The sequence below is a fragment of the Colletes latitarsis genome, chromosome 3, assembly GCF_051014445.1.
Source record: "Colletes latitarsis isolate SP2378_abdomen chromosome 3, iyColLati1, whole genome shotgun sequence".
NCBI lineage: Eukaryota > Metazoa > Arthropoda > Insecta > Hymenoptera > Colletidae > Colletes > Colletes latitarsis.
In genome coordinates, this window is record NC_135136.1 from 34211039 (window position 1) to 34324738 (window position 113700).

Sequence of the window (113700 nt, forward strand, 5' to 3'; positions counted from 1 at the left end):
TGATAAATGTCACTGATCAATGAAACTCTCGAAGAAGAATGGGTATGTGGCATTTATCATTTAAAAAAATAAATCACTTTGTATTAAAAAATAATCTACAGCAAGCTTGAAGAAGTTAAGACGTCACCCCACAAAATAAAATACACCTCGTATAATCCCTTCCAATAATAACAATAAACAACACAATATAAAAATAAATTGTTTGAAAGTAGAAGACGATTCTACGAATGCTTCTCTACTATTCTAGTCGTAAAGATTGTAGACTTATTTATCTCATAATTCGGTTTGCGGGCACAGGGTCCCAGAAGTCTGTTGTTTGGCCAAGACAAAGAAAATATTCGTTAAGAGAAGGCCATTAGTGGTGAACTCCTGCCTACTCTTCGTCCTCGCTCGCCTTTTGTCGATTAACGCATCTACGCGAAGTGGAATGAAGTGAAAACGAAAGTGGCCAGATATTTAGTAAATAAAGTTTCGAGCGAAGTTTGCAGTAGCCATGACAAAAAGACCGTGTATTTTCTTTCTTTTAAAGGATCGAAACGTTCGTCACTGGTTTACCTAGAAGAAACACGTTGAAGTAGCAAAGTTCTCTAAAACGAAGCTGAAGTTTCTTCTGCGATAAGAATATTTACATAATATTTAGTATCATTGTAAACGCAAAATTCGCTGGTTGACATGTCTTGAGTATTCAGACAAATTTCTCTTGGTTCAGATAGATTCAGATTAATAAATCATGTTAACATACATATAAAATTTTCATCAATTTTCTCAGAATATTATAAGTTTATTCGCTCACTGCTCTCGGGTTACATCCCTCAGGGATCTTATTAAACTTGTTGAGCTTACACCCACGCGGTAAAACGTTTGTAGCTTCGTTATTTTCATAAAATCATTTAGCAGCATATTTGGTGGACCCCAAGCTGTAAGAAAATGCTCGAGTAAAATACTTAGTATGTACTGTAAACGAGAAACAAAAAGGCAGTCGAGATGTGTAACAAAATTCAAACTCTGTCAGTCACTATAATTAAATACAATATTTTTAATTTACGCGATACTATACGATACTCATTCTCTTCTATTTTACGTCTATTTTACGTAAATTGTTCCTAATGAACTTTCTCTACATTTGTACTAAAATTATTAGACTGCAGATCTTTATGCAAATTCATATTTTTATTAATAGAATTAACCAGTCAGCTGTGACGACCTCTTTTCAGAGCATGTACTTGTTTCTTTTATTTTGCTCTCCAAAGATTCTGAACATATTGAAATTTGGGAATATATATTTAATTTTCGCTAAAATTACCATTTAAATAGCAAAAGACTCGTCAAACACAGCTGACTGGTTAAATATAATAGTTCGTATCTTACATATTTCTAATATTTTTGCATATTAAGTGCATTCTGTAATTTATCAAGAATTAAAATTTCCTATAAACGTGTAAACATCCGCAGTCTAAATATTATTTACATCGTATAAGAGTAAGGCGGGTTCCTGTGCGTTGAGGCGCGAATAAGAAACAAAGACGGAGAAGTTTGTCCATCCCGTTCGATTCCCCGCGAATCCTGAATTTCATTATAAATTTACGTCTCCCGCGAGAGCCGACGGAAAAGTATCGGACACTCGTTACCGAGTTTACAGCGTCGATTATCGACAGCTTTAATGGCCCCCGTTGACTCGCCGTGGAAACATTCTGTTTCAGGACTCACCCGCAACGAGTAAAAAAGGAGGACGGATAAAGAGATATCAACGCGGATTTACTCGGTATCCCGCTAGCAGCGGGAAGTGCTCGTAGCTCGATCCCGGGCCGTCTCAAGGATGGAAGGATCCTCCGCAGATATTCACCTTCGAATCCTGAAGAAAACGAGCCCGCGCCGAACTCGATCGCCATAATTTACGACGACGACGTACCGAGAGAACGTTATCGTACGATTCTGATCAGCGGCGAGAGACTTCGACCCCGCGATACAAAAAACCATTCGAGATCTCGTCGAGGTCGTTACTCGAACTCGCCGAGTAATGAGGGACTATCGAAAGCGAAGGCAAAGACGCGAGATCCGAGCGTTGCACGTGTTTTCTGGCTTGATCACTCATTAGTTAACAGGGAGATCGAACGGCCAGAGTGGAGGAACAGGCCGGAAAAGAGGAACGATGGTAAGAAATTGATTCGATTGTTTAGCCTATTCGCGGTAGATATCTATTTTCTATTTTCGTAGTAGAATGGCAAAACGATCTTTAGCTACCACACACTTGCAGGCTATTTTAATTTCTAATACTCGTACGTTCCTTTTTTTAGACTTATAGTAGCCATTTTCTAAACGAGGGCGTCGAATATTTGTGTAGAAAAATATTTCTTTAGTCGGTGGAGTGCAAATTATTTTTCTTTTAATATTCTTTAATTACCAAACAGTTGCAGGCTATTTTAATTTCTAATACTCGTACGTTCCTTTTTTTAGACTTATAGTAGCCATTTTCTAAACGAGGGTGTCGAATATTTGTGTAGAAAAATATTTCTTTAGTCGGTGGAGTGCAAATTATTTTTTTTTTTACATTCTTTAACTACCACACACTTGCAGGATATTTTAATTTTTAATACTCGTACGTTTCTTTTTTTAGACAGGGTAGTTATTTTCTAAGCGAGGGTGTCGAACATTTATGTATATAGAAAAATGTTGAATCAATTTCTATAGTCAGTGGAGTGCAAATTATTTTTTTTCATCGTCCTATTATTATATTCTATACTAAAATCTTTGTAAAATTTTCAGTCAACTTGCAGACAGATTAAATATTAACTTCGTCGATTCCTTGCATCATTTCACGCATAAAAGCTACGAAGTAGAGTCATTGTCAAACTCAATACTTTAGAAGATAATTTAATTTCCAACATTACCAAAGGATTTCGCCATTTATCCAGGGAAATAATTTACGTAAAAAAATCAAATATCTGCATTTCTAAAAATGCAGTTGTACACTTTCAAATCACAGAATAATAGAAAAAATTAAATTATTTTCTATCCCCACTCAGAACACAGCCCCAGATACTAAGATCTCTCTACACACAGAGTCCAGTTTAAAATTTTATGGCAATTTCTAGATTCTTAAAAAAAAGTAAACAAATTTCTTTTTACCTGGAAACTGAACCCCTCACGGAACATCGACCCTGAAATATCGTGGCGCGTGTCTATCGAAAAATATATTAAAGGAAAATTGGAACCGTCTGACTTTGGTAGAATTTGGTTGGAGCGCGTCCATTGTTCGGAGCAGAAATTTAGAGATCATTCGTTAACGTTCAGCGTTCTTTCTCGTTTTCGGTGATCGATCATCCGTTCGTCTGTAAGGGAAGGAAAAATCGAGGACAGGTGAGACGTTCCTCCACTTTCGTTCTATCTTCGTTTCGCCCGTCTACCTGTTCCTCCCCTTCGCGAAGCAAGTGCAGCGCGTTTTTCGAGAAACTATTTGGCAAAACCTGGCGTGGCAATGTTCCCAGCAGGAGACTCAGGTCTCAGGGCGAGTAACGCAAGAAGCAGGCACGCCTCTTTCCCTCTTTAACAGATCTCGCTCGCAGATATCCCCGACCTGGTTAAATTCATTTTCAGGGACCTCGTGTAATTAACGTCTTCTTCCATTTGTCTTCCGTCGTGGTCGTTAGGAACGCGGGAAAAACAGCTTTCTCCTTTATTACGATTTCTCTTCTTTAATAGTACTTTTCAACGAAAAACGGCCGGGGGTGCGTTACATACCAAAGAAATATCCGTGAACGTAAGTTTTCCACCTTCGAAGATTGAATGAAAAAAGAAAACATAGTTGATCGATATTTGCGTCGTTGTTATAAATATAGAATCACGGTTCTGCTTTTATTGCGTTTAACATTAACCATAACTGTCGTCCGCTATATTTTATTACTTATTAACGACGAGTCACTGAATTTATTTACAAGAACGTCGTGTTATCGAAGTCCACGGTTCGGAAAAATCGAATGAAATTTAAACGATACGTTACATTTTATTCGACCAAATGAACTAGAAGATTAGGTTGCACAAAAAATGACTCGAATTTCAATCTCGCCTTTCGGCTCGTTTGCTTTTAGATATTAAATATTTTTTGTACGCTTTAATCCATCTTCAAGGATGGCCGAGAAATCCTTGCTGGAATTAATCTGTTGGAGATAAAAAAAAAATAAATAGGGAACAATTTTATATTCAATCCGCGCCCGTTCGAGACTAAATAATAACTGCAGGTTGCTCGCCTAATTGTAGTCTCGATAAAAACGAACGAAAGCTAGGCTTTGTTTCTCTCGTTATTTATCGACGGCCAACATGTCATCCGACAGCACGGTGTAATTAACGTTCCAGACTAATTCGGCTCCATTGTCGGGACGGAGTTCTGCGTCGGCCAAAAATAGACAATTTCCGTGTTTTGTTGTACCTTTTTTTTTCCAAGCCGTCCGTGGCCCATGGGGGTGGAGCAACGCGGACTGACATTGACTGACGTTCAACAGACGTTTCCCATTATTTTGAATAGTAGAAAATCGACGAATCTTTGGAGCAACACGTCGCCGGTGAATACGTCGGTTCCACGAAAACGCTCCGGCCCCATGAAACGTAAGACTTTCGTCATTGTGCACTAATATTTTCTCGGAAATTCGTGAGAGGATTTAAATGGCGTGCGGAGGCGACTTCTTCTCCGGCGGCGTCGCGTTTTAACGCACGTCACGTCCGGAACTCGAGGAATGCTAATTCTTGACCAATTTATCTTCACTTCGGGTGGAATTTTATACCAGCGCGGAGAAAATTAATATCTAATCGAAAATTCAAGAAAATAACGCGCAGCACATCTGTAATTTCCACGGTCTAATTAATCGTCAAAATGATGGCAATATTGAATGTTCGGAACAATTGTATTAAACACCATTCAATTCTCGTGATTTATAAAAATAGGCAAACTCGACAATTTTTTAGTATAATATGGAGATTTTACCAGCACTTAAAATTATAGAATAACGGAGTTATGTAACATTGTGTACATTGTGTCGTGTTTAAATTTCTAAAATTTATCAAAAAAACAATATATGAGTGTTTAATTAAAATGTGTCGAGGATTCAATTTTCCTCGATAGTATCTTAACATTTGTCGCTCGAGACGATACGCTTAAACGAAGACGGGAAATTTCTACACGTTAATTTTCTCCCGCGGTTAAGGGGGTTAACTACGGTGGAATTTCTTTCGACCGTACGAGAGTCGGGGAAAAATCCAGTTCCTTATTTTCCAGTATTTGACTAAGAGTCCGCCAATCTCCTCGGCGAATCTGTAGAAACGTTGGTCCGGTTTCGAGAGAGAAACGAGCAGAATTGGTTCGCTTCTTTTTCACCCCTTCGGTCCCTGGCGGTCGCCCTCTTTTTTCCTCAAAATAAACTCGAAGCCGCGCTTCCGTCTATGGGGAGCGGGACTCTAGGCGGTACATATATTTCTTCTATTGTCTAGCCCCGGAGTTTCCTATTGTTTCTCGAAATTTATCGCTTCACGGGAAGTTTGGCCACGCAGGAGCGGGTGCTTTCATCTTGAGCGAACGACGGAGCAAGAGGGTGAAGAGGGAGAAGGACGGGCAACGTGGACCGACGCAGAGGGAAGAGATATAGATTCAAAGCGGGGCAATAATTAGTACTTCTACAAAATTATTTATGCTCGAAATAAATCAGGTGGGGGAAAGCTTAATTGCTTTCCTCTTTGCGCCCCGTTAGACGCTGCGCGCGCGATCGCGTTTCCTTTACTTTATTCGCCGCGAGATTCGAATCGAAATTCAATCAAGATCTGGAAATATAGTTTCTGCCCTTTTCGATTTTTTGGCGTCGAGTTAACCTTCCTCAAAAATATTCTGAACATAAAAATTAATACATTGTAGTAGTAATGTAGTAATATGCATTCGTCATCGAAGTTTGAGCACAGAAATTTTATTTTATTTTTACCATAAAAGAGGTACATTTTAAAAAGACTGGACACTATTATTCTATTATGTAGTACATATTTATTAAGAAAATTTTACAGAATTCACAGGTGATGTTTTCCTATGTGGACCCAGATAAAATTTTGTGGGTTTCTTAATATTTAATAAAAATAGTTTCAACAGTTTGAAATGGTTCCTTCTAGAAGGACGTCGATCGTAATTGAGTTAAGAAACACAACACCTGTGGAAGTTTAAATTTAATTTCGGGTCATCTTCAGAATCATATGACACATAAACGTATATAGCAAAGAAAAGTATATAGTGTAAAATTGTATAAAATTTTTTTAGAGGGACCAGTAAATTAAAGGTGAATGTATTTATACTTACATAAGACGACGTGTTACGAAAGTCTCAGGTTAGAAAGTGAAACGAGACGTTATGAAAATTAAAATATTAAATTGCATATGCTCACGTGCAACAATGAAAACCGATAAGTATTAAATGGAATTGTGGCAATCGCCAGCTCGATTTCAACTATGCAAGTTTAAATCTTTTATGTTAATTCTTAATTATTTGAGATACGTTCTCTCGAAAGGGGTCGTGCATCTTTATTGCTGAAACGTTGATTAAGCGACCCGTATCAAAACTATACATAGTTGTTGCTCGTTATTTCGAAAGAATCTGACATCGCATTAATTATACACAATATCTTGAATGCTCGCGCGAGCAAAATGACTATAGATAAAAATTTTTAATTAATTTCCTTCCTCCTGGTACGTCTGACCATCTCGATACTGGTTTTTACGCAACACGTGAAATATGTTTGACGCGTAAATATTTTAATAATCATTAACAAACCGATTCAATATTTATTTCACGTTATAAATCTTTACTCGGTAGTAAGAGAAAAAATAAAGTTCAGTGACAGTGAACTTAAAATTTATTTTTAATATAATTACGGGGTTGTACAAAAAATGAATGAAATCTTTTTCTCGCAATAAATTATATTTACACAAAGCACGACAAAAATGGGGGGCATTTGCACGCTTAATGGGGACAGTTGTAGTTAAAAAATAGTATCATTTTAAAAATTAAAAATTTCAACTAAGACACCTGAAAAAAAAGAAACTAAATTTCTTTAATAAAATATTTGTGCTGGCTAAAAATTTGAGAAACATGGATGAGGGGTGGAACGGTGAATTTACATTCCACGGGAACGATTTTATTTCGAAAACCGTACGGAGGATCGGGATTTCGTTGCAGTCCATTCGAGCAGTGACGGCGAAGAATTTCAAAAGCGTTCGTCGTCGAGGGTAGGAACGGGGCAGAGGGGAGAGGTTATAAGGAGCCTTGGAAGCTTAGGACGCGCTCGGGGCGGAGAGAGGGGGGGAACGAGGGCTTTGGCAACAGGTTTCACCCCCGTGGAAAGCCGCCATCTTTCGTTCGTACGTGCTTTTCGAAAAACGTTCGCTTTTCCAGCGACGGGAATCGGCTCGTTTCTCTCCGTTGTTCTTCGACCATCGGTCGTTTCTTTCTTTTTCTTCCACGCGGTGGATGAACGAGTGAGACTCGTTTCTATGTTTTGCGGGAAACCGGTTTCTTTCCTACGTGAAATTACAAGACGGCTCCTCAGCTTTTCTTCCACGGCTCGTTATTTCTCCTTCCTCCGAAGTTTATCGGTGGCGAACCGTTTTATTTACATTGTAGCTCGGTTAGTCCGAAATCGAAGAGTCGTCGGTGGAAACAGGATCGTAAACGCCCGGCCGGCTAATATCGTCCCGACTTGCTTGAGATGCAATTGTCTTATTTCGCCCCTCCGGGCGGAATTTTTTCCCCGCGATTCCGGTTTCGGCCGGATAATTCGCCGCGAAGATTTCACGGGGACACCCAAAGCGCGGAATGGTCGCGTTAAAGAGGGGACGAGGGAACGAGAAAGTCGAATCGCGTGGAAACAATTCGCCGGATCTTCGTCCCGACCCTCGATACGATCGCGTCAGTCGAAAATCGTCGATGTTGGCGTTACTGTTCCCTGAGAAATATAGAACGAGCTGAGAATTTCGTCGCGGCAGACCGATCCCGAAGTTCGACAACCGCGCGTACTCATTTTCTCGACAGATATGCATCGCGTTGGAACAAAAGTTCTGCCGGCTCTCGAAATAATTCTCAGCGACCTTTCAGAAAACGTGTCCCTTCTCGATTTAAAACGAGTCGTGAGAAGAGGCGGAGGGCTGAACGCTTCCCGTGAATAATACTGCCATTAAAATGTAATAAATTCGCGGTTAGTCGTTAATTCTTCGTCGTAAATACGTCAATGGGAATTTTTACGATGATAAATTCGTGCGATTTTCTATTTAATGTTATTACTTTTTGGCCCAGTCTTTCTCTGGAATGTTTATAAATCGAATTTATATTTTATATCGATATGAAGTTAGCTGCGTTTGACGACAATATCCATTTACTATTTAAATAAAATATATTCGTAAATTTCAATACGTTTAATATTTTTGAAGATCAAAACTTAATAATGTAAATAAGTGCTGACTGGTTAAAGATGAAGTGCATTTTTATTTAGCATCTTTATTATAGAAAATTTAAATCGTACGTAAATATTTATTTCGAGAGATGAAATGGAAGAAAATGAAGTATATCAGGTTGTTACTCTTGTTCTGTAAATTCTGTATTAACACAAGAAGCAAACAGCGTTGTCCCACTTCATAAAACGGGTCCCAAAACTCTTGGGAAGCGTGAACGCGTGAATAAATTATCGAAGGCGATGATTCTCCTTGTTAGATAAAAAGCGATAATAGCAAAGGAGGGGGGTAACGATTTTTTGTCGTTCGAGGTGCTCGTGGAGTGCGAAGACCACCCGCGTTTTTTTTTCTTTTTTTGCAGTCGGCGGGACACAGCGTCGTAGGATGCACCCCTTTGGACGAATTTTCGGAAAACCTGGGAAAAAGGACGAGAGTGCGAAAGAAAACGAGAGGAAAAAAGAGGGAACAGTGAATCGACGCCGACGTTATGGAAGCCTCCGTTACAAGGTCGTAACTCAGCCACTTTAGAGTTTCTCGGTTCGTGGCACGCCATTAGGCGTCCTCTTCAGAAAAATAAATCTTCCCTTCCAGGAATTCCACGTAGTCTTCGAGAACCTAAGTCCTGGGACCGAGTACGCATAACGAGTCGACACCCCCGCGTCGAGGAAAATGGACTCGTCCAGCAGGGGTGGCTACTACGAGCCAACTACCCCTCCTCCCTTCGTTCTCCCATAGCCTTTGCTCCGATTCCAGGGCGGCTAGAATCCGTTTGAAACCTTGACACGTCGATCCTCTTACGCGGTATCGGTTTTTGAACGCGTTACTTTTTTGCGAGCGTCGACACACTCCGAAAATTTTGAAAATCCCTTTGAAATCTATTTGAAACATTTTCTATCGTGACTAGGATATTTGGAATTCTAGGAGGATATTTAAGAGATTTCCTTTCATATTTAATTGTCGTGGAATTAAATAAAGGTGATTCGATTTTTTTCTTGACAAACAAATGCATTACTTGGGAATTTACACTAAATAATAAACTGATGAGGAGATATTTTTCAGGACTAGATTTATCTTCGAGCTATGACAAGCTGTATGTTAGTATAATTATTTCGAAAGATATTAATGCTTCATTATTTGCTTCAACTTTGTATTCTGTAAACATTTTCTCACAGTCTCGCGTATGAATTATTGGAGAGCAGTGTTACTTGCAAATACTAGGTTACTGAAAATGGAAAGTTTCGCATATAATGAAATGATTGAGATGCATTTATGTTATGTATTATTATCTTTGAGCTATTTGAAATACATTGTATTCGAAGTGCCTATTAATAATGTCGGAATGCTACTCGAAAGAATTATGCAAGGCTTCCATGAAATTCGAACAATTCCTGAATAAAAGGGAAGGGTAAGACAGTCAATGATAAAACGTCTCCAGGCATCTGTGAAGGCGAGCAAATACGGTGTATTAAAGAAGGAACTTATGTATCTTTATATGAGCTCTTTTTTATTATTTTCATGTGTAGAATCTAGTCCTGAGGTGGGTCTCACATGCTACGAAACACTCTGTTTAAACATTCCTAGGGTATTAAATCAATTTTGCAAGAACCCTTCCATCTCGAATTTGTCTCCTCTTCTAAACGATTTTTTAAACGAGTCAAATAAATGATACAATCTGAAAGAATTTTTGGACACTCGATACAGTCTCTCTCGAGTCTCTATTCAGTCTTCACCAAAATATTCTTTCGCTAACTGCACTGTACACATTCACCAACCGAAACCAAGAAAATTCGACAAAATCGACGCGAAACGTCGTGAAAAAGAAAACAATTCGAATCCATCTGCTGTCATCGAAGACGTCCCGTCACGATAGCGAGTCACGAACCGGAGAAATCCACGTTAAAAGAACCGGGGAGATGAGCGCGCGATACGGAAACGAAGAAAGCATCCCGGTAATCGTCGTCCTCCAGTGAACCGTTTCGCGAGAATCCGAGTGGACGTCTCGACAAAAGGTTACGAATCCCTATCCGTACCGGGAAATTTGAAAAATAGCCGCCCCTCCCCCGCTCCTCTGTCGCCTTGAGCGGCCCAGGTCGTCGTTTCGCCTTCGACGGGATCACGAGGCGAATTTTTGTGCTGCTACGCGAACCGTTCTCTGAATGGACGCGTACAATCGACGCATTGTAGCGTTCCTGGGAGAACGTCGGAGCTCTCGATGCACCTACGGGAATAATATTTACTTCCGGCCGTTCGACATCCGGCCTGCTCGCAACGCTCGTCCTCGTCCCGGCGGTAACACGAAACCGTGACGGCTACGTGGCACGGTTTTTCCTGGTTCGACGGACTGTTTCGCGACGGGGTGTTCGCTCGAGATGGATGGACGGAGGAAAAAATTGCGGCTCTCCATTGACGGGCGAGACCGCAACGAGGAATCGAGGGGGGAAGAAATTATACGTTCCGCGTTTAATCGAATTCGAGAACGCGCGCCGCAAATTACGCGACGATCAGTTCCCCCTTTTTTTTTTTTTCTTTTCCCCCGGGGGTGTCGACTCGCGAACCCTTTTCCTCGGGTTTCTGGGTGTCGACGGGGTGCAACTGTTGCGTTTCCTTTGGCGGAGCTTTGTCCGCTGGTAATTCGGGCCTGGTTCGAAATTCAATCGCGCCGCGGAGACTCGAACGCTTGCACAAGCGATGAAAGAGCGACAACTAGATTTCTAGATGTTTCGTTTATTTTGTATGGTTTTGTATCGTTCGAAGACTTTGCAAGAGATTTTATTAGAATATCAGATACACAGGTTCATGAAAGTATTGCAACGATGATGTATTTCTAATTGAAATTGACACAAATCGCAGGGTAAATATTTCTCGTATGGGGAATACGTGAGAATAGCATGTAAAAATTTCACTGAAATTGAATAATCCGAGTGAGAAAGACTTTACTAAATTTAATAGCATACGACAAATGTCATATTAATAATATTTCGAGCCAGCGACAAATGTAAACAAACTCTGCTCAGTTCATACACAATTGGTCTAAGAGAAACAGTTCTAAACTCACGTTACAATTTATTTAAAATTGATGAAACCGTATAGTTTGTGTCAATTTCAATTAGAAGTATTTATCGTTTCTGAAAGCAAGTCGAAAATAGAGAACAAAATTTTTCTACGTGAATTTGTCGGTGCATTTGCCTATTTCTTTTATATGTTGCTAAAAGTGACAACCGCTCGTTACAATATATGTCTTGAAGCGAGAAATCGCTCGTTTGATGAAATTCTTAAATAATCGCATCAAACGTACATCAAGAAGGGCAATTTGTTTCAAATTATACCTGTAAGTTTGTTGTGCTTTGTTTGCTCGTCCACTGTGCGAGACGATATCTAAAACGTGGTATATTTTTTGGAAATAATAACTCGTCGATGGCTAGGGAATTAATATAACAACTAAATTGACTAAAAAATGCGTGGCTCTCTTCAGGGTTATAAAACTTTAAATTTAAACAAAAGTTTATACAAATACAATTACTTTCTGAAAGAAAAATGGAAACTTACATTAAAGAAATAATTAAGATTGATCCAGGATATTCTTTTACTGAAACTTTAAACTTTAATATTGTCACTTTACTATTAAATACCAGTGTTAGCATTCTCCTTGTGTAATTTTCTATTTTTCAACGTGTGAACAACCGAAACAAGCTACCATATAAAAAAAAGGAAGTCACCATCTACTCAATAATTTGATACACCCAATAGGATGCAAAGGTAATATAGCAGATTTTCCCAGGAGAAAAGGCCTTGAAAGTATAAACTGTAGGTGCTTTTATCTCACGTTTGCAATGCGTGACTTCGAGGTAGTCGTTGCGTGCGACTCGACGTTGAAGCTCGAAAATGAGTTCGGAAAAGTAGAGATTTTCGTCCCGCTGGCCTCGATGTTGCAAACGCTATGATAATTAGGCGACCTTGATCGAACGGGGTAGGCACGATTCCGAACGAAACATCGAAAAGGCGGCGGATGGAAATACGAGAAACGACGAGAGAAACGGTCGAGTAAGGTCCATTTACTGTTGGCTGTTGCAAAAAGCATTGATGATCCCTCCAGGCACAAAGAGCAATGATAGAGAGCAACAGATAAGTGCAATTCGAGTTGCAAAACGTTGCGGCGCATGAGGAGGGCATTACGGGGCCGCTCGCAAATTACTACGCCGGTAATCATAATGCGATCGTAATGCAACGCGAATGGCTTGATTTCGAGCGCGAGCCTCGCCATTGCGAGATAAGCCGCGGTCATTATGCGAAATTAGTGATTATCGGAGGTAATTCGTAATTATTACTCGTCGTAATATAGATTCGCGGGGACCGTGCTGAGTAACGTTTTAAAATCACCGAACTGGGAAGAAACAACGTGACCCTGTGCGCCTCCGCGCCGGTGATTTCAACGAGGAAACAAGCGGGATGCGATCGTCAAACGTCCCTCTCGCGATAAATGGCGGACCCTTGCTGCAATTCGGCTGCTACACACTAATAATTACGAAGTAAATTAGCCTTTATTGCCACTAACACCCGTAGACAAAAAATAAACACAGCAGAAATATTTTGTATAGCTTGAAAAATTTTTTAAAGTCGCGAATGCTTTTTCGTTCATCCGTAACGATTATATATTTTTAGTAACTTGCTAATATGTAGTAGAATCTTCGATAGCAGAGGGGAATCGAGGCATGAATTGTAGTCACCACGTGTTGTTTGCTTTTTCGTTCGCTGGTAACAATTTTATATTTTGAATAACTTGCTAATATTTAGTATACAATTTCTTTGGGTTTTGGCGCTTCGAGAGTATATTTTTCTGCGAGTCTTCGATAGTTTGAGGGCCACGGAATAGCCAGCAGGGAAAAGATGAAAAGCAGAGGGAAGTCGAGGCATAAATTGTAGTCACCACGTGTTGTTTGCTGGCGAACGTTTTTGGGCCGGTTAGTATCGCGGTCGGGCCAAGGAAAAGGAGACGAAAGAGCCTCTGGAAGGAAACGAGAGGGCGAAAGAATTGAAAGAAAGAACCGGAGACCTTGGAAGGCCCGCGTGCACCTATACAAACAGGTCCCGCTGAAAAGCAAATATTTTGTTGTGATGCAAGAATTCACAACATTAATGGGGGACCCCTCAAAGTGCAGCGCACCGGAGCGATTAGAGTGCACAGAAAATGAACTTCGATTCCTTCCTCGCGTTCGTTCCTTTTATCGTGCCAACAATAACAACGACCGGGAGAGAAAAGAAAATGGGGGCGGCTGGAAAACGAAGACGCCCGGTTACCGGAACGAATCTCTAAAAATCACATCGTTCGATCCTCGATTTCGGGAAATCGTGATCTTAGAACTGGATCCAACTGGAGTTCCTCAAATAGCTTTTCAAAATTATAGAAATGAGTAGAAGAATCTTTGGCGAATTAGAAATAATTGGAAACAATTTCTTTCGCGAAACAAAATCGTTTGCAATTGGATACTTTAAATAATTTTGAAAAGATAATACATTCTCTTTGATCATTCGATATATTTTGTATAGTAGCTCGACAAATATTACGTATGTTTTCTATGATTACCCTAGAATTTTGAGTCGTCTTTAATCTTTGTCACTTTTGTTTTCGTAAATTCAGACTATCGTTTTATGGAAAATAACAAGGTGCATTTAAAAATTGACAGTTGTGCTTGCAAGTTGTATTAATTTATACTTGCGTCCAAGTATTTATAGCACGCTTCTTTCGATTTTCGAACGCGTTCGATCATTCTGGTCGACGTGACGCGAGCATACCGGCCGAGTTTTTCTGTTGCTACGTGTCGAGCGACAACAATGAAGAACTGTTGCATTGCTTGCAATATCCGACAATGGGTTTTAACGTTGTAAAACCACCCCCGGCTGTCGTTCCTCGCCACCCGCGTCGCGGCGCCGGAATTCAGCTCGAAAACGTTGAACGAAGTTCCTTAGAAAATTGCACCTTTCAGGTGGCAACGAGGGGCGATAAATTTCTTTCGCGTCGCCAACCAGCTTTCTTCGACTTTCCCTTGCGCCGTGAAAACAAACTCTCGAAAATTAACCACGAGGGTGTCGTCGAAACTCACGCCTGTTGATCTCGCGACAGCGTGAGTACTCGTTTTGTATTGTTTTCGTGGAAAATTTTTTTGTAAAAAAATCGGAAACGACCTTTTTGATGTTTGGATTGATTAATAATTTTTCTACGGACAAAGTTTTTGGTTAGAACGACAGAGATCGTCACGAATACATTGCTATACGTTTGGTGTTATTGGTTTATTATTTGAATAAAATTTTGGCGATCTTCGCGTCTGGGGAATCGTGAAAGATGACAAAGCTCGATATAGTCTAATCGGGCAAGGAATGCTTCTATATAGTACGAACAGGTTCAGAATATTCATTAGACGGTCCAACTGATTTGAAGGCGATTTAATTACGGACCTCCGTAGGCTTAATTAATTTGGCCGATGGTTCGACAACGATTAAAGCTGCATCGTTTTGTAACACGCAGTTCCAAGCGCTCGGTGAAACGTTTCTGCAATGTTCGAATGCGTTCGTAAATTCTTTTGATAGATATCGATGGTAATGCTCGTTTTCGCTGTAGATTGCTTTAATTTGAATACTAATAGTATGCTTTGGCAGTCCGTAATAAAAAAGAAACGTTCTCATCGGTACCTAGATTAATTAAAAACGCAATAAACTGCGAATTTAATGTACAAAACCGGAAACATAAATTAATTCGAACGTCGATTCTCGAAAATATCGTGATCAGTATTCATGGAAAAATAAATAATTCTTAATTCTGGTGTCTGATACCGAATAATATTTACACATATAGTCGTTATTAAATTCTCTATAAGAACGTGTCATTTTCTTATTTTTTAACGTGGTACGGAAACGTTTGCAGATTAATTCTACTCGGTACTCGTGGCCAGTCGGTGTTGGCAACGAAATCTGAGTCAATATTTATTATGCACTCTCCGCTGTTGCAGTTGCAAGCGGAAACCAATTTAACGTCGAATCGCACGGCGATTTCGATGAAAGTCACTGATATTCACAGTTTCATTGTACGTTTTATTACTTGTTCTATTAAAATTATCAAGTATCTACATCTGACCTTTGTAATATAGCAACAGGTACACGAACTCTATTCTAAAAAGAAATACATTAATAATCGAGGGGAGACAGGTTGAATCCTCGACTTTTGAGATGGCCAATCGTATTTTTAGCTTTCCATTCGGTAAATTGTTTCTTTCTATTGTCTTTAATGCAACCAATGTTTAGTAGAAGTCTTCGATTTCATAACTATTTAAATAAATTACCGAAACCACGCATATTAGAACAGCATTTGCATACTTTCACTGGGTGCTCGATAGTTCGAGCAAAGAATTACTATACGTGGACCTTCGTTTAACAGGAAGCAAAATAAGGAAAACTCATCTCTTGAAGTCTATATTGCAAATATCCACCTACTGTTCTCCAAGCAATGATTTCTCTTTGATACAATCAGGATATACCAGTCAGATCTTAATACACCAAAACTTTAGTTTACATCGTGTCTAATATCTTGGTTTATCCACGTTTGTTCACTTGACAACTTAGGCGTCAACCGTGCAATCCGCATCGTGTAACAGTCGATGGCATACATCTTCTGCGCAACTATTCTTGCGCAGGTATAATAGTTGCGTTTCGACGTTCCTCCGATGGCGGCGGTAGTAGTTGGGAGGACAACTATTTTTTCACCCAGTGTATTAAGCTAGGCGATTCCATGTTCTTGCAATCAGTCTTTCATCGTATTAGTATTTCCGGGGTCTATGAGTTGCTAAATGAAAACATAAACTCAGACTTTTCTTAGGAAATATGGGACTAAATGGGTGGTGCTTAAAAGAAAATTTTCAATTGCTAACTCAGAATATTTTAATATAACTTAAACATTTCTTTCCACTGATTATTGGGATTTAACAATACCAAGGGTAGATTTTTCTACTCAAACTTATCACTCGTCGTAGGCCTTTCATAAAATTTTGAAAGCATCGACGTAAGGGGTAGATCCTCGAGAGAAACGCGTATTATTTAGTGAACAGTGTATATTCAGATTATCACCGTTTCCCTCGTCCCGCGTATCGTATACTGCCAACATGGCGGGCACGCTGTTTGTGTGACAGACTGTAATTTCCAGGCATCTCTTAATTTAATGAGACGGCGGAGAACAGCCGCGTAACAAAGCAGAGACTAACTTGCCGAAATGATTCTGTTCCCATGGGGAGCCGCCTCGTTTAACAAAGCAGGACTTATTCGGTTTACTGCATGCGTAATAAATGCACCAGGGGTGGGGAGGGGTGAGGCTGCAACCTGTTGCCGGTACCGGTGTAAAGATGTCGTAAATGTGCGGCAATAACGCGAAACGCGCGTCGCGGAGTGTCGTTAACAGTTTAAGCGCAACGTCTAGCCACAACCGCGGAGCATTACCATTTTTATTGCACGTTCGCCGGGGCGATGTTTGTTCAAACGGGCGTCGATTACATTCGAATTGCCGCGAATGTTGCGCTCGATGGAGTTATTAACGCCTGGCGGGGATAAAGGGACACCACTCGTTTCGCATGCCTCTTTGCGATTCGCTCTCTGCGACCGGAAAGAGTTGAAACGAGTTTACGAGTCGAGGTTGACGGCGATAAAAAGTATCGAAAATACGTTTTATTAGCTGGAAGTAATGGAAAGTACTTTATCAGCAGACCGACAGAGTCCTGGGAAAATTATTTGTATCCTGGGAAGGGAGTTTTCGATTCAGAACGATGGGAAAGATGTAAAGTGAATGTGAATGAGTATAGGAAAAAGGCATTGAAAAAAGTTTTAAAAGAAATTTTAGAAAGAAATGGATAATTATAGCTCGTTGTCCAAAGTTTTTCAAGTTTTACAAAATCGAAATTTTTAGTTGAATTTTCTTGAACCTTTACTTTTTAATAACATTGTCTGCAAGACTACGTTTATTAATTCGCTGGTCACGTTTTATGCTTCGCAGAATTCGACTATTTTCTACCGGCTTTTGAAATTTCATTTCGACGAAAGTTTTTCGACGTCCGTGTCCGAACGAATTCTGTAGAATTTCGTGTAGTCATACCGAGATTTTAATCGCCGTTGGCTACGACTGACTCAGTGAGATGGAACTCGTCCCGAAGAACGTGAGATCTCGTGGAACACGGTGCACGCTTGCGTTCCAAAAATCCGACGTGAGATACTCCCACGACGTTCCCTGATTCGACTAACAATTACGAACAGTATGTTAATACAGCCACGTTTGTCGCTCTTGTCGAAATAAATTCGAATGCAATAGAAAAAGTTTTTAAACTTGCTTTAAATATACTTTAGTTCCGGTCAATATTATAAAATCTGGAAGTATTCGGATTCAAGAGAAATATTTTTAATCTCGGTATTCGCTGTCCGTAAACGCCTCGGACGTGTGATATTAATACACTCAAAGTAAGTTATAAATAATTCAGAAACCGTGCACCACCAGCGAAGACCAGAAGTCCTGGGTTAAATTATATTAGTCTCTATCTCTAATTCATTTCGAATAAAATTTTTAAATCATTGCCAGCATACGCCTCATAATCTTTTCACAAGCACATTTCAACATGACGTAAGGGCAGGGGAGTTAAGAATCTGATACTTAAGTGCATCTGATGCCGATGAATCCATTGAACACGCTGACGGTCAATTGATAAAGGGACGAGGGTTGTACAGTGATCAAATAATAGTCAGTGTCTCAAGTTGATGTCGTTGAAACGGTCAACCCGCTTTTGTTTCACGCTAAAATATTTTTGGATACAATTTTTATCGCGTAATAGTGACTCGAGCGTAGTTTATTCCAAAGAAAGTTTCTCTTGGACAAAAATGTTTCGAAAATTCAATTTTTGGTAAGCTCTTAAATCCACTCCCACCCTCTTGCTTAGCGCCAAGATATTTCCCGACTCTGTGTTCGCCGTAGTCGCGAGATCCTCAAATGTATAATATCAACACACCTACAGGAAACATGAATTTCATACCTTTTCTTCTTTCTGGAGTCATAAAGCGAAATTTAAAGCCACGATAAAATCGCTGCCAAGAATAATCCAGCTCACGGAGCCCGGGGTATCCGAAAAAGAAAAAGCCCGCCGGTGGAAGTTCATCGAAGCGGCGATAAATGCACGAATTGTTGTCAATTCCGCGGACGTAAGTGGAACCTGAAAAAGAGGAGGAAGAAAACGAAGATCGCGGGACGGAAAGAAGAGAAGAGACGTTGGAAGCTGAAGAAGCAGAAGTGGAGAAATCTCAAAAAGGTGCCGCGTGCACGCGGGGAACGCATTATATATGCGATCAAAGAGGGCAAGAGACGCGAGTACACGAGAACATGTGGGACAATGCCTGTCACCTCATTCACGTCAAGTGAGCTCGAGAGGACTACCAACTTCAGCCCCGTCGTTCCGTAGTGGCAGAAGACGAACCTGGCCGGGGATCAAATTGCATCTCGATTCGTGCATCGACTTCTCTTTTTTAACGCTGCCCTCTCGTCTTCTTCTTGTTCCTCCGCGCTGTCCCCGATCCGCCCCGCTCGTTCTTCGTCTTCCCCCCGTCCCCTTTTTGGCCCTGCCCCCCTTCGCTCCGCTAATCTTGTGCCTCCTGCACGGACACGAACCGTCGCGAGGAGCCGGTCAGCCGTAGAAATCGACCGAGTCGACGCGAAAAAACGAGACACCCGGTAGGACGTACGCTCGATTTCGCGACGATCCGCGGACGCTGCGTCTCCGTTTCCGGCGGAAGCGCGATCTTCATCCGGAGATACCGAAATCTTATCGATTGTTCGATGTATCGATAGTATCGTTAGTCGAGCTAGAGAAAACAAAATGGCCCATTCGTATTAGTAGTACGAATTTTAGGTTACATTCATCGAGTATGGAGAAGATATTTAATATGACATAAAATAAATTTAACCCTTAAGTGGATTCAACAAAATTTATGTAATCCTCCATTAGTTCATTACTTTTTAAATGCTTTAAAGGAAAGTTGATTTCCAATTGCTAATTTGGTAAAAATCAACATCAAGTAAAATAATTCACTTGAGATTGAGAGTCCACTCAAGGGTTGATAGATAACTTTTGGCCTTAAAAATATTATTCTGAACGGTTCTATTAAGATACGTGGAGACAATTCATTTCACGCTGAATCGAAGACCAAAGAAATATTTTTGTTCTCGTGCAAATTTGAATACGACACGGTCTTTCGTGATATTCTTTCGAAGATTTAATCGCGAGAATATTTTCGAACGAGACTCGAAGCAGTCAAGGAATAATTGGAAAGTAGTATCGCGTTACAGAGCAGTTGAAGACTCTAAAGACCCACATTTTCTCAATTTCTCGTTTTAGAACGGGGCTCGTTTCCGCGGCAAGAGCCATGAAAATCTTTTCTCTAGAAAGAGGCATTGGGAAGAAAGTACAGTCGATTGCATTCAACGTCGAAGACGGGTCCCACCCCCGGGAGGCATAATTCCCTTATTCCCCTATTCCTCCATTCCGGTTTACTGGAATTCCAAAGATTTGCCAGTTTCACGTACCGAGGCTACGCCGCGAAATTCGACTTTTTTCCCCACCCCCATTCCCCTCGCTTTCGTGCTTTCATACATTTTCTGTTTCGTTCCACCGGCAGGTGCGGAACATGCCATAAATTGAAACGCTTCCCCGAAACATTGCCGTGCCTCCTTCGCTCGTATTTACGTAATATATTGTGTCAGAAATGCTCTACCTTGAATTAAAGTCTCGTACAAAATCAGGAAGCCTCAAGCAAGAAGTGGAAATGTAAGAAGATCGAAAATAAAAGATCTCGAGAACTTTGTAGATCTTGTTGACGTTGTTAGAATGGTTTTAGACGTCTTATATTTACGTAATATTTCATTGTTCAAATGCTCTACCTTGAATCAAAGTCTCGTACAAAATCAGGAAGCCTCAAGCAAGAAGTGGAAATGTAAGAAGATCGAAAATAAAAGATCTCGAGAACTTTGTAGATCTTGTTGACGTTGTTAGAATGGTTTTAGACGTCTTATATTTACGTAATATTTCATTGTTCAAATGCTCTACCTTGAATCAAAGTCTCGTACAAAATCAGGAAGCCTCAAGCAAGAAGTGGAAATGTAAGAAGATCGAAAATAAAAGATCTCGAGAACTTTGTAGATCTTGTTGACGTTGTTAGAATGGTTTTAGACGTCTTATATTTACGTAATATTTCATTGTTCAAATGCTCTACCTTGAATCAAAGTCTCGTACAAAATCAGGAAGCCTCAAGCAAGAAGAAATTTAAGAACATCAAAAATAAAAGATCTCGAGAACTTTAAAAAGTAAAATCGAGGAACATATTTCCATATACCATTTATACTCTGTCTCAATGAACAAATTTTGATGGTAGATTGTGAAACATAGTCTTTTGTAACGAATTGAGCCGATCTAACCAGTTCAAGAATCAACTGCTATTCTCATACACTGAGCAATTTGGACGTTACGCAGACCTGGAAGAATTCACTTACAATTGGCTTAACCCCTTGCCCATACAATTTAATTCCAATCCGTGTCAGGCTCCGAATACTATTGTATATCCTATACAACGGAACAAACGGCCAATCTACCTTCGCTGACCGACCCACGAATAAAAATGTTGAAAAATATCTAATAACAACCAATTAATTTTACCACGAATAAATTTACCAAAGAGTGACCATCTTTGTCGATCGCGATGTTCGCGTTTTTCGGACGATCGGTAACTCCCGTTGGGGAATTCGAGATCTCCGGTCGTGGCTGCATTAGATTTCGATTATCTCTCCTCCCGCTCAGATCCGTTCACCTTGCACTTTTTCTTCCTCCGGCGAGCGAGTATCGGGACGCGTCGCGAGTCCGGAACACGTTCCTGGAACGCCTATTCATCGTGCCGGATTTTTCGACGATCCAAAAGCAAACAAGACCGCGAGTCCCCCAATCAGCGCCGATTCAGATTTCCAGTCCGCGGCGGCCCCCAGGAGGCTGCTTTTCCAGCCGGTTCGTTAATAAAGACGTCCACGCGATTTAAACGGCCCGCACGAAAATCACCGCGACGACTGGTTCTCGATTAGTGAAAGCGAGTCTTTTTCGGTCCCGAGCGGAGAAGGAAACCAGGAGTTTTGAGACTAGTGAAAGTTCGGCGTGAAAGCAATTCGATCGAAGTAGACGAATTCAGCTTTCCCCCCGGGGAAACTGTAGCTGCTCCATAATCCGTTTCTCGCTGAAATGTTGCTCCTAGATAATGATAGAGAACAATTTTAAATACCTTTCGAACCCTCGAATAATTGCTCAAAGGTATGTTATTTAATCTATTTATTCGCGGGATTAAATACCCATTAAAAGAGACATAGAAGATAGTTACGTAACGAAGATAAGCAGAAATATAGAATCGAATGATACGAAGTATGAGATTGACTGTGAATAATTACAGGGAGATGCCAGGCAAAGAACGTTTAAATGATAGAATTGAGTGCAGTATTCGCATGAATTAACAAACGATTATAAGAGTTATAGATGCCATAAAGTGTACGATGGTGTTCTATATGAAATAATTCAGAACGACGTAGTATTCTGGAAGTAACATTAAGTACCCTGTTAAGAAAGAGTAAATCAGCTACTTTTCTGTGGTGTACAAGTGTGATCAAATTTAATTCGATTAGAACATAATAATAATAATTATGAGAATAATTGTTAAAAATTTCAAAAAACGAATGAAAGTAAATAACAGAAACGTGATACTCCCGAACGATTAATAACGAACATATTTATCGAATTCATAGCAGACTCGTGAGCGTCGGTCACCGGTGACCGGCGTAAATTATTACGTCGAATCGGTTCGCGTGCTTTAAAGGGTTGCGGTCCCGTTTGCACAAATAAATAAACAAATAAATAAGAAGGCGAGGAGCGCGCGTCCGTCGAATTCCATCGGGTCCCGGGGCTGCAATCGGGTAACTCCCTGTATAACGTCATATACCGCGTGGCGCAAAAAAGGAACCGCATAAGCGACGAAAACTGGTTTCGCTCTCTGAGTCACCGTCTATAATGACGGGCCGCCTGGAACGCGCTGGAGAGTCCGCTCGTTGGTCGAAAAATTTTCGTGGCGGATTAGAGGGACAGCGCGAAAGTGGGAGGCCGCGTACTCGAGGAAACACGCCTAATAACGCGACCACGTTTCCGGTCGTTAAAGCGTCGAGGCCTGTCGACCGTACCAGACGCAGAAAACGAGACGATATCACGGTGCAATTAGTATATCGATATCGATACGATCTCAAGGACGAGGGGTGGTTTTTCTCGAACGGGCACAATTACGACTCGTTTAACGCGCGATGTCGTGACTTTGTTTATTTAGAAATCTCGCATAAATTCTTCGATAGCTGGAAAGTAATTGTACCTTGCGTCGGGGATGTTATCTTCGCGTATTGGTACCGATAATACAGGGTGTCTTCGAGAGGAACTTCGAGTGGGTTCAGGTAGCCAAGCGGAGCGGTAAAAAGTCCTGTAAACCGTGTGTCGAAAACGCGTAATTAATGAAAGGAACGCTATCGAAGATATTGCGAGAGGTATCGACGACTAGCGTAATCTCAGCCGATAATCTGGCATTCTTGGTGATCGCGTAATTGGTACATTTCGTTCACCGGTCGCGGTTTGCTCGCGTGCTTGAACTTTTTAAATAATAACTAGCGAGTATTATTAAAAGGTATTCCATTAAAGCAACGAGGATACTGCACGTTTCGCTATTCCGGCGAGATATTCCGTTAAATTATTGCTTCTGGGCCGCGGTGATGCAATTAATCGACAGAAGTACCTCGAAAACTGGTACTTTCTTGCTTTCGTCGAAATTACATCAGTAATACAATTTTTACCATCCGTAATACAATTTTCTACAAGCATATCTTGAGATACGAACGTGGAATCGTAAAACAAACGATTCTTTTCATCGATAAACTCATTCGTTTCTGTATTTTTATTAATAGAATTAATGAAATGGAAACTTCGTAGAGGGTTGTCTCAACCCCTAAATATAAAAAATTCGTATCTTGCGTACTTCTTATATTTTTGAGAATTAAAATTTCCCATAAATGCATAAATATTCGCAGTCTACTTATAAGTTTAGAATTAAATATCTCTCGAACTAGACTAGTATGCATCAAGTTTGAGCATTCAATTTTTTTTTTTTATTTTCCTATAAAATTTACAATCTACCTACAAACAATAAGTACAATCACTCCATTTGGAGTCTATGTGATGATTTGAGCCTGTTTAAGTGAATCTACCAAAGTCCAATTGTGTTTTAGTCTTCTTTTATCGGTTCTTTCGTCTAATAGGTTTGTTGCTAGTTGATTTGGATGACAGCTGAGTCTCTTTGTATATTTACAGTCGAAATTAGCTATTTCAGGCTTCACTGTTGGAATTCTCAAGTCCTCTCTTATAATTTCGTTCGTGATGAACCATATAAAGTTCTTAAAACTTTAGATTGAAATCTTTCTAGAATTTCTATATTGGAATTTGAAGCTGAACCCCATAATTGTATCCCGTATGTCCAGATTGGTTTTAATATACATTTATAGAGTAACACTTTGCTTTCTGTCGACTCAGAAGCCAGTACATTTTTTGTAGCCTCTATCCTAGTTGTTCACCCTTGCTCCATATGTGTGACACCCATGTCATTCTTCGATCCAAATGCATTCCTAGTTATTGTACTGACTCTACTTGTATTATTATTATTATTCATTTATTAGCGGGAATAAACCCTTTAGTACAAAAGATGTAATGTGTAGGGAACTAAAAATGTGGATTGTACATCAAACATTATCGCTTATAAACTTTTAACAAAACAATTAATTTACAATACCTCGCGAGGATAATTTTAGACTTTCTAATGATCGTTATTACTATGATGAGTATTACTATTGGACATGTTTCTTAACATAACGTGAACGTTACATGGACCGATTTCTGTCCATTGGCATTTAGTCTCCATTCGTAGAGCCATTTTTGAATTTTATTTAAGTGTATTTGGAGATAGTGGGAAGCATTTAATTTTCTTTATTTTTGTAGTATCGCAACGTGGGTCGAAAAGTGTTTCGAAAACTCGTGGAAATGGCCATAGGAGCGCAATATTCTGTTGCAGGGGGGGTTTAACGGTGAATCATCCCGATGTCAGAGTCCGGTAACTGGATATCGGGCAGAAAGTTGGTCGAATCGGTCTGGGAAATGAGCGACCCGTCGAATGGAGCTCGATCTTCCAGCAGTTCGAGTTTCACGTCTATTGGCTGGCGCGTTCAGCTCCTATCCATCGACTTTTCTTTTATGCGCATTCTCTCTGTTTTCTGAATGGTGCCCGTTACGGGCTCACAACGAAAAATCTCGGTCCCGCATCGTGGGAGTGAGCCGAAACCGAGTACCCGTCCAAGGTACCGTTACCCATCTAACCCTTCCATCTCTTTCGAGACCATCAACCCTTCCACCGTTCGCGCTTGGATTTTAGAAAGTCCTTCGAAAGACTCCACGAGCGAATCCACGGAATCGTGAAATAATTACATCGCCGAACGACCTCGCGAGCGCGTGTCTCGGGAACGGATATTAACGTTTCGGAGGGAAGAATTATATTATCTATTTAAAGCTGTTCGAGGCACAGACCGAGATTCGGCAATTTAAACGTAATTGAAACCGCGCGAATCTCTTCCGGGCCTGTAAAGAAAAATCCTTTAAACGGCTCTTTCGGCTGAAATATTTCGAACGTATCTTTGATTGCACAAAAAAAATATAGTTAATTCCCTAATTCAATTATTAAACCAGATAAACGAGACAATTGCGTTCGAAGAATGTTTACTTGTGAAATACGTAATAGGTTCAGAGGTCACGGCAGAGTCTCCATTTTATAATACGCGTTTCCCAATTTCAATCTGCCGGGTAAGAAACGGTTTATATTTTCTCTCGTTCCAGTTTTTATATCTACTCGATCCTTTCACTTTTTATATCTACAATTGCTTCGGTTCTCACAGTCGTTATTACGTCTACTATAAATTGTTGACCCTTTTTCCCCCTGTCATTTTTATTCGATTATCCTGTCACACTTATTTCTAAAATTTTCTCTTAGATCGATTGCGTATTCTTCTATTGTCTGGCCAATAATAATACCTACTATTTTCCACGATGATAGTGCAACCAAGATTCTTCGTTTAAAAATAAAAGTAAAATGCCCTCGTTTGGGCATTCGAGGCACGTCAATATCATTAATTTTAAAGTGAAATAATCTATGCGAATATGAATAATATTTATCATTGCAGTGCTTTGGATGGTTTTCTTTCTCAAAATTACTCTTTCGTTGAAAAATGGTGGGTTTACCTATAAATCTTCGCGCCTCTGCCGGCCCATGAAAGAGATGTTGTTCGATTCGCCTTACATCATCATCAAAATTCTACAACTTGTATTTTATTAGTTTCCTTTACGGTACAGACATTAACACCGCAATTTCAGAGTTAAAAAAATAACGATCACCTTCGAACCGTGAAAATAGCATCGTTTAAAAAAAAGTTTCCTTCGGCGCGTCACGGCGCGTCAAGAATTTTGCAACTCTTTTACGCGGTTAATCATATTGATTTAAATCGTCGTCGTAATTTTAAGCGTATTGCTCTTTATATTAATTTTGTTCTTGAAACGAGGCCGGAAGCAAAGTACCCATAAAATTAAGTGTACGACCGTTTAAGAGGGAGTGCGCGGCTATTACGAGAAATCTTGAGTCGAAATAATGTGGTGGTCCAATTAACGGAATTGCAGCTAATTGAATGCAGAACCAGTTTTGGATTTTAGATCGCGGCCCTAATTGCTGTCGACAGCGTGTTGAAATACATACACAGGAGCCGTACTGCGTTCTTTTATCAGTACTCTACGCGTCTCGTATTGTAAAACAGTTTTGCAAAAGAAATTAATAAATAACTGTTGCGATAAGTAGTCGTAAACGAGCGTCCAATTATAAAAATATAATTTTAATACAATTATAATATAATTTTATTATGCATAATTGGACGCTCGCTGAAACTATCGCAACAATTATTTTCAAAATACGCGAATAATAGGGGGCAATGAAATCAGAAGTTAATAAAATTATTTACACACAGTATTCGAACTAATATTTCTTCGATTTGTCACGTTCTTAGATGATTCTTGTTAGGCACGAATCTCTCCTTGTATTTACAAAATTGCTCTTAATTAACGTCGATACTCGGATGACCTAAAAAAGGAGCTGAATCTACTTATTGATTCTGGCGTCACAGATAAGACAATCCGTTATATTAACGATGTTACAAAAATAGTTAATGCTAACCTTTTCTTATACTATCCGAAGTTTTAACACCAAGTATCCGTAATATTCAAAAACTTAATTTTTGACAAGTTGTATCCTTATATAAAAATTAATCAACGTTTTGAGAATGACACCAAACCAAAGGTCGAAACAAGCTAAACGCTATCGAGAATCCTCCTGCGATTTACAGGAATATTTAAAGATCCCCCAGATGGCCGTGCAATAATTTCATTTTCAAGATTCGCGAAGGGACCGTTGGTTTACGCGGATATTAGAAAATCGCCTAAGCGGGGACATTAAGGGTACGATGCACCTGAGGGAAAATTATCGATAATGGCGCGGTCGTTTTCTCGCATTCATTACATGTTATCGTGAAGATAATAACAGCACGGACCGGTAATAGCGATAGGAGGACGTCAGAATGTTTACCTTATCCTCCGAACGATGTAACTGTCTTTGCTAACTATTCATTTAACCAGCGTGCAACAATTAAACTGTACACGTATGCGGAAGCCTCCTCCACGAATATAAATAATTACTATTTTCACTTACTTCGTAACCCTATACGTCAGTTTCCGTCCATGATAACAGCAAAGTATCGGCTGACACATCATTTCAGCGTCCTACGTATCGATGTGCCTCTAAATAGTCATTAAAAAGACTTTGTTGCAAATCGTGGCGCGAACGTGCGGCTTTTCACTCGCGTATTTAACGGGTCGAGCGTTTGCAGCTTTTTCCCAGTCAGAGGCATCTTAGTTTTCGTTTAGACGTTTCGTAACGTAGAAATATGTATTACACAGACAGTTGAAACGGTACTTTATTCCTGGTGTTGTGTATTATACGTATGAAGGTTTAAGTCTCAACCCTCATTTTTTTATTACAAACAAGAGAAAGCACACTTGACATAGGTGCATTAAAAAAATGTTTTCTCAGAGTTTTATTTTAAAAATTAAGGAAAGGTGTTTCACTCGATAATCTTTTTCTGTTATTTCTTGCTATTGAAAGAAACTTTCGTTATTCAAGAAATAATAATAAAGTGAAAGTAATAATAAGGGAGCGGAATCTGATGGGTCACGTTTGACATGCCTGGCTATTTAATTTAAAAATTCTCGCGCCACGAAGAAGACGAGGAAGCTCGAAAATGCGTGTAAAGATGAGTCGATGTATCCGTGCTGTTAAATTCGACCTTATCGTCCATCGTGGAACGTTCACTGGAGAGGGAGGAAAAAAAAGGAATCTTTCCCGCAAAATCGTGCGAAAGTTTCTCGAACGACGGTATAAACACGTCGTTACGGATTACAAGGAGGAACCGATTTCATGAGTATCCTGCCTAATCGTGGGGTGTTCCTCGTGATTCATGAATAAAATATACCGGCGCCGGCCACTCGACTACGAGTACCCGAGTTAAGTGCCCTTCTAGGACAAGACTATTAACTGATACATCATAAACTGTCGTTTATGGCATCCGCGGCGTATTATTCACGAGATGGCACGTTTGGACAATGGCGGAACGTTTAGCGCGAGTAATGAATTTCTTTAATGAATTCCGACTAAGGCAACCATAACTATCCCGAATATTGTCGAAACATTGCCACGATATATTCACAATGTCTCGTTCGTATATCTACAGCGTGTACTCGTACAGTATGGATGAAGAAACGAAACATTGCTGATACTGATATCGTCTTGAAAAGAGTTTTGTTACAGTAATCCTCGATCAGATAATCAGACATTGTGAAAGGGTCCAATAATCACCAATTTTTGGAAACTCGTTAAAATTCAAGAGTTCTATCTAGATTTATTTTCTTCAACATCTAATCTTGGGAATTAATTTCTTTAGCCCCTCGGTGAAAATTCACGTCACCTTTATATCGACGAAGCCAATTATTTAGTAATTTTTGATCGTAAATTTCTACCGTGACGAGTCACACCGCGTTTGTATACCAAAGTGATCCATTTATCGTTAATTTTCTTTACACAGGACGAGAGAAAATCGATTTCGCGTGTCGAAGAATCGAGTACCCCAGGGCGATTGAAAACGTTGATCGTTGGATATTTTCGTACAAAGTGGCAACAATACCTTGCATCGCACGTTTCTTAGCGTTATCAAACGCAATTATACGCGCTTAACACATTACCAGGGTAACAACTGCATCAAAGAAAGTATCGATCCCCGCCAGCGAATATTACGACAGCAACTTTGTTGTTCGCCTTGCATAATGATGTTCGAAGAGCGTTTATACAAGACGAGATTGCCGATCACGGCGCATAAGTGTCCGGTGTGCACGGTGCTTGCGAGGAAAACGATGTTACCATAATGACTGTAATATTATGACACCGAGCTATGGCGGACTCGTGTTTATCAGCGATCTGCAGTTGCACTCGGCGAACGAGCTCACGGAGGCCGACTCGTATACGCGATTTAATCGCAGGGACAGTGTTAACCGTTTAAGGTGGCTTCTTTCTTTTAACGATTACAGTAATTAGCGGGTCCCGTCGTGACGATAGAATTTTTTTCTCGCCGCGAACGACTCGATTATCGAGATCATTTCACCAGTTTTTTTTTCTCTTTTTTTTTTTTACCTGCCGGAGAAATGTTGAATTTACTTGTCGAGCGAATCTAATCTACTGTTTGCCCGCAGCGTGTGTTTGCATTGATAAAGGTTCGGCGATAATGTTTGTCATTATCGTTATCGACAGAGAGCCCGAATACGCGGCGGAAATTTTAATGCACCTCGTCCGTTTGCCAAGTGGATTATCCTGTCGAGCTCGTAGCAATCGCGGCAAACGATAGGCGGCAAATATTGCAATTGCATTCTACTTAAGATCTTTTTGTCGAGTTCCCCGCGCCGAACGAGTCTGGATTTTTCGTGCTCGCCCAGCGGTTCTTAACCCGTAGCAGTGCGCGTGGAAATATTAAATATTTATTTCGTGTCGGTGTTACGACGGACGTTGGACCGAAATAAATCTTTCGATTCGACGGATAAAAGAAAACGGATGATATAGAAACTTCCTAAGGACATCCTCGAATTTCTTGGTTCGCCGAATAAAAAGTCTCGAGCAAGGCCATTACGTATAGATTCGAGTGTTACAAAAGAAGCGTAAACCGTAGGAATCAGTTGAGACGATGATGAATGAGATGACTTCTCTTTACAGGAACTCCTCCTACCTTTCGAGTAGTAGATTATGGAATAAATCGACCTACTTCAAATACACAGAAGTTTGAAATGTTGGGTCTCTGATTGACTCATCAATCAAAGTCGAAAAATCTCATCATGCAAAGAAGCCATTTTAATAAGAGGGTTATCGGCGAATCCATTACGCCCAAAGAATTAATGTGCCTGCATCACGTTGTTCGAATTAAACACTTCGATCAAAACTCTCTATTCTGACCTGAGTTCGTTGCAATTTCAAAATGAAAATATAGAAGTACGTCCACGAACGTACAAATTGGTGTTAACACGTTTGCTGATTCATGCATTTATGAGAAATTTTAATTCTCAAAAAACTAAGAAATACGTGAGATACGAATTATTATATTTAGGATTGGAGACAACCCTCCACAAGGCTCCGATTTCATTCATTCTATTAATAAAAATATATCTAATTTTCAGCTCTGAATTTTATTTAATATCGTCCAGGTTTCGAGGAAAATAAAATCTCGAACTTGACAGTTACGGCCTGTTAATTTTCATAAAAGTAATAATAAAATTGCGAGCCCATCTTAACGTGTAACGAAGATTCAAGGAGGTATATGGCTGGCACTAAACGAAATATGATACGGATATATATTGTATACAGCAAGAAACGTGTTAACACGTTGACAGTTCTCACCTGGAATCGTGAATGCTACTCGAATATCCAAAAAGACGAGATCTTCGTGGCAATAAATATTCTACCCGAGAAACAATATCTATACATATTCATATTTGAATTATGTACGAATATATGATTACCAAAATTGACGGTATAAGGCAATAGATAATCATATCAGGTCTCGGATAATAATACCCCTTCCATGACTGAAACAAAATATACTATGATGCAACTATAAATAGTATATATGAATTCATATGCATGAGGTGTCGTATACGATTAGATATGATCTTACACAATCGTGAGCGATAGTACGAATTAATATATGGTACGAGTATTGTACAACAATAAATGATTCCATATATCGTCATACACATATAGGAGCATGTATGATGGGACATAGTTCCAAACGATAGCGAACATACACGGTCAAATACGTATTAAATCATTGCATATACTCGAGAAAAAATGATAATATATGAATAAATACGGAACGTATATGATCATATATGAATAGATATGAATCAGATTCACATTAGATATGAGTATGTATGATTTAAGACGGACCATATTTGAGCTGCGAGGGACCATATCTGATGTCATGTATTCATCGATATAATACATATCTGAACGTGTATGGTTCGTTTCACCATCGTATGGGACCGTGTATTATCATGCTATATATGACAATATACAGAAATATTATATGATCGTATCTAGTCATGTACGGTCTCTCATGCATATACGATTATATATGAATTAATATGTGTAATTATACATTACCCAAACTTCCATTATAATACATTTTATTACGAATTCATTTTTTATCCAGTTATGTGAAATACGACATAATTATATCTGTTCTTTGGAAACAATATTTCATCTAGGACCTAATATGGGCAAGTACCATCTTATACGAACTGATATGGTACGTGCTTGATACGATCATATATTACCTGATACGATCATATATTACCTGATACGATCATATATTATCTTTATAGCCAATTTTTTGTATCTGATTCACACGTGATCCAGATATGGACGTGTACATTTTTTCTCAGGTATCTATCCATTTATGCGTCGATTCTAAAATTCGAACTCTTGAACATAAACTGAAGAATAATTCATATTCATGGATCAAGTTTCCTTTGATCTTATATACATATACACATCAGATATTTTTCTATTCGTATTATTACCCCACATCGTTGCCCACGCAACATCCTTACATTCTTCAATTTTTGATGAAGTTCCGAATCAAAATCGTCCTGATCTCCATATAGGTCAATGCACACAGACGTACACATTTACGCGAGAGGAAGATTCACGCGCGACGAGAACCGGGGTCCACAAAGCCAGGAGACGGGAGATCATCCGGAGGATTCCGGGGTTCCCGCGAAATCGCAATCCACCTGCGTATCCCGATTTTCGCCCGCAGGACCCTCCCTTCTCGGGCGGTCGAAACCGAGGAGAAGAGAATCGCCCCGGTGGCACGTGGCGGCCACGTATTTCAATAATAGCAGGAATTAAAGTCCAGAGAGGAGGGGGAGGGTTCGTTCGACGGTCACGTTCCGTTTTCCTTTCCTTTCCAACCCGTTGGCCCTTTTTCCCTTCTCCGTCACGGGTAGTTCTTGGACTCTTTTTTCCCCCCCTTTCCGGGACACAATCGGGGTCTAACGCGTGCCCGTGGACCCCGGTTGCGCCCGGGCCCATCGCGACACCTTTTGCCTCACTTTCTTGCGGATATCACGCGTTCTCGTTCTTCTCTTTTCTGCCTGTTCCGCTCTCCTGCCCCCCCTTTCAGCGCCCACCGCAATCTCGTGCCGCCAAGGATCCAACGGTCCCCAGGTAGCGCTCGTCTAGCATCCTGATTATGCCACCGGACGATCCCGGAACGTCCCGGTTAACCCGCCACCTACCCCCCGTTCGCTGTTACGGTTTATACCCAGGTAGCCATGAGACTTTTATTGCGACAGGTTGCGACCCATTGATCTGCTCCTCCTCAGCTAGCCTCCTTTTTCTCGTTTTATCTTTTTCTCGGTTCCTCTTGCGTAACGGTGCCGATTCCACCGTCGCGGGACGTCATATTGCGAAGCGCTCTCTGTCCTTCGATGACTTTATTCGACCGGGGTCCTCGTGCCACGACCCGGAGAATAGTGGAAGTTTACCGCAACAGGTTGCATCGACCGTCTATTGACCCTGGGTAATTCAAACTCCGATCGGTTCGAGAGCAATAAGGTCAGGATATATGTGCATGCTTCGATTTTGGGGCGCTGTGTTCTTTTCAAACGGGACATTCAACGCGTTCATTGACACTAGACTGTGGATGTTTATGCATTTATTGGGGAATTTGATCAAAAAACTACAGGATACACTTAATAGAGTATAAGAAATACGTAAGATAGGAATTATTATGTTTAGGGGTTGATACCCCTAATAGGCTCTACAAAGCTCCCATTTCATTAATTCTATTAATCAAAATATGAATTTGCACAAAGATCCACAATCTAACTATCACTATACTCGACAGATCACTGCCATACAAATATATTTTATTTAGAGTACATAAAATCACTCACAGAACCCTATGACACCTTTAAAACAACTTTATTTTTTACATTTCTGCAGTTTCTTTACAGTCAGGTTTACATCTCAGCACTTTTCATTTTCTCTATTCATACCACACTACAATACTCTCTTAACAAATTCAATACTTACATATAACTCACAACTTCTCAACCTTGAAACTATTACTTGCTTTAACGAAATAAAAAATATCATATAATATATATAAAATATTGACCTAAAACTGCAGGTACATACTCTTTGTACACTCAGGGCATAACGCGAAAAAATTATGATATCCTCAATAGGAACAATAATAGTTTCAGAAAATCTTCCCTTTATTACCATCGTCATATCACAGTGGAATATCATATTTCCAACACGATATAAGATGCTTCCATTTTCTACATCCCCGTGAAAATTAATCAACTGCTGAGGAACGTTCCTCGACAAAACTCCGGTAGAATCAAATTGATCGCCCAAACGGTACAAACACGAAACACGTAACGCGTTCGAAGTACCCGCGATGAAAAATGATTAATTCGAACGATCAAGGTCGATGAATTATCCCTAGATTTATTTACCGGACGTCGTATTCTTATCGCGTCCCTGTAATGACTCCGAATTCGTGCCATAAGTAGGGGGAGGAAGGCTGCACGCGTGTGCACGCATACGAAGGGACGGTGAGAGTTCCACGGCGGAAGAAAAATTGAACGGGCGCCTCGGAGCGTGTTCCTGGAATTGAATCAAACAAGTGTTACCACCCTCTCCGAGTATAATATATCTTCTAGCATTCTGCAGAGGGACCGAGACGGATAGCTCCTGGCCTGTTCCAGGATATACTTGATCCCACGTAGAGATCTACGTCCGTTTCAGGAGTTTCTTTTTTGCGTTCCGCGTTACACGCCCCCAGGACCCAAAATTGATGTTTGTACTCCTCAAAATCGCCGAGATACGCCGTTTCGTTCCCGCCCCCGTCCCTGTTTGTGTGTCACCGGTCCGTAGAACGTTAAAAATGATCTCGCGAGGATGTAGAATGTTTGGACTTCGAATAACTCTAACGATCGAGAAGGTTTATATCTTTACAATCGTTAACACGTTGTACCTAGGGTCGAGATTTCCTGAAAATTCAAAATGTCAAAGAGGCAGGGATTGTATCATTTAAAAGTTTCCATAACCGAATAGGCTACCCATTAATTTGGATAATGGAGGTTTCGTACCCGGAAAGCTGGAGAGATCGCTTCGGCGTGGAACTCGGTTTCGATGGTTTTCTCGGAGAAGATTGCTTCATTATTGGTCAAGATTTCATATCGTGTAAACCGATGATTAGTGGCATTACCACCGTGAAAATGCATCTTGTGAGCGAAAAGATGGATTTCTCGCATCGTGAACATGACTCGGAAGCAATCTTTGAGCTCCACGCAGTGCTGTACCATAACATTAGCATGGATAGACGGTACGGGGAAAACTGCAGTTGCATTAAAAACTTATTCGTCAAGAATCTCTGAAACGTTCATTAGAAAAAGGGATTATTATGGGAGGTCAGAGCCCGGGGAAAAAAGTTTAATTACTGATAAATATGCGAGATTCACTTCGAAAACTACTTTCGTTTCATTCTCTGATATGGATGATGGAGATTCTATTTTACCACTTGACTCATATTTTTGTTAGTAGAAATAATTAAATGGGAGCTTTGTAGAAGGTTGTCTCCACCCCTAAATATAATAAATCGTCTCTTCTATTTCTGCATACTATTTTCAAGAATTAAAATCTCCCATAAATGCATAAACTCTATCGAGGTTGATGAATAAAAGAGTGAATAATGGAAGCAAAGATTCCTGGATTCTTCGGGTGACATTTTCAGAAGATGCTCCGAATTCCAGGAACCCGGAACAGAGATTTTCCGTGGTGGTTCATGATCTGCGATCGAGGGACGATGAAAAAGCGACGTCACTAACCGTCCTCGTTGACAAGCATTATCCTTTCACGCGATCACCTTTGACTGACAAACCAATTATTCGGCACTCAGCACTGACGAGCCAACTATTTTATCAATCAGCGCCGGCGGGCCTCCTCGTGGGTAGAAGAAACGACGATGTCTTGTTGGCGAGAGTCGAATAGGGAAGACGAAGAGGAAAGGCAACGAAGAAGACGTGGTTCGAGGAGGACGAACGGACGAAGCGCGGGTGTTCCACGCCGTGGAGAGCTATAATAGCACGAAACATAATCCCCGGGTGAATCTAACGAGTCCCGGACCAGCGGGGCGAGCGAAGGGCCAGGCGGCACGAGAAAATGGAGGTGGAGAGACGAAAAGGACGAAGGACGAGGGCTTCCGAGCCGACAGAGACGCGACGCGTTTTCCAGGCGAGGAACGAAGAGACCCAGGCACGAGGAACGAAGGGGAGGAAAGAAAGAGGAGTGAAAGATTGAAAGTCAGGTAGGAACGGGAGGAGGGGGAAAGCGGTTCGGCGCCTCTCCGATCATTCTTCAGTCTAGCGCAACGACTCACCGGCGTTTTTGCCGCCGCGGCTCCGAGGAGACGTTAAAATTGCTCTAATGGCGGACCAAAGAGAAAAGCCGTGCCCAACAGGTACTTATCTTTTTCCAGGGCTCGTGCGTCTTTCGGTGCCACCCTTTCCTTGCCACCCTTTCTTACCCTTTGCTCGGACCGACGCCCCATCGCGGGAATCGCGAGCGTCCATCGATCCTTGGAAATTTAGATAATTCGTAGGATCTTTCCTTCGTTGATAAATACTCGTTGACTACTTAAAGTTGGGGATACTTTTTAGATTTACAGCTCGAAATGCACCTTTGTTTCGTCTAAATTCGTGCTCTTTCTGAGAAGCGTATGGAATATTTTATGTATTTTTATTTAACTCTGTCAAGAAATGAAGTACTTCTATAACGTGATGTAGTACAGTGACAATAGAAACAAGAAGAAAAAATTATGTGGCGATGCTTCCTGCACTGGCAAGCAGAGGGCTAAGCTTTTGACACTCTCGCAAGTGCTTGACATGACGCAAGGGTTGCCCAAATTTTTCGGTGAAAAAAAAAATTTCAAATCGCTCTGGAAAAATTATTTTCGGTTGCAGGGATCAATTACAATCGTTTTTGGTCAATAGACATACCCCCGAAATCCTATGCATTTTCGAGAAAAAAATTCCTCACCGAATATATAATTTCTGGCCAGAAATGTCAGCCCAAAATTTCATGCAAATCTTTAAAACGTCATAACTCCTGAACGGATTGGCCGATTTTAATGTTTAAAAAAGCAAACTACGCGTATTTTGACGGAGAATATGTATAAATCGTAAAAATATTCGAAAAGTTGATCCTTGACCCCGCAAAATAAGAAAAACCCCTTAAAAATGGTCAGATTTTCAAACTTCCATAACTCTCACAATAGTGAATATATTTGAATGAAACTTTTTTCTACACTAGAGCTCATGAGTACCTACAAAAAAGTATTAGGCAACTTTTCTATAGGGCGTCAAACAAAATTACTAAAAGTCGAAAACTAATTTTTAAGAAAAATCGACAGGGGGTAGGTGCCTAAATTTTTCGACAAAATTAAAAAATTTCAAATCGTTCTGAAAAAATTATTTTTAGTTGCAGGGGTCAATTACAATCATTTTTGGTCATTACACATACCCCCGAAATCCTACGCACTTTCGAGAAAAAAATTCCTTACAGAAAATATAATCTGAGGCTTGAAATGTCTGCCCGAATTTTCATGCGAATCTTTAAAACGTCATAACTCCTGAACGGATTGGACGATTTTAACGTTTAAAAAAGCAAACTACGCGTATTTTGGCAGAGAATATGTATAAATCATAAAAATATTCGAAAAGTTGATCCTTGACCCCACAAAATAAGAAAAACCCCATAAAAATGGTCCAATTTTCAAACAGCCACAACTCCTGCAATAGTGAATGTATTTCAATGAAACTTTTTTCTGAAGTAGAGCTCATGGGTACCTATAAAAAAGTATTAGACAACTTTTCTATAGGGCGTCAAACAAAATTACTAAAAGTCGAAAACGAATTTTTAAGAAAAATCGACAAATTTTTCGACAAAAAAAAAAATTTCAAGACGTTCTAAAAAAATTATTTTTGGTTCCGGGGATCAATTACAATCATTTTTGGTCATTACACATACCCCTGAAATCCTACGCACTTTCGAGAAAAAAATTCGAGTAGATGCCTAAATTTTTAGGCAAAATCAAAAAGTTTCAAATCACTCTGGAAAAATTATTTTCGATTCCGGGGATCAATTACACTCATTTTTAGTCAATAGATGTACCCCTGAAATCCTACGCACTTTCGAGAAAAAATTCATTACCGCAAATATAATGTGTGGCCAGAGATCTGTGATTATATTCCTCGTTTTTGTCACTTCATCAGCAATAATAAGTAGAAACCAGCAAATCTGAATATTATAAAAAGAAGAGACAAGTTTATCCTTTCCCCATATACAAAAAGCAGTGTTAAAAGTAGACCAAAAAAATCCTCAAACCACACAAAGAAGAAGAGAAGAAGAAAATTCGTGCAGCAGAAGAGTTTTAGAGAACTTCTCTTTCTAATAATTGAGCCCTATTAGCGTGTTATAAAAGTGAACATTTCAATTCCAATAAAATGGGATTTTATTCTCCCGGTTCCAGATAAGAAATTTATCGATACGGTGCTCCGATTCCCATAACACTGGACGTTTTCGAGATCCCATCAACGCTGACACCGTATCGCCGGGCGTTTAGATGAAATCGATCGGATCGTTCAATCGGAGCGGTAACTGAAAATTGAGATAACAAAAGAACAGAGTGGCCCGTTCCCAGGTGTAATTACGCCCGGGAAGCCGGCGGCCGCGAGCGCGCTTATTATATTTGCCGTAATTGCCGAGTCCCGATTCAATTTGATCGCAGTCGTAATCTCGCTAGACGGACTAATTGCTGCCGGACGCGTATCTGAATTCGTGTATCTTCGAGCAAACTTGGCGCGAAATTGCTCCGTGGAAACCTGGTCTCGGCGTTCCACGAGACTTCAATGCTTCGGGTGTCCACTACGAGAATTTTACTCCAGAGAGACCGGTATCGAAAATAAAACCTTCTCACGGGGAACCATAAACCACACATGCTTTGAATTCGTCGTGGCAATCGTTAGATCGACTTCCGCGTGTCCTTGTAAAATAATCTTTGAGTTAAATGTGTGTTGAACCTTACAATGGAAGGGCATCGATTTGGATAAAATTTTTCCAGGTTCATAGAAAATAACTTTATTGCTTCTTAGCATTTAGCTCCGTTTCTGAGTCTATAAAAATTTTTATAAAATTAATAAGAAAAATAATTTTGTACCTTGTACTTATCGAACCTATGACCCACTATAGTTCAAATCTGTGTCCAGGGGGTAAAAACCGCCCTTGAGGAGGAGTATATAAACCTAGATTATTGGGAATATTTAAATTACTAAAACTTGTTTAAAATTCACCTGTCATTGATAAAAGAAATGTCATTTTTAGAAGAAGAAAATTCTTTTAAGTAGAAAGAAGAAATGCTTAAACGTTTCTTTTGAATTGCTGAAAAAATTAATTAATATAATTTGTAATAGTTATTTAATATTGTATAATAAGTGAACGGGGTTTTGGAACATAGTCAAGACCAAAACATGTGCTATAAAAACTCCCTATGCGGCTTCATGAGTGCATGAATGAAAGAAAAGGAATTTTGCGGGTGAAGAAAAATGAAAAACGTCGCCTTTTGGCCAGTTTTTCGAGACAAACGCTGAGAACTAGCTTAAAAATCGCCTTGGAGGAGAGTTGAGAGTTACTGGCCGAACTATAATCCTATAGGTCATTATGTCTACATCGTGGGTATGCGAGCGGAGGCCATTATCTCGTTTACGTCACGAAGACATTGCTCGCGTTCGTGCCCGGTGCAATTCAGAAAATCACTAAGAAATAATAAGTCAGCGGATCCTGGCCTCTCGGGATGCTCTTCCTATCCGGCCGATAGTAATTACCCCGGGACGTGTACGCGGATACATCGGGCCGCTGGATCACGAGACTTCCACCCTGGACCGAGATTTTTGGATTTTTATTCCGGGGAAACTGGAACCCGAGCATTAGAAAAGATACCAGGCCACTGCATAACCGGAGTCTCCTCCGAAGAGTACAGATTTAGGCTATTCTCGCGCATTAAATCATCGTAAGATTTCTGCGCGCATTTATATACGCCTTCTCAAGTATCAATGATTTTTTATTCTTGAGTTATTGTATCATTGCATCGAAGAACAGAAGGTTGAAAACACTTTTGAAGACGTCCACTCAAAGAACAAGATTTGAAATATTTTGTCGAGAATTTATTTAATTTGCCAAAGCCCATCGGTGGGAACGATAGCGTGGGACATCGATCGCTGTGGTGCAAAGTGGTACGCAGCCTGTCGAAGTAAATTTCGAGAAACCGTAGACTCGGATGATTGATTTTACCGAGAAGCAGTAGATTGATCTTGCGAGTAAATATCAGCGAAGCGAGTTTAGAGAGGAAGATAATGAGGGTCGTGTGGATTTCAGAACATCGAGAAGCTCGAACTCAAATTGCGCTGCCTGGTGTTCCCTCGGTTAAGGTCCGTTTTCACGTGACACGACGTTGCAACGATAACAGAAATTTAATAAGCAGTTTGATCAACGTAATCGAATGATACGACTTTGGCAGCTTTCAACGTTTCGAACAATATTACTTATCTTTCCATATGTACAACAAGTGTATTTAATCACGATTGATATATAACATTTGAAATTGACAGACTTAGAATAAATAAAAAACGAATGAGAAGCATTCGTCGTAGGATTTTGATGACGATGTGACATTTGAAATATCGTGACATCCGATGTTACATCAAAAGTCGTGACTTCATGGCACGTGAAAATGGACCTTAAGAACAAGATTGCACGACCTGGGGGAAGACAGATCAAGAATATCGAAGACAGTGCAATCGACCATCAATTTTCTTCCAGCACGGATAGAATCGATCGACGAAGTAAATTTCGAAAATCCGGAGGCTCGAGCAATTGATTTCATCGGGAAACAGTGGACTTTGCGAGCGAATATCAGCGAAACGAGTTTAAGGGGGTAGATAATGAGGGTCATGTGCATTTCAGAGCGCCAAGAATGTTTGAATTCCTCGAGTACGAAGTTCCGCAACGCGAAATAAGTGGTCGCAGATTAAAGAGCACCGTGCAACTAAAACGAGGATAGTTTGACGAGTCATTGATTTTCTTTTAACGGGTAACAGCTGCGCGTTTAATCCATTAGTCTAATTGTAAGACCTCCGTTCGAGAGAAGATTATAGGGATAAATGTTTGCATCAGTAATAATTGCTGTGTTGGCAATCGTGGTAGTAGTGCCAATAGCGGTTGGTCTTACTGCGGTTTCGGAGAAATCGACTCCATTTGTGGCTTTCCTGGCCAAGGACTAAGCGTTTCAGGGGGTAGTCGAACTCACGATTGTTCGGTTTCAGGCTCCCATGTGAGCCCCTGCATCCGCGACACTTACCTTTGCATTTTGCCTAATCCCTGAAATTACTGTTGTCTGTCCCTTCCTGACAATTATTTAATTACGCGGATAAATGGAATTGCACAGAGTTCAGAAGCGTAGACCTTTTACTGTTATTACTATTAATTATTTCTACCGATAGTGCAGGTCAATTTCAGTTTTATTTATGGTAACACAAACTGAAATTGAACAAATTTTAATTATGAGGAACTTGCCAAAAATTTTCCAAGATGAAAAAAAAAACAAAAAGGAGAATTTAGGAATTTCTATCAATGTATGTGTATTACTTTTTCTTTTTTTTACACTTCAATTTTTCTGCTCCACTTTGACAAGATATCTTATTCGATTTTCGACTACGTTTAACCAGATTTGTTTTTGTCGCTCGTCTAATTTTTTCCACTTCCGGTACCAGTTCGCGAACTCTTGAAATTCCATGTAGCCACGTTCGTCGTTTCTGGAGTTCATCGAGTACACTCGAAGTACACATGCTCTTTGGGAAAAAATCGAAAAGTCGACAGCCCAAAGATCGTCGACGACGAATACCACGAATGATAGTCGGGGGCGAATCGCGGCGGCCTTTTTGCAGCCGGCACGGCCGCCGTCGAAGGAAGAAAAAGAATCTGTGGCATAGGTGGTATAAGTGGGTCACTGTCGCTTTCAATTAGGCGCAAAACGGCGCGAGAAGAAGAGCCTTCTTCGCACATTTGCCGGGCGACATCTCAGACGGGCAAAAAGCAAACGACCCTCCGCAAAATCGCGTCTCTTCCTTCCACTTCTGGCCTCTCCTTCTACTCTCTATTAAAAGACCCTTGCTCTCTTTCCTCGATGGGTCCCTAAGTTTGAGAAAGGTCGGTCAAACTCGTGGCTTCGACTTCCCTTTCTGCTTAACGACAGCCTGTTAGACCTTCGAACCGATTCAACGATGGAAAAGATGTTCTGCTTTAGTCTGTTTCCTTCTTCCATCGTCTTTTTATTACTTTCTTTTTTACCCTTTAGTCGACATCGTCGCATGAATCTTATATTTCGTGGAGAATTTGTCAGAAATGATTCTTCTTATAGTGTTAAATCGAACATCTATATAAATAAAGAGATATAATGTATGGGGTATCTAAACAGAATTTCGGGTCTTTAGAATTTTTGTTAATTCAAAATGTAACTGTTGCTCCGTGTATATATACTGAACGTTGTTTCGAGATAAACAAACAAAATAGTAACAAATAGAAAGGAGAAAACTCGATAAGAAATTAAATTAAGATTCTAGTTTCTTTTAAGAGTAGCATTGCTAATGAAGGAAAGTGATTGCGTTGTGGTTTATGTGATTGATAAGAGTAATTTGTTTTGATTTATTTGTGCTGATTATAAAGTACAACGACGTTTATATTTCACTGGAATCGAGTGTTACAAACGGGTTACAGTTTCATAAACTACGACAGTCGGGTCTTTGTAGATCCCTGAGAAATCAACGCAACCGGAAGTGATTCAACGGTTCGAGAATGATTTTCTCTAGAGTGACCCACTAAACGAAGACATTATTCTTTACCTTTAACGTTTCAACGTCTGTCCGTCTTTCACTTTCATTTACCAATATAATTCATTGAATCAAGACACAGTTTTTAATTACAAATTTTTAATATCTTTCGGTTATCACAAGTTTCTAAATTTTGACTTATCTTGAACCCTTGAGCATTCAATAGATTTCTGTCCAAGTAACATTTCAAATTCTAAATTGGTATTCACTTCATTTCTATATTGATTTAAACATCATGCAATCTTTGTTATTTTGTTTCTACGAAACATTGTATAATTACTAAAATATTAAATTTTAAAAACACACAAGTGAATGAATTCTATAAAAAGATAAATAATAAATATCAAGTATAAGGGAGTCATAAAAAATCACAGTACATTTTGTTAACCATTTTATTAAAATTTATCGTGTATTACAAAATGGAGTACACTTCAAAACTATTTACAATGATGTGAATAGAAAATAAAATAAAATAAGTCAACTCTTAGGGACAGTTGAAATTTCGTGTAAAATTGTCGTTTCTCTAACAGTAAGTTGTGGACTCGAATTTACGATCGATAGTATATCCAAGACAGGAGGAGATAGTGCAAATATATCGTCGTGTATTTTTCATGTTTCTTCTTTTTTAGGTAGTAGAGATTGACGAGTGAACGAGGGGCCGGGCTGGGATTTACGAAGCGCCGGGATTCTAATCCCACGACTTCACTCTCGGGTGGAAACCGACCTGGGTCAATGGGCTTCAACCGCGTCCCGACCTGCAGTCCATTCTTTATCATCGTTTCTGTTCTCGCGCGTGTCACCGACTGAGAGGACCAACACGAGCCAGGTATCGTAATTCCCATACACTCTACCAATTCTCAACACGTTGATGCTCTGCTAAAATTTTCTCCGGGACCCAAAGGGTGTGTAATAAAACGGCACGCACCTTTTAAAATCAATATACATTTTAATGAAACATTTTTTACTCGAACATAAATCAAAATCTCGTTCCCAATCACCTCTGTGTTAAACGTTGTACAATAAAATGCCTTCTTTGAAAGTATCAATTTTTTGGACAATTGGGAAAATCAAAATTGCATAATAATATAATTTCGAAAGATTTACTAAGTTTCTATATTCTAAATATTCATTCGATTCCTGGTTAGAACCCACTTAACACGTTGGCTGTCATGGTGGTCACCGGTGACCAGCACTTGGGATTCACAACGAGTAATAAAATCGTTTACAACGTATGATACTTGTATGTAACGCGATAAAACTGCAATCACTTTTTGAAATCAATATACGAAACATTTTTTATTCGAATATAAATAATTTCAACGCGATTAATAATATTCGAATGCAAAGAATTTCGACTCCAATCGCTCCTGTATTAAACGTTTTACAATAAAATGCCTTCTTTGAAATTACCAATTTTTAGACAATTGACAAAATAATTTCGAAAGGTTTGCTTAGTTTTTCGCTATATTTTAAATACTTGACACGTTGACTGTCATGGTGGTCACCGATGACCAGCATTTGGGACTCACAACGTGTAATAAAATCGTTTAAAACGTATGATACTTGTATGTTACGCGTTAAAATACCATTCTCCCAGACGTCAATGAATGAAGTTGTAATTTCTTCCTGCCCTGTAACGAGACGATTCATCGAAAAGAATCGACCAGTTTCACCGGCGTAACGATCCTCGATTAAGATCCCCGGGGTGGAGGCGTTCGCCGTTTCGTAAACAGAGAGAAATCAGCGTGTTGAGAGGATGGTAGCCCAGAGGGCCGCGATGATAGTCTACGGCACTGCTGCCGCCCGGAGAGATACACTTTTTGTGGGTTTCTAGGCCGCTAAGGAGCGAATGAATGAACACGGCTCTTCGTAATCCATTCATGCTTCAAGAGGGTATACCCTCCTCCTTCTCCTCCGACTTCTTGAAGGAGATCGCGGAGGATCGAGAAGGAGAGACCGCGAGAGAGAAGGAGAGAGTCAGAGACCCTTCATCTCCTCGGGATCCTTCCTTGTAACTCGCGCTGTTATATTTTGTTTGTCTGCTTCCGAGGAACCCTCCGGACCTCCTTCCTACTCCTCCTGCCGCCACCACCGCCTCATCCTCCTCTTTTCCTTTTCTCCCTCGTGTTAGACCTCACTTAGACCCCAGGATCTGGGTCAGATTACATGTATACAACTTGTTGAGGCATCAAGCGTGGCCGAGGGTACGGGGACGTCGCTCGTCGCCAGCCTGGCAATTCGCAAATCGAATTACCCTCCGTTGCCACCCCCGACCCAGTTCGATGATTCCTTCCGTCGCGATTAGCGCTGATTTACCCTCTTGTCGCCAACCTTCTTAAAATCAAACAGCTTCCTATCCTAGGCGTTGTTAAATAGTCCATTTTTAATCTCATATGTGTTGATATCCATTGGTATAAAATGTGAATATTAATATAGGAAACAGGATCAGTGAATGGCAAGTTAAAAGTGTTGAAAGTTCCTTTTATGTGTTAGTTGTTAAATAGATATATTCAGTAAGTGAATGTAAAACTGAATCATTCTTTAGACGTGTTCTAGATCTTCTGACACCTGAGTCTACATTTTCATTCGTCTCATGAAGAACTAAAGAGTTAAAGAGTTTTTCAAGAGTTGATGAGTGAAATATGGATGCATTAGTAAATAGGCCATTTGAAAATTCACCGTGCACGCAGGAATAAATGAAAAATTGAGGAATCAGTATTTTTCACAGCTTTACGTAACATTCGATCATTGTCTGCCAGTTCGAGGACCGAGCTCTGATCTCTGATTTCGAAGCCGTAATCGAGTTTCTACCCTCAGACCGTTACGGCGAGAGGGAATTACTTCTTGCGGATCTTCCGGTCTCGGAGATCGAGATTTTTCCCCCTGAAAAAGGTCGAAAAAAGGCCTTGACTAATAAACGATGTTGCGACTGAGTCAAATATGACGCCAATAAGAAATATATTGAACATCCTCGAAGATAGTTTACGAATCAATCTGAAATTTGTTCAACGCCTAGTCGAGCATTTTAAAATCCTTAATTTCATACTAATGCTATTGCAAAGAACTAAATAGTCTGGAATGTATTTACATCGTTCCATTCGCGAGCATAAATTTCCGCGGAATTTTTGGTTTCCCTCGAGCGTTTTAACGAATAACACTATATCAATGAACGCGACTCGTTTATCAAATCAATTAATTTTAGAATATTCCGCCGAACGGGCCCGCGGTTTCGGGCGTCGTTATCTTATAATAAAACATCTCGCGTTGCGGTGAAATATTCCCTCAGTGTCGGTGATTAATTTAGTGCGAATAAAAAGAAATGATAAAAGTTTGTTTTAGCCACCGCCGCGACGTGGTTTATCGGTGCGTTGATCGGGCCGGGTTACCAGCCGAGTTTCGGTGCAACCCGGAGAACTGCATTCCATCGATTTCCGTTGCAGCTGCCCAATCGTGAGGTGTCCTCTAACCGTGACTAGATCGATTTGTCAAAAAATTTTTACTCGATACTTGCATCCAATTTCGACGATCTTGCACTTCGGTGAAGGCAGTCCTTTAATCACCCTTAGAACGCTTCTGTATCGTTGAAAAGAAATTAAAAAGTATCTCGAATCGTAGCAGCGTTCATAAGAAATAATTTTCCTGATTTGAAATACGAGAAAAGTCCAATTTAGATATTTATCTATTGCCTATTGAATAAAATTAAAAATTGTACACGTGGAACGAAATATTTTACAATGAATAGATAGTTTTATAGAGCACATTCGTCGCAGTTTTCTTAGAAGCGATAAACTATGTACTTCTGAGGACAGAAATTGTGAAACGTCCTAATATTCTAAATGAAACTATTTATTTATCGGGCCACTTAATTGGCTGTATGTTCTACGAAGCACAATTCGAGCAGTTTTATAGACGCATGAAACAGATTTCCTGGAAACGATAAACCCCACGTACTCCCACAGAATAAGAAATTGATGGGACTTGTTGAATGGCAAGGCGGAGTCGGGTAATTTTTGACCCACGGTCAAATTCTTTATCTGTGGCTCCCAGAAGAAATTCTCTCATTAAGATTATTATCTCGATACTTTAAACTTCTAATTTCAATAATTCTTTGTTTCAAAAGTAGCATTAATAATTAATAATTTAAATAAAATTTTATTATTTCTTGTTTAATATTAATATTATTACTAAACTTTGAAAGGAATAGTTTGACATTGTATTTATCTCAAATCTGATATAAAAATAGGTCAGAATTTACTGAATTGTGGAGAACGATTAATGGTCACTGTGGAATTACTTTCATACTTTGGAGAATCGCCAGTAGAGAATGTTAAGTAGTCGGAGGGAATTGGTATGGGAACAACGAGGCGCAATTCTATTTATCAATATCCACGCACAGTTGAAGGAAGGAAACGTACGAGGCGCGGTTCCCAGACGCGGCCAATTAATTCGACAAACTCGGCAATTAGCGAAATTATTAATAAAAATCGTAATGAAGCTAAATCAGCGGTGATAGAAGCCTTCCTGTGCGGTCGTCGGTGGGCCATTGTGCGACTGTGATGTACCGTTTAATAATCGGCAACGTCTTTCGAATTGTATGTCAATTGGCGACAATAATAAAATTCGACGGTGGCGTCGATGCGTCGTTGCTTCGACGTGCGTCATTCTCAGCAAGAAAGTCGATTAGTTCGTCTTAATTAAAGATACGGCGCGAGTCGGTTCGCCATGTGGCGTGGCGTTGATTTCGACCCACAGTGTTTCGAGGAATGGATAAAAATTAAAAGTTCGAAGCGTAGAAATCATTATACTGTGTCAAACGAGCGTTATCAGCGGACCACTCGTGTATCTAATTTGATTTTTATAAATTGAGTTCTGTAGTACCTTTAAAATGTAATTTTAAAACGATAGAAACAAAATGTCCAAGTTTTTTAAGTTACTTTTTTGTATATTTTTGATATATTGAACGTTACAGTCGAATTCAACTGCCAAAATTTTTCTTTTCTTAAAAAAGAATCGATCGAACTATATGTAAATCATCGTGCATAAATACAGTCGCATGTTCCGAGTTCGAGTCTGATTTATTGCCAAGAATGAATATGCATTTTTCAATATTTCACGAGTTATATAATATATAATTAATTTGGAAAGAATAAAGAAAAAGTCTCGAACGTATGCAAAGTTATGATTTTTGTCTCGAACTCCCATATAGTCGAGACTCTGTGTGGCCCGAGAAATTCTCGACGACTCGCATCGCGAATTTAAATTGCTAATGAGACTCCTCAGTTCGATTTTTTGAACATAATTCAATAGTTTATTAATATCTTGTTCTTGTTGCAATCAACGACCAGACGAAAATTTTAACAACGAGCATGCATTCGAGATATGCTACAAGGAATTCAAGAAAATTTAATATGAATAATAAAAGACAATAAATTTTGTTAAACTCATAAACAGCTTATTATAATTTGACAAAGATCAAAATGTCTACGACAAATGCTATCATTAAAAATTGGTATTTTTTTTTTATCGCTCTAGAGACAAATGAATGTTAACTTCTCAAATTATATTAATTAATTTAAACGAATGTTGTTCGAGAATAATTTATAAACGAAGAGTTATTGACAAAATGTATGGAAGGTCGTAGCTTCTCCACCCCCGCATTAGACCCTTCGAACATGATATAAGCAACCCTAAGATTACGTGACCTTACACGGACGACTTCGAATTCGTTGAACCTGATACAGATGACACAGTATTTGCGGATGTTTATGGATCTTGGCGATGTTATGGGATGTCGATGGTCTCGAAGGTCTATTGGGGGTGTTTTGGGTGACCTGATAGGTTCCACAGGAGTTAGTATTTAGCACCCAGAGAGTAGGCGTATTGGAATAAAACTAGAACCTCCTTTATTAGATCAAGAGGGTCCAAACAGTCCAAAATCGCCTGTATCGAATCTAAAGAATCGAAAATTAGCTTCATCGGATCTTTCCTTTCAAACTTTATGAGTCCGAGCACTGATCCCACAGTTTTCTGGCCATTCATATACTGTTCCAAGTATCGTACACCGTGTCTCATTGATACTGTTTTTATCTATTGTAACTAAAATCTTTCTAAAACTCTGGGATCAGTTCTATCCTGCCCAAGGGCTGGCGCCGTCTTTGTCGGGTCGCGCGTGACAGAATGCGTATCTATATATAGGACTTAAGATCTTAGGGTCGTCCATATTGTATCTTCCAAGTTCAAGGTCGTCGAGATTGACCGAGTATTTAATTTTTATTGCACACTTCATTCACTCTCGAGTTAATCGTTCCAGCGATCGTCGAGGAAAAGTAAAACTTTCGTTGCCAGGAATTAATTGAAACGATCATTTCAATTACCTGGAAGTTGTAAGTAGAAATAGAAATATTAAAATATTAAGATTTTCTTGATTAAGATTGAATAATCTTGCGTCGACTGTGTAGATTCACCGATTTTCGTTAAATCTTCGTAACGTATGAATTCGCGGAGAGATAAAAATGTGTTCTATTCATAAATCACGTTCGTCCGAACCCATGGATGGTCGGTGCAGTTCGTTGGAACGAAAACGACTTTCTCTACGTTGCAGAACCACGAAAAATGGGGGGAAAAACGAGGGAGACGATGTCGCGAGGTAGAGGGAAAAATCTCGTCGACTTATCTCGTCATACCGACGACGATAATTCCGTGCGACGAAGTCGAGACGAGAGTAATTGGCGGAAGGAAGGACCGGATGCGGTGCAGAGAGAGAACGGGTGGAAAGGAGGAGACACGGAACGCCAAATGACTAGAGTATTGCCAGCACCGAACGAGCGGGACCACGCACAACTAAGATTATATTCTCATTAACTCGATCGCAGAGATGAGCAGGGAAATCATCGGGACGAATGGAAATTGCTCGCTGGATTGGGATATTCGATGGCCTTCTTTTTGGATTGAACTTGCTAGGAGCAAAAGGATCTCTGATTTGGCGGCAGTCGATCCTTTCAATTTCCTTGAGTAAGATAAATGAAACTGTTCTTTTGCTCGTTGAGTAGTTGCAGAAATTGGGAATCATAGGAACGGTGGAAATTTCGGGGGAACTCCAACCTTGGGAAATTAAAGTTACCTGACTCTTAAAAGCACTTGGAATATTAATATCGGGTTGAAATAAACGTCTGTAAATATAGATGAATTTATTAAAAACTACTAATTTAAAATTTTTTAGAAAGATTACATATTAGATTCCTTTTGGAGGTACGTCGAATTTAAAATTTAAAAATCAGGGAAAATACAACACAAAAAGAGTATTCACAGGCATGTAAATTATTGACTACAAGAATTACAAATTATTATAGTGTGGTCAGAAGTAATTAAGCATAGAACGAACGAATTTGGACACACATTCCTGAAATTGTGAGAATTGTATCGAGAAGTATCGCAGAAACGCAAGTAATATTTATCGTAGCGTCATGATTCGAAAAAGACAACGCTGGAGCATTTTTAAAGTGTCGAAACTAGTTTCACAAAGGACTCGGTAACTCGGAGAAACGCTTTGCTACCGGGGAAGTCATCGAATTTGTTTTCCACTCCGGCGCCACGGTTCTCGAGATTGATGGAACGGGTCTCGGTGACAGGAAAATTGAAATCCTCCGCCTTCTTCGCGACCTTAAAAGAATATATATGAAAACGGAGTCTGAGTTGCAGAAATTCTTCCGGAACGACAGCATCGAGTTGAAATAGATTATCGTGGAAAGGTATAAATTATTAAGCAAGTAGTTCCGGAGGTGCTATAAATTCCGAGATATTCGATAAATACTTCGTGAGCAATATTATAGTGTTTCTGACGTTTATTTTTTGGTACTCAAGACAGAATTCTTTGAATTCAAATTAAAACTAAGCTACTCTTCTGAAAAGTGTCTCCACAAAGTATTTTTATACTCCACAGAGTCAATTTGCAAAATATTTTATTCACAAATCGTGAGAATGTCTAATAAATAATGCATTTGCACTGAATACTGAATACTTTTTTACTCTTTGGATAAATTTAAAATTTATAAACATGAGTGTTTTAATACAAAGATAGACATTTGTCAACATTCATTCTCTATCGTCTAACTAGCTTGCAAGCATGGGTCAGAAGTGACCCATTCGTCTATCCTTCATCCGATAGTCAACCCTCGAATGGCGGAGTCTGGGTCCATTTTGACCCTTCTCTATATTTGTAAATTCACAAACTCATTATTAATATTTGTTAAAAGCAAGCTCATAGAATCGTAACAAGTATCTTGATTGATTCCACATGAAACCTGGTTAAGAATCGCTGCACGACAAGGTCGAACGGAACATAATATTCGTGATTCTGACCATTTATATTTTTTTTTTCAGGGACAAGCTATTCCTGAAGCGATCCATTCAGGCTGCTTTTCCGTCGACGGAATCCGTCCGATGTATCGGGGCGGCGCGGGCCATCGAGGTCGCCAGTAAAACTGTGCAATCGTCGAAAGAAGAAAACGAAATCGAGGGAACGACAAAGGGGCTCCCTGTGAAATTCACGATTCCGTTTCGTATATAATCGAATTATTCTTCGTACGGCGGAACATGTGCGCCGTGTGACGTCACGCTCGAGATAAACGCCGGAAAGCGGCCGCGAGATTAGAGGAGGAATTTCTGGGCGAAGGGAACGAGTCAGCGAGATTTCGTGCGAGCGAAGAAAAATGAAGCGTAGGAGAACGAGGACATGGCGAAGGAGGAGGAAGAGTCTCGTGGAGAGAGAAACCATTCACTGGGAGACAGAGAGATGGCACTCCGGAGAGGAGAGAAACGCAGTAGGGGGGTGTGGAGAGGGTGAGACAGGATGAAAGGGAGAGGGAGCGAGAAGGCGCCACGAAATTGGCAGTCTAATAAAAGAAGCCAGGGAGGAATCGACTGCAGCGGATCGATCCGAGACTGCATTTTCATCGTGATAACGATCGCTCATCAAGGATATACCTACTACTTCTTTTATCTCCTCTATTCTTCCCCCACCGCCTGGTTCTGATCCTTTAAAGCGATGATCATTTTAAGGTATCGCGGCTCTGCCGCTTCCATCTTCCTTTTTCTTTCTTTCTTTTCTTTTTTTTTTTTACCTTCCACACTTTGTATTTTTATTCTCACCCAGGACGGAGTTCGTTTTTAATGATAGACGAATACTTTTTGTTTTCCGACCTGGTGGCCGGTTTGTTACGATGCCTGCCATTGTATCGGCTCGATAATTAAACGTTGCGAAACGAAACGCGATCTCGCGTCCATTTTGTGCGCGATCGACCCCGGGACGCGAGATTTTGCGTTATCGATCTTTTACCGTCCTTCCGTCGAGTGATAAACGACAAAAGAAACGCATTATCTACTTATTGTTTTGGTCACTTTCTATTTCACGATTTTAATTTTAATCTAAACTCTGTGTTTGTTCTGTGATGTCAGATCAACACGTTGACTGCCAGTCTAAAACTGTAAAATTGTTAACGAGACCGAAACTTTGATTTTAGACAATTCTAAACTACATAACTTAAAACTTGTCGTAGTACTTGCTTTCGTAAACTCACGAAAATTTATGAAGCCTATTCAAATTTATTTTCTTTAACATTTCAACTTGAGAATTAATTGTTTTAGTTCCACTGTTAAAAGTTCCAACCATGTATGGGTGACGTGACAGTCAAAGTGTTAATCTTAATTTTATTATTTACACCTCACCTTTCGACAGCGTTATTAGGAACACAATTAAGCTTTGGCCAGCGTAATATTTTTTTTCCATATCGCGATAACGAAATTATTAGATTCTAAATATGTTCTTTCATCTCTCGCGTTCGCCATTTAATTCGAGACGCGCCTATAATAAAATTGTATCGTTATTATTATTATAACTTGGTCTTTACGTTTCTTGCCCGAATTCCAACAATGGTGGGAGCATTCGGATTCTGCTTGCTTTTATTTCGCGATATAATCTCGCGCGATGCTCGACGAAATAAAAATAGCGGAGAAGTCAACGTTTTCGGCACGTGTTTTCCTCCTGGCCTTCAAAGATTTTTTTCTCCGACTCGATCCCGTCGTTTCTGGACACTAAATTTTACCCGCGCGTTCGAACGATAATGAATTTCAGGATGAGTCAGGAATCTTTTATATTTAAAAATTAGGAAAATTTTTCATCGTTCGTAAATAATTCTCAAAGACAAAATTCAATAAAACAGAGGTCTCTTTATATCATTTTTAACGTGCTAGTAAAACGAGGACCTAAAATGAATGTATTCGATATAAAAACAAAATGCAAAATTTCCCGCGTGCTAATGAAATTTGATCGGGTGTAAAAATCGTTCTGTTGATTTATTTCTTCCTTCAAGACAATTAAAAAGAAGTATATTGAACAATAACGAAAAATCCCTAGTGTGAAGACATTTTTGTGTTTGGTACCACCGAGTTGACTTGATTCTTAACGTTTACGAATTTTTCTGGATGCTTCTTCTTCTTCTTCGTGACTTGCGCAATGGAAGCACCATAGATCATGTTAATAATAATAAATAAAGTAGATTCATGGGTCAACACAGTTTAAATACTAGGTGAATGGTTCATAGTGGCCAATGTTGATGTATTTCTTCCTATATAATAATAATAAATAAACTACGAGGCCAAAGGTGTTCTCCAGCGTCGCCGATCAAGAAGTCGTTCGATTCACGTACGGGGGTTTCAAAGAATCGGCGGAATTAATCGGTCTGTCGAGGCTAATCGGAAGCTCGTTCACGGGGCTGGATCCTCGAGCGAGAACGCCACTTAAGGGACGAATATGCCCGATATCTTAATTTCGGGACGGTGTCGTCGCGTGGAGCGTTTAAATCCGACGGGGAATCTGCGTCGGAGAACCGGTCGACGGCGGACAAGGCTTGAAAACGGGCCGCGGGGATCTTTAATTTCGTATCGGAGCAATGAATGCCGGCCGCGGAACTCGCTCGTTTCTCCACCGTCCGTGGAACCGTGAACGCAATCTCGTCGAGTTTTATTGGAGCTTCGAGCGATTCTAATGGCCCGTAAAGGGAAAGAGTTTGATACGGAAAGTGGGGGGATCCCGGGGGCCGAGAAAGTTCGAGACGTCGCCCCGGTATCCGCGAAGATGCTTCGTTCGATCTAGAATCGTGCTCGTTAGAGCCAAATTAGGACCGATCACCGGGCATTTTCTAATAATGAATCACCGTTAAGACCGATTTGCGCTATCGATAACGTCGAATCAACTTCAAAGTAACCGGGTGACCGTGTTCTTCGTATTTTTTATTTCGACTACGATTTGGCTTTGGACGTTTACATAACCTGGAATGCAAATCAGACTCGAGGATAGGGAAGGGTATATTGTATTATTGGTTCTGTATGGAACGTATAAACCTGTAGTATCTTCTTTTTACAATGTTTAGTTGTGTTAATTTCTATTTATTATTGTTATTGTAAAGGCTTAGTATTGTAGGAAGCAGTGAAGCTTTTCTTCTTCTTCTTAGTGTGTATGATGATTTTTTGGTCTCCTTTTAACACACTTTGTACATAGTAATGGTTAAATTCGTAGTATCGCTTCTTTTTATAATGTTCAGATGATGCTGGTTTCTATGCTTATATTTGTTATCGTATTTACTTGCTGTTGTAGAAAATAGTAAGATAGAAGCAAAAAAGGAAAGGAGAGGAGTATATACTAATAGGTGAACGGTGGAACACTTGCGAGAGAGTCAAGAGCGTGGCCCTCTGGAGGCGAGCGCCATAGCTGTCTAACTACTTAAGATCTCGAAAGTTTTAGAGCCAGTGCATTTTCTGTCCACACATAGTAAAAATGTAATCTATTTGATTCATGTTTATTTACACAGTAAAGTAATATACAACATTCAGAGATAAATTGAACTATCGCGTTCGTGGAGTAGCTTCCGCCCTTGGCAATGCAATCGAACGTGTCCGATAATTTCCGAGGAATCGAAGAAATCGTTGACTACTCGGAAAGACTTCGGGATCGCTGGAGCACGGAACACACAACAAGCGGTGCCCCTCTTCTTTTTCCTTACGTTTTAACACGGCGATCAACATACCAATTTCCTATCTCCGCGATGCTCCTCGTGTTCGTTCTATCCCCTTCTGTACGTCCGCGGCGTCGTGTCCGTCGGAAAGGCAGGGGAAAAAAGGCGACGAGAAGAGACGACAGAAGGCGTCGCGGTCTCATCAGCGACCGATGCACAAAGTCCTCTTTGTTTTCCGACACCGCGATCGGACATCGTCGCTGTTCGTGCATCCCCGATCCGCGTCTCGATCGAGTAAACACGTTAATCGATTTCGAGGATGAGATAAAGGGAAACGAACCCCGACAGAGGCGAAGCTGCCGGCGAAGAGAGACGCGAACAGCCTGAAGAAACGTAGATCGGGTGACGAGGGAGAAAAGGAAGAATCCTGGCAAGAAAGGGAATAATTATCGTGGTCGAGGATGGACCGAGCGAAGAAGGCGAACACAAATACCGATTTTGTGAATCTACAAGACGTTTCGTAACTCTCACACTATTCAGCTTTGTTTCTAAATGATTCTCAATAATAACATTCTTTCAGCGGAGGCTTCGTTCTCGAGATAATTTAATTTGATAATTCGTCGTACACGCGAATACGATTTACACCTGACGCGTCTGCCCATTAATCACTGTTTCTACTTACGCTGAACTCGCACTTTGTTGCACAAGAGTGTAACGCGAATAACACGAAAATCGAAGAGTGAAAAATAATTGTTTCTCTTCAAGAATGTTTCGATTAGCTTCTTTCTTGGAAAGAATCGTGATTTTGTCTTTCGAGAAGATTCGCGAAGGCTGGATTTGAAAGAACGAGGCATCGGGCAGAGACAAAGATTGTGGAAGGACAATCAAGTTAAGTAGGCATTTTAGCAAGTACTTTTATCCGTTCGTAATTACGAGCGAGTAAAAAGGTAATGACATCGTCCCGATGAAGTAACGCGACTGGAGGATCAAGGAAATGGATGAATATCACATTAAGGGGAAAGTAATGACGCGAGGAACGTTCGCTTATGATATTGTAATTACACCGGGCACAATGATTAAGCGAATTTTGTCCGCATTGATCTTTGTACTCGTCCTTTCGAGGCTACTTGAGAAGCATCCTACGACGAGGATAAAAATTGCGTGAAGATTAAGCAAACATTAAACGACAACCATTGAATTTAGAAGCTCGTTTTATTGTGAGCTTAAAAGACGCCAGTTTTTATTTTATATTCGTCGAATATTACATTTTGGTAGAATAAGAGCTCAAGTTTTGACCGTTGAAAAGTTCAGTCACGTGACTATGACACAGTGTATATTCTTGACAGATTTTAAGCGAATTTTATAAAACTCAGAAGACATGAAATCTGAAAAAATAAGATCCGCAGAATATAAAAGGTGAATTAATACTTTATTAATTCTAAATTCCACGAATTTTTACTGCATTTTTATCCTCTTTTATCATTTGTTTGGCGGAAAATTAAAATTTAAAGCAACGTAAAGGATTGAATTTCAGAGAATATTTGACATCCTATTAGTGCATCGTGAATGAAATACTGTTCTTAGAGGAATTCTTGTATATTCTGTTATCGAACTTGTATGTTAGAAAAGAGAATTATTGGAGCGTTCTTGAAACTAGAAAAATATTTATTAGACATTTTCTATCCATCAGAACAATAATCAAAGTGTTCTACAAATATCCTGGACGGAGTAAAATATTTTAGTAAAGTTTCGTCGTCTGAGGTTTTAACCTGTTATGTAACAATTTGACTGGCCAAGAGTTCGTGTAAAATTTATTTTTCTCATTTTCGAGTCCCTAAGAACAGAAACTTCAGAATAGAAACAGAATATTTTTTCAATTTATGTTTTATTTATATACTGTTGTGGAAAGGAAAAATAGAAACTTTAGTAAATTTTCTCTTTGTACAAGTTGTAGCAACGAGTATATTTTTGCTACTCAGACTTTACCAAAATTATTCGGTGTCTATATTTATTCAACCAGTGACTTGTTGCTATATTAGAGACGAGTTATATTTATATTTTTCTTTGTTCCCCAAAGATTTCTTGATAAAAGAAATTTTTGTATGTTATAATATATTATAAATAACGAGTATATTTTTTGCACCGTTACCCTTTTCAACATTATTCAATTAACCTTGCGGGCACACCCTTGTTTTTCACAAACGCCGTGGACAGGTCTTTCAAGCCCAGTTAAGACTTTCGACGCGTTAAAGTATTTTAAAAGTACCGAGAAAATTCAGCTATCGTCTCTAACGTTCCAAGAATTTCTCACAATGATAATCGCGAGCGTTCATTATTTTTTGAAGCATGCAAATGTAAACCAACAGTGCCCTCAAAGATACACAGTGTATTTGCAACGTTAAATCCATTTTCAAACAGCTCAACTTATCTCACAGTGGCTAAACAACGCAATGAGGCAAGACAGGGGCAGAAAAGAAACGAAAATCGCGAAAGTTAAGTAGGGAAAATCTGCGTGGAAAAGAAAGGATGGAGGGAGAGGAGAGGTCGATCCTCCTGGCAGGATCCGCGGCGAAATCGGCGGTTAGGAACGGCCATGAACCATTTTCGCCCTACGAAGGAGCAGCGCACACAGCACAGACAAAATAAAAACGCGACGAGGAGGAGCGGGGTGGCGCGGGACGGGCCAGAGCAACATGGACGAAGCGGGAGAGGAGAGAAAAGGAGGGAAGGAGAGGAGAGAACCCGGCCAACTTCTCTCACCCGGTTTTGGCTGGCTTGGCCTTCCAAGGGGCCAACCTAGACTCACGATTCTCATCTCTTGCGTTGGTCCACCGCGAGACGAAACTCGTACGATGCCTCTTCTTCTTCTTCGTCTCTTTCTGGGCCCCTATCTTCCTTCCACTCTGAAGAACGATGGTTAATGCCGCGTTCTCTTCCCCCCACCTCTCGCCCCTTCCACCTCGGTCCCGCGGGCCAGTCGCGATTTATTAGGCGAGCTAATTAATAGGCTAACTTGGGCGCGGGCTCCGATCGTGTGCGTGCAACGTCGGTGACGACGATTCGTAGAAATCGAAACGCAACGATTCGCGATTTATCGCCGCGCGAGAGATTCATGATGCCCCGTTTGATCGTCCCGTGCGCGTCTTCCCGGCTTTCAGGGGGGGCCCCTGTGGGCCGCGTCTTTTTTTCCGACAGGCCGGAATAGAATCCGAGCCTAATGGCATCCGCGGCCGGCGCGCCGGAATTCCTTTAATTCGGATGTTCCCGCGATGAGGGATCGATCCTGCAGCCTCGAATTCCTTTCTGCTTGGTCGCCGCGCTGCCACGGTAATTCGAAAGTTCGATAGCGCGCTTCGGGACCGGCCGATGGTCACGCTTTGATAAAAACGACGGGACCGGTACGCGTTCGTGCGAGGGCACCCTTTGTGCAAGCCACCATCGAGCTGACTTAATCCTAAACGCGTCGCGAACTTTTCTGGAAACTTTTTCGTCGACTTCTTCGTTACGTAATGATACCACGGGGTTGTTTCTTCCTTCGAGATGATTGAAACGAAGTGTAATCACGTTCAACATAGTTTAGATGTTGGATGAAAGGATTATGGGGTCCAGTGTTGATGTATTTCTTCCTTGGAGATAATTAAACAGAAGTATAATCACGATCAACACAGTTTAGATGATGGATGAAAGACTTGTAGTAACCAGTGTTGATGTATTTCTTCTTTTACGAAAATTAAAAGAAGTATAATTAGGATCAGCACAGGTTAGATACTGAATAGAAGGCTCATGGGGACCATTGTTGATGTATTTCTTCTTTCAAGATAATTAGATGAAGTATAGTTACGATCAACACAGTTTAGATGATGGATGGCCACTAGTGTGGGGTCATTTTTTTAGTTCAAATCATCCAGCTGTCTTAATGGTAATCACTTTAAGAATTTTTGCAGACACTTCTGTTCCTATCTCTTCGTGATGTATGTATACCCATAACAATTTTAAATGTCAATGATATATCGATTATTAGTTGCAATTGACAGTGTTACGAATCATTTGCTACAGCAATGAATTGTCTTTGAAATTTAATACATATGTCGACCCTGAAGTATCGCTCATTAGATGCCAATTATATAATAACAACTTTTTGATTTGAGGAAATCATTTATTTAACAGAAACGATGAACACAAATAAATTAATTTACAGTATCAGTAAAAAGAAGAAATACAGTAGAAGCTTATTCATTTTTCAAGTCAAAGGTAAAACATACATACAACAATTAAAAGAAAAATAGAAGTAAACATACTTAACGTTAAAAATTACATAGTAACTTCATATTCTTATATATCTACAAATATTTTGACCGCGCCCAATATGGAAATACTGGAAAACATATTACTTAAAATATATTCATACAATCAACTTAAAATTATTTCTTTCAAAATTCAACTGCTCTATCAATCTATTTCAACTCGATAAATCATGCTTGATCTCGTTTCCATATAAAAATCAAACTTTAACATCAACAGTAACAATTCTTTCCCGGATATCCTCGTGCAAAAAATTTGAAATTGAAACAGTAATTAAATTCTATTTAAAACAATAACTGAACCAAAGTTAAAGTCATTATATTCTGTTTTTAACAAGATAGACTTCTCACGGGGGAAAATTCGCGCATGTTAATTCCCGGTTTCTGATTCTCGTTGCTTTCCACCCTCAATTCCCACCCCCTGGCCCGCGCCCCTAGACGTCAGTCGCAAGCTGTTGCAATTCAACGTGAAATTTAAAGCGTCGTTTACACCGTTGCAGCAACCGTCCTCCTTGACGAGCACTTTCTTCCCTTGAGGGTCCCTTCTGTTCGTTTCCGGCCTTGATCTTCTTCTCGCTTCCGCGTTCTCGTCGTCTTCGATACTCCGATCCAATCGATCGTGGTAGTTCATCGCGATTCGAATGATATGGCTCATTTCCGGGCTCGGGGTCCGCGATTCGCGTGCCTGTGTTTCCTTGACGATGTTGACGCGGTAATTTTCCGATATCTCCGAGCAGATGCACTCTGTGACGTCCCGAGGATCGAGATCCGATAGTCGATGGCTGGCTCCTGTAACGTTGAATCGAGTGTGGGTTGCTTGGAGCGTTTGAAATTTAATTTATAGTGCTCTCTAGTTTTCTATTTCTGTGCAATTAATAGGTTGTCAAGCTATACTTCGTTTCTTTTTAACTTTCCCCATATTTTTTAATAGTAGGTACTCCATGAATAACTCTATGAGATAACCTTGGTTTTTAGTCTTTAACGCTGAAGGGTAAAAGATTTTATGTGAAAGTGATCTAAGTTAGGTTTGGGTTTTATCCTTCAGGAAATACAAGACAAATCTCTAAAAAATGGTATTCAAAGTTTTAGTCTTGCGATAAAGGTAATTATTTTCTACTATTTGGCAAATCACAAACTCTATAGTTAGCCAAACTTGTTACTCAAACCAAAGTCATTGGTTTAGGGTTCAGAATAAAATTGTACGAGGTTCTATTTAAAACAATGTAATTGGCCTTGATATTTTCTCCGCGCCTGCAGTCGATAAAAATTAACGTTACAACGAAACGTCCGTCCACAACTTTTGTACACAACAATTTTGTTTACGCCTAAAAATAGCAAAAACAATTCCTGGTGGACAGAGTTTTTACGTCAGCCCTCTCTTACACTGCTTTTGTCGTATTAGTAGCTATTCGAGTTTAATAGTACGCTACGAAAATGATTAAAATAAACATTTAACTGGTCTCGTTCATTGGAAATATAATATCCGCCCGTTTCATAAGTCGTTTCAAGTGCTTCGCTACGGCTCCCTATGTTCAGTTATTTGAATATACTAAAACTGTATTATTTCCACGTGAATCTCTGCTTATATTAGGCTTATTCAAATATTTAGATGCATGGTATGACGTTCCATGCAGCGAAAATGATGGCCCAAAGCTAGAAACTCATTCGCCACGGATCAATTTCATTTTAGAATATTTGTGCGATCACCGTGAGTGGAAAAGTAAATAAAATGAGGGGTAAAAAAATATTTGAAAGCCAAAATATTATTAAAAGAAGGGCATTCCACTATTAATTTAGCCAAAGTAGCTTGAATTTTGTACCCTTCAGTTGAATAGACATTACGAAACAAATCTAATTTTTATTTATTTTGTATTATGGAGTTTAAAATATAAAATAATGAAATAACTAAATTTATTTAGTTTTCGATAAGTGTTACAACACTTATCGACGATATTTTACACATATTCTTTCTATGCAAGCTTGTATGAACGGGTTGCATAGAGACAGGCACAAAGCAACTGCACCTGCGGGCACGCAACCCTTCTAACCTCGCTGTAGCAAATAAAAGGAAACTAATCTAAAGCTCCAAATCATTTCCATCTGTCAAATTATTTCTTCGAAACTTCGTCCAGAAAGAATAGAACTTTCCAATGGCCCCAACTGGAAATTCTTTTTAATTACCAATACTGAAACTCGTAGAATTCATCGACCACCCCCGAAACGTCTTGATCGAGCCCCCGGAGCAACGATCGCGCATAAAAGTCGATTCTCTCGCGTGAATACCAAGAATGCCGATGAGTAAACGTTCGCCTAGACTTTGAATTGACCTTCGACAATGTTCTTCGTGCATTCTTCGAGGGTTGGAACTCCTTTCGTGCATTCCACGAGCTCCTCGCCCCTTTTGCGTCTGCCCCGGGACTTCCTCGACGATCCCTCCCTCCCCCCGCGGTACGCGTTCTCTCTCTCGTTTCCAGTCGCCGTGACCTTCTCCAGGAGCTCGTCCAGAATGTCGTCCTTGGTTTCGACGGATCCGCTCGTATCCTCGGGCCTCCAGCGAGCGCTCGCCTGAGATTCGATCAGGGGAATTGGGGATTCTGGTAGCTCCAGCGAGACGATCGTCAGGAACGGTGGCCTCTCCTTCCGGATCCTCTCCAGCCACGATCTATAACTGTTTCGTAACCGATCACGATTACGTCGCGGAACAGGAGACACGCGGATCAGACGGGTCTCCAGGGTGGAACATTGACTTCTGTTTTCGACGATGGAGGTGCTGCTTACGATAACGTTAGGGGAAATGACTTTAGACCGTACAAGGATGCAACTAGTAATCGACAACAGCCAATTTATCGAGTAAATACGATTTTATTTCTCTAAAATCAGTATTTGGAATGTTAGTTTCATTAAAAGGTACGAAAGGAAGGAGATCAGTCGAATATTTTTATTTTATTATTAGTGATAATTGTTAGTAGCATCTCCATTGCTTCTCTCATGAAATGATCTCCATAATGATTCTTCTGTATTCTGCACAGGCACACTATTTTTATGTATTTCAAGTTAATAATTCCGTTGACCTTTTTCTCGCAAAATTATGGTGTTGAGGGTCTAGAAGAGACGCTAAAACATAGGCATCTTTTCCTCGAAGTGTGAAACTCGATACTTGACGTTTCTCCACCCAGCAATCAGCTCCTAAGTGCAGCTCGTAACAATTACAACGATCGCCGTAATACCAACAGTTTCGTGCATCCCCTGTAATTCGATATGTAAATCCCGACAAACGGAGAATAAACACGGAAACACGATGGAAATCATTGTTTCTCGGTATCCGTTTGAGCGCGTAATGTCTCTGTCGTGACTTTGGGAACTTCGCGAAGACCTAACGAGGGAAGCAAAAGTAGATATAAGGAGTGGAGGTGCGCGTCACGAAGGGGTGGAATAGCTTCTGGGAAACAGTACGAGAGAAAACGTTTCCAACGTTGTCCAATGATCCTCGCGATGATTCTCGTCTAAATACAAATTCCACAGTTTAATCAAACGTGACAGTAAACGGAAAACTCTACTTTCACGTACGTATCTTCATGGACGATGTACAGTTCGAGGGAATAGATTTCGTAGTGTTCCAAGATCAACAGAAAAGTTCCGCTTCGGTCGAAAACCACAAACAGATCGCGTGAAGAGAAACAGCCACGTGGAATAGGGAAACATCTTTCGAACGGACGATGAAAGTACACGTTGGAAAGTGCACGAGTCGATAAATGGGCCACGATAACGTTAGCGGAGCCCAGAGTAAAGGAACGAAGAAAGAAAGAATTCTTTCGGAGGGCGATCCACTTGGTGGCGGTTTCACGAGAAACGAGAGCACGTTCTAAACTCGCAATAAACTCGGTAACCTTGTCCGGATCTCGGGCTCTCGGGGGTCAGCCTCGAAATATAATACTACGCCCGCGTCTGGAACGTCGCCGTGGAACAGGGAAAAAGACGAAACTCCGGGAGAAAAGGCGAGGAACAATGAACGCAACCGATAGAAGACGTCGATGATAATGACGTTTGGATACGCTTGGTGTCTTCGACGCGATAGCTGCTTTAATAACGCCGTGAGGCCGCGATCGCCTTTATTAAAGTTGCGATTCTTCAGTCCCACAGTTGAATTGTAGTGCGTTTAATTACGGGTTCTTCACGTCACGTCAATTGGGGTGCTTGAATTTCGGTTAATCTAGGAAATCCTGCCTTTGGGAACTCCAAAAAGGAATTTCTTCCAAAATTAATACTTGGAAAGTATATATTAACAAATTCAATAAGAATCCTGGACTGTAATATAACTAGTGTAGTTTGATACTGTTTGAGAGGAGTAAGATTAGGGAAGATGAAGATTAACGTCAAAGTCCAGGGAATGATGGCATAAGTATGATTTTATTGCTTATCATAAAATGTTGACTGACTGAAAAGACTGAATGTAAAATTGATTGACTGATTTTATGGGGAAATACAAATCGAAAAAGTAGAATAACTTTTTTCCATATTGGGCTTTGTTAACGAGAAAACTTGAACGTCAGTATAAGTAGAAACAGCCAGTAATGGACAGACGCACTAGATGTATAAATATTGTGGTCGACCAAGTACTCTAATATAATTATTATATTTTATTCCATACTTATCGTTATTATATATTTTTTTATTGATGAATTATTATCTTATGAACAAAATGTCGTTCGATTTTTTATTCTAGATCGACGTAAGGAATAACATTTATTATTTCATCCAAAGTCGATAAAACGTAACGAGAAAGAAATATTTGTATTTTGAAATGTTGTGACATATATTAAACAATCACTAGTTTAAACTTGCGCGGGGCCCCAATAATCCACTTAAGGATTAAAAATGTTTTACTGTCTTTACTGATTCGAATAACGAAACTACCCGTACGTGTTTCATATCAATTTAACAAATATTTCCGTGGCCAAGGCTCCCCGGAGGATCGATCCAGAATATTCAAAGTTCGCGGCAGAGTGGCGCTCGCGTTCTCAAGAGAGGAGAGCGAGAAAGAGAAAGAGAGAATACCTGGAGGATCTCCTGGAGGAGGGCACGTAACCGGTGGAAGGATGACAGATATGGCGTGCCGGAGACTGTGACCTTGAACTCGATGGTTCCCGCGCGCTCCTGGGGTCCTCGAGCGTGAGGCGCCGAATGTAGAGTCCTGGCACCTCCTCCGCGAGCTGATGTCTTCTCCTGTACGAAGCCACAGTGACTGGTCCAACCGATTCTCACCATCGATCATCCGTCGTCGCTCTCTCCTCTTTCTTCTTTCAATTTCTCGTTTCGTTTTGCGCCTTTTCTTTTATTCCCATCGGTCGAACACGGCGGGCTTGAACTCGAACCGAGCGACCTTGAACCGTGATCTCGAGACGCTCAACATCGACGCGTTCGCGGGACCTCGTCCAGGATCGTCGTCGCGCTTCCGTCAGGCAACATAGTGGCACGAGAAAATTGAATAACGCGTGCCTCGTTACTTTCTCGATCTTCTCGATCCCACGGAGATCGTACGTCGCGGTTCGCCGAGCGGCGGAAGCGTCGTTTTGAAGTTCAACAGGGTCAACCGACGGGGAACCTACGTAATTGCACATGGCTCGATTAAATTATCGTGCTAAGTTGCGGAACGCGGTATCGATCGCATGTTGATCGCGGTAGTTTCTGCAACAATGGCTGCTTTGTAACGAGACGCGATCGCTAACGAGACCTACCGAATATTCGAGGAAACCATTAACGATAGAGGGTCGCTACTGTCGTTAACTCCAACCTATTCTCGTTTGGATTTCGTTTTTCGCGATATTTTCTACAACATTTAAGAATATTATTACAACGATAGTCTGGAGCAAATTTATAATTCAGAACTTTGAGATCCCTTTTAAAAGTAGAAGTACGTTAACCCCTTAACTCACTCGTCAAGTCTTGTATATTAAAATCAACACATTTTTACATTCACGAGGTATTCATAAAACACGTTTGACGAATTATTTGAAATTAAATCTCACATCAAGGAGTTTATAACATTAGGATGTGCTTGAATGCTAGAAAATATATACAGAGAATTTTTTCAGTTTATACCCCAAATATTAAGAACACGCAGATTTGATTTTCCATTCTTTTTATTGGCCAAAAGTTGTGGTCCTGTTATATTACATAAAATCCTAAAAATCGGTAGATCTTTAGACTTTAGACATAAGATATGCATTGGTTCATTTATACACATATGTTCTGTCAGTTTGACGTTGTTCAGACATAAGATACGCATCGTTCGAAGTCCACGCGAACACAAAATACTTAAAAATATTTGTAACGACGTGTATTGAATTTTAGTGGGAAGCAACGAACTGCAACAAGCTGTTGCAGCCCACTTAGCGGGTTAAATTGACGGTTTCCCGCGATCCATCAGCGAGCAGAGGATCGACGGGACCAAAATGGCACCGCGGCGGTCGTCGTATCAAACGGTACATCGGTTTCAGGTAATTCCCGATCAGCAGGTGGTCCGATTTCGGTAGACGGGGGCGGCCCGAGCCTCGGGACCGGGGCACCGCATTAAAAGCGTTGTTTAGCAGGCTATTCCGAAATTTGTTTCTTCTTTTCCCGGCTGCTGGCCAAGGTGTGGGATAGATTAGTTCTCGGCTGCGCGACTGTCAGCTACTTGCCGCGGGGCCCTGACCGACTGGCTCGATTTTGAAGGAAGCCGTCTCCTCTCCTCGATTCAGTCCCCTGTGCTGGGACCACCGGTGCCGTCCCACCGAAATTACCATTAACGCCAATTTCCATTTCTACGCCCTCGAAATTTATTGATACGCAAAAAATACAAGCAACGATGCACTCAGCGACGGTAACGTTATGAGAAACTTTGGAAAAATTAGATTATAAAGTTCGATGTCTTTTCCTAACTAAAACTTCAGTATAAATGTGATTCGAAAATCTGCAACTTCGCGTCAACTCTTAGTCTTGCAAATTCTTCAAAACCGTGTGTCGTTAGGAACTAGCTCTGAAATATATTGTATTTGTAATATGATGTTGGAAAATATTCGTATAAAAATAGATTGTTTTCGCGAACAAAGAGCAGGAGAAAATACTAGAATATTTTCTGGGGAACGTCAGCATCTCGTTTCTTTAGCGCCAGCAGGTTCAGCTCTGTTCTACGAGTTAATCGGCGGACGAACGTTAATGGCGATAAAATTGGTGATTAACGCAAGCGCCGCGAGTCGTATTAATAGGTCCTAGAAGGAATTACGCCCCTCGGTGGCGAGGGCCTCCGCGACGTGTGCGTTTAGCTTTTAATTACGAACCAGTACTAATGAGTTTATCTTTTGTTGGGAGAAATATTGGACGAACGAAAATTTAATTCATATTAATTCGTATTAATAAAAATTTTTTTTTCAAAATATATAAGTTATCGAAAGTCTATTTCGAAATGCCCGATTATCGTTGGACTCGAAATCATTGAAATATGTTCGTGTCTGGTATCATTTTTATCGTAAGGATCTCATAAATCCGACGAAAGGAGCCCCGGTAATAATAAAGTGGGAATATCTAAAAATTTCAGTTTTCTGCTTCGGTACCTGACTCGTTAGTAACCTGAGTTATCGTCGACCGCAGCTCGTAGATAACGTCGAGACTCGGTCCGTGCGAGCAGTTCCAGAAAGTGGCGGAGATAACTTTGTAACAACCTATGGGACAAAATTTGTAACAACCCGAAGGACATTACTTGTACTTAATTATCGCCATTACAACCGAAGATACGAAGAAACGTCCAAGACAAAATTTCTTTAATTCATGACGTTAATTACAGTACCAGAGCGATATACATAAATCACTAACTAGTTTTCTGCGACGCGACGAGGTTGTAATTTGTTCTTTCGTATCGACGAATACGCTAGTTTTGAATTTTGGTACGCGATCGGGCGTTTATTAGGCTACGAAAATAGATTACCAATAGTTGGTTAAAAATAGCAATCGTTGCACAAAAATTGTCGATGAAATACATTGATTTAAACATGTCTGTGAGGAAAGATCTCTGTGGTGCCCCAAGTAGAAACTTATATTTATTTACTATACAGTATACAGAGTGTTTAGTGCATCCCAGCTTTACATATGCTTTAAATACGCTTTTCCACCATCCGGTTATCCGAATAATTATAATGGAAGGTGGAATAACTTTTCGGCGAAATTAAAAAATTTCAAATCGTTCCAAAAAAATTATTTTTAGTTGCAGGTGTCAATTACAATCATTTTTAGTCATTAGACATACCCCCGAAATCCTAGTCACTTTCGAGAAAAAAATTCCTTACCGAAAATATAATTTCTGGCCAAAAATGTCAGCCCAAAATTTCATGCGAATCTTTAAAACGTCATAACTCCTGAACGGATTGGACGATTTTAATGTTTAAAAAAGCAAACTATGCGTATTTTGATGGAGAATATGTATAAATCGTAAAAATATTCGAAAAGTTGATCCTTGACCCCGGAAAATGAGAAAAACCCCATAAAAATGGTCCAATTTTCAAACAGTCATAACTCCTACAATAGTGAATATATTTGAATGAAACTTTTTTCTGAAGTAGAGCTCATGGGTACCTACAAAAAAGTATTAGACAACTTTTCTATAGGGCTTCAAACAAAATTACTAAAAGTCGAAAACGAATTTTTAAGAAAAATCGACAGGGGGTAGGTGCCTAAATTTTTCGGCGAAAAAAAAAAATTTTTAATCGTTCTAAAAAAATTAGTTTTAGCTAGGAGGGTCAATTACAATCATTTTTGGTGAATAGACATACCCTCGAAATCCTAACCAGTTTCGAGAAAAAAATTCAATGAGTAGATAAATTTTTCGACGAAAAAAAAAAATTTCAAATCGTTCTGGAAAAATTATTTTCGGTTGCGGGGATCAATTACAATCATTTTTGGTGAATAGACATACCCCCGAAATCCTACGCATATTCGAAAAAAAAATTCAGTACGGGAAGAACATTAAACTTTAATAACTTTTTAACGAAGCCTCAATCAACAAATTGTTATTCTTTATTTTCGTCTTATTTTGGCCTCTAGAATCTCCCATTAAAATTCCTCCCAGTGGCCGAACACCCTGTATGCATACTCGTTTGGTAGCAATGGATTAGTTCACCATAGATCGCAGAGAAAAGGCATCGGATTAATTTGAAACTATTCATAACGATTCTTAAAGGCCATTTATCCAAACTGAAATCATTACTTTTGACCAGAGTCTGGTGAAATTTTGTGCCAGTGAAACGGTTCGTTCGACACGATCGTTTCATCCGCTAGTCGTTTGACTCGAACGAGTTCGAACAGCTCTGGATCTGCATCGACGGAACGATCATCTCGTATTATCATCGTCCTTGGTCCAAGGAAACGATCGGATCGCGGCGGTAACACGATACAAGTGGAATCCGTAGGTCGCGGTTCCTCACGCTCGGTTAGCGTGACGAATCGATAATGAGCCGCGTTTCAATATTAATCGACGTCAAAGGGTTTGTCCCCGCGAACCAAGGAGGTTTCGGGACCGTTTCGCTGGCCTATCTCGGGAAAAGAAGTCCGCCTCGGGTAACTCGATCTGCACGAACACCTACGAAATCGAATTATACCGGCCGACACACCATGAATTTTAATCGACTGTTAATCTACGCGGCTACGGCCGTTTACGTTTCTGGATCGCGTGTTCCTTTCGCTTTTCGCAATACATTGTTTTACTTCAGAATCGACGTATGAACGATGGAACTGCCCGAGGATGTTTGGAGAATGTTGAAAGAGCGAGAGATCTATCGGGGATTACGGTAATTGAACGACGGACACGTTGCATTCTAATTAGAAGTCGAATTGCAATCGCGACTGGACTTTGCAAAAACGCTGTGTTAAAAATAAAACGAATTGTTATGTGGATTAGCACTTCTTAAACTACGTATGTTTACTTCCAACCCCCTTTTTAAGAAAATTAGTAACAGCGCCTAATTATATGGAATCCACAAGCGTTATTTAATTGCAAAGAGTATTTAATGTTAAACGTTCTGATAAAAATACTAGAAACTTCGTTGCTTTTAACGGAAGTATTTGCGAACATCGTTTTACTACAATTTAAAGAAAATATTTTAAAAGACAGTAACGACGGATTATTATATTTTTCTGTTTATATATTTATTCTGCAAGATGGTGTCCGCTTGATTTCTCAGTGTGATTTATTGGTGTCTGAATTATTATTTACCGGAGTAGAACGTATAGGTCGATCTTATCCTTCACGGTCTCGGAATTAATGGTATTCGTCGAGAAATGTTTTAAACATAACGATTTTTTATACCAGACACATTTTAATTATCACGATATCATCGCAAATGACGTCTTGGTCGACTTCCAACGAAACAGAAATGGTCGAAGCTTCAAATATGTTTGATTCGTCTTTAATATATTTTGATACCATAAATCAGAGAACGTTCTACATCCAAATACTGTTTGTAATTCAGTCACAATATTCGAATAATTGTCACGCAAGAAATGAAAGGCGCGGAGTTAACAAGATATCAGGAATCCTTAATGCAACGCTTCTGGCAAATGAATCCGATCACCAGACTAAGAGAGACAGACGCTTCAATTTTTACTTTAAAGTAGATTAAATTATACTCCCTTTCCATTAGTAATCCGACTTGTGGAAATAATTGCAAAAGATCTTCTTAATGCACTGTAGCTGCCGATATTTAGAGTCACTCTTTCAACCCCTAATCCTATCTGGATGTATCCTTGGCTCACACATTGAGTTCACTTGTTTGAGAAATCCTTTTTGAATGTTTTAAATACATTTTTGCGTCACATTTATCATTTACATTTGTTATTTAAATTTTCTGACAATGTTTCGTAATTATACCAGAATCGATAAAAAGCCAACCTGCTTTTAAACACACTGGGAGGAATATTTTTAGGATTTTAGAGTTGTTTTTATTTTCTCGCATACACAAAATAACGTTTAACAAATTTGTAATACAGAAGGTGCATTTCCTTGCACCCCCTTTGCTATATCGTAGATCCAGAGATGGTAATCCTATCGATGGTTGGATCGCTGGTGCTCGTCAAGATCGACAGATTCAATATTTCTCGTTGGCAGCAGCGAGTTAACAAGGAAAATTTCGACGACCAGGAAACAATTCATAAAAGGGTGAATCGGACTTTCGCCCGGGCTCCCCGTTATCGAATGATCGCCGTCCGGCGGAGGATCGATCCGCAAGATCGATCTTCGTGGGTGGACCATCGGGGGCCGCAAGGCTGATTCGCAAAAGAACAAAGACGCGCGAAACAAAACGCGCCTCGTCGTCGGGAACCAAGGAGGGGGGTAGGAGGGGGCGCGAGAGAGAGGAGGACAGGCAGCAAAAATAGAACAGTTCTACCGGCGAAAAACAGAACCACGAGAGAGGAGCGGAATGGAAACAGAGAAAGGAGGCGAAACAGAGGAAGATGCCGATCTCTTCGCGGAATATGTTTACATTAAAGGCGCGCCGTGGAAAAAAAGGCCGGGACGAACCGCAAACTGCTTAACGAGTCCTGCTCCTTTCACCCCCAACCCCTCACCTTTTCTCTTCTATGCGGTGCCACGAACTTGCAGCGCATGCACCCACACGACAGCCTCGATAGCGATGGCCTCGAGTCGAATCGGGCGTCGAGCAACTCACAGTCGAGGCGAGCATCCTCGATTTTTCGGAAAAAAATAAATTAAAAATAGAATCCCCTAATTTTCATCCCCTTAGTTCATTCGAAATTTAGGAATTATATTTCTGGTAATAGGAAAAGTTACGACAGAGGGGAAACGTGTATTTTGATTCAGATACAATTAAATTTTATCGAGAGCTTCACAATTTTTTGACACTTTTCATATTTGAATGGCATTTCAAATCGGTTCATCTTGAATGGGGGTCCTATTTTTTTAAGCGGGAAAAGTTAAATTTTTTGAAAGTTTGAAGTGTCATGAATGACGTTCGCAAAATTTTAAGTCAAAATCTGAGAAATTGAGACCCATCACGAGAGATCCATTTTATACGCTCGATAACCTAGCTTGGAACTTTGAAGCTATTTTTCTCGAACCAGCGACCAAACCATCTCGAAGAAAAGTATCCTCAGTTCCTTTTATATACAAAAACAATTATATTTCTTGTCCAGAACAGGTGTTTTTTTTCTGTTTATTCTACATATTATTATTAATTTACTTTAAAAAACCGACAAGTTTCTCTATTTTTTCATTTCAAAACACTGAAAGAAACGTTGACTACCAGACACTAATTCTCAAAATATAAAAATATATCAGAAACGATCTTCCATTAAATAATAGTTAAAAGTTACCCTTACCGACCCGTTTCGTCGACCACCAAAGTGCAAGGTTAAATCCTCTTTAAATTGCTCGAAAACTTGTAAAATCGGGCATCCATCGCTAGCCCGTGGCTAGTTCACACTCGTGCGCGTACGCACACGTGCACACACGGTTCGACGCTTTTTCGTCCATACGCTAGCATGCATGGGGTCGCGCGCGCGTGATCCGACACTGCTTCAGGGCGAATTTTAATTTTCACGAGCGGGGTGCCCTCCCTGTGTATTGTCATTAGAGAGAGGCCAACGACGGCCAGCAAGGGGGAAAAGTCAGGCCACGAATTATGGGCCGAGAAAGGGAACACGGGAGGGAGAGAGACATCCACGGTGTTATTAGATTTCTTGCAAATTACTCGCGCGTCCCATTAACGAGTCCCATCTGTCTGGATTACGAGGCGAGCTCGGCCTCGCTCCGCTCGCGTCCTCTCAACCCTGCCGAGCGATTTAAAGCGTTACTCTCCCACCGTTGCTCTTCGCGTTTCCTTCCTCGTTCTTTCGGACCACGTGTGCATTCTCTTTTCTCTTCTACACTTTTCGAAACGACCAAAACATTTCACAATGGACAGACCAGAGGACCAGATACAGTTTTCTTTTAAATAATCGACTAACAATTTTGAAATCTTTAGGATGCTCCAAACTATCTTCATATAGCGTCGAAAGAAAATTACTTCATTTTAAATCGATGTAAGTGTACCTTAATTCCGAAAAGAATGCCAGACGTTCCATTTGGAAAAGTCGAAATTGGTTTTGAGGAATTGGAAATAATTTAATCAGTTAGCAGTGTCTCCTGAACCAAAGTATAAAAAGGGAATTTATTTGAGTTACTCCAGAATTAATTAAGGCCTCCAGCGTCAGGATTGACTTTCAGGTGATTAATTTTTAACTTCTTCAATTTGTAATTTCGAACAGGAAAAAGTAGCAACAGTGTAAAGGGCAAATCTAAAAGGTTATTTTCTCTTGGACGTAAAATACTCTCATTGGTCTTCCAGGATATTGCAACTTCTCGTGCCTATTGATCAATTATCCGGGGAAGCTCAGGAAACCAGAAACGAAGGCCTGAAAAGTTTTCGTTGAAATTTCACTTTACAAACTTTGAGAACAGTCAGAAAACGAGGATTTGTTACACGTGCTCCTTATTTCGTCAGACCCTATCATAAGCAATTTACGTCCCCCTTCGTGCAGAATGAAAAATAACTGTTCCTTGGTCACGTTGCTCCTCAAAGCTACCTTTCGAAGAACGACAAACTTCGTTTTTTCTGTATCATCATTAGTTGTTTAAAGACACCTTCCGAATAATCTTCGCTCTTGATTTATTCTTACAACGAAAAATAATAATTCTTACATATAGCCGAGTTTTATATTTCTTCCGGAACGAGTATTTGAGCATGAGTTTCATCCTTTTGAACTTTTGCCAATCGCAATGCAGAGATTTCAGCTTTGCAATGTACATTTTGGCGGTGCCTGGTCTAATCTATCCCACGCTACTTTAGGGATGGTTATTCCTTTGATCATTCGTCTTCTTTAAACATTCTAATCGTTTCGTTCCATTATCCACAACCTAGAGATTCTTCCTCTTCACAAACATTCGATAATATTTAATCTTTTCCCCAATTTCATAACACGTACGAGACTTGATCATTGCAAAACAGTAAATCTAAGCGAGCAGAATGTATCGTAAAACTATAATTTATTATTTACACAAAGAAAACAAACGTATTCGTATCCTGATTCAATAGAAGTGTCAGCATTTGATGTCCAGCATAGTTTTATTACGTTCCCCGATAAAATAGTTGCATTTTTGTTTGCTTACACGCGTCCATACGTTATGATTGGCGTCTTTCTACGTATTTGTACGTCCGTAATGGATACGAATGTCCGTGATTCGCGGTTTAAAAATATATCTCGCGTAGCGTTTCGATGGTCCAACGTTCGTATGATCGCCATTGTGTGCAACCAGCGTGCGTCGTTCACGGTCGCCGGTTGCGAGCGCGCGAATTAAGGCAGATTCGCGCAGTGTGGCCGTTCGCAGGGGCCACCCAGCGTGTTTCGAAGGTATCGCGATATCGTATCGATCTTTCCCGTGGCCCGAAACACGACGGGGGAGAGAAAAAAACAAGACAATTTCCGAAAGGAAACACGCGAAATCGATAGCAGGGGGGGGGGGGGCAGATCTCGCCTATGGCCGGAGACTTTACGACTCCGGGGCTGCGTTGGAAAAGTCACGACCACGCGTGGAAACACCCCCGCCGACGCGGACGTAGGGGGGGAAAGAATTGGAAAAGTGGAAATAGCCCGGGCGAAATTGCTAAGTCGAAATGGGCTTCCTGGAAACTTTCGCAGACGCCTCTGTCGTGGCCTCTTCGATTTTATCGGACAGTCACCGTGGCGATGGTCACCCGATAATGGCGGGCAACATTTTGGGGAAAACGCCTCGTAAACCTCGAGTGTTCAATTAGAAAAGTCGAATAGTTTCACCCTTATACAGGAATCACGATCGTGATTTCGCCTTTTGCAGCTCGAGTGTATTTTGGATCGTTATGTCTCGTTCTAAAATTATTATACTGAGAAAAATAATTCTTTTCAGTTACTCACATTTGTCTAATTGTAAAGGAAACAAATCGATACAACAGTGTAAGTATTGGTTTTAAAGTAATATTACAAAGTTACAGTGTTAACCCCTTGACCGTACGATTTAATTTCAAATAATTTCTCAAGCAGATACTATTTAATTTTGTTAATTTGTACGTACAAGGAGTAGCCACGAAATAGAATAGATTTGTGCCTATTTTTCGAAAAATTCCATTCCAACGTACTTTAAATATATTTTAGTTTATTCGAGAGGATTGACCAATCTCGCTGAAAATCCCGTTACGCGTTTGAGGCGCGGAGGACAGCTAATCGTTCGGATTGTCCCGGCATAACTCATCGTCTCGAGGGTAATTTTCGAGAATTTCGACGAGCAAACACGGCGCCCGTTCCGATCGACGCCCTTCGGCCTCGAATCGCGTCGAAGAAATTTCATTCCTGATCCGAGATACTTTCGGAACCGACTATGTAATTTTGATTCGCTTATTCCGCGAAACTCGAGGAACACCACGGTAATTGGCCAAATTGCCAATCCTGCCAATCAATCGTTAAATATCAAGGTTAACCCGGTCCCGTTCACGTGCCGCGAGTTTGGGTTAGTCACCTGCGTAACCTTTGTGATCCGTGTTCGTGTATACACGGACGTGGGTGCACCACGTATGCGGAACGTTTATGCTCGCAATGAAACGGAGATAGACCCGTTCGCGTGCCTTAAACGACCAGGTAAATCGGCTTTGCGACAGCCGTTAATTCCGTCGAAGGGATTTCGCGATGACCAAAGGGACGAACGTTTGATAGGTGCGAAGGATGCAGGAGTTTTTTACTCCCCTGGAATTTTTCGATCGTGCCATTTCTATTCCGGGGTAAAAAATTCTCATGATTTATAATAGCCAGGTTTGTATTATAAATCTAAAGGAATCTTTATTGTACATTGCTTAGAATATGCATTCGCAGTGTAATTATTAAAATTTCAAACATTTCGAACAGCTGAAAAATTAACCCCAGAATCTTTTAAAATCGATACAAATCATTATAGTGGTTCACGTTCCTCAGCAATAATATTGAATTCTACTACTGTCTTCGATAAATAATCTCTCAGAAAGTATAATATAATTTCACAAAATTGATGCGGATACGGTTGAAAATTGCGAATAACTTTCAGGGTAGTTTTCGTCCCACATGAAAATTAATTTTAAAACATTCTATACCGTTCGAATTTTTGTTACGTGCAATTTTACAGTCATTACTTCGTATTATCTTCAATTTTGAAGTTGCTGTAAAGTCGCGAAGGTTTTAAAAAATCCGCATCGACCACGAGCTGGTGATTCTGTCGTCCTTTCGCCCGTGGCGTCGCTCGTCGAATAAATTTGCCCGGCGAAATTTCCGGGAAATAAAAATGAGGCGGTCGACGGCGACGCCGACGACGCCGGACCGCTTACGCAACGCGATTTGTCCCGATATTTCAGCGTCGCTTCGGGGCCGCCTCGGCGCGGCGCGGGCCTTTGTTCCGACCGCGGCACACACAAGCGGTTTCGTCGACTTTTAATTTATTTCGGACCACGGTTGCCCCCACGTTCCCGTTTCTCTGGTCCCTGGCCGAAATTTCGCGGTGAAATCGAATCGAATCGTGAGACGTTGCCAATTTACGGGGGCCCCGGACACGTTAAAATGATGAATCGCGCGGCTAGCCCGCCAGGAAACCAGACGAAATTCCGCGCGCCTCGACGCCATTACTGTTTTTGCCGAATCTAAGTCCACTCGGATCGCGGGCGATGGAAACTTGCATTATCGTTGCGAACCTGCACTTCTCAACCCTCCAAACATTAAAATCGAGTTCGATTATTCACAATTTTTTTTTTAAATCAATCGATTTACATATTTTATTGCATGTCAGTTATATGGTTATACAACATAAATTCCTTCATTTTATTGCATTTGAGACTGACCATAATTAAGGCTAGATCTTGAATTTTTTAAACTTACTATATAAACTAGATACTCGTGGAACTATGGCAATAACTTTTCTTTATAATTTAATCAGAGGGAGTATAAGATGCGTCATTTAGAGTCACTCGCGTATTTCTATGCTAGTGATTTATACTTTTAAATTCCAATCCAATAACCAGAATGTTTTTCAAATTCACAAGAATCAATTTATTTTTCTGTTCTTATATGTATACTCTAATCACTCCGTACGATGAATTATTATTATTATTGTTTACCGCAATCCCCCAACGTGAATTTGCTCGATGATTACGTGTAAAGTTGCGAACAAACGGAAATAAAAATTACGTACCTGGCTTACGCGTGCACCGTCGAAAAGTTTCTCGGAGCCGTGATAAGAAACAATTTTGGGGGACTGATAAAAAATGGGGTTGCGTCTCGATTCGCGTCTCAGCACGAACTGGCGTGCTTTACCTTTGGCGCGCACCAACCCCCCGCCAGGAGTTGGTTTCATAGAATCCTCCACCTGCGAACGTTTCGATATATCTGTGCAGTATTGTTTGCACGACTACTCGTTGCTATACATTTATACTATTTATGCGTTCAATATGCGTCGAGGATAAACAAGGAAAAGGTATGAGGCTGACGTTTGTACTCTTCGTAGGGTTCCAACAATGTTTTTATTCAAAATAATACCAAGCAGACTCGATTAATTAGACCCCAGTCAATATTTTTATTATTTTCTTTCCTTAAAGAAGAATACTAAAATATCATACTGGAACAGTGAAAATACAGTCGATTCATTTGATACCAGATTTTTATATTTTGGTATCATAAAACGAACATATTTCTATCATTCTCGATTAATTAGATCCCAGTTAATATATTTAAGCGGCCAACTTATTTTAATGTAAAAGAAAAGTAAAATATCTTATTGGAACATTAAAAATATAGGTTCAAGATTTTATACCAGATTTTTATATTTTAGTGCCTTTAAAACGAACATGTTTCTGCAATTCTCGATTAATTAGATGCCACTTAACATTTTTATTATTTTCTTTTCTCATGTAAAATACACATTTAAGCGAACAGTTTGTTTCAACGAGAAAGAAAAGTAAAATATTTTACTGGATCATTAAAAATACAGTCGGTTCATTTGATACCAGATTTTTATGTCTTGTTTAAAACTGTTTTTACAACGGGGAGCACACATATATCGATCGCGGTAATCGGTCTTCCTCGAGAATTATGCGTCGAGAATTATTATCGTACCGTGTCGTCGACTTGTAAAACATCCACGCTACGTTCGCAAAAGTTAAGAGACAGACTTTCCCCACCCGTCCGCCCCCTTCTGCCAAAACGATAATAATTAGCGCAATTAGGGGTGCAGCGACCGCGTCTCCGCCCTGCCACGTCGTCGTAAACTTTGAGCAATAATTTACAGAGCTTTTAGCGACTGGCCTAACGAAAGGAACCCAGTTCCTACTTGGTCGTTTCTACGCTACAAACATTTGGCCAAAACGCTATATTTACACTTTGAAAATACAAAATACCACGTGGCCTCCATAGAAAAAATTCGTTTTTATTATTGTCTCCCGTTGCTTCTTTAATAATTTTCTGATTCTGAATGTGATTTCTCTTCTTCCTCTAGTTTCACAATATTAGAATTTTATCACCGTACTCTGACTCTTGTAATCTACTCGTATATTTTTCTATCATACTTTTATTCTTTTTCGATGTACGTCAGAAATTTAAATTAATACACGTCGTTGTAACCATTATTATACGACTATATTCTCAGCTTTTCTTACATATTGAATCTGGTGATCGAGAAATGAAATTAATTTGAGATATTGGTACCTTCCAAATGTGGATTGTATGCATGAAGTCATCTTTGGACTCAAATATATTTTTCTCCGAGTAATCTAAACGCGACGAGAGATTTTTTAAACGTACTTTGCTATAAAAAGACATTCAGTATTTCTTCGATAGAGGCCAGTAAAATGGAGCAAAATTACTTGATTTTATTCGCATCACGGCCCATTATCGATGGTTTTTCGAGTTTTCAACGGGGAAAGGGAAATTCTGCGGATCGGTCGAACCGCCGGAATTATTTTATCTCTGCATTATTCATATTGTTAAACATGCAAAGATCGCCCGCGGCGGTCGCGTTTCGTCCCGTAAGAATTCCCGAGCAGCCTCTGGAACGGCTCCAGACGTTATTCGCGGCACGCGCTGCGAACAATTTTTTATTGTGCCAGCAGTGGAGCGACCGGAAGTTGAGCTGCTCGAGCGACGTTCTTTTCGAATTACTCGCGGCGACGTCGACCGGTCACGGAATCTTCGAGCCTGGAATCGCGTTTTAATCGAACGCCACGGCCATCATAAAATCGCGCATCGATTAAAAATGGAATCGGAAAAATTCGAAGACCACGCTAGAGGGAAGGTCACTTAACGCGTTTGGAATATTCATTGTCTCGTTGTGCAAATTATTTACATATCAGTTTCTCTTTCAGATTAATCTCTTATTAATAAACACGTGAACATTGTAGTAATCACACTAATTTCGATATATTTGAATATTTCTCCTACGAAGGCCACCATTTATAGCTTTCCACTTTTCTCGAATGAGGATGTTAAAACCTTTTAGTTCCATGTACATATGACATGTACTAGCGGGCACGAGGTGGTTCCTTATGAACAAATCAGAACAAAATATGGAATAAAATTTTTTCATTTAAAGCTTAGTTTTCGAGAAAATCGAGTTTGAAAATCGCGTATATTATAACGCGTATCGTGCTTATAAACAATGTTTACCCAGCATTTAAAAGTTACAGAGTTCAAGAAAAAAAACACAGAAGACTTTTAACGAACAACATTTTATTTTATCAATTAAAAAGTTGCTGAAACTGATGCTCGACGAATAGGATTTTTAAACTAGATATTCTCGAAAAGTAAGCCTTAAATGAAAAAATTTTATTCCATATTTTGTTCTTATTTGGTCATAAGGAACCACCTCGTGCCCGCTAGTACATGTTATTCGACCGCACCCTGTATAATTACACAGATTTATAATAAAAGTAATAATAAATCCAGGTGACAAAGTTTAATTTCACGCGATTGACGCGCCATTGAATAATACGCGTGGTTTTGTGGTGGGGCGCGGCAAGCCTCGCGAAACCTCGCGTTGAGCGTCTGTCTTTCGCTACGGATCCGTTATCGCGTCAACATCACCGTCTGAGGACAAGAAAGGACTCGTCAAAAGGCTTCGACAGGACCAGGCAGCGCCAAATCCAGCTACGTGGCCTCTTCTCCAGTAATCAAGCCCACCGTCTGCCACGTTCTTCTCAAAAAGAGTAAAACCAATTTTATTTATTTACCTATCCTACGATCTGATCGGGAGACACAAAATAAATCACATAAAATTCAGCCTTTTCACCTTCCCGAATAATGTTACAATTTAATCGCCCTGCGAGCGGGTATCCTGCCTCAAGGAGCCATCGTTTCCGTTCGTTTCAGATTACTTTAACGACCAATTTAACGCATTCTCGCGTCGAAACGGCCAATTAACAAAAATTTCAGCCAACAATGCATCGCCGTGGAGCATCGTTCCAACGAGGATCCTTAAAATTTCGCGAGCACCAGGATGCGCGTACCGCGTCATAATCGTAATTAATCCCGTCGTCCTTTCTAACAAATAAGCATCAAGGTAAAAACGTACTTAGTGTAACGTGACTCTCGTTTCAACGGCGCTGCCGGTTCATCTTAACTTTATAAACAGACGTGGGGGACAATAGTTACCCTCTGGTTTTCGGAATTACAACGTCTGCCGGGCCTGGGTATCATAATATCGTACATACATACATATATAATACCCTGCCCGACAGCCGTACAAGGACCTTCACTCCGCGAACACGAAATACGCCCGTCCCGGCGCACAATGCCGCTTCGTATACTTGGCCGACCCGGGGGATGAAATCTTAACGAGACGCGCGGCCCGCTCCGAAACGGGACCGACGACGACGACAACCTCGTGCGTCTTGTCTTTTTTCCCCCTTGGAAAAATATCTACTCCGCCACGGGGCAATTAATTTTTATTTCGAGGCCGCTCTTTCGATTATTTTCTTAATACGGTGTCGTTTCAATCAACGCGAGCACAGATAGTTGCACTGGGAAAATACTTTATTCATCGTACGATATGGCACGAAATATCTTCCACTTTGCTGGAATAAATATTAGACAAAGAATTCCACTTTTGATATCAATGAATCTTTTGTCAATTATCCAACGTTTGCTAGTCGTCGAGTCTCACCTGATTTTGTCATTTGTTCCTTGTCCTGGAAAAAATCTATTTCGATTATTTTGTTAATCAACGCGAACACAGATTGTTGCACTGGGAAAATACTTTATTCATCGTACGATATGGCACGAAATATCTTCCACTTTGCTGGAATAAATATTAGACAGAGAATTCTACTTTTGATATCAATGAATCTTTTGTCAATTATCCAACGTTTGCTAGTCGTCGAGTCTCACCTGATTTTGTCATTTGTTCCTTGTCCTGGAAAAAATCTATTTCGATTATTTTGTTAATCAACGCGAACGCAGATCGTTGCACTGGAAAAATACTGTATTCATCTGTATAATATAGTACGAATTTTTAAAGAGAAATATCTTCCACTTTGATGGACCGTAGGCAGACACTCGTGCGTGATTTTATTATTTAAAAAGCTACTCCAGTTTCCGATTTGTCGATGCTTCTAAGCTTCTATCAAAACATGCAGATGATTAATTAAACGTACCGCAGTGTATAAAAGAGTATTCATTATCCAGACGTAGCTCAGACCTAAGCCGGACCTTCGAAATGATATATCATCCATATAAATAGAATTAATTTAGTCGAGCGAAAAAGTCGTGTAAAAATAATACTGAAAAGAAACCAGAAAGCTTACGGACCACCCTAGTGTTTCTTTTACAAATCGAGGTGATTACACGTTTTTTCCATGGATCTCTGTCTTTTTTCTGAAGCTTAAAATATTTTCCCAGGAGCACGTAATAAACACCGATCGAATTACTATCACGCGTTTCAGCGGTTGAATTAAAAATGTTACCGGGCAAAGTGATTTCCATACACCGACGAATTTATTTTATTCCCATAGATCAACGACGGATTTATTTGTTTGGAATTAATCGGCCCAGTCCGGCGGTCGTTAAGAATCGTCGCGATTTAAAATGCAAAGCGAGGGAAAGGCCAAACTGTGTCAGAGACAGCGTTATCATCGATCGTGGCACGAAGTTTAACGCGGTCTAAATTGCTGAACAAGATCGATATAACCAACGCGAGCCAATTTACGTACCGGCAAGTGGCGCGATTCGCGCGCGATAATTGCCCGCGAACTGGCAAACGCTCTCCTTCCCTGTCTCTCTCCCTCGCGTTCCTTTGGCTCTGTTCGCCTGGTACACGTGGTTTCTCTCAGGCTGCTTGCTTGCGAGCTTTTTACTCGTCCATCACTCACGTACCTCGTTCATGACTGCTCATTCTACTGACAATAACAGGCTTCAAAAACTGGAGCCTGGCACGAGAAGCTCCCGCAACCCGAATTACGATTGTTTCGAAAACAGCTTTTCAAATCCGAAAGCGTACAGGTACTGTGTTGCAAGAATGTATCCCAAATCTATCGAAGGATCGTTTATTCTAGTCTACTAGTAAATTTTTCAATCGTTCTTCGAAAATTTAAAAAACAAAACAGAAAGACATTTTTGTATCAAATTTCTTTTGTGCAAAAATATTTAGAATTGTTCAAGTTACAATAGTACTCTTCTGTTGAAGGAGTCTTCCTTGGTAAAATTATTTTGTGTATTATTTATAACGAATAGAGAGCTCAATCGTATAAATTCCCAAAAATCAAAAACCGTATTAAAAAATTGTAACGAATATAATACGATATAGAATTCAGTACAAAGTAACGACAGATTCCACAGCAAACGAACAGCCACTAAAAATGTTTCGAAAGACCGATTGATGCGTGCCAAAAGTGTTATCTGAAATTAATTTCGGTAGTGTACAATTAATAAACACGCATCAACGTCGAAAAGAAAAATCGTAAATCTGGTCCTACGTATGCGACTAGCTTGTTTATGCGATTAATAATAATTCCGGTTTCCGTTGTCGATTTTAATGGCGTCATTAGGACACCGGCTGCTTATCGAAGAAACAAGCTCTAGACTCGTCGTAAATCACGCAAATGGCATCGCACGATCACGATGACTGTCGCTCCCAACAAATTCGCTGGTCTCTCCTCGAACTCGCCGCGCCGAATCGCGTGCCCGTCGACCGTAACAAAAGAGCGAAAAATTCGATCGTGACCCAAACTCACGACTGTACACGCATACACTACCCTCCACAAGTTTAATCACACCGGCCAACTAACAACGACCAATCCTACTTGCACAGATTTTCATAAATTATACGATAGAAAACTCGGAACGATGTACAGAAACATTGTCAAACGCTCGAAAAGCCTGTTTAAAAGACAGAAACTATGCATCAGAAATTATAATTTCTATAATTATAATTTCAAATTATGATTTGGGGTGTCCTCTTTATTTATAGAGTTTCCTTGCAAATTACATTCTGATTGTAAGTGTTTATCGTCTTTTAAAAAGTGTTCATACTGTATAATAGTGATTCACTGTAAATTAAAATTTGTTCCTTATTTCTTATGTATTTAGATATTAAGGGTTTGAATAGGTTAAACAGGAAACTTTTCACCCACTGTAATTGAATATTACTTGCCCCTTAATAATAAAAAAAAAATAACAAAACTATATCATAAATAGCAGTGACACAACACAGTGTACCAAACAAATTTGTTTAAAATACCAGAAAAGATTCTTTTCATTTATAGTGAATCACCATTATACTCATAAGTGGGAGTAACTGGGTAGATTTTGATCCGCAGAAAGTATCAAATTCGGCAAATAAAGTGTTTTCTATCGTTTCAATTTGTTCAGAATCGTCCGCTGTTAACACTGTGGGGGCTTATGGTTGGGTGGGATCTTACTTCTGGATGATAGTGTACGTACACGCGACGGGACTCCGGAGGAAGGACTCCGCGATCGGACGTGGCTTAGGCGGCGTCGTTAAAGTGTCACGGATGTCGAGAGTCTCGCGCACTCGACTTTACACGCTTCAACGTACGCGTACTTCATGCACACACCGTGTATGCAAGCAAGAGCAAAACTGAAACTGTGGACAATCCGTTAAAGAACCGAAACGCTCGCGCGAAACGGTGCAATTTCGAAACGAGTTCATCTTCTTTCGCTCGAAACGACATCGTTTACTGCCAAATTACTACAATTCCTGGTGCATTAATTCCTTAATTTCTTAAACGTTACCACGTACTTGCAAGCAATTATATTACGCGACGAACTGAGGTAGGCCTCTTGACTTATTTTATTAAACGGTAACTAGTACTTTCAATAATCGTTATTATAGTATTACATCACGTGAGCAATTAAACGAGGAACCTTTTTTCTTTATTGAGCAACAGTGATATTTGTTATTCTTCTTTCGAATTTCTTTTGACTGGAATTCTCTATTCTTTGGGTGTAATTCACAACGAATAGAAAATACAATTTTATCTAACTAAAATCGATTGAATTTTCTTAACCCTCGTTCAGCAGACCAGGGTCCATATTGACCCATAGAAGCAGTTAATTTTAGAACAATTGCATGAATGCAGAAATTTAATCAGAAACCTTGTACAGGAATAGGAAGTAATGAAACTCAGATTCCACGTACAAGCAATGTTAACACATTTTCGATACTTAAATATTTTTGCAGTGAATACCACTATTGCCAAAATTTTACTATAAACATTGCAAGTAGTCAATAAAAAGCTGGCGAAGCTGATCTGTTAAAATATGTGATTCTTATGCGCGCAATATAAGTTTCGTCGAAAAGATATCGCGTCCCCTGAAAAAGAAGCTGCACAAAAACGTTTAGTTTCTATCTGACTGTCGTGTCTGTATTATAAAGTTAACAGATTATTGCTTTAATACTGGATGATTTAGATATCGATAAAAAATAGTAGGAAATGAAGGGTGGGCGGGGGATTCGAAGGAGGCTCCGAGAAACAAATGTTGCGTCACCTGTTAAAACGCAGCGGCTGATTTACATGTACTCGCCAACATTACTGTCACATCAATTTTAATTATTCGGCCGAGTCTCTTAAAGAGCGCGGAACCATTCTTCTTGTTTGCCGGTACGGCACCAAAGGCTGAAACGAGCAGTCGTAAAATCGTTCTCGTCGACTCGAAACGTTTCACGGGAAACTACGCGCCTATTAAAATCGGATTCTCGGAACGCGTTCTACTAACGAACACCGACTGATCTGCCTGACATAAACTGTTTTTAATAACACCGGCAATTATCGTGTACGAAACGGTCGCCGCGTATAACCGGGCCGAAGAATGTTTCCATAAGCGGCGGTATTATTCGCCAGAAACGACGTTTCTTTCTATTTTATCATCTCGTTTCGAATAAAATAAATTACCGTTCCTCTTGATTGTTTTTCGCTGGCACGAAATGGGAACCGAGGTTGAATTGTCGGAAACTTGGCCAACTGCGTTTAAAGGCGAGCTTGTATCAACCGAGATTAGGAGCCACAGACGGGGAATACGAGTAGACCTTGCATCTTATGGATAATCGTGGTTCAAGGAGGAATAAATTTTCGGCAAAATTAAAAAATTTCAAATCGTTCTGAAAAAATTATTTCTAGTTGCAGGGATCAATTACAATCATTTTTGGTGAATAGACATACCCCCGAAATCCTATCCACTTTCGAGAAAAAAATTCCTTACCGAAAATCTAATTTCTGGCCAGAAATGTCTGCCCGAAATTTCTTGCAAATCTTTAAAACATCATAACTTCTGAACGAATTGACCGATTTTAATGTTTAAAAAAGCAAACTACGCGTATTTTGGTGGAGGATATGTACAAATTGCAAAAATATTCGAAAAGTTGATCCTTCACACCGTAAAATGAGAAAAACCCCATAAAAATGGTCCAATTTTCAAACAGCCATAACTCCTACAATAGTGAAGATATCTCACTGAAACTTTTTTCTGGAGTAGAGCTCATGGGTACCTACAAAAAAGTATTAGACAACTTTTCTGTAGAGCATCAAACAAAATTACTAAAAATCGAAAACTAATTTTGAAGAAGAATCGACAGGGGGTAGGTGCCTAAATTTTTCGGCGAAAAAAAAAATTTCAAATCATTCTAAAAAAATTATTTTTGGTTCCGGGGATCAATTACAATCATTTTTGGTCATTACATATACCCCCGAAATCCTACGCAATTTCGAGAAAAAAATTCGAGTAGATGGTCAAATTTTTCGACAAAATTAAAACATTTCAAATCGTTCTGAAAAAATTATTTTTAGTTGTGGGGGTCACCTACAATCATTTTTGGTCATTACACATACCCCCGAAATCCTACGCGTTTTCGAGAAAAAAATTCCTTACCGAAAATATAATTTCTGGCCAGAAATGTCAGCTCAAAATTTCATGCGAATTTTTAAAACGTCATAACTCCTGAACGGATTGGACGATTTTAATGTTTAAAAAAGCAAACTACGCGTATTTTGGTGGAGAATATGTACAAATCGTAAAAATATTAGAAAAGTTGGTCCTTCACCTCGCAAAATGAGAAAAACCCTACAAAAATGATCCAATTTTCAAACGTCCATAACTTCTATAATAGTGAATATATTTGAATGAAACTTTTTTCTAAAGTAGAGTTCATGGGTACCTACAAAAAGTATTAGACAACTTTTCTGTAGGGCGTCAAACAGAATTACTAAAAATCGAAAACTAATTTTTAAGAAAAATCGACAGGGGGTAGGTGCCTAAATTTTTCGACGAAATCGAAAAGTTTCAAATCACTCTGGAAAAATTATTTTCGGTTCCGGGGATCAATTACAATCATTTTTGGTCAATAGACGTACCCCCGAAATCCTACGCACTTTCGAGAAAAAAATTCATTACTGAAAATGCAATGTCTGATCATGAATGAATGATTCCCCTGAAATTTCATGCGTATGTTTAAAAAGTCATTACTCGTGAACAGATTGGAGGGTTTTAATGTTTCGAAATACAAACGATGCGTATTTTGGTGATGAATATACAGAAATTTTAAGAATGTTGAAAAGCCCCAGAAAAATGGGCCGAAAAAATACATTGGTTGTAAGGTCTACTCATATACCTCGTCTGTGTAGGAGCATCGGAGGGTAATATCAGATGGGGTTGCAGGAACATGCTTCAATATTATGGTGCTAAGAGCAACTCAAAAGGCCTAAAATCCTTCAGTCTTTTCAGAATGATGTTTGTTATAATTAAAATCCATCTAGAAATGTTTACGTTTTACGAGAGCGAAGGTATTTTGGCGAATTTAATTTAACAAAGTGAAAGTGTTTAAAAAAAATTACTTTTCATCGAACCCGACGAACGGAAAAACAATTCGTGCCGCGTACAACTATTTTCCCGCAATTGAGAAGCGTGGTGGCATTCCGTGTATCGATACCATCCCCTTTGGCAACTTCGTATTGGAGTCACGTGGTGAACAGAGTCTTGTTATCAGCGTGCCACCACCCTCTTTTTCCTTTCCCTCGATATTCCTGTTCTAATAACACAGCCTGCCAACCCTCGCGACCTTCTGCACACGTTTACACATTCTTCGTCGAGCTGTGCCAAGCCTGGAAAATTGTGGTTTCTTGGGAAAACAATTATTGCTACTGCCGTGTCTCGTGTTTGGATTAGTCTTATTAACAGTAATTAGTATCATAATATTCCCTAGATTCGTTTAATGTGCTTGTACGTAATTGAAAGCATATGTCGACCCCAAATTTTTTATTTAATGCATGGTCTTATTAACGAGCCCAACTAAATAAAACGTCAATAAAATTCTGTAAACTTTACAATCGTTTTTTATGTTTGAAGTTCCAAACTGTGGAACTCGTTAAATTTATCGGGGACGCGATTATGCTCGTGGGATGAAAACTCTGGGATCATAGTCGTGACATAGACAAATAATGACTCGTGATAAAACTTTTTAATTCTTTCGTCTATTCACCTCAGGGCTACTTTCACATTTACACTATTGTTTTTCTGAATAGCGAAACGTCAGGTTGGTCTAATTTATTTGGTAATCGTAGACTAACAAGTTTAAAGAATGATCCAGAGAAATCCAAGGTAGGGTGGTCACGAAGAGATTAAATACAATGACTATAAATGCAACGTGATTTACACAGACAGAGGAAATTTTATATTCGTTTGTGAGCTTCTGCCGATTTGAAAAATGTAGAAAAGAAGTAATATTAAGAGTGGAAAATTCTCACGTGTGATAATCGGATCGAATAAAGTCACGGAAGTCAGTCAGTTATGCAAATTAGAACTGTTGTCGGGTTAACCGAGGTTGTCGGTCGAACGCAGCCGCTTAATGAGTCGGGACAATTGCGCAGAAACACACACGACTGGATATATTATATACAATTAAGCTTGAACTATATCTAGACCGGGCGAAATGGTACAGGGGTATTTATTAGAAGACGTAGGGTGCTCCAGTATTACGGGCTTCCGGCCATGGTAAGCGGAACGCTTCACTTTTTCATTTATACACCCGTAAACGGCCGGTCGTTATCGGCCGACACCTTGGACGGTTCTCAAGAATTTACTGCATGCCGAAGGGGATGACGCTCGTGTAACGATTACACGGGATAATTTCGAACACGGCTACGTGATACTTCTGGAGGGGCGGGAGGGCGAAAAGAGTGAATACGGGGCAAGATTTTGGAACGATCCGCATCCAACAGACTTCTGATCAACCATTCTCCACCCTTCGTCGTTTTCTTGTTGTATTAAAACGTTACAACTGACCACGACAGGAGCAAGATTCTCATTAGAAGTTATTGGGGGTGGGCCAGAAAATATTGCTCGTTTAAATATCTTCAATTTTAGCGAGATTGCAGAAAGAAATAATAGGAAATAAGTCGTTGGTCGAGTATTAGTGAGAAAGGTACAGGTTGAGCGTCGCTACAAATTATTCTATTATTTTTCACAAAACAGAATTTTAGGCAAAATAGTGTATAATAACTTTCTGTAATATTTCTGAATGCGATTGGAACACTTTGGATCCAAAAATTGCACATATTCGCGCTTCACAATGTTAAGGTCGTAGAATTACAGTTAAGAAACTTTCTTAGGTACATAGCATCAAAGTAAATATCAAAATAAACATAGAAGGAAGCAAAAATTACAGTAACTGGTATAGTCATTGGATAGAGGATAAAAAGCCCTTTAAAATGAGCGTTCATTCAAGTTGATAGCATAATTGGTTCCGGAGATGTGACAATTTTTGTTTCAAGTCGAACGTCAAAGTAAATGTCAAAATAAACATAGAAGATAGCATAAATTATAGTAGTAAGTATACTCATCGGATAGGGGGTAAAAAGCCCTTTAAAATGAGCGTTTGTACGAGTCGATAGCTTCATTAGTTCCGGAGATATAGCGATTTTAGTTTCAAGTCGATGCGGTGGCTAGTTTCGGAGATATGAGGCTTCGAAGTCTGTTTACGTCGCGAGATCAATGAACTTTCTTACTACGGCCTTGCCAAGGTCGTTGACCGCACGTGCTCGTAGTAAAGTGACCACGTCACTCACGTGCGAATCAAAGAGGGCCGACGCAATGCGTTAGACGGAGACAGAGACAATCGAATTAAAAAAATTACCCCTTTACATAAATTACGATATCTCGAAAACGGAAAGTCGGATCGCCAAAAACCAAAACCCACTTTAAAGAGGAGGCTTTACCGCTTCTAACAGCGGTTCAATTTTTAATAAAACACTAGTAGTTTCGGAAGTGCACGCACCTAAAGTTTTTAGTATTTTTAATACGCGTTAATAGGCTTTCGTAAGGCGGAGAGTGGAATTTAAAAAATTACCTTTTACATAAATTACGATATCTCAAGAATGGTAAGTCGGATCGCCAAAAACCAAAAACCACTTTAAAGAGGAGGCCTTGCTCCTTCTAACAGTGGCTCAATTATGGATAAAACACTACTAGTTTCGGAACTACGCGCGTCTAAAGTTTTATTATTTTGAATACGCCTCGTGTATGTTAAAAATTCTTCTTCACTGTACATTAAATATTCTAAACGAAATTTAAAAGACGTCGTGGTAGTGATAGTATAGTAACCACCGTAATTCGAGTTTTAGAAACGGTACAGCTCGACGTTTGCAGTAGTTTAAATGTTAATATAAAAAAAATATACAAAGAGTTCGACGTGGAATGCGCGGGAACTGTGTCCCCCTTTGATTCTCCTTCGTACGACGAGAGCCCAGTTAGAAAACGTCCCTCCGTCGGTGTACGTCGTCCGAAAGTTAGCCAAGCAAACAGACCTACCCCAATTTATAAAACAAATCAATTCGCTTTGTACGCGACAAAGCGATCTGGTCCCATGATTATTAAACCCTCGGCGGAAATTTCACGTGCCGGCGAGCGTGCGGGGCGACGAGAGCCACGGGAAAAGTTTTCGCGCTGGCAGAAAAGCCCCGAACCCGAACAGTCGAACGACGTAGGCGACGTCGATCGCCGATGGAGGACGTTGGAAGGCGCGTCGGTGTTGACGGAGTCCCGGTGGTCGATGCTTTTGATCCATCGAGAATCCGAAAAGGCCGAAGGGAGCCGTTAACCGTATCACAAAGGCCCTCACGGAGTTCCCCTTTTTCTCGGCTCCTGCGTACCATCCGCGAAAAGAGAAAGAGCCGCTAAAGGGCGGAGAGAGAACCGGCAATATACTCGATCGGATTGGCTCATTGAATTTTAAAATCTCAAATAGAGTTAACGCAGACATCAGACGGGGCCCCGGGTACTTCTATCGGCTGTGCTCGAGAGACGAACCCGCTTTTAGCTTCGCCCTCGCCCGTGGACCACTCGTTTCTCGTCCTTTGAGCGCGGAAATTCCGCAACCGAGCACCGCGCGCGCGAGAGAGAAAGAGAACATCACAGTCAGCGCCCCGTTCCCTCCTCGTCCGCGCGTTTGTTAATTTTCGTTTTCGCGCAAACCACCCGGCCCGTATAATGCCGGACCGACCACTTTTCAAAACTACCGGTTAATTAATTCACGCCTGCCCGCGGTCAGCGTTATTGGGTCCGCCTCGCAGTTTCCGCGTTCTGCGGATGCGTTTATCGCTTTATCGATCGAACCGTTGGCCCGGTAAAATCGCGGCCTCTGCGCGATTTTCGCCCGAATATTATTAGGCCGTTCCGTACACCCCCTATCGAGCAATCCGATCGCAAGACTATAACTTCGACCCCCTTCGAACGTCGCAGTGACCTGGCCATTCGGATGAAAATCACCTACTGCCATGCTTACTGATAAAATTTTGAAAATACGTATGTTTGTGCTAGTTTCTACCCTAGATTCTATATATTTTGTACGCTTAGAGGGAAATATTTGGGCATATTTAATGTTTATTCTGTTACTTTTATTATTTTGTATTTTATTCGATAGCTTACTCTCACGTACAGAATGCAATTTATACATTTCATTCGTGATAGGTTCGAGTCCCAAGTGCTCTTACTTTCCAAGTTTTGTTTATTGAACACGCTCGTAATGAGTCTCACAGATCGTAATGAATCTCACTAATAACGAGGAGATTTATACAGAATATTTTGATCGAGTAAAATTGCTACAAACGTATCTTTCCATCCGATCAAGCGAATTCTTCCATCCTCGATCGATGACATAAAAGTTAAAATTAAAACTAATCGCGTTAGCGTAATTGCTACACAACTGAAGAATGCAACGAAGAATGTAAGATGCAATAAAATGTTTAAACGGTGGAATGTTGGAACACCCGTTGAGATAAAATAATATCCTAATATAAAGCAAGAAATATCTTTGGAAGCATTGCGTTTTCGATGGTTGTGGCTTGTCGCTCGTACAAGTGACTTAAAAATCATATTTAAACTCTGCTTTATAAATTTATTACATCTTCGCGTAGAAAATATAATCGCTGTACCAGTCGACTCGTTTCACTAAATTTCCGGAAAATAAAATTAAGATTCACGAAGCAATCGGAATAATTCGGTTTTCGTTGGGTACGAGCGATGAAAATATCTGGAGCTCTTCAAGGCGGTTTGATTCGCGATTCATGACTTCCTGTAGGTGATAGTTCTTCTCGACGACGTGCACAACGAGAGTTTACTCGATCCCCTTTAAGAGCTGCAAACTGTGGCGAAAAGTCTATGGGTGTAGAGCCACCTTTATGGAGATACGACCCGGATAATCCCGCGACCCTTTTTCTTCACGGGATGGGGCGGGATGATGCGGCTCTTCCGATCCGAAGTTTGCCAGGTGCCTTATCGGTGCTTAAGAAGAAAATTTCTTCTGACACGATTGCGATTTCATCGCTCTGTAATGAGAGAACTAGAACAGACACGTGGGTTAACGAGCTTCTTAGATTTCCTTTCTTGTAAATCACCATTGGGATTGAAAGTTAGTCCTCACAGAATGTCTATCTGATTCCCTTTTACACCAGGAAAAATATTTTCTATAAGAAGACAATTTGTTTAATCTTTCGGGATCACTTGAATTTAAAATATTTTGCAAAAGAGTCGTGGAGGAATTTTTATATAGAAATTTAAAAATAGAAGATTCAACCTTTGAAGTAGCCCCAGGAAAATTATCAGAACTATTGATCTCGAAGTCGTGATAATCCAAAGATTAACAACGTTTCGATCGAGTGTCGTATTTATGAAGATTAGAAAAGCGATATAAAATATAATTTCAATATATATTCGTGGAGATTATTAAAAATAACGAGTACTTAATAACTTCTGTGAGTGAACTTGCCATTGAACGAGATACGTACCAATGGGAAAGAATTTATATGTTAATATACCAAATGTATTTATGCAAATGGTGATATTTTGGAATAGGGGAAAGAAAGTTATGGGGAAGATAATCGTTTCAAGTGTATTTGTGAAATAAACGAAGAAGGTGCATCGATAATAGTCTGCGGATGAATTCAGTAGAAACAGACGACGAAGGTCAGACCGCGCCGTGGCTCAAGGATTTCAGCTATTTATCATACATTCGGCTCTTGAGATTCTGACAGATCGTGTGTCGTGTCCTCGTACTTTTCTCCAGAAAAAGTGTGTGAAATAATTGAAGTGCATTTCCGAAGACTGCGGACGCCGATGGGAACGAAACGAGGACTTTCCGTGTTTCGTTTAAAATAATATGCTTGAATATGGACAGTGGATGAATAAAATTGCTTTCCGGAGAAGCTAAAATACATGTAACAACAGATCGAGTAATATTAATAATTACCTCGGAACACGTTTCCCCTAACGTGGTAAACGAATAAAGAAATTTTTATAATTTAAGAACTCATACAAAATTATACAGCTCGAAGAATTATAATTATATCATAAAATTGGAGAAACTATACGCGAATATTTACGCCAAAGTACACTGGTCGTTCGATAAACCTTTATCTACCAAAGAAATAATATTCTTTTACATTCAATACTCACGGTTAAAGTAACGTTATTTACGTCCAATTACATGATCGTAAACGTTTAAAAACGTTCGTACGTCTTCGAAGATATTAAAGATTCTCGAGCTTTCATAATTATTTAATGTTTTAAACTTTCACTCCAACGTTCAATGAATTCCAAAGGCATTTCCCATAACTTTCCAACTTTTCCTCTATCTCTGCGTACTCGTCGTTTGGGCCGCGAACTGTGCACAGTCAGCATTCGCTGAACGATTATTTTTTTTTAAACGTATTACTTTAAAATCTATTCCTTTGGCAGATTTTTAAACACTGCTGGAGTTTCATTCAACGACTCTTAGCGTTTCCTAATATTTTCGGGACAATTAAGAAATCATGTTGCATTCTTTGTCGCAATTGTTTTCTAGCCGGCGTTTTTTTATGGTATGAAAATCTTTGAAATTAAAAAAGAATGAATCGTCAAAATACTAAAGGTTGAACAAAATGTGGTGCATAAACTGGTCCCAAAACGCGTTTATCCTTGGGGTAGGTCTTCCTCGCTTTTTTCCTTGGCAGGACGAGGGGCGAGGGTGGCTCTAATTCTTCATAATGTTTTCTCCTGTATCCGAGCACAGTGTCGGACACGTTATCTGTCTGCGGGCAACGAAGTTTATCGCTTGTCAAACAGCTGTTTTTTTTAACTGCGGAGGCGAACAGGAAAGAGAGAAACCCGAAAGAGCAGGGACGGTCAGAGGGGGAGTGAGTGTACGAGATGAGAGACGTAAAGAGCGCGTACGATGGATTTTACGAGGCGATTAAACGCGTCGACCGCTAATTGCTTTTTTTTTATGATCGCTGACTGACCGGCAAACGAGGCCGATAGAATCCGTCGGATCTCGAGCGCGTGTCTCCGCGTATCGATCGTAAAAAACCCTGGTGCCGGAAGCCACGTCGAATCGACTGTAAAAGCCACGAATATCCTAGCTAGCATAATCTGTGCACAGTTTATCCGATCTGTCCACTTCGACGTCCCAACTCGGTGGTCTCCAAATAAAAAAATAAAAAATTTAATCATTTCCAACATAATTTTTGTTATTTTCTCTAAATTACGAAATTACTAAAGTCTGTTCATCCGACCTCGAAATTTCTCAAAAGATACATTTAAGATAGGGAAAAATAGATCTTTTCTATCGATTCGACGCTTGGTTGGTTGCTTATATTTATTGTAAAATCCAGCGTTCCGTGTTATCGAGTCTGAGATATTAATGGGGAGGCGGGTCGGCGTTCCACGACGTCGAAGAAACTCGATTACATCGTGGCTAGCGCGGGATCGTTAGACGACGATCGCGTACCAACCGCCGTAACGACTTTTTCGAGAAAGGATTCGTGTTCCGTTTTTTTATGCGTTCGTTGGGAGCTGGATCCGCGCGGGAATGCGGCTGTTCTTTCATCAGACGGGAACAGGAAATCGTCCAGGCGCTACGAAATTACATTGTACAATTTTACGATCATCCCGGAGAGGAGACGAAAAATTATCTGATTCGGTTCGAACGCTCGCTAACGACCGGCTGACGTGGAGGAACGCGATGAAAAAATGAACGCACAGTGTTTCAGAAATTATTATCCACCCGGGGTGTGCGCCATTGTCGATAATCCTTAAGTTCGCTCAAAGTGTCAACTTCCTGGAAAGTTCCAGGCGCTCGTTGCGTAATAACGACTCCAGGACAACGTCCCCGGGTGTCTCTCTAACTTCTCGTCGTCGGGGAAACTTTCTCAGAAAGGGGTGTCATTGATGCAACGCAAGGTCTTCGATTCAAAGTCATCAACCTGCACGCGTGATTATGTTCGAAAGTTGCGACAGGACGTTGAGGAAAGTTGGGGGCAAACTGCGCAGACACGTATTACTCATCAAAATAAACGGAAGGGTAATCCTGGGTACGAAAATAATTTGCGACAAAATCATTATTTATTGTTATTATTAAACCCCTTCATTATGCGTGGAAATAGGTACACGTATAGGTATCAAAGTGGATACTTCAGTAATTTTCTATTATTACTTGCTATTCTAGTGTTTGTTTACCTTTCAGTAATAGTCCACTTATATTCATATTGTTTCGAAAATCATAGAATTTGTTATCATCTATTTGTAGCAAATTTTAGAATAGTGTGTTTATGAACTTTTCTTGTAATTGAGTTTGTTACTGTTTCCAAGACGAGCAATGGAATTACAATCCGTTTAGAAGCAATTCCTAAACGTGAACTAGCATTGACACATTCATATTGTTTCAAAAATCATGCAATATTTATCATCCTTTTACAGCAAATTTTTAGATACTGTGTTTATGAACTTTTCTTGTATTTGAGTTTGTTACTGTTCCCAAAACGAGCAGCGGAATCACAATCCGTTTAAAAGCGATTCCTGAACGTTAACTGTTTTAATTTACGCGTAACATGGACACAGGAAATGTTCAAATTCGCTAACTATGAATAGCGAGAGTACACTCACACTGGGGAACGTGAACTAAAAACTTTGAACTACACATTCGTTTGTGGAATTAACAAAGGTGAGTTAAATACACGAACGTAAGTATGAAATGTGTTGTAGAGAAACGCTATTATAAAATCAGCATGCAAAATAATGCCGTCGGTCGCGTGTCTAGGCGAAGTAAGCGAGTCAGCATGTTTTAATGTTTTGTGTTTCTTTATTGGCCTCTGCAGTAAAATAAAAAAATATATATAAATTTCAGGCAGTCATTAAAAACAATTTCAGTGGCGTTTCGGCTGCTTTGCATTTCGAAATTTCTTATTTACGTATAAATTATTGCATCCTTCCTTGATTTAATGAAACATACATTAAAATATCTTGCATGTAATTCATGCTTCGAAATATTCGGTCGACCCGTTCAATGCATTTTATCTATACGTAAATAAAAATGTTAACTAAGATTCTAGACTTTTAAATTATCGTTACTTTGCATATAAATTGCTTTCGATCGATTAAATAGAGGACGTGGAATCCTTGTCTAACTAAAAATAAAATAGTGATGTTATCAAAAATATCCCACAAATCAGAAAAAAATTATTCTTGGTCTCCTTTATTTATCATGTCACGTTCATCGAATAATTAATTCAAGTCTTGTTAATCAAGAAACGAAAAATTCCATTTCCTTCAAGGGTATGTCCAATTCAGAGTCCCACAAATGATATTTTATACTTTCTCAAAAATTCGAAGTATCAATTGCAAGATCTGCACGTACATTTAATCATCCCCAAGCTATAAGAATTATAATATTACTTTTTAAATGAATACTCAAAGTCTGAATTTGGATATACTGTTCTACAACCTCCCCAAGATAATAGAATTAAAACTCGAATCTTTAAAAACCCTTAAAAAAAGTAAAATCAATTTTCCGTGACCTTCGAGCAAAGCAACGTCCGCATCAGAGTTCCAAACAACCCCTTCGACTTGAAACCAGAAAAACGTTGACTAGTAGACATCGATTTCTAAGTCGTCCTCGGTTTAATTCGACGAAGGAAACAAAGGGAGCGAAAAAATATGGTTTTGCTAAAATTTTAAAGGATGGCTCAGTGGCGCCTTCTGGCGAGGCACTCGCCAATCGATACGAGGGTTCGAGGGTAGACGTATCTTCGAGATGGGGGATTAGGGTGCGGCGACGTGCAGAGGCCAGAGAAAAGCCCGAGGAACGCGGTGACCAGGGGCGTAGCGGGGTTAGGAGAAGATGGAAGAAGGAAGGCTGGATCATTGGAATCGTGGAGGGTTGCCGGGCGAGAGGTGGGGGTGAGGAGGGCGCAAAGAGGGTCGATTCAGCGCTGGACCAAGGTCCACTCTCACTTGCCGGGAGGGAGAAGACACGGACGCGGCGGGGGTGGGGGTTGACTGAAGGGTGTGAGAGATGAAGAGGGCTGCGGAGGACACGAGTGAGAGCGAATCGAGAGCGAGAGTGAGACTGGCTTGACGGGTAGTCGAAGGGGTGAGACGCCAAAGGGTTTCACCCTCTTTGTTTCTCCTCCGGTTTTCTCTCTCGCTTAGACGCCGCTCTCCTGCATGGAGAAAGTGAACAGTGGTGGCCAACCGGTGGTTCCGCGGGACAGAGGGTGAGTCGGGGAAAACTCGGTTGCATCGTTTATCGAGGAAAAACCGAAAGAAAGGCAAAAGAAACGTCTGTTCTCGCGAAGAGCCATCGACGAATCGATTAATTTGGAAACTGACCATCGGGGAACACGATTCCTAGAATGAATTTCGATTTCGTCAGTTGACCCACTTTATTTCCCTTCGAGCTGTCTTTCGTAAAGCAGCGTTATAGCTCGTGGGAAGCAATTTGTCGGTGGAATTCGTTTGTTCGCGAAACAAGGCGTCGCGAAGTTCGCTGCTCGAGAATTTAAATTGTTAAGCGCTCCTCCGCGGAAAGTTTATTAGAAGTTTCTATTGTGCGTTTCCACCGGTTACGGGATTTAAAAATGTACACGCGGGTGGCGGTGTTATGCGTTAATCCTTGGAACGGAGGTAAAACAGGTCCTTGCGTTAAGATAATTTTAATAAAATTATGTACACTCTGGGTTTCAGTGACGAGAATAAAAATACCGAATCGAGTTTGGGAATTTTCCAACTTGGCAATTTGCTTCCTTGACATATGCAAATGCAAATTCTTATGCTATAAGATCGTATGTTCTGAATGAAATTTAGTATTTTGGTCAAACTAAAAGATACGACAAGAAATTTGTGACATATGAGGGTTGTTGGTTTTTGTAGGAGGGCTGTAGCAATTCTTGTACCGCGTTACAAGAGGGTTGAGTCTATTGTGTACCATCGTGTATCGAGTAACGCTAAATATATTGATTCAAGTAATTAGGTGTCCTGAACAGGTCGGCAACGTGAACGAAATTCTATGGCTGAAAGTAATCCTATGTAATTAACGTTTTAATGTATTATATAATTGATACAGAGGGTTAGTTGAAGGTCCTGTAGCTCATTTGAAAGATTTAAAGAACGATCTATCGAATGGTGTGAACTAAAGAAATGACTAAAAGTAAATAAAAACCTCCACTAATAAATAGACTGTAGATCTTTATACAAATTCATATTTTTATAAATAGAATTGAAATGGAAGATTTGTAGAGGGTTGCCTCAACCCCTGATTATAATAATTCGTCTCTTAGGTATTTCTTATATCTTTGCATATCGATTGAATTCCATAGTGTTTCAGTCTACTAATATAATAAATAATTTTATTAATAAATAAAAATCTCCACTAATAAATAGACTGTAGATTTTTATACAAATTCATATTTTTATAAATAGAATTGAAATGGAAGATTTGTAGAGGGTTGCCTCAACCCCTGATTATAATAATTCGTCTCTTAGGTATTTCTTATATCTTTGCATATCGATTGAATTCCATAGTGTTTCAGTCTACTAATAAAATAAATAATTTTATTAATAAGAATCCTCCGCGTAAGTTTCTTATTTGGTTGTAGCGTTTGAGGCGAGTCCAGGCATTAATCCTGGGTTATTGTTCGTGGAATATTTTGGAGCATCGCGTAGGAGCGTTAAATATTGCAAAATATGCGGTTAATTAAATTTTCAACATATCGTGGAACGAAACGGAATCGCGAGATCGCGTGTAATTAAGTTTGCATGCGTTAAGGGCTCCGTGGCGTCTTGGCGTTAATTTTGAGCGAGATCTCGACCCCGGTCTCGGAGCGAAATACCATTATTAACCGCGCCGATATTTCCTCTCCATTTTTTCTCTCTGTCCGTTTCCCGCGTCCCGTTTAATTATTTCCAACACGCCAGTTGGTACGGTCGGGGACTCGCGTATGGAAATCGCGATTTCTCCGACTGACGATTTCCGCTCAGCGTTGCGATCGTGGATCAAAAATTGCCACGATCCCGACAAACATGCGATTATCATGCCCGCGTTAGACATGCGAATACATCGACCATATAATCGCGGCCCTTTCCGTTCGACAGTTTGTGCAGACGAATAGATAGCATTGACGATTTGTGTCACGAGACTGCGTAATTAAGGTAAAGTTGCCTCGTTTAACGCTGATCATACCACGATCGGTCCAACGACCGTTTTAAAATAAAATAAAAGAACTTTCTTTTAAAGTTTTCTACGTACAATTTGTCCTTTTCTTACAATTCACGTACGACGAAGTTTTCGATATTCACTTATCTTCTTAGTTATTTTTTTTTAGAGAAACATGTGTAGATTTATAACCTCGTTTGCTCTGGAGAAACATTTCCAAATCGATATAGTATAATTCATCTTAGAACCCAAAAAGAGAGCGTCAAAGTGTAAAAAGTTACATAAAAAGACTCGTCATATTTTGAAACAAGAATCTATTATTATCATTAGTTTGAAAATTTCAAGCTATAAATGCCATTTAAAAAAAAAATCATTACAACACTATTCTATAGTCGAAACACATTGAGAGTGGCGCACCAATGAATAAGAATGAATAAAATATAAATTTGGCTGGAACAGGGAAATTAAATTAAATTTAAATAAAGTAATAATTCTCAAAATAAAATACGACAGTGATATAATATAAACTATCTTTATTATATAAATTAAATTTTAATTTTAAGTAAAAATGCTTACATATTATTACAATACAAGTACAATTGATATTAAAATTAACATGTAAAATCGAATTTTTTAAATACGAGTCTCATTAATTACTGGTGAGTAATTCAGAAGAAATTCAAAGAAATTCTTGAAAGAAGATAATATTCTAAAACTTTTTACATACAGATACTAGCATAATAAAGAACATTCTCAGTTCAAATAAAGTTCAAACATATTTCTTGTATTTAAAGTATAAATATACTATCTCGTTCAATGAATATGTATTATTTATTCTTTTAAAGTACAAACATATTTCTTATATTTCAAGTGTAAATATACCGTTTCGTTCGATGAATATGTATTATTTATTCTTTTAAAATGAGTGTTACTGATACTGTTGCGCTCGAAGGGGATAGTTTCTTCGTATTGCTATTGTCCTCCTTATTCAAATTATTTTTACCACTTTCCTTTTAACCTCCTGTTGTTCAGGGTTCGAAAGCAATTGGCTCACGTTCCTCGAATTATCCAGAGAACGTTTGGGCGCCAGTTGATCGTGTCGTTAATTGGATAACTCGACTCGTGATCGGGCCGGTAATACCCAGGTACCTGACCGGTAGTTTGTAACATAATTTTTACAATGTGTACACTGTCGGCGATCGTGTTGCCGCGACGATAATTGGGTACTGCGTCAGATTATTATTTTCTGAGTGGCACGGAAACGTACGTCGATTATTGTCCAGTTTTCCTTCTTCTTTCGTGCCTTCTGCTTCGAATAGGGCCATTAATGATATCCTGATTTCACGGTTTTTCTTCTAAGAACGTCGTCATTAATCTGCAAATTTGTAAATATTAATTTCACTACGACAATCACAATCTCTGTGTGGGCATATTTCAAGTTTATTTCTATAAAATTTGCTTGACTCTGATTTCAGAAAAAAGATTGAATTATTCCTCTTTGCTTGTTTGTATAAATTTCTGTAAGTTAATTTTGTTAAATCCTTCGTTTACATAAATGATCCAAGTACATTCTCCAACAAATAAAAATACAATTAAATTATATTCATCAATTGCCTCTCGAATTTAAAATCATTGAAAAATTCTACTAAATTAAAGAATCAGAAGTCTTGTTTTTTCTAAAAATTACCTAATATTACCCAAAATGGCCGAGACAGGACAGCGTGAAAGCTACCGAATTAACGAATTAAGAAATTGCACTCGTCGGGTAACGAAAAAGGGTGTTCTCGTTTTTCTGAAAATTACCTAATAACGAGTACAGAAAAAGCACGGGACAGAAAGACAGGGAACGATACCACAGGGTGAGAATGCTCTTCAAAGCTACCTAATTAACGAATCAAGAAATAGCACTCATTTTTCGTCGGGGTAATGAAAAAGGGTGTTCTCGTTTTTCTGAAAATTACCTAATAACGTGTACGCGAAAAAGCTCGGTGACAGAGAAACGGTAATACGAAAGTGAAAGAATGCCCACTCAAATTCCGGAATAGAGCCAATACACGGAAGAAAAAGATCGAGGCGATAAGTTGAGATTGTGGAGAAGGGCGACCCAATTAGGACTCCAAGAAAAACACAGCGTGGGCGAGGAACATCTTTGAGGGGTTCCTTTAAGGAATGTCGATCGAGGAGAATCGCCTGGTCGATGCAAAACTGATTCGATGGCGATCGAATATTGGTCGAGAACTATAATCGCTTATTTAAATTTCATCCCTAATTTTGAAAAATATATTTTAATTGAGTGTCACTGGTAATGTGAGGGATAAAATAAACTTTATGTATGGCATCGAAAGGCTACCAGGTTAAATTTTGTTTGGAATAAAAATATTTTTATATTGTATTTCCCTCAGTCGACTTCGATTCTTAAGAAGCGAATAGAAATATTCTATACCATAAAAGAATTTTTAATAATTCTCTCATCGTTTTCTCTTCAATGAAACATGTTTAAAATGTGTGAGTAATAAATAGACTGCGGATTGCTTAAAGTAAGACACGAATTATTATATTTAGGGGTTGAGACAGCCCTCTACAAAGCTACTATTTAAACAATTCTATTAATAAAAATACTCATCTGCATAGACATCCACAACCTAGTAATGAAGATAGTGGACAAATTGTACGTCAAAATATAAAATATAATTTTTTAGAAAAATCCGAAAAGTAGAGGGTAAATTAGACTTCCACTCGTGAAATAGAGTTCCACTTTAAATGAGATAATAAATATTGAATCGATCACACACGATAGTATTAATTACGGATAAAAGGAGAATGAAAACAAGAAACGGAATAAGAATTTCGATAACACCCAGTCCTCGTGGCGTACACGAGGGTGTATATCGATCGAGATACCCTTTTCTAATGTTCGCTGTTTCTCGCTCGATCGTAAATCAACGACAGATCGTTGAACAGTGTCCGACACGTTCCGATGCTATAATAAATTCGCGAAGGTCCAAGGAGTCCTCGCAAGCAGGACGAGGACAAAGAAAATTTTTTCCTGGTTATCATAGCGACGCGTCGTTGGCTGAATCCGAAAGGAGGGAGCATCCGGAGGATCGGAAAAAGACGAGCATGCAAATGAACCGACCGGTTGAATTTTCTCGGCGCTCGGTACGTGCCAGTGGCCCTTCCAGTGCGTGTGCCTCGATGGTACGTGTATTTGTAAATACAGGGTGTGCGAGCACGTTTCTCTTCCTCGGCGCGCTCGTTTACGGGCACGTATGGAAGCGTGTTCGGGGTGGAAAGCGTCCATCCTTCCCACACGAGACGAAACTAAGGGGAAATTGACCGGTGCACAGTGGTTCTCCCTTGTTCCTCCCGCCCCAAACGCCTTCACGGAATTCTGAAACGCTTCAAAGGTTCCCTGTTCCTTCCAAAAACTTACGTAAACGCTCTACGTTCGACCATAACATTGCAATCACTTGCTTTAATTTTTTAATGTGGTAAATTCGAATTAGGTTTATTCTTTATTCAGTTTGTAACTGGTTCTCCCTTGTTCCTCCCGCCCCAAACGCCTTCGAAGATGCCTTGTTCCTTCCAATAACTTACGGAAAGGACCAAATATTCCTACGATCGACTATAACTTTATAATCACTTGTCGACAAAGGCAAACTGACACATGCCCCCTTTCTCGGTTCTCCGAAGCTGGCCGAAGTAATTTCGGACCGTCTCGTGGGAGTCGAGAGAGGAAGGCTCACATTTGCCTTCCCGTTCTTGAACAACTAAAATCTGACCTCACGTCAGTGGCATACGATTTGGAATTTTGACTCCCGAAAATGCCCAGGCATTTTTACTTTTCGATCTATGTAGGCTCACATAAGCAAAGTACCATAATAAAAAAAATTTTGTTCTTATTTTTATAATATGAACAAGATAGAAGAATCAATACTTGTAGAAATTAATTAATAATGATTTTCTTCGATATGTTTTCAGATAACTAAGCTTCTGCTGGTCTCTACATGCCTCTACTGGTATCTGCTCGTGTCTGCTGACCTCCACTGGCATCTGTTGACCGCTGCTGACCACTCCGGATACTTCTGGCAATGTATAACGATTACAACTGGCTACTGCCAGCCTCCTCTTGCCTCTGCTGACCACTGCTCGTCTCTACATGCCTCTACTGATGGCTGATTTGAATTAACAGGTAATGTCATAAAACTCTTTTACCAAGATACACCCTCTTTCACGAGGTACAAGATACGACTACATGTACTTTTGAATTTTCCCACAGATCTGCGCTGGCCTTTACTGACCGCTGATGACCACTCCTGATACTTCAGACAATGTATATGGATTACTACTTGCTACTTCCAGCCTCTACCAGCTTCTGCTGGCCTCTACTGACCAGCCCTTATATTTTTGGCAACCTACAACGATTACTACTGATTTATGCCAGTCTCCGTTGGTCTCAACTGACCACTGCTGGTCTCTACATGCCTCTACTGATGGCTGACTTGAATTAACAGGTAATGTCATAAAACTCTTTTACCAAGATACACCCTCTTTCACGAGGTACAAGAGATGACTACATGTTCTTTTCAATTTTCCTACAGATCTGCGCTGGCCTTTACTGACCGCTGCTGACCACTCCTGATACCTCAGACAATGTACATGGATCACTACTTGCTACTGCCAGCCTCCCCCAGCTTCTGCTGGCCTCTGCTGATCAGCCCTTATATTTCTGGCAACCTACAACGATTACTACTGATTTATGCCAGTCTCCGTTGGTCTCAGCTGACCACTGCTGGTCTCTACATGCCTCTACTGATGGCTGATTTGAATTAACAGGTAATGTCATAAAACTCTTTTACCAAGATACACCCTCTTTCACGAGGTACAAGATACGACTACATGTACTTTTGAATTTTCCCACAGATCTGCGCTGGCCTTTACTGACCGCTGATGACCACTCCTGATACTTCAGACAATGTATATGGATTACTACTTGCTACTTCCAGCCTCTACCAGCTTCTGCTGGCCTCTACTGACCAGCCCTTATATTTTTGGCAACCTACAACGATTACTACTGATTTATGCCAGTCTCCGTTGGTCTCAACTGACCACTGCTGGTCTCTACATGCCTCTACTGATGGCTGACTTGAATTAACAGGTAATGTCATAAAACTCTTTTACCAAGATACACCCTCTTTCACGAGGTACAAGAGATGACTACATGTTCTTTTCAATTTTCCTACAGATCTCCGCTGGCCTTTGCTGACCGCTGCTGACCACTCCTGATACTTCTGACAACGTATGACGATTACTACTTGCTACTGCCAGCCTCCCCAATTTCTGCTCTCCTCTGCTGACCACCCCTTATATTTCTGGCAACCTACAACGATTACAACTGGCTACTGCCAGCCTCCTCTTGCTCCTGCTGACCACTGCTCGTCTCTACATGCCTCTACAGATTGCTAACTTGAATTTAGCAGGTAATGCCATAAAACTCTTTTACCAAGATGCACCCTCTTTCTCGAGGTACAAGATACGACTACATGTACTTTTGAATTTTCCTACAGATCTCCGGTGGCACTTGCTGACCGCTGCTGACCACTCCTGATACTTCAGACAATGTATATGGATCACTACTTGCTACTTCCAGCCTCTCCCAGCTTCTGCTGGCCTCTGCTGACCACCCCTTATATTTCTGGCAACCTACAACGATTACTACTGATTTATGCCAGTCTCCGTTGGTCTCAGCTGACCACTGCTGGTCTCTGCATGCCTCTACTGGTGGCTAACTTCAGTTAACAGGTAATGTCATAAAACTGTTTTACTCTTTTTGGCTGAACTATAATATAAAAAGTACGAGGTACAAGATACGACTACAAGTACTTCTGAATTTTGACATAGACCTCCGCTGGCTTCGGCTGACCACCACTTATATTTCTGACAACATATAACGATTACTACTGACTTCTGCCAGACTCTCCCAGCCTCTGCTAGCCTCAACTGACCACCACATATATTTCTGACAACGTATTACGATTACTACTGACTTCTGCCAGCCTCTGTCCGTCTCTGCTGACCGCTGTTGACCACTCCTGACACTTGTGATAACGTACAACGATTACTACTGTCTTCTGCCAGTCTGTGCCCGCCACTGCTGACCACTGCTGGTCTCTACATACCTATACTGGTGGTTAACTTGTGTTAGCAGGTAATGTTATAAAACTGTTTTACTCTTTTTGGCTGAACTATAATATAAAAAGTACGAGGTACAAGATACGACTACAAGTACTTCTGAATTTTTCTCACAGGCCTCCGCTGGCCTCTGCTGACCGCTGCTGATCACCCCTGGTACTTCTGACAACGTATGACGATTACCACTGGCTACTGCCAGCCTCCCCGACTTCTGCTCTCCTCTGCTGACCACCGCTTATATTTCTGTCAACCTACAACGATTACTACTGACTTCTGCCACCCTCCGCTGGCCTCTGCTAACCGCTGGTGACCACTCCTGATACTTCTGACAACGTGTAAGGATTACTACTTGCTACTGTTTGCCAGCTGGCCTCTGCCAACATCTCCCGACGTCAGTTAATCATCGCTGACCACAGCTGATCGTTGCTGACAACTTATGATATGATATAATATAATATAATATGTCTATATGTATCAAAGTTTTGTATAATGTAAATCTGTGACAATAAATGATATAATTTCAAAGAATTCCATGTGTCCTCATCATTTTTACCTTTTCTTAGTTATAAGATACGTGCCACCTCTTCTCCTACCATCCCCTCCTGATAACAAGTCTAAAATGGACATAAAACCGTCAGTGCCTGACCTATGGTCGATTAGAGACACTTATTCATTCATTCAGTAAACGTCAGCTCCCGTACTAGCTGCCAGAGATAAAAATTTTTAAGTCTAAAATGGACCTGAAACCGTCAGCGCCATAGCTACGGTCGATAGGCAAACGCCAGCTCCGCGTACTAGCTGCCAGAGGCAAAAATTTTCTAAGTTCCCCGGAAAGATTTCAAATATTGCGCCGCTTGCCACAGGCAAAAATTTTCAAAGTCCCGCGGAAAGATTTCGAATCTGCCGCCGCCTGGGCTTTCTCACAAGTGCTCGCTCGGGCCTTCGTTTCTATATATACACTCGTTAACCCAACTCTAAATGGGCCATTTCATGACATGCCTTCCTAGCAGCAACATCTCCCAGCAGCAGCGGAGCCGGCAGGAGCTGGTCCTCCCCTGGAGGGGAGGGGGGTGGGAGTCCGGCCAGGTCTGGCTGGCGGTCTCCCACCCAGTGGGGGGGGGGGGGGGGTCGCTGCAAAATTTTCGGGATGTTCCTTCCCGAAAATTTTCTAAGTTCCACAGCCGGCAGGAGACAACAACAATGGCGGATGGCGACTACCAGGAGAGCGGAGAAGGGGCCAGCGACGATCTTCCAGAAAAATTTCTAAGTTCCACGGCTGGCAGGAGGACAACAAACACTTGGCGGAAAAATTTCAAAGTCCCACGGCTGGCAGGAGACAACAAACACTTGGCCGAAAAATTTCAAAGTCCCACAGCTAGCACGAGGCACTGGCGGTTGACGGCTGGCAGGAGAGATAAAAGCCGGGCTGCCGGATGGTTCTTCCAGAGAAATGTCAAAGTGCCCGGGAAAGATTTCAGGGGGGGGCTCTTTAAAATTTTTGCCGAAAAGTTCAGGCCGGAGCTGCTGCCTGAAACTTCCAAGAAGTTTCAGGGATTCCGAGAAATTTCAGGGATTCCAAGAATTTTCAGGGTTTCCAAGAAATTTCAGGGCTCCCGTAAAGTTTCAGGGTTTCCCGATCTGTTTCAGGGATTCCGAGAAATTTCAGGAATTCCTAGAAATGACGTCATTTCCAGGAATTCGCAGAAATTTTCTGGTGGCGGGAGATTTGAAATCTTTCCAGGGAACTTAGAAAATTTTTAAAGATACGGGCGCTTCTGAGGGAGTCTTATAACTAAGGAAATGATTCGGAGAGGAAAAGAGGTTAAAAAATGATGAGAACAGATAGAATTTGTTTAAATTATAACATTTATTGGTGTAGATTTACATTATACAAAACTTTAATACATACAAACATATTATATTATATTATATCATGTCACAAGTTGTCTGCAACGGTCAGCAGTGGTCAGCGATGGTCAGCTGACGTAGGGAGATGTTGGCAGGGGCCAGCTGAGCCCAGGAGATACTGGCAGAGGTCAGCAGAGGCTGGCAGTAGCAAGTAGTAATCGCTATACGTTGTCAGAACTATCAGGAGTGGTCAGCAGCGGTCAGCAGAGGCCAGCGGAGGCTGGCAGAAGTCAGTTGTAATCGTTATACGTTGTCAGAAATATAAGCGGTGGTCAGCAGAGGTCAGCAGAGGCTGGGAGAGGCTGACAGTAGACAGTTGTAATCGTTGTACGTTGTCAGAAGTATCAGGAGTGGTCAGCAGCGGTCAGCAGAGGCCAGCGGAGACTGGCAGAAGTCAGTAGTAATCCTTATACGTTGTCAGAAATATAAGTGGTGGTCAGCAGAGGCCAGCAGAAGTTGGGGAGGCTGGCAGTAGCAAGTAGTAATCGTCATACGTTGTCAGAAGTATCAGAAGTGGTCAGCAGCGGTCAGCAAATGCCAGCGGAGATCTGTAGGAAAATTGAAAAGTACATGTAGTCGTATCTTGTACCTCGTGAAAGAGGGTGTATCTTGGTAAAAGAGTTTTATGACATTACCTGTTAATTCAAGTTAGCTATCTGTAGAGGCATGTAGAGACCAGCAGTGGTCAGCTGAGACCAACGGAGACTGGCATAAATCAGTAGTAATCGTTGTAGGTTGCCAGAAATATAAGGGGTGGTCAGCAGAGGCCAGCAGAAGCTGGGAGAGGCTGGAAGTAGCAAGTAGTGATCCATATACATTGTCTGAAGTATCAGGAGTGGTCAGCAGCGGTCAGCAAGTGCCAGCGGAGATCTGTAGGAAAATTCAAAAGTACATGTAGTCGTATCTTGTACCTCGAGAAAGAGGGTGCATCTTGGTAAAAGAGTTTTATGGCATTACCTGCTAAATTCAAGTTAGCAATCTGTAGAGGCATGTAGAGACGAGCAGTGGTCAGCAGGAGCAAGAGGAGGCAGGCAGTAGCCAGTTGTAATCGTTGTAGGTTGCCAGAAATATAAGGGGTGGTCAGCAGAGGAGAGCAGAAGCCTGCAGGAAGATTCAAAAATACATTCATTAATTTTCATTCTTAAAGTATTTTGATTTGGAAAAATCGTATTAATACGAGGGTCGTTCAATATGCCCTTAGAAGAAGATAGTAAAACAAATTATTTTAGGTAGATTCTTTTTTATTTTTCAACGTAATCTCCTTTTAGCTCTACACTTTTCGAATCGTTTCTCCAACAGAAGAAAAAATGTGAGCCTTTCTCTCTCGACTCCCACGTGACGGTCCGAAATTATTTCGGGCAACTTCGGAGAAACGAAAAAGAGGGCACGTGTCAGTTTGCCTTTGTCGACTCTCCGAAACTCTACGAGCTCACATACGCATGATCTGGCATAGTGTGAGAAAGTGGAGTGAGGTGGCCACGGTGCACCCGGGGCTCTGTCTGGCATCTCTGTGTGAGTGATTCTCCCTTGTTCCTCCCGCCCCAAATGCCTTCAAAGGTTCCTTGTTCCTTCCAAAAACTTACGAAAAGGATCACACGCTCCTACGTTCGACCATAACTTTATAATCACTTGCTTTAATTTTTTAACGTGGTAAATTCGAGTTCAGAATAACAATATATTTTTAGGTTTATTCTTTATTCAGTTTGAGAGGGGATTCTCGTATTACAAGCTGGGAAAATGAATTTTTTAAATACACTTTTCAAAAATTAAATCCTTGAAATGTCGAGAGCTAGTTTTAGTAAAAATAAGGGAGTTGCAGAACATTTTTCTCGAAGAATTCTTAACCCTTAACTGGGTAATATGGGGTATTTTAACACCCTCCCGACTGCATTGATTTTATATTTATATTACACATAATATTAAGACAGTTGTACAAGGATTTCGTTGTTTTTCATATTTCGATAATTTAAGGGTTGAAACTAGCGTCCAAGATAACCAGAGATATATTGCATATAATGAGACATTGGTCTATATGGATTACTTCATGCATTTAACAAATATTTTACGTTCAAGATATAGGGGATGTTCCTGTTGTTGCATACAATTTTTCCCAGGAATGACGGTGTTATTTTTACCCCTTGTTAGAAGGAAATAGAAATTAAGAGTGTACACGAATATATGCTTGCTCTCCTTGCTTGCTCTCCATGCAACATCACAACCCTCGTGTTACCCTTATCATCGCCGCGTTTATTGTTCTTCGAAACAATGGATGAATTGTAAATTAGCACGTACCGTCGGTTGTTCTGTGTTTTCACACGTAAAACTCCGGTAGAATACTCGAATTAATCCAATAAAAATATTTCTTTTTAAGCACAACCATTTTACCCCGTCTCGAACGCTGTCTAAAAGCAATCGCGCGATCGAAAGAATAACACAGCCAAATATAATAAACACTTTTCGAAGAACCTTATTTGGAATACTATATCAAATTTTTGTTATTATACAAAAGAGATCTCCCTCTCTGATTTAGCTCAGCTTCTAACACGTTCCCAAAAAATACTCTTTAATCGTTCCACAGATTTTATCGAACCATTTTAAAAAGAGACGAGTATTCAAAGTGTTAAAATTGCCTCGACACGCGATCCTGATAACGTTGCTACAAATAGTTGGCACGAGTTGTGCTGTAAGATTTGGTCGGAGCAAACTTTAATCCCGGAGTTGTCCAAGCGTATCGGAATCGGGATTTCAGAAATTTCGTCGACCCGGATACTGACGTACACACCCAAAATATAGAACACGCGTGTCAGATATACCAGCTGAGCCTCGTAAATGTAAATCTCACGTTTCAAATTTAATAAGAGATTGTCAAGAAAATTGCAAACGATTCAAGACTTAGTTCGAAACGAGTCGATACTTCGATCACTTTTAAAATTATTATTCCGTGTAGTCGTTACTGATTTTTATGCTCGAATAAAATTTCCCACCAGTGCGTTTACGAGAAGCTAAAGAAATTTAAGTTGTCTGCCGTTTCTTAAAAATAAAAAACCAACGCGTCGGCGTGCAATTTCGACCAAAGTATAAAACACCATGAATCCGCCTCCCTCCGGGTCCCAATTAAGGAAATGGATCCCGCGATACTTTTATTGCCGTGCGTGCACGCGGGAAGGCATTTCTGCGCGCGTGCCGCATCGACCGAATGGGGATGCTAAGCGCGAGGAGGCGAAAGGGGGGTGGGATTGAATTGTTCCCGTGCCGTTTACACGGCGTTTGTTGCACGGAAGTCATAATCGTTATTCTCGTGGGTTCGTTGCGGTCAACCGACCGAGGTACACGATTTTTTCCTTCCTCGTGACTTTCGTCGCGACCAAGGGGGATGACTAACGCCTTGTCGACGAGTGTAATTTGACGCGATTCGTTCGACTTTTCACCCCTTTCGCGAATCCAACGTCCAGCAAACTTTATTCGCGAACAACGAGCGCGAATTTCAGATCTGTCCGTCAAATTCTTTTACCTTTTCCCCCGTGAAAATTAACGGAAACGTAATAGAAATATTTACGTAAATATGTTAGAATATTTATAGTAGTTCAACTTAGATTTCATTTAATTTTTCTTTATCGGAGAATATGAGGAAATGTTTAACGTTTTTGGAAGTTTGATAAATAACGAATGTACATCAGAGAAATCGAAAGAGATTGTAGGTCGGAAAACAGGAATCCAACAAAAGAATTTGCGAAAGAAACTTAAAGAAAATGACTTTATATATGATTTAAAATTTGTATTTGTTATTCGCGAATAAAATTTATTTCGCAAGTTCGTAACCCTGGAACGGTGGAACTTTGTATCAACTATTATATATATGTATTATTGGCCTGGGATAATAATATCCCTTAAGGGAGTATTTTCCAATGTGGGGGTGCGACCCCAAGAGCATCTCGTAATCCAAGGGGGCGCGAAACGGAACTTTTCAGGTAGAAAAATGTGGGTAACTTGAACCGAGAATTATCTTAGCGTTCGAACAAATTAAAGTCACGTTTTGTTCCTCCGAAAGTACATATTACTAAATCGAAATCTCCACTTTTACATCTAGATAATAAATCTTCAATCACAAATTTGCCAATTTATTAAAAATCGAGTTTTCTTAAGTCCCTCCGTACTTTGCAAGCAGCCACGATTTGGCGGAGAATCATCGACCGATGGTAGAATTATTTCTCGCGATCCTTTCGCTTTCGAAGCGTTGGAACCTACGGAATGGACAGCGGCCACCCTTCGACGAAACTCAATTTCCAGCTCAAACAACCAACAACCGCGGCGGGGCAACGAAAACCCGTTGTCCGGGGGAGGGGTAGCGTAGAGAAAAAAAAAACGAGGGACAGAGGAGGAGGGAGGAAAACGTGTCATCGTTCGACGAGCAATACCACCCCCGAAAATAAACACCGGCACGGGGACCCGTCCGGCGCGTTGTCGAAGGGTGGAGGAGGGAAAAAAAATATCCTTCCACCGAAAAACTTTCGCCTCCAGACAAGCGGATGCAAATGGTCGAGGGGGTGGGAGGCGATGGGGTAGCCGGCGGTGTTGGCCGGCCAAGAGGTCGGCGGAAGAGGGGCTGAAAGGAGGAGAAAAGAGGTGGAGCAGCGGAGCGAGCGAGGGTGGCAACGAGAGGAAAAGGGACGACGCTCGGAGGGTTGATATCGGCTAGAAGGTGAGCTTCGGAACGCAATGTCCGGCCTGGTCCAGCCGGCAGAGATGCGAGTATTGATCTAGGCTCAGACCTAACCCACCCCCTCGAAAGCCTTTCCACCCTCCTCGGCCACCTCCAGCCGCCTCCTTCGCCTCCACCATCTCCGAGCTCGTCGCGAAGCCAGCCCTGCTTCGTTCCTGGGGGCCGTGGTCGAGAGAAAAAGGGATGGAAGCCGGGAGCGAACGCAGGGAGGCGGAGGGAGGAGGGTGGCGAGGACAGGGGGCGGCGGGACAGGAGGAACGAGGCTCGAAGGAGGACCTCGAAGTCCGGCTCGCCGAGCTGCCCCTTCAGCTACGCACGTTCACTCTCACCTCCTCCACCTACGATCTCCTCCTCTTACATTAGACACGCTACAGGGGTGCTCAACCCCCAGAGAACTACCCAAGATACCGTGGACCGAGGGTTTCTTCCATGGATTCGTTAAATACTTTGGTAGGATGTTATCTCTTTATTTAACGATACTGTATTAAACATGTTGTATATTGGGGAGGTATTCTAGTGTAGACCTTTGGAAAAATCGATTTCAAGACGAATCCAAATTTGTTTCTTTCGTATTCATTTACTTTATAGAAGTATTTAATGCTTTTAACGCGTATATTGCACAACTTTCATTCTCTCGACATCTAAGAAACCCTAACCCTCCATACAGGTCATTCTTATCTTTATGGATTAAGTTACTATCCTCCTTCTGTTCCGAACGAATAATTATTTTGAAAATTGTATTCAACAAAGAAATAATGTGCCTCTTATTCTTCAGACTTTCTCCTGAAATGTTCAAATAAGAAGAAAAAATGCAGGCTTCTATTTCAACCCTCCTCGTGGTGAAACAATACTACCACACATAGTCTTTGTTCAAACTGGGAAAACGAGCTATCTGGCAGTGAAAGTTCCATCTAAATCAGCCCTTCTTGAATTTATTCTACACAGCATCCAATACAGTAGAACATCGTTTAATCGATTATTAAATATACAATGACGGGTTTACGAAAGCAGTAAATATTTTATCTAAATCAGGTCAGTGGTTCTTGAATTTATTGTACACAACATCCAACACAGTAGAACATCGTTTAATCGAGCGATTATTAAATACACAATGGCGAATCTAAGAAAACTCAAAAAGTTCTAACAAAACATTACTTTCATTCGCGATAATTGCTAATAACTATCACTCAGTACGTGTATATTTTGAAATATTTATTCGTGATCAGAGAAGCAGTAATACTCTACTAAACAACCCTCATAGAGGAAGATACAAGAACGACGACTAAACTTGAATAAGTTGGAATCGTCTGAGAAGAAACAATCTATATTTAAACGAAAGATTATAAATTCAGAAAGGTGTAAAGCTACAAGACAGTCCGCATCGTTCCCGTAAAGTGTACAGTATCGGAGTTGCAAAACACTTTGGAGATTGAGCGAGGCACTTGCCGCAAATTGAGCCCCAACGCTGCTAACTTGATTATATATTCCAAAACCTGACCACCTGTACACATTCTGTTCGGTTAATAAAACTATTGGACTTTGGAAACCGTAATTTTCATCTGTAGTTTAAGTTTGTTTAACTTGCACGATACGCGGAGAATTATTCTAACTCACCCGGTGAATCGTAATCGCTTAATTGCTCTTGAACTACTCGAGTATGATCCCGTATCCATTTTGTGGATTCACACAGGGCATATGAATCGGTTCTTATGCCTTTAGTGCACCTCATTTTCTACCACTCTACTTTTGTAAATGTGAAATTATTATCGTGTCATTATTCCTATATTTCATTATTAATCCTTGGAATGATATATTAAAGTCTTAAATGAATAAAAATTCGATGGACTCTCAATTGTGTAACAATTTTATATATTTTATATATTTTCTAGAGTAGTTTTGTTGGATTTTTTTTAAAATATAAACTAGACCTCTATTTTTTCAAATATTATACGAAATTTAGATGGAAGGACTTCTTACACAATTCTATATATTTGATGTATTTGATTTGTACGAAAGTTTTGTTTAATCTAATAAATTTTGTATAATAAAAACTAGTTTTGTTGGATTTTTCTTAAAAGATCTCCCCGTCACCCAATTTAAAATTTCACATAAAATAAAAGTGATCCAAATTTTTAAATTTCCATCAGCAATAGTATTATAAACAAATATTATTGATTACTACGATGCAATGTATTTTTGCTTTACACACGACTGTATTAATTTGGATTAATTGTTAACGACACGTACAGCGTGTTGTTCGTCGCAGTCTAAATTATTAGTACGAATTGTAAATGGCCGTGATTAAGGAACAGACAGTGCTCCAACGATCTAATAAAATGATTCTAGGAATCAATTGGAGAAAGAAACGGAGTGTTGGTATAATTGAGGCACTGAATATAATGCGTCGCTTTGAACTTTATGAAGTCATTATGGAATAGACGAAATTGACAAAATGCGCTCCACGTTGTACACCGAATTTATAAATTAATTTCTCTTATATGCACTTGCAATTGTAAAGGATATCAGCTTTCGTTTAAGAACGACAATTTTATTTTAATTTAGAGGAATTTAAACAAACATTTTGCTGACATAATTTCAGAGGAAACTCACTTAAATGTATTTAGACTCGTATACATATAATATTGATTCCTACACTTTTCAAACGACCACACCAAGTTCGATATTTAATTAAAATAATTTTAAACCTGTCGAGTTTCATACAAATTTTATTAATTTTTCTAAA

The 113700-nt window shown here is 40.2% G+C and overlaps 1 long non-coding RNA gene across 1 annotated transcript; it reads left to right on the forward strand.

Annotated features, from left to right (window-relative positions):
• Positions 1-1743: 1743 nt before the first annotated feature.
• LOC143340283 (uncharacterized) lies at positions 1744-52018 on the forward strand. The gene is made up of 3 exons (XR_013079407.1): positions 1744-2152; positions 42926-43122; positions 50676-52018. It is a non-coding gene; the product is annotated as an uncharacterized LOC143340283 (long non-coding RNA).
• The last annotated feature ends 61682 nt before the right edge of the window (positions 52019-113700 follow it).